This window comes from Hyperoodon ampullatus (assembly GCF_949752795.1).
Source record: "Hyperoodon ampullatus genome assembly, chromosome: 18".
Lineage (NCBI taxonomy): Eukaryota > Metazoa > Chordata > Mammalia > Artiodactyla > Ziphiidae > Hyperoodon > Hyperoodon ampullatus.
The window spans coordinates 27,453,334-27,596,841 of NC_136931.1; the positions used below are offsets into that span (position 1 = coordinate 27,453,334).

At 47.2% G+C, this 143,508-nt stretch overlaps 3 protein-coding genes across 3 annotated transcripts; 2 read left to right on the forward strand and 1 right to left on the reverse strand.

The window, feature by feature from the left end:
• Positions 1-19,174: 19,174 nt before the first annotated feature.
• On the forward strand, positions 19,175-57,584 carry CSNK2A2 (casein kinase 2 alpha 2; the record flags this gene model as incomplete). The annotated part of the gene is made up of 12 exons (XM_079723349.1): positions 19,175-19,278; positions 20,098-20,209; positions 29,056-29,157; positions 31,547-31,597; positions 41,128-41,187; positions 46,017-46,100; positions 46,912-47,022; positions 48,080-48,181; positions 49,050-49,150; positions 49,985-50,133; positions 51,561-51,654; positions 57,532-57,584. 11 exons carry the CDS (start codon positions 19,175-19,177, stop codon positions 51,635-51,637), a joined length of 1,053 nt encoding a protein of 350 aa, XP_079579475.1. The 3' UTR covers positions 51,638-51,654; positions 57,532-57,584.
• Positions 57,585-67,186: 9,602 nt separating this feature from the next.
• Positions 67,187-79,170, forward strand: CFAP20 (cilia and flagella associated protein 20; the record flags this gene model as incomplete). Its single annotated transcript, XM_079723425.1, has 6 exons — positions 67,187-67,270; positions 75,856-75,935; positions 76,649-76,760; positions 77,583-77,771; positions 78,128-78,238; positions 78,748-79,170. The coding sequence occupies 6 exons, from the start codon at positions 67,187-67,189 to the stop codon at positions 78,751-78,753; spliced, it is 582 nt and encodes a 193-aa protein (XP_079579551.1). The 3' UTR covers positions 78,754-79,170.
• Positions 79,171-119,301: 40,131 nt separating this feature from the next.
• Positions 119,302-138,182, reverse strand: MMP15 (matrix metallopeptidase 15; the record flags this gene model as incomplete). Its single annotated transcript, XM_079723804.1, has 10 exons — positions 119,302-119,768; positions 120,916-121,031; positions 121,167-121,317; positions 122,315-122,453; positions 122,815-123,068; positions 124,004-124,165; positions 124,502-124,809; positions 126,579-126,704; positions 127,371-127,519; positions 138,021-138,182. 10 exons carry the CDS (start codon positions 138,180-138,182, stop codon positions 119,302-119,304), a joined length of 2,034 nt encoding a protein of 677 aa, XP_079579930.1.
• Positions 138,183-143,508: the final 5,326 nt, after the last annotated feature.

Sequence of the window (143,508 nt, forward strand, 5' to 3'; positions counted from 1 at the left end):
GACAGTCACAGTGCTTACATGGGGGCTTAGCATTCCAGCACCAGAGTTCCAGCTTTGGAAATTACACAGCATCACTTCCACTGCATTCTGCTGTTACAAGCCTGTCCCAATTCAAGGTGAGGGGACAGACCTTGAGGAATCCATGTGGGATGAGAGATACCGCTGTGACCATCTTTGGAAAATACAATGTGCCACCGTGGTCTCACTGCTTCTCATACACGGTTCTGAGCCGTGCTTCTGTTGGTAATCCCTCTCCACCTCTGACACATCATTCTGACTCAGTTCCTGGCATTTTTGGATTTAGTCCATAAATCTTCCTGCTTCTCATGGGGGGGCCCCCATGTACAGATTTGCAACCTGGGCAGCACACAGTGGAACCACACCTTAGGGGTGCCATTCACCTTGTAAACATTGCCACTTTGTCTATTAAGATCATTTTCCAGCAGATGGCAGTAAAGGGGAGTGGGGGTGAGAAAGAGCATATTCTGTTAATTTCCCACCAGATGGAAGTCAAGTATCTAGCGCTACTTCCTCTTCATACAAAGAGGCTGTAAGGCTAGCAGGTAGCCTGGCTGCTTGTTGGCAACCCCTTCTGCAGGTATTTTCCGCTTTAACTCACCTGCTCTCCACCTCCTCAAAATGTAGCCCCTCTCATCCGCTACTGTCCTCTCACCTGTTCTTTTTGGTTCTTTTTTGGGTTGATACCTTTCGGTTAGATACTCTGATTTTGGTAGGGCTTTGGGAGTGGTCAAATACATGTCCTCAATCTATTATTTTAACTGAAACGCTTCCAACTTTTCCCTAATATAAATTGCTGCAACAACACCTCATTGTGCACATAAGCAAATGTTAATATCTCTTTGTATAGTTTACTTTTACAAAAATGGATCATGCTATACACGTTGTTGGGCAATTTGCTGTTTTACTTAATATATTCTGGGCATCTTTCAAGGTCAGTTTATGTAGTTCAACATTTTTCATTATGATAGCGTGTAATGTTCCATGGTAGGGACAGGAACTTTATTTCAGAGGAGAGCAAAGGAAGGAAAAACACCTTTTCATCACTCCTTATCCCCCAGGTGGAGGGATGAGTCCCCAGAGGAGTGCCCCCAGGCCAGGCAGAGGGTCTGATGGGTGGGGATGGGCTGTACATAGTTTTAACTACATCCTTGACTCTATGTATGTAATCATAACCATAGTGTGGACACTTCAGATCCTGTTTTTTCCTCCCTTGTCTTTTCGTTAAAAACCAGGATTTCTCAACTTTGGCACAATTCACATTGTGACCAGAGAATTCTTTGTTGTGGGCTGGTCTGTGCATGGAAGGATGTTTCACAGCATCCTTGGCCTCCACCCACTAGATGCCAGTAGCATTTCTCCACCCCTCCACCCAGTTGTGACAAATAAAAATGTCTCCAGGCTTTGCCTAATGTTCTCTGTGGCAAAATCACCCTCAGTTGAAAACTGATCTGAAGTTCTGTTAGCAACAAGTGACCCAGTTAGCTGTTTTTGCTTCCTTTGTTTCTGGTAAAACTAGGTATTTATGATTTTCTAGGAGAGGATGTATATTCCCACCATGCCATTCCCCTGTGTGCCCAAATAGGGGGTGAATTTCTCTTAATTTACTCTCAGATTTTTTATCAAGTTCATCTGCTGGTTTTCTTTTAAATAACTTTGAGGAACTTTCAAATGTAATGCATATTTCTGGTTAAAAGTTGAAAAATACAAAAAAGCACAGGAAAGAAAATTTAAATTTTCCCTTTAGGCTCCTTCCAGATAATCACTGATAATATAATTTTGGTGATTACTCTTACAGCCTTCCAGTCTTTTTTCTCTCTCTACTTCTGTGTAGAATGTGTGTATGTATATACACACATACATGTATATATACATGTATGTATAACATTTTGGGCAAACCCCTCTTTTTCATATAACATTGTAATATCTCTTCTTGCTTTAAGCCCCAGAGTCCTTTGAAATCACTCTCTTGCATCTGGAGAGCTACTCCTTACTGTTCAAGTTCTGATCGTTTATACTGATTAAGGTATAATCAGGATTATACAAGGATCACTTGTCCATACCATTTTTGAAATACAGCAAATGACCTCTGTTCCCTGTTAAAGTACAACTTTAAGAACATTAAAAACATGACTGGGACGGGAACCAAGATGGCAGAGTAGAAGAACGTGCTGTTACTCCCTCTTGTGAGAACACCAGAATCTCAACTAGCTGCTGGACAGTCATCAACAGGAAGACACTGGAACTCACCAAAAAAGATACCCCACATCCAAAGACAAAGGAGAAGCCACAATGAGATGGTAGGAGGGGCGTAAAATCAAATCCCATAACTGCTGGGTGGGTGACTCACAGACTGGAGAACACTTATACCACAGAAGTCCACCCACTGGAGTGAAGGTTCTGAGCCCCACGTCAGGCTTCCCAACCTGGGGGTCCAGCAACGGGAGGGAGAATTCCTAGAGAATCAGACTTTGAAGCCTAGTGGGATTTGATTACAGGACTTCGACAGGACTGGGGGAAACAGAGACTCCACTCTTGGAGGGCACACACAAAATAGTGTGTGCATTGGGACCCAGGGGAAGGAGCAGTGACCCCAGGGGAGACTGAATCAGACTTACCTGCTAGTGCTGGAGGGTCTCCTGCAGAGGTGGAGGGTGGCTGTGGCTCACCGTGGGGACAAGGATACTGGTAGCAGAAGTTCTAGGAAGTACTCCTTGGCATGAGCCCTCCCAGAGTCTGTCATTAGCCCCACCAAAGAGCCCTGGTAGGCTCCAGTGTTGGGTTGCCTCAGGCCAAACAACCAACAGGGAGGGAATCCAGCCCCACCCATCAGCAGTCAAGCAGATTAAAGTTTTACTGAGCTCTGCCCACCAGAGCAACAGTCAGCTCTACCCACCACCAGTCCCTCCCATCAGGAAACTTACACAAGCCTCTTAGATAGCCTCATCCACCAGACGGCAGACAGCAGAAGCAAGAAGAACTACAATCCTGCAGCCTGTGGAACAAAAACTACATTCACAGAAAGATAGACAAGATGAAAAGGCAGAGAGCTATGTACCAGATGAAGGAACAAGATAAAACCCCAGAAAAACAACTAAATGAAGTGGAGATAGATAGGCAACCTTCCAGAAAAAGAATTCAGAATAATGATAGAGAAGATGATCCAGGACCTCGGAAAAACAATGGAGGCAAAGATTGAGAAGATGCAAGAAATGTTTAACAAAAACCTAGAAGAATTAAAGAACAAACAAACAGAGATGAGTAATACAATAACTGAAATGAAAAATACACTATAAGGAATCAATAGCAGAATAACTGAGGCAGAAGAACGGATAAGTGACTTGGAAGACAGAGTGGTGGAATTCACTGCTGCGGAACAGAATAAAGAAAAAAGAATGAAAAGAAGACAGCCTAAGGGACCTCTGGGACAAAATTAAATGCAACAACATTCGCACTATAGGGGTCCCAGAAGGAGAAGAGAGAGAGAAAGGACCCGAGAAAATATTTGAAGAGATTATAGTGGAAAACTTCCCTAGCGTGGGAAAGGAAATAGCCACCCAAGTCCAGGAAGCGCAGAGTCCCATACAGGATAAACCCAAGGAGAAACACGCCGAGACACATAGTAATCAAACTGGCAAAAATTAAAGACAAAGAAAAATTATTGAAAGCAGCAAGGGAAAAATGACAAAATAACATACAAGGGAACTCCCATAAGGTTAACAGCTGATTTCTCAGCAGAAAAGCTACAAGCCAGAAGGGAGTGGCATGATATACTTAAAGTGCTGGAAGGGAAGAACCTACAACCAGGATTACTCTACCCAGCAAGGATCTCATTCAGATTCGATGGAGAAAACAAAAGCTTTACAGACAAGCAAAGCTAAGAGAATTCAGCCCCACCAAACCAGCTCTACAACAAATGCTAAAGGAACTTCTCTAAGTGGGAACCACAAGAGAAGAAAAGGACCTACAAAAACAAACCCAAGGGCTTCCCTGGTGGCGCAGTGGTTGAGAGTCCGCCTGCCGATGCAGGGGACACGGGTTCGTGCCCCGGTCCGGGAAGATCCCACATACCACGGAGCGACTGGGCCCGTGAGCCATGGCCGCTGAGCCTGCGCGTCCGGAGCCTGTGCTCTGCAACAGGAGAGGCCACAACAGTGAGAGGCCCGCATACTGAAAAAAAAAAAAAAAAAAAAAAAAAAAAAAAAAAAAAAAAAAAACCACAAACCCAAAACAATTAAGAAAATGGTCATAGGAACATACATATCGATAATTACCTTAAACGTGGATGGATTAAATGCTCCAACCAAAAGACACAGACTTGCTGAATGCATACAAAAATAAGACCCATATATATGCTGTCTACAAGAGACCCACTTCAGACCTAGGGACACATACAGACTGAAAGTGAGGGGATGGAAAAAGATATTCTATGCAAATGGAAATCAAAAGAAAGCTGGAGTAGCAATACTCATATCAGATAAAATAGACTTTAAAATAAAGAATGTTACAAGAGACAAAGACGGACACTATGTAATGATCAAGGGATCAATCCAAGAAGAAGATATAACAATTATAAATATATATGCACCCAACATAGGAGAACCTCAATACATAAGGCAACTGCTAACAGCTATCAAAGAGGAAATCGACAGTAACACAATAATAGTGGGGGACTTTAACACCTCACTTACACCAATGGACAGATCATCCAAAATGAAAATAAATAAGGAAACAGAAGCTTTAAATGACACAATAGACCAGATAGATTTAATTGATATTTATAGGACATTCTATCCCAAAACAGCAGATTACACTTTCTTCTCAAGTGTGCATGGAAAATTCTCCAGGATCACATCTTGGGTCACAAATCAAGCCTCAGTAAATTTAAGAAAATTGAAATCATATCAAGCATCTTTTCTGACCAAAACGCTATGAGATTAGAAATCAATTACAGGGGAAAAAAACGTAAAAACCACAAACACATGAAGGCTAAACAATACGTTACTAAATAATCAAGAGATCACTGAAGAAATCAAAGAGGAAATCAAAAAACACCTAGAGACAAATGACAATGAAAACACGACGATCTAAAACCTATGGGATGCAGCAAAAGCAGTTCTAAGGGGGAAGTTTACAGCTATACGAGCCTACCTCAAGAAACAAAAATCTCAAGTAAACAATCTAACCTAATCTACACCTAAAGAAACTACAGAAAGAAGAACATGCAAAACCCAAAGTTAGCAGAAGGAAAGAAATCATAAAGATCAGATCAGAAATAAATGAAAAAGAAATGATAGCAAAGATCAATAAAACTAAAAGCTGGTTCTTTGAGAAGATAAACAAAATTGATAAGCCATTAGCCAGACTCAAAAAGAAAAAAATGGAGAAGACTCAAATCAACAGAATTAGAAATGAAAAAGAAGTAACAACTGACACTGCAGAAATACAAAGGATCATGAGAGATTACTACAAGCAACTCTATGCCAATAAAATGGACAACCTGGAAGAAATGGACAAATTCTTAGAAATGCACAACTACTGAGACTGAACCAGGAAGAAATAAAAAATATGAACAGACCAATCACAAGCACTGAAATTGAAACTGTGATTAAAAATCTTCCAACAAACAAAAACCCAGGACCAGATGGCTTCACAGGCGAATTCTATCAAACATTTAGAGAAGAGCTAACACCTATCCTTCTCAGACTCTTCCAAAATATAGCAGAGGGAGGAACACTCCCAAACTCATTCTACGAGGCCACCATCACCCTGATACCAAAACCAGACAAAGATGTCACAAAGACAGAAAACTATGGGCCAATATCACTGATAAACATAGACGCAAAAATCCTCAACAAAATACTAGCAAACAGAATCCAACAGCACATTAAAAGGATCATACACCATGATCAAGAGGGGTTTATTCCAGGAATGCAAGGATTCTTCAATATACGCAATATGCTGCTTTTATTTTTTGGGGGCTGCGCTGCATGGCATGTGGGATCTTAGTTCCCCAAACAGGGATCGAACCCAGTCTCCAGCAGTGAAAGCGTGGAGTCCTAACCGCTGGTCCACCAAGGAATTCCCTCTTCTTCCTTTCTTACTTACTTTCATTTTAAAAAATATATAACTGCTTTACTGAGATGTAACTCACCATACACTCATTTAAAGTGTACAATATCATGTTTTTTGGTTTATTCACAGAGTTGTGAACTAAGTTTTAAAACATTTTCATCACCCCAAAAAGAAACCCTATTCCCATTAGCAGTCACTCCCTATTACCTCCCAGCTCCTGGCAAACAGTAACCTACATTCTATCTCTATGTATTTACCTGTTCTGGACATTTTCTATAAATGGAATCATACAACATGTGAATCTTTTGTGTCTGGTTTCTTTCATTTAGCATAATATTTTCAAGGTCCATCCATGTTGTACCATGTATCAGAACTTCATTCCTTTTTATTGCCAAATTGCATTTCCTTGGATAGACATATCACATTTTAATCAGTTGATGAACATACGAGTTGTTTCCACTTTTTGGATCTTATGAAAAATGCTGCTATAAACATTAGTTACAAGTTTTGTGTGGACATATGTTTCGGTTTCTCTTGGGTATATGCCTGGAAGTGGAATTTCTGGAGCATATGGTAACTTTATATCTGACTTTTTAGGAGCTGCCAAGCTGTTTTCTAAAGTGGCTGCACCATTTTACATTCCCACCAGCAGGGTAGGAGGGTTCTGATTTCTCCACATCCTTGTCAACACTTGTTATTATCCGTCTTTTTGATTAAAACCATCCTAGTATTACCTAACCGAGTTCATTTAAAGCCATCCTAATATTACCTAACCAAGTTCATTTGCCCGACGTGCAAAACACTGAGACGCTGAGTTTTGCAGCAAAGAAAGGGTTTATTTAAGAGGCAGCCAAGTGAGGAGGTGGGAGAACAAGTCTCAAATCTGCCTCCTCGAAGGCGAGGGGTTTGGGATATTTATAGGATAAGGAAGTAGGTTGGTCTTAAGAATGGGGAAGGGAGGTAGGGAAAAGGTGAGGTAATCGATATGCTGCTCAGGCATATCTGAGTTACATGCCTCTTCATGGGATGCATGTTCAAAAATGGAGGCGCTTAGAGGGGGTGGAAGAGGATTGGATCCGGAGTTTGGGATTAGCAGATGCAAACTATTATATATAGGATGGATAAACAAGATCTTATTGTATAGCACAGGGAACTATATTCGATATCCTGTAATAAACCATAATGGAAAAGAAAAAAATAAAAGAAAAAGAAAAAATGGAGGCATTTAACGTGACCTGAGGGTGGAGTTTTCGGCCCTCTGATATCAAAAGATCACCAAGCGGACACTCGCGCATGCCCAGTTGGAGGGTCAGTGGTCCTATCCAGTCTTAACCTGCTCAGCTCTAATTAGACATAGCTGACTCCGAGTTCCTGGGAAACAGCTGTGGCAAACTTCGTATTGTTTAGTCTGTGTGCATCTTGAAGGACATGCAAGGTATTTTGTAGCAACAGTTAAAATTACCTTGATTAGTGAAGGCAGGTTACAGGTGTAATGGATTTAACTCCTGATTACCCACAGTTTCTCCAGTGGGTGTGAAACGGTATCTCATTGTGCTTTTGTGGCTTTGCTTCTTAAACCAGTCTTGCACAGAAACGAATTTTGCACACAGTCAAGGTCTTCAGCCCAGTGGCCTCAAGGTTTAAGTCTCTCTTGGTGAGTTGAGCCTGATGGATGAGTGAAGACTGCCCTGCTGAGCCATCCCACAGATGGGGGCTCCCAGAGTGGCAGGGCAGCTAAACCAAGCCCTGCCCATCTTGGGGAAAGCATCTAGAATGCATGCTCTTCTGGCCAAGTGTGGATCATGTAAATACCCAGGTTGTGTGAGGGAAGGGAGGGGAGGAATGCAGCCTGGCCCTGGGCTGGACCCCTTCCAGGAGGTCCCAGACTTCTGTAAGCTGTCTTTTGACTACTGGCCAGAACAAAATGACCTCCTTCAACACACTGCCACACCATCAGAGATTCCACCACTTTCCCAGAGCTAAGTAAATAAGTTGCTTTCTTTTCAAAAATGTGAATGCTTCTGGGAGGAGTAGGTATCTTGCAAGAAGTCAATACCTTATTGTGAATTAGCTTATCAGATGGTCACCCACATCCTGCAGAGACAGGGCAGAGACAGAGGAAGTGGGAGTTTTGACTCACTGGGAAGGATGGGGGAGGGATGGATTGAAAAGGGGTAGCTCTGCTCAAGGGGTAACATTGCAGGAGGCTAGGACAGGGCCAGAGTTGGCATAAGGAGCCTGCTGGGAAAGGTTTCACCTCCATTCATCAACTGATAAACAGTGATCATGATTAGTGTATTGTATGCCCCATGTCATGCATGACATAACTATTCTATTTTATTTATTTATTCATTTATTAACAAACACTTATGTAGCCCTGTGTGCCACCACGGATCTCTCACACTCCACCCGCTACATCTAATTTATTACAGATTCCATTGGCTCTCCCTGAAAAATGATCTTGGAATCTGACCCTTTCTCACCACCTTCCTAGCCGGGATGCTCACCCACTGGTTTACTGTAGGTCTCTCTTGCTGGTCTCCCGGCTTCCATACTTGCAGTCAGAGCAACCCTTTTAAAACGATGTCTCTCCTGTGTTCGAAGTGCTCCAGTGGCTTCCTATCTTGGTCACTATAAAAACCAAAGTCTTTACAATGCAAGGCGCTACCTGAACTAGCCCCTCTTACCAGGCTGACGCCATCTGCCTACTGGCTCAGCCACGGGACTCCTGCCGTTCCTCAGACACACCTGCGTGCCTCTGCTGGGGCCACTGCAAGGACTGCAGCATTCTGTCTAGAACACTCTTCTCCCAGAATCTGCATGGCTTATGCCCTCACTTGCTTCAAGTCTCAGCTTAAAGGTCACCTCCTCAGAGAGGCCTTTCTTACCACTCCCTCCGCCATCTAAAAGAGCCTGCATGTGCCAGATTGCCCACTGTCAGAAAAGAGGGTTACAAATATAGAGAGGGAGAAAACTAGAATGAATTCTATGGTGTTAGATTAGAATTGGAGATACGCAGTGAACTCACGGTTTCCAATAAACACAGATAGAGAAATAAATATAGAAGGAAAATGAAGTGTGTGTGTGTATGTGTGTGTGTGTGTGTGTGCGTGTCTGTACGTACATATATACATATTCTCTAGCTCAGTCGACTGGAGAAGGCTTGGGAACAGCAATAAGAAATAAGAAAGAGTGAGCATACCTTGTGTTCAGATCTTGGTTTCTACATACTCTTCTCCACTAAAAGGAATCAGGACACTTTGGAGAAATGGTTGATTCCAGGCCTGGGGAAGCGAAAGTACAAGACGAACTAGGAACATTTTTTTTGTGCCAAAAAATAAGAACGTGCTCGAAGGATAATGGAACATTGAGAGGATACAGGAGCCAGCTTGAAGGAGCTCCCACTAGCCATATAAGGGACAGTTTGAACATCAAAATAACTAATGACAAGAATTGATTATAACTCATTGAATAAAATAGTAATCTATGAGTTCATACCAACATAAAGAAATAAATAGAAAATTTGATGAAGACTGGGATAAGTACACAGTTTTCAGAACACTTCTCCATAAAATACATATTCCTTAAAAAGGTAGAAAGAGTGACTTTACAGTGGAGAAATCTGGCAAACACTACCTTGATAATCAAATGATTGAAGTTAATATCAAAACTTTGGGTAACAGGATGATAGAAATTGTATGTCACCTGACAGGACGCTATGAGAACATGGAATTATTTCTGTAATATTTCTGCCAAGGATACATAATCTGAATCAAATCATGAAGAGATATGAGATAACCTCAAACTGAGGATCAGGCTACAAAAGTACTGGCCTATAATTTTCTAAAAGAAACTGAGGAACTGTTCTAAACAGAGAGAGTAAAGAGCCACAACTAACTCTGTGGCGACGGATGTTACCGCGACTCAGTGTGGTGATCATTTCACAACATATACATGTATGGAATCATTATGTTGTACACCTGAAACTAATATATGTCAATTATATCTCAATTAAAAAAATGAAACATGACAACTAAATGCCACTTGTGGTTCTGGAGGGGATCCTTTTCCTCTAAAGGTCATTACTGGGCAAAGGGCAAAATTAGAACAGGGTCTAAGGATTACGGTGTCAGCAGAATGACACGATTCTTGGTGCTAATCAGGGTGAGTCCAGCAATGCCACCGGTGTCTACTGTGCTTGCCACCAGGGCTGTCTTCTCCCAACCATCTCTCTCACTGTGGTCTATGTCTCCTCCTCCATTTTCTCAGTGAAGGGATTGGTCCCCACTTAGGGTTGTGGAGTTTTCATTTTCTTCTTGGGCTTAGATAGTGCTTTCTGGAGCTGGCAGGTCATCCACAGGAAATTCTGTTGTACTTTGTGCTCTTGTGAGCAGCGGAGCTGGCAGGCCCCTGCAGTCATAGGGCTGGCCCATCACTGGCACTTGGGCTTTCCATGTCATCTTCCAGTCAAACAGGAAGACTTCTGCAAGCATCCAGAAATGATGCACTTCCTAAAACAAAAAGAGCCTGCAAGTGCAACGTCTTTTAGTTTAGCTGGTTCTTTGTTGTTATTTTGTATGTTTTTTTTGTTATTCCTTAGGGTATATCCCCTAGTATCTGTTGGGGGAAATAAAAAGTATCAAATGTCTATCAAATGTTTATCAAATAAAAATGTATCAAACGTTTATCAAATAAAAAGCCTCACAGCCTTCTAAACAGATGCCTTATGTCCGGAGGAGGGACAATCCCACTGTACGTTTTGCCTCTGGCAATCAGAGCAGCTGGTCCTTCTGGACAGCAATGGCTTTTAGTATAGTATGGAACATTTTTCCTTTTGTGCATTGGCATACTTCTGATGTATTGAGATGATCTCCAAAGTTCTGACGAAAACTGAGACCTCCAGGAAAATCTACAGCTAAGGTTTGGAACTATCTTATGAATCAGTTGGATCTTTGCTGGTCAACCGTCATCTATCATGAGCCTAACTAACTAGAAAGCTCATCAGAAGTGACCCAAAGAAGCAGATCTAAAACAACATCTTAATATTTGGGTTTGTGCTGAAATTCTTCTGGATCACTAACAATAAGAACTAACATTAATTGAATATTTATCATGTGCCAGGAATATATTGAGGCAAAGTGAGATTAAGCAATTTATAATCAGAAACACAGCTAGTAAATTTGAACAAGGGTTTAACCTGGCTGGGAAATGGACCAAGCAGAAAGATCCAGCTGCCAAGCTTTCACACTTGACCACATGCTCCAGTCTACAGCCTCATGAACTGAATGACCAGCACCAAATGCCACCTTATGCTTCTATCAACCATTTTCTTCAATTCTGAGAGGATCCATTACAATCTAGTTAAGGATTAAATCTTACTTGTCAAGACTGCAGTGATGATATTTTTCCCTTTTAAATGTTTATGAAGATATGGCAATAAAACATGAGAATCTGAAAAACAAAACAAAACAAAACACCAGAGACTTACTTTCCTGGCGGTCCAGTGGTTAAGACTTCTCCTGCCAATGCAGGGGGTGCAGGTTCGATCCCTGGTCAGGGAGCTAAGATCCCACATGCCTCGGGGCCATAAAACCCAAACATAAAACAGAAGCACTATTGTAACAAATTCAGTAAAGACTTTAAAATAAATGGTCCATATCAAAAAAACAAAAAAATCTTAAAAACAAAAATAATAACACCAACTGTAAAGTGAGTGACAAGCAAATATCTGGGATTTCTACTAGTGACATACTCGCAGGGGCCGCTAATACTACTGGGCTTTGTTTGTTTTCATTTTTATTTATTTATTTATTTATTTACTACATCCATAATGGAAGGAAATGCTCAATTTTATTTCGAGGTTAGTGAATAAAGATGTAATTTTTTTTCACCCGAGGTTATGAACCCAATGAGTTCTAGCCACTGACCCAGGTTAAGGACCCCTGGGTTAGTACGTGGTAAGTCTGACAGCCCAGAAATGGCTGCAGAAAAGGACCTGCAGAAAAGGCAAGGAGGAAATGATTCAGGCTTAAGTCAGGGCCAACTCTATGGGCATCAAGACAGGAGGGTGGAAGTGAGCTGCCAGCTGGACAGAAAACCAGCTGGACTTGGTGATGGATGGGAGGTGGGAGTTGATGGTGATTGTGGACAATTTGGAAGAGCAATTGGTCTGCCCGGAAGAGGATAAATGTTTGCGAAGTACAATGGCCTTGCCAGGGGCTGTGGTGCCTGTTACTGTAGAGTTCAGCCCACGCCCCTCCAAATGCCTACCTCAGTCTCGGGGTGGGTGCAGCTCTCAGGGAGGTACTGCCTGCCCTTCAAAATAACCCCTCCACCTACCACTCACACTGCGTGATGAAGGATCCATTCTGCAGGACTTCTGAGTCCAGACCCTCCTTCAAATGCAAATCCTCTTTAGAGAGCTGTTATTGACATTTTAGTCTGAATGAGTTTATCTCTTTCCCTGAGAATAGGAGAGTTTGAGTTCACTGAGCTTCTCAGAAAAGATGGGTGATGGGGGACAGGGGTGAAAAGTGTGCCCCCTTTTGCAGTCAAACAAGGCTGAATAGGGCTTCCCCGGTGGCGCAGTGGTTAAGAGTCCGCCTGCCAATGCAGGGGACACGGGTTTGAGCCGTGGTCCGGGAAGATCCCACATGCCGCAGAGCAACTAAGCCCGTGCGCCACAACTACTGAGCCTGTGCTCTAGAGCCCACGAGCCACAACTACTGAGGCCCGTGCCCCTAGAGCCCGTGCTCCGCAACAAGAGAAGCCACCGCAGTGAGAGGCCCGTGCACTGCAACGAAGAGTAGCCCCCGCTCGCCGCAACTAGAGAAAGCCTGCATGCAACAACAAAGACCCAACGCAGCCAAAAATAAAAAATAAATAAAATAAAATAAATTAATTTAAAAAAAAAAACAAGGCTGAATAAAAAAGGACCCCACTGGAGCACCGGCAGAAAATTTCTGTTTCTAGTCTGAGCAGGCTGTGCCACATCTGCTCCTGCCCCTCTGTAGGGACACCTGCTGGGTGGAGGGTGGAGTGGGTCACACTTTAAGGATGATTAAGAAATAAAGAATCAGGGCTTCCCTGGTGGCGCAGTGGTTGAGAGTCCGCCTGCCGATGCAGGGGACTCGGGTTCGTGCCCCAGTCTGGGAGGATCCCACATGCCGCAGAGCGGCTGGGCCCGTGAGCCATGGCTGCTGAGCCTGCGCGTCCGGAGCCTGTGCTCTGCAACGGGAGAGGCCACAACGGTGAGAGGCCCATGTACCGCAAAAAAAAAAAAAAAAAAAAAAAAAGAAATAAAGAATCAAAGCGTGTTATCCCTAAGCAAGTTGTGGGAATGGACCCAGGTGCAGTGCCGTCAGTGCGGCCCTAACGAACACACTTTATTCACCTGTCTGGAGCCTCAAAGACACACAGAAATGAGAGCCCAGCATTCCCTGTGGATTCCTCTGATTACAGAGAGAATTTAAGACCTTACTCCCCAACCCTCTACAACCTCCCAACTGGTGAAAAGCCCCCACTAACTCATAGGTTGTTGGGAGAAGGGCCAAGATAGTAAACAGCATCTAAACATTTGTTATTTTTTCTGACCACAAAGGAAAAGTCAAGTGATTCCCAGACTCAAAGGCACTTATTGTAGCTCTTTGCAGTTCTTTTTCTATACATTTGTTACAAGCCTGAGAACTTATCTACTAAGTACGTATACACACTTTGGTACAAAGCAAAGCAAAGCAAAAGAAGATACATTGTATTATATGTTATTGTATTATATGTTCTTATTGCAGAGGAAAAGGCCTGGAAGGATACACACCAAACTGTGAGAATGTCCAAGGGAAAGAAGAACACTCTTCACTTTTAACCTCACTGACTGAGTTTCTTGAAGAATGTTTAGTAACTATATTCTACTGTATGAGTTTCTTGTTGCTGTTATAACAAATTACAGCAAACTTGGTGGCTTAAAACAACAGAGGTTTATTATCTTATAGTTCAAGAGGTCAGAAGTTCGAAATGGGTGTCATTGGACTAAAATCAAGGTGTTGGCAGGGCTGCATTCCCTCTGGAGTTGCTAGGTGGGAATGTTTCCTTGCCTTTTCCAGTTTCTGGAGGCTGACTACAATTCTTGGCTCATGGCCCCCTTCCACCTGTAGAGCCAGCAATTGCATCACGCTGACCTCTGCTTCCATCTTCACATCTACTTCATTGGCTCTCCTGCCTCTCTTTCCTTCATCAGGACCCTTGTGATTACATTAAGCCCACTTGGCTAATCCTGGATAATCTCCCCATCTCAAAATCCTTAATTTAATTGCATCTGCAAAGCCTCTTTTTCCATGTGAAGTAATATATTCACATATTCACAGGTCACAGAGATTAGAAAGTAGAGATCTCTGGGGAACAAGGCGGAGACTGTGGCATTATTCTGCTTACCACAATTACTTGTGTAATTTTTTACACAAGTAAACCTCATATAATAAAATTTTTCTCATCACTAAAAATTCCTGATAATCATAATTTCTAATGATCCCTAATATTTCACTGTAGGGATACACGATTTATTTAACTGGTCCCCCAATTGGGGATATTTAGGTTGTTTTACATTTTCATGATTTTAAAGATGATGATTTTCATGATTAACATCTTTAGGTCTTTGGGGGGATATACTGAATCAGAAATGGACTTGGTGGTCAGAAAGACCAGAGTTCAAATCCAGGCTCTGCTTCAATTATCCATGTAATTGGAGTCTTGGTTTCCACAACTGCAAAAAGGAGATCCTTACAATAGCTCCAACCTCACTGGATTTTTAAAGAGCTTTCTTGAGATATAATTCACATACTATACAATCCACCCAGTTAAGGGGTAAATTCAATGGTTTTTAGCCTCAGGGTTTTTGCAGGATTCAATGATATTGAACACACAAATTGTCACTACCATTAATAATTCTTTGATCATAATTGTCATCATTTTCTTGGGCTAGGTTCTAAGAATCAGCAATATAGCATAAAAGCCTGTAAACCTCTCAAATGTTTTGGAAATAGGCCTTGGAAAGATAGAAGGTGTTCTTGTGAGGGTTTTTTAATTTCGGGAGGGGGGTTGGGGGTTATTTTTTAGTATTTGGTTAGAATTTGGGGGCATAGGAGGAGCTGGTATTAAATTCTTGGGCCAGTTGACTCAAGATGCCCTCTTTTATTCTCCCTTGTGTAACCCTGAATTATGCTCATCCTCAGACCCACACACACAGAGTAATTAGAGGAGGTTGATTCTGGTTCACTGAATGTCCCTACCCTGTCTGCCATCCCTGCAGAGCCACTGGCCTGTCCTTCTCCATATCCAAGTGAATCTTACTCCTTCAGTAAAAGCTGCATTGGTACCATCTCCAATCACCCATCTTAATTCACACCAAGCACACTGCATGGCAAACTGGCAGGAAGGAGAGGAGGTGGGTCTCTACCAAGTCCATGGAATGCCTAACCTACCTACCAAGAAACCACAAAAGCATACTCCATTTGGCCGTGGGAGGACTGACTGCAAGTTTCAGGGCTGAGTTAGCCAAGTGTCAGCCAAATCCAAGGGCATTTTGCACCAGAGTGATGTGTGGGCAAATCCTCAGGCATCCCGGCAGGTGTGGGAGCAGGTTACGTGAGATGGGTGTGGGTTAGGTGGTGAGGGATGAGAGAAAGGTGGAGGGAGGGTAGGTGGGGTCAGAAGTGGGTGAGGTCGGAGGTAAGGAATGGAACCCCAGCTGGGACTGGACCTAGTAGTTAGACCAGTAGTTTGGAATCCTTTTTGGGCCATGGGCTCCTTTGAGAATCTGATGGATGCTAAGGACAGAATGCACACACACCCATATGCATAAACACACACACACACACTGACCCACAAATTTGCACAGTGTCAAGGTTTCCTTGAACCTAGGAAGCTCATCCAGGGCTCAGAATTGAAAACCTCTGGTCTAGACTAGTTCACAGGGACTTGTCAGAAAGAAATCCTAAGGCTGCATTAAGAATTTGAGAACGTTTGTGTCTTCTCATGCAACAGAGATTTAGGGAGGTTTGCAGGTTTGGGAATTAAATTCCAAAGCCCACTTATTCCATAAATGCTTTATTTATTTTTTTCCAGTTTTTATTTTGAAAATTTTCAAAGTACCAAAAAATTGTGAGCTCATGTAGTCCAATCACGTTCTCCAACTGTCAACATTTCTCTGTAATCTCTCCCCTCTCCCTTGCATGCTTGTGCTCTTAGGAACCCATGTTTTTCTGGAGAACCATTTGAGAGTAAGTTGCAGATATCATGAGACTTCATCCCTAAACACTTGGCATATAACTCCTAAGATCAAGAGAGTCTCCTGCCTAACCACAACATAATCCTCACACTCATAAAATTTAACATTGATACAATACTTTTATGTAATATACATCCTATATTCAAATTTCCTCAGTAGTCCCAATACGTAGTGTCCTTTTAGCTGTATTCTTTCTCCTTCCCTTCCTCCCTCCATCTCTCTTTCCTTTCCTTCCTACCTTTTTCATTCAGGATCGAATCCAGAATGATACACTTCATTTAGTTATATCTCTCAGGCTCTTTAATAAAGAGCATTACTCCAGAGTTTTGGTTTTTTGTTTTGTTTTCTCTTGTGACACATCTTTTTGAAGAGTCTAGGCTAGTTGTTTTGCAGAATGCTCCCCAGTTTGGATTTGTCTGATTAAAGTTAAAATCTGGGGGCAAATGTTGTGTCCCTTCTTGATGCATCACATCAGAGGGTCAGTTAGTCCCTTACTGATGATGTTAAGTTTGATTCATGATTAGCGTGATGACCTCCAGGTTGCCCTTTGTAATTAATACATGCTCTGTAGGGTAACACTGTTTTTATTGAAAGCCTTGAGCTGTGGCAGATGCTGGGTGAGACAGTGGTGAGCAACCAGACTCAGTTTTTGTTCTCACGCTGTTTCTACAGTGGAGGAAACAGACAATAACCTAGGAAACAAATAATTAGAAAATATGCAGTTTTCTGAAGAATGTGGATGGGTGCTGGGATAGAGCAGTATCAACTCTAACATTTAAAGTGAACTTAAAGGTGAGACTTGAAGAGGAAAAAGGAGTCAGGCATAGCAAGATGGGAGTGGAGGGAGTGGAGGTGGCCCTGGTCAAGCTTGGAGGGTAGAAAAGAACTGAAAGATGGGCATGTGGTGATCTCAAGGACAGAAAAGTGTAGGAGGAAGGCCCTGGTCTGATAATAATAATATTGAGCATGTAGTACCTGCTAGACACTGTTCTAAGTGTATTACATGGCTTACCTTGTCTAATTTTCCCCATAGCCCTGTGAAGTAGGTGCCATTACTATTTTTATGCTATAAAATCTACAGCACAGAGAGATTAAGTTATTGGCCCAAGGTCACACAGCTTGTAAGTAGCAGGGCTGGGATTCAGACCTCGGATGGATCTGACTCCACAGTCTGTGCCCTTAACTATATCAAAAAGGAGGAAACAGGGTCTCACCTAGAAAACAGAATATGAAAAAGGATTGGAGTCAGAGCAACCTGGGCTGAGTGAGGAAGTTCTGTTGACAAAAAAAAAAAATGTGGGATGGGAAAGCAAGACAAAAGAAAGGCCCAGAAGATCAAAGAGAGAAGAGTGGGGCTTCCCTGGTGGCGCAGTGGTTGAGAGTCCACCTGCCGATGCAGGGAACACGGGTTCGTGCCCCAGTCCGGGAAGATCCCACATGCCGCAGAGCGGCTGGGCCCGTGAGCCATGGCCGCTGAGCCTGCGCGTCCGGAGCCTGTGCTCCGCAACGGGAGAGGCCACAGCAGTGAGAGGCCCGCGTACCGCAAAAAAAAAAAAAAGAGAGAGAGAGAGAAGAGTGTTCAGGGCTAGAAGACAACATAATAAAATAGGCCAAAGTTTGGTTGGCTACACCACCCTCAGTCCATGCCCCTAGCCTGTCCCTCACAATTGTTCTTCTGCTCTGTGTGGCCCCAAACAAAACCAGGGTTTACATGGTCCTCAAGTATCTCCCCACAAATTGCTTATTAATTACAAAGGGAAAAATAGGAACTTTACAGTGAGAAACCCGGCTGACTCCAACTTAACCAAGTGACAGAAGTGAACATACAGAGGGTTCTTAGGGAAGGTTCTGGAAGGAAATTTGGAGGAAAGCGTAAAAGAAGGGTTTCGTGAGGAAGGCTCTGGATGAGGAGAGAAGAGGAAGTCTTGAGGTTCAAGAGTCTCTGGGTGACAGGGCAGGGTCCATTGGGGGAAGACGGGGTGTCTGGGAGGGATGGGGAACTCTCTTGAGTTGGAGAGGTTCTGAGAGATAAGATCGAGTCATTAGGGAGGGACTTGATGGGAACTTTGTGTGACAAAAAGGTCACAACAGTGTCCGTTTGGGAGGTTGGGGTGGGTAAACTCTGGATGACGAGAGAGTAGAGAGCTTTGGGTAGGGGTCTCTAGGAGAGTCCTAAAAGGGTATGCGAGGGGTAAGCCTCTAGGGCAGTAGCCTGTGGGTGGACGAGACTCCGTGATGAGGGCGTTAGGCCAGACCGAGGATGGGGAGACTTGGAAGGTAGCCTTGGAGGGCGGGGCCGGGGGTGGGGCCGGGCCGCCGGGCGGGTCCCCCCACGCAGCAGGGGGCGCTGTGAGCCGGGAGGCCCCGGGCCGGGCGACGGCCGCTCCTAGTGAGCGCGGCCTCTTTTCCGGGTGTCCTCCTCCTCCTCCTCCTCCTTCTTCGCCACCGCCGCCGCCGCTACCCTTTCCCCGGCCGGCGGCTGCCGCTGCTGGTGCAGCCACCGCCGCCGCCGCCGCCGCTGCCGCGGGGCCGCGAGCCAAGCGGAGGCCGCCGCGGATTGCAAGAGCCTCCCGCCCCGCCACCCCGCCGGCCGCTCCAGGGCCGGGCCGGCTCGGCCGGCGCCCCCCGCGCCCCCAGCCCGCCCGCCCCCGCGGGCCCGGCCTGGCGCGGACGCCCGCAGCCGCGCTCCTCCTCCTCCTCCGGCGGCCCGCGGCCCGCCGCCTCCTCCGCCCGCCGCCCCGCGACCCCCGCCGCCCCGCCGCCGCCTTCGGCGCCCCGCGGCGCCCCCCGGTCCCGCCCGCCATGCCCGGCCCGGCCGCGGGCAGCAGGGCCCGGGTCTACGCCGAGGTGAACAGCCTGAGGAGCCGCGAGTACTGGGACTATGAAGCTCACGTCCCGAGCTGGGGGTAAAGCCGCCGCCGTCCCCCGCCGGGCCCTCTCACCCCCACCCCCACCCCCGCCCCCCGACGCAGACCGCACTCGCTCCCCGCGATCTGTCCCCCCAGCGATCTGTTTCCCCGCTGGGCCCGTGCTTCCTCGGGTCTGGGGTGGGCGGCAGACCCTCCCCCATACACACACACACTATGTTCTCGTCTCCCTCTCCCCCCTTCTCGTTCCTTCCTCTCCGCCGTGCGCACCCCTCTCTCCCGCTCACCCCAGGGAATGCTTTCTTACTGACAAGTGTAGGGGTCCAGGAACCAGAGCCTGGTGGAAGTGAGGGAGCGGCCCTTCTCACGCTTTGGGGTTTCTATTGGGGTGGGAAGTCAGCAGCTGTACTCTTGAGCTATTAAAATTCTCTGCCTTTTTAGTTTTTTGAAATGAGGCTGGGTGGGAGGAAATTTTTTAAAGACGTCCAGACTCTCAAAGGAGGAGCTGTCTACCTTCGGCGTGTGAAGTATAAGGCAGGTGCTGTGGGCAGAGGGGCACTTCTGAGCCTCCAGGATGGTGATGCTTTGCTCATCTCTCTAAATTGGCTCAGACCCTTGCCTTCCTACCTCATCTCCCCCAAGTTAATGAGGGACCAGTTAGGTTAGGAGCTGCGTCCAGTGAAGGGAGCCAAGTTTATGTTGTGGCTTTCATTTAGGTAATGAGTCGTGGCATGATGTATATAGACACTTCCAAGTGCTTGATTAATGGAAGCGGCTGGATGGGGGTGTGTAGTGGGCATAGGCTCAGTTAATCCCAAGTCCTGGCCTTTATGTGTCGCTCTTTCTTGCCTTTCACAGTAATCAAGACGATTACCAGCTGGTTCGAAAACTTGGTAGGGGAAAGTATAGTGAAGTATTTGAGGCCATTAACATCACCAACAATGAGAGAGTGGTTGTCAAAATTCTCAAGGTGAGTGTCTTATGAGTAGCGTTAAAATTTCTTTTTCACAGGTCAGGAGGATATAAACTACTCCAGCCACATTCTAGAATGAGTAGTACAAGCTCTCATTTTACGTATCTTCTGCCTGATGTCTCTCTGCTACTCCTCCCACCCCGTTTTCCTGTGAACTTTCAAGAAAATACGCAGACCTGTTTCAAATCTAAGCATGATAGTTCAGGAACGTTCTTGTTCTGAAATGTAATTATGGGGTCCCAAAGTGGAAATTCCAACGGGGCTCCATTTGTTACAAAATCAATAGGTGTTCGGGAGCAAGAAGAGCCTTTTCGTGAAGATCCTGTCACTCCAGGAGCTCCCTGAGTACTGAGCTTCTTATTCCAGAGAGGAAGTTGGAAACAATTGAGTAGCTTCGAAGATGAGCTTGAAGCCTGAGCAGAGGGAAACACCTCAGTGGATAATCATTGTTTTTTCTCCTTTGTTGATAAGTTTCAGGTGGGCTGAATATAGTGAGCCAATAGTGTCAGGAAGGTTCATTGTTGCTTATCAGCTAGTAGAAGTGAAGTTGGGAGCAGTGGAGGATACACTTATAATCACTAAAATAATAACGGGAACAAAACAGCCTGAATCTGGTTTAGCAGCCTAAGTTTGTTAAAGATACACCTTTGTCATCTCTTGAATGAAGGCATGATCTTAATGAGCATGAAATGTTGGCTAAATTATCTTCCAGGTGACTGATTGTGTAGCTTTGATAATGTTTTATAGGGTGTACTAAAAAGTAATTCTTAGAATCTGTGAAGGGTATTCATCATTGCCAGATTATTTAATATGTGTGCATGTCATTTAGTGAAATCTTGAGATGACCAAAGAGTTAATATAAGCACTTTTACATATACAAGAGTTACATTGTGGCGACTTTTTTTTTTTTTTTTGCGGTATGCGGGCCTCTCACTGTTGTGGCCTCTGCCGTTGTGGAGCACAGGCTCCGGACGCACAGGCTCAGCGGCCATGGCACACGGGCCTAGCCGCTCCGTGGCATGTGGGATCTTCCCGGACTGGGGCACGAACCCATGTCCCCTGCATCGGCAGGCGGACTCTCAACCACTGCGCCACCAGGGAAGCCCACATTGTGGCCATTTTGAAGAGGCTTTGTGAATAAGAATGTGGGATTGAAAAGCTGTTTTTGTATCTTAAGTAGAGTTAAGGCAGCTGTGTCCCTATTTAGAAAGAGGGGTCAGGCTTAGACTGTCTGAAAATCACCTTTCCAAAAAGTGATTATCTCTATTACGCAGTACCATCCTGGCCTAGTGATGAAGAGGCAGGATTGCAGTTGAGAGAAATAGGCAAATTATTTGTGCTGTCAGAAACACTGGGGTAAGAAGTGAGGAACTGATATTGAAGATGTGGAGTTTTTGACTCTCCTCTTCCCTAAACATGTATTGCACCTACAGAGTCATGTGATCTTTTTTGTTTGTTTTTCTTCACAAGCATAAATATTGAAAGAAATGTTCTCTTCAGAGAAATCACCTGGCAAAGGCATACAATTTTTTTCTTTATACGTTAGCATAAATGTTTTTAATATAAGCTGCTTAAAATCTCTTTAGGAAATTTTAAGCAAGGCATAAGTTGAAATTAAGAATATCCACAGTCCATTGCTGTACATTCAGAAGAATAAACTGCTGACTCTAAAGCAATTCCAGAAAAATGTCTAAACATTTGTGCGACGGTAGCATTTTTAGAGTAAGTGTGCAACTTCCTGTAGTGTCTTTTTTGAAAAGGAACAGCATTCAGGTGTACATGTAAATAACAGTACGTTCATTTAGGGAAGCATCACGTTGCCCTTTAGTCATCCTTGTAGAGAGCTTCATAGCCTCAGTTGCTGGATAGCTTTTCCCCTGCTCTAAAGATTCGCAGGATATGTTTAGGGAACCCAATATGGAAGCTGAAGGTTATTTTTAACTGACAAGAAATGTAGGCACAAAGAAACATATCTAACATCACTATGTTGAAATAGCCCTTAGCCAGAACTCCTGTTTCCCATTTCTTCCTGTCTCTTACTGCTCATTTTAGCACTGGGTTATAAGATCTTAACGTTGAGCACATAGTAAGTTCCAGTGTTCTCGAATAAGACTTGGGAGGCCCCCTTGATGCTCTGGATGCCCCCTTGATGAAGTGTTGTTTCTTGTATCTTTTCCACACAAGTTCTTCTCAGTGCAGCCTGAACCACCTTGTTTCCACTGGTGAAAACTACACTCACTTTCTGTTTTTCAAAGCCCTGTGACATTTCTGTCCAGATTTTGTTCTGTCTGAAGGATGGGGTAAGAAACTACTAATGGTATTGTCGGGTTTTCTTGTTCTGACAGGCTGAATTAAAGTAGATTAAAAGTATTGTTTTTTAAAAAGAATAGGGTCTTTACTCAGTAAAGTGCCCCTATTCAGATAAGTCAAAGTTATGACTAATACCTACTGTTGTGGTGCTTGGCCACAGGAAATTAGTTCCTTAACAGAGTGCCAGTTGCTCATAATTTGAAGGAATCCAGAAAAAGCTTCCTCTTCATCTAGGCGTACTGTATTTCAACTTCAGGAAGGAATTATTTATTGATGTGCACATTGTGACTGAGACAGAGGGTACATTCCTTGAGGACAGGGGCTGCCTGCTTTTTTGGTGAACATTCCATCCAGTCCTTTTCAATATATGACAATGGTTGGATGATGAATGACCACAGAGGGATTTTATATCATTTAATTTACATCAGTAGATTTCTCAATATTTTTGTGATCAAAAGATATTGGGGCTGTTAAGAGGTTTTAGGAATTTAGAAATTGGTGAGCAAAATGTTTCTGTCTATGCTGAAGTGAGATCCTGAGTTGGAAATCTTCAAAGAAAACTTTCCAATCAATAGGGAGGTTATATCTTTTTTTTGACAGAAATTGTTTTGAGGAGAAAAGGCCGAGGTGGGGGGAGGGTGGATGGTAAGCGTTAATATAGCAGGGCAGAAAAACACTTTTGTGCCTGAGGTTTCATCTTGATTTTGAAAAGTCAACTTTTCAGTTCCTTTGTAGTACCTCTTAGGAAGGTATAGACAGAAATAAAAACATTTGGCCATTTTGTACAACTTTTAGCACTTTGTGAGTATCACCTATGTATGGATTTCATCTCTTCTTAGAGTTCTTGGGATCCTTCAAATTCAACTGCTATTTTCTAAGTAGAAGTTAAGAGCAATACCAGTTTTTAAAAAACAAATGTGCGGGCTTTTGGACCCATGCTGCAAGGACTGGAAATCCTCATATTAGGTTTCCTGTTTGTAGTCTTATTTTATACAAAGAGCTTGGCTGTCCATTTTTTCCCCCCAGAAATTAATTATCAAGCTTCAAACAAAGAATGATGGTAATACAAGTTTATTTTTTCAGCAGGTTTAGCCTACTTGTTTGTAGGTATATTTAAATTTTTGTACTTGCAGGAGGTAGTGTTAAAAGAAGGATGAGGCTTCCCTGGTGGCGCAGTGGTTGAGAGTCCGCCTGCCGATGCAGGGGACACGGGTTCGTGCTCCGGTCCGGGAAGATCCCACATGCCGCGGAGCGGCTGGGCCCGTGAGCCATGGCCGCTGAGCCTGCGCATCCGGAGCCTGTGCTCCAAACGGGAGAGGCCACAATAGTGGGAGGCCCGCGTACCACCAAAAAAAAAAAAAAAAAGATGAGATGACTGTTGATTACGGATTTTTTTAGTTACTTCATAGTGGGCTGGTGGCTGTTTAGGTTATATCAAAACGATGTTTGCTCTGTGCTTTCTCATTTATTTCTACTTCATCAGCTGCTAGGTTTTTAACCCTCCATTTACTTTATTAGGCAAGTGTGCCAAGACATCATTGTTCTGAAACAAGACATTGATACTAATTTATCTAAATATTTTGGTGATTTCTAGTTTCTATACACATCTCATGGTTTATAAAAAGTGTTTAAAAGAGTATTATTAAAGTATTAAAAATAAAAATTTGGGGACTTCCCTGGTGGTCCAGTGGCTAAGACTCCGCGATCCCAATGCAGGGGTCTGGGTTCGATCCCTGGTCAGGGAACTAGATCCTGCATACAGCAACAAAGATCCCGCGTGCTGTGACTAAGACCCGGCACAGCCAAATAAATAAATGAATAGATATTTTTTAAAAATACAAATATTAAAAATTGTGAACTAGTCAGTGCTGTTTCTAATATTGTGGTTGTGGGGTCAGACATTGAGAGTGTGGTTAACCTGTGAAACAGAGTCACAGGATAGGGGAGCACGGATATTATTAGAACCCAGCCTCTTTTTTTTACAGACCCAGGGGAACGTGCAGTTTGCTCGGGGTCCCATGGCTGGTGGGGGGCAGAAGCACTAGGTTCATGACCTTTGGTCCCTCCCATGGAGTCTTGGTAGATGTGAGGGACACAAGTAGGACATTTGCTGGATGTTCTGAACTGTACTGGAAAGATGGCCAAACACTCACTGGAAGTCAAATGGAATTAATTTGTTTCCAATGATTTTTGGAGTTATTCTTCTGAAGGGAAATATTTGACATCAGAGGGTTGCTGGTTGAAGTGTGGGATAGATGAAAGCCCAGAGAGCTATAGGGACCCAGACTTGGGTTCTCTGGTTTGTATCCACAGCATCATATTTAATGTGTAAGTGAAATGTTACTTTCCTTTCTTGTTTGATACCACAAGAACCAGTGTTTTTATACTTTTTTAACCCATACAGTTCTTCCAAGTCTCATCCTGATCACTTGCTCAGAGAGCAGAACCAGTAGTAGAAAGGACTGTACCATCCTCTCCATGAGATTCAAGAGGCCTGCTATGTGCCTCACATTTTTAAATAAAAAAATTGTTTTAATCTAGAATAAACAGTTCAAGACGTTGATAATGTAATTGAGAAGACGAGAGTTGAAAGATTAGGGGCAAATTTGCTGTGAAGAAATAAACACTGCTCAGATAATGTTTATATTTAGGTCAGTCGTAATGGATTTTAGAGATGCTACCAGGGTAATAAAATAAAAGCCATCATCCAAACTGAGCTTTCTTTCTACTCTATCCTACATTCCTGACAACCATTGTTCATTGTAATTGTTTATTGCGGTGATGAAATTAATCTTAGTGGGGCAGTTGTTGCTTTGGTAGTGGAATAAAAGTAATACCAGATTTGAAAGTTCTGAGCTATATTCCTGCCTCCCTTGAATTTATCAGTTCAGTTATGCTTGGAAAGAAATTAAAACGGGACTTTGCCTATTAACATTTGCTGGCATTTATTGAGGTCATAATTCTTATGCCTTTGGTAGACATTACTTTGCAAATTCAGTCACAATTAAACGCTAGTAATTGAAATCATTCTCAGATCTGGCTTCTTAAAAATCTGCTGTGAGTAGATAGGACAGATTACTGGCCTTAGCAACTTTTGTCTTTCTAAGCAGCCAGTACTAAATTAGTCTTTTGTTTTAAAATGTTTAATGTTGGTGAATAGGGAAGGAGAAAAAGGACCTTACTCTTGGATTACATTGAACAAGGTTCTCCTGAATAGCTGGGAGTCTTCGCCTGTGAGCAGAAACCTTCTGAAAAAAATCTGTTTTTCTTTCTTTTCAGAGCTCATGCACAGAACATTTTAAATGAGTTTTTCCCCTTTAAATATTCTCTCTAGGTGTGTGCCAAAATTAATTTATTATTGAAACTTGATTTAATACTTTAATTTCTTTTTTAGTAGCTTTTTTGCCATTTTATCTACTAGACTTTGAGTTTGAATTTTTTTGTTTTGTTAAACAGCTAAACTGATTCAGTTAGAACCAGATATTCTCTGAGTTGGAATAAATGAACCTTAGGTGAGACAGAGGCTTTTTCTAGCATGCAGGATGAAATGTGAAATGATGAGATTGTGATGGAAATGTATTCTCCACTTTAGTGACGGTGAATGAATGCAGACAGTGGGCTAGAGGGTCAGAGCATCCTTACTTCTATAAAAATTCATGGTCTCTTTTCCTTCGGATGCAAGGATCCTCCCTTATAAATCCTAACTTTTTCTCTTCAATTCTTTTTATAGAATTTAAATCTTTGCTTTCACTGCCTAAGAGCTCATTGGTTTTTCAGCTTCTGGAGCATCTCTTAGGTTCAGAGGAGTGAGCTTGAGGCTAAAGGGAGTTACCCGTAGCCTGGGTCCTGTAGAGACCTGGTGCCCCTGCTTTGGAGGGAAGTGTCCTGAGCTGTACATCACTCTCCTTTTTCTTACAGTCTCTTGGTCTTTTGTCAGTATATGAGAACTCCAGCTGCAGTGTGACTCCATTGTGCCACTTCAGAATTGTCCTGCTGTCCCCAGTCTCTAGTTTGGGAAGTTATTGGACAGGTGACAATTGGGCAACAAAGTATGCTTCACGTGCTCTATAGGTTACCTTTAGACATAATGAAAAATATGTTCATCTTAACTGGGTTGTCCAGGAACTGGGTGCCTGCCTGATCTGTTCCTGAATAACGGGAGAACAAAGCAAGGCTTTATATGGGGCATTGTCGTAGGAGCAACTTATTTAATGGGTTACCCCTGTACTAATTCACTGTTAGAGGGAGAAGAGGGATTTTGGTGAACACAGGCTTCTTCTGGCCGTTGTGTTTTTCTCCCTCTGTTGCCACTCCCACAGATGTGTAACTGCTTTCCAATAGTGACTCTAGAATTCTAGACTATTGACTCTAGAATTTTCTTACATTGAATATACTGGTATCGGCTAAATGTTTAGATATGATAACCAGCTTTTATTTTTCTTTTAACTTACTAACAAAATTTCAGACTTACAGAAAAATTGCAAAAATTGCCGTATCTCTCACCCAGATTTCTCAAATATTGACATTTGTTTTATCCTTCTCTCTCACTCTTTCATATATATACACACGTGTCTGTGTATATATATATATATATATATACACACACATAGATGTGTATGTGTGTGCATATAAATAATTATATTTCTTTTACATGTCTTAAGTGCCTGAGAGGAAATCGCAGTCATCCCTAATTTCCTCTATTTCCTAAAAACAAGAACAATTGCTTACATAACCCACAATGCCATGATCAAAAATCAGAAATTAACATTGATGCAGTGCTGTTAATCTACAGCTCTCAATCTCATTTGCCAGTTGTCCTTATAATGTTCTTTATAGCAAAGGAAAATCCCAGACCATGTGTTATATTCAGTTGTCATATCTTTTTAAACTGGAATAGTTGTTCATTCTGTGTGTTTCATGAGATTGACATTTTTGAAGCTTATAGGCTACTTATTTCATAGTATATCCTTCTCTGGCTGTTTTCTGACCAAGTTGTACTTCATATTCAAGTGCTTCATTTTCCCAAAGTATTGAGCTCTGTAATTATGAAAAAAGGAAGTAAGGAGTAAAATTCCTAAGTGGACCTGGGGAAGAACCACAGTAGCCAGATCTATTCTGAAAACCCTGACAAAGTGGAGTGGACATGATTGTGGCAGCTGGCTTGGAAGGTTGCAGCCAGATTCCAGTCTCTCAATTGAGCACCCTCTTACAGGTGATGCAGGTGTTCTGTATTTCATAATCTCTGTTTTGTTGTGTGTTCAAAGCTGTAGCTTGGTGACCAACAAGAGGTTTCTCTGGCATGTGTGTATATTACATCTCCCCCCATCCCACCAGCACCACATACACACAGGCTTTTTCAGTCTTGTTTCATGGCTAATCCATTGGACTCTCTTTGCCTGTGCTTTTATAACAGTGTCTCAGGGGTGGAATACTCCTTTTCCTCAGTTATGTTTCTTCCATAGCCACACTTGGGAAATGAAAGCGCAGTGGCTAAGAGTGAGGCCTACAGTCAGATTGTCTAGATTAGAATCCTGCCCCCACTTTTTAGAATTAGCTGTGTGACCTTGGGCAAATAGCTCAACTTGCCTGCGTCTACTGCATAGGAATTTTGTGAAGATGAAATATGATTTATTACTAACTAAAACTTTGAAAATAGTAAAGCTAACATTTATTGACTGCTTCCTATATGCCAGTCACTGTTTAAGTACTTTATAAGTACTTTATAAAGCATGATTGATTATGATAATGCTTATTTTTCCATAACTACTTTTATTCTTCTTCAAACTCTTTAGCCCATATAAGACAAGAAATAACATGTATAATGCTAGTATTTCTGATTAAGGTTTTTGATTTTTCTATCCAGCAGACTGAAAGGTTAGTAGGTAGTGGGAGTTTTCAGTCACTTCTGTGTCAGAGGTCAGTTTTCTCCTTTGCTGACCCATCATCTCTTTCTTTAGGAATGGGATCTCTTGGGAAGTTTTACTAGCTCTGAACTGATTTCAGATTCTAGATATTAAGGAAATGGGAGTGGAGACAGGACATGGGAGCCAGCAGCTGGGAAACAAGTTTGTAACTTGATGTCAGTGAACTGGTCTTCGCTCCTAGAAGACAAAATTACATGCACCCCGTTGGAAGAGCAGGTGTCTCACCATTTTGTTTCAGTTTTTCCATTTGTGAGTGCATGATAGACAGCTGTTCAGAGCTATAACATTTTCCATTTGGCAGTTAGTTATCTAGTAAGCATTTTATTTTTAAAGTATGACATGGGTATTCAAAATTTTACGTGTCCTAAATGTAACTACTTAAAAATTTGACACATAAGCTATATGAGTCCATGAATTATTTGATTCTTATGAGCAGGCCCATTTTATCTCTTTCTTTCTTTTCTTTTTTTTTTTCTAATTTAGATATGCCCTTTAGCATAACACAGTGTGCAAGATAGTACAATATCCATTTGATATAAACATTGTTTTAAAGTTTTATTTATTAACTTCAAAAGGAGTCTTACTTCTGATTGCTCTTGTGTATTTAAGCCAGTGAAGAAAAAGAAGATAAAACGAGAGGTTAAGATTCTGGAGAACCTTCGTGGTGGAACAAATATCATTAAGCTGATTGACACTGTGAAGGACCCTGTGGTAGGTGCCTGGTGGTTGCGGGAGAGAGTGTGTGTGTGTTTGTGTGTGTGTGTGTGTGTGTGTGTGTATGTCAAGTCACAAAACCTGAAAATAATGGAAAACATCATTATAATATAGTGGGAATGATTGTGTTTGTCTTTACTACTAACTGATTTTGAAAACCAGAAAAAATCATGGTGGCCCAATGATAAAATAGCCACCACCACTTTTATGGAACCTAAAAGTTTAGGTAGAAAAAAATCCCTGTCCCAGGTTTATTACCTCATTATTTTGATTTGGCCCACAAATGTTTGCTGAATATTTCCTTATGGCCCTGCTTTTCTCCCAACTTTGAAAGCTTATTACTGCCAATTAACATTATTTTACCTCACTTGAGTAAGCCTGACATTTGAAAATCTGGGTTTATAGAAGGAAATAGGAAGTGTCTCCATGTGGACACTTGCCATAGAGAGCTGAACAGATCACAGCCCCACAGACCCCTTGAGGTCACTGTCTTGCTGTTTCTCATACTGGTCTTTAATTCAGCATCCACCATCGGGGCTCACCTTGTATATGCAGATGCAATTTAAATATTTTTGTTAAAATGCTTAATTTTTAGCCGTTTTAGATGTGCTGTTTAATTTTGTTTTCTCTCCCCCTTGGGAGTAACGTAACCTTAAGTGTTTATGATTAGCCAAGCTTCCCATTCAATTTCTGTTCTTTACCTGTTCTACCTCGAATATTTCCCGGTTCTCCCACGATAGCTTTTTAAGAAGTAGGTCTTTGCTTCTATCTGCTAAAGACATCCTCATAAAAATGTAGCTAACATGCATTGAATGCTTACTGTGTGCCAGGCACTGTTCTAAGTGTTTAACAGTATCATGTCGTTTAATCCCCACAACAGTTCATTGGGGCGGGTAACATTGTTGTCCACATTGTTACATTGTATAGGTAAGAAAACTGAAGTCTGCAGAGGTTAAGTAATTTGCCAAGATTACACAGTATCATTGAATTGAAAAAAAGAAAAGTTTTTCCTTTTGGACCCTGAAAAGATTGAGAAGGATGATTGTATGCTGGATTCTATCTGAGGCATTAAAAATGTATCCCAACCTTATCAGCTCAGATTGATTTTACATTCACTAACTCTGGACTACATAATCCTTGAAAATGGCCTGCAGTGTGGGCCAGTATGTAGTTTTATACTTAGAGCATCTTCATTTTGCTTTCTTTTTTTTTAAGTTAACAGAACTTAATGATTCCTGTCTTACTATTTTTGTAATTTGTTAACTTAAAGCACGTATGTGTTTTACATGATATGTAATGCAAGTAAATCAAGGTGAACGAAAACCAATAGGGAACCCTCATCCCCTAACTTGTAGGGGGACAGGCTTGCTCCCAGCCCATAGAGAGATCTGGTGGTCTTGTTGAAACTTTCAACGTTGGGCCAGTGAGGAATCCTTGCACCAGGTCTGCTGCTTGCTCAAAGACTTGCATGCATGCACTGTGGCCTATTTCCTAGGTAACTTTTACTTGCTTCCTTGAGCAAAACTTCACAGCCGTAAACATTTCCAAGATGATTTTATTTCTTCCTATAACCCTTTAAGCCCCTGCTTTTCTCTCAAATTTGAAAGCTTGTTACTGCCAGTTAGCATTATTTTACCTTACTTAGGTAGACGTGACTTTTGAACATCTATATTTACACAAGGAAATATTGAACATTTTGTACTCATTGCATTAAAGATTACAGTACTCAAAAATACTTGATTTTATATGATTTGTAGGGGAAACATATCTTTGTAAAGTGAGACATTCTCTAATTGTCCCTAGCCAAGGCAATAATTTCACATTCTACCTTACTGATAATTATAGACTTTTCTGGATCCTAAAAAGACGAGTAATAAATTCCCAAGACCTATGATAATTGTGTAAAATGCATCTGGCTCATTAACCCAAGATGAAAACGTAACACTCCTTTTGTAGTTGGCAACCTGGAACACTGCAGAGTATAAATCTCCACATAATGTGCCAGGCCCACTGACAGGTTGGTCAGAGAATACAACTCTTCTTAAAAAACAAAAACAAAACCTTTATTATGAAATTTTGCAACCATTTACAAAATAAAATGAATAGTGTAATGAACCTCCCTGCACACATCACCCAACTTCAGCTCACGTTAATCAGCTTGTGGCCAACTTTGTTTCATCTATACCCCACCCACTTCCCAACAACCACCATCCCCAGTTGTTTTGAAGCAAATTCCAAACTTAAAATTTCAAGAGGATTCTTAATAGGCTCTCCCTGATGAGTGAATCTCTTTCATTTAAGTGGGGTTTGGGGGTGGGCCAGTACAACAGAAGCAAATTACATTTATTGTTTGAAACTTACAAAGCATTAATATTCTCTCTTGCAGTCAAAGACACCAGCTTTGGTATTTGAATATATCAATAATACAGATTTTAAGGTGCGTATATACTTTTTCTTTCTGGCATGGGGTTAATGGGGATTGGGGAGGTGGCGATAAGCAGTCTTGATACTCTAGAACACAAGGGGGCTGGGAAAGGTCTTTGTTGAGAGCAGGAAATAACATTGGATTCCTTAAAGCATTACTACAGAATGCAGAAAGTGGTTAGGTTCTTGCACAGGTGAAATTACTCATCACTCTTTGCCATGCTTACTCTGGGGAGAGCTGCTGGGCTGGGTCTAAGTTAATGCCTCATTTATAACGCTCCTGTTGTAGACAACATAGTTTTAGGTAGGTGTTAACTTTATTTTTCGTACAAATCTTATATTACTGATAGGAAGTGATAAATGGATACAGGACTTGTGTGGAGAACAATTCAGTATAGTACCTTGGATTCAAGCTGTCAGGTGGCAAGTGTATTCATGCACACTGTGTACAAAGCAGATGACAGAGTCATGGTGCTTTAGAAAAGCCCTATTTTGGGTTATTTACATTTCTTATGTTTATAAGGCATGTTAATTTAGACTTTAAAGTGTTCCAAAAGCGTGGTTTTAAGCTGGTTTTTCGTGAATTTGTTTTTATTTTTGTTCAAACACTGCAACCTTCTGATAAGAAGCCAGGCATACTGGACATGGTAGACCATAATATGGAAACCAATATAAAAACAAATAGTGGTGTTGATTTTTAGGGGCATTTAGAGAACTTTTAGGTGAATATAATTCTCTGTCAGTGTTTGAAAGGCTTGTGATTTTGTTTTGATGGAAGTTAGGACAAAACCAAATCAGCAGTTGAAAGTTGATGCTATGGGGAGTGATGCTTTTGGGTGAAAATAAAAGAATCTTGTCCTCACATTTACTTTTTCTTTGGTAATCGCTCTAAAATAATTAGTGAAAATAAGCAAAAGTGGATATTATGACTTATAAAACAATAAGCAAGTTTTATATTCAGTGCAGTCGTCCCTTGGTATCCATAGGGGATTGGTGATTGGTTCTAGGAGCCCCAGGAATACCAAAACCCAAGGACGCTCAAGTCCCTTATATATCAATAAAAGTGGCATAGTATTTGCATGTAACGTATGCACGTCATCCTATATACTTTAAATCATCTCTAGACTACTTGTAATACCTAATATGTAAATGGTATGTAAATAGTTGGTGGAGCACAGCAAATTCAACTTTCTGGAATTTTTTTTTTTTCAATCTGCAGTTGGTTGAATCCTCAAATATGGAGGGACAGTTGGATGGCTTTTCCCACTTGTAACAAGTTTCCTTGTTGATGTGACTCCTTAAAGGTGAACTCTAAAAAGTGGGATGTAATTTTTTCATTAACTAGCAGAGCAGTGCTTAGCTGGTAGAGTACTGTGCTGATACACGTAACTGATCACACTTTTGCTATGAACAACTGAGGTTTATCAAGATGTACATGATTGGGAATGTGTTTCTTAAGAAATAGGCTTTAATGAAACCAAACATTTTCCTAATGCAAAAGTTTAAAAGCTGGTCTTAATGGAACTTCATAGTGAAATCCCTCAGGTTTCAGTGCTTCTGCTTCCTTAATGAATTTTTACCAGTTATCTAGCCACAGATGTAAAAATTTCACTTCAGTATTTTTTTTTAATTTTTATTTATTTATTTCTTTTTGGCTGCATTTGGTCTTCGTTGCTGCACGCGGGCTTTTCTCTCCAGTTGCGGCAAGCGGGACTACTCTTCATTGCGGCACGTGGGCTTCTCATTGCGGTGGCTTCTCTTGCTGCGGAGCACGGGCTCTAGGTGCACAGGCTTCAGTAGTTGTGACTCACAGGCTCTAGCATGCAGGCTCAGAAGTTGTGGCGCATGGGCTTAGTTGCTTCGCAGCATGTGAGATCTTCCTGGACCAGGGCTGGAACCCGTGTCCCCTGTATTAGCAGGTGGATTCTTAACCACTGCGCCACCAGGGAAGTCCCTCATTTCAGTATTTTTGTGTTTCTTAAATTGACAGCTGTTCTGTTGATTTAATAGCATACAGAGGATCAGTTTTTAATTCCTAGAGAAATCGTACTTCTTACAAAGAGGATGTTTTGATGGCATATATTCTCTAGGAGCTTCCTTTAAAAGGGTCATGGGAAATTGATGTTTTTTGAGGCTTGCATATCTGAAAACATCTTTATTTTATCCTCCCAATTAATACATTTGCTGTGATATAGAATTCTAGGTTGTAATTAATAATTTCCTCAGAATTTTGAAGAGATTGTTACCACTATTACCACTGAAGCCATTCTGGTTTCATCTTATATGTAATCTGGGTTTTTTGTTTTTTTCCTTCTGAAAGCTTTTAGTATTTTCTCTTTATTCTCAGTCTCTGAAATTTCACAGTGATGTGCTTTCATACAGGTTGCTTTTCATCCTTTGTTCTGGGGACTTACTGGGCTTTTTCAGTATAGAAACCCATGTCCTTCCATTTTGAAAAAATATTTTTAATGTTCTTTTATTTTTTTCCCTTTCTTCTTTGTTCTCACTTTCTAGAACTCATTCGAATGTTAGACTTCATATTATTGGCACTCTATTTTCTTCTCAGAATTTTAAAAATAGTATTCTGTTCTTTTATGTTTTATGTAATATCTTCTATTTTCTCACTGAGATATGTGGGGTTTTTTTCCCATTATGTTTTCTTCTTCATGTCTTTTTCTGTTTTCCTTCCAAATTCCTTTTTGGGGGGTGTTTTTGGGTTTTGTCTCTGCTGCAGTTGTCTGAAATGTCACAGTTTTTGAATGTCTGCTCCCTCTGTAGAGTAATGAAATTACTGACTACTGATTGTCAGCTCCTGTCTCAAGAGTGCAAGCCTGGCTGTCGGCATCCCTAGTAGCCTCAAGTTGAGGAGAGCTATAGGGAGTGCCATGTGGACTTTCACTTAATTCCCCCTTTTCAGTGTCGTGTTTTTAAACTCATTTTCCTGTTTTCAGCTCAATCTCTTTGCCCTTTTTCAGTGAGACCTGGGGTCACCAATTCCTGAACCTTTCTGTAGTTTTTCATTGTGAAGTGTTTGCTACTGGGCCCCCTCTGCTGGCAGAATGTTGGGAGAATTCTCAGCTTTTTTGGTCTGCTAAGTCAACTGGACATCTGTTTTATAGCTTCAAAGTTTGTTGTCTCTTCCATTCTCTTAGCATTGTGAGAAATCCCCCCTGTTCCTCTTACTTTTTTCTTTTTTAATATTTATTTATTTATTTATTCGGCTGCGTCGGGTCTTAGTTGTGGCGTGCAGGATCTTTCGTTGCAGCGCCTGGGCTTCTCTCTGTTGTGGCACACGGGCTCAGTAGTTGCGGCACGTGGGCTTAGTTGCCCTTGGCATGTGGGATCTTAGTTCCCCAACCAGAGAACAAACCTGCCTCCCCTGCATTGGAAGGCAGATTCTTAACCACTGGACCACCAGGGAAGTCCGTCTTACAGTTATTTTAAGAGGAGCTTTGGGAAGAAACAGAGGTAGGATGGGTTGGTTCTGCCATGTTATTAAACTGTAGGTCCCCTTTGAATGTTCAAACGATGCCATTTTAGTCAACTTAAAATATCTTAAATATCAGGTAGTAGATGTGTGTTTTGGAAGAGCAAATCATAACAGGAAAATTACTTTTTTTTCCAGATAGTATGACAGACCAAAAGTGGGGAAATCAGTTGATTTAGTGTCCAGTGTCCTTCAGGCTTATTATTTTGTTCTGTGTCCATCTTATTAGGAAAAGATGTTTTTATTTATTTTTTAAATGTTACTGTTAAGTGTATTAATAACTGGTTTTAAGGTATCATCCAGAGAAGGTTTGTCCCTGGTTTAAATATCAGGGGTGAATCAACAGTGACACAGCCTGTTCTTTTCAGTATTTTTTATTGATACAATTGATAATAAATTTTGATCTATAATTTCTTTTTATGGTAGAGTCTTTCTGATTTTGGTATCAAGGTTATACTAACTTCATAACATAAGTTAGATAGCTTTTCCTTTCTGTTCTCTGAAAGTTTATATAAAATAGGGATAGTCTGGGTAGTAGGTATCTTTTGAGGTGGGGAGGGGAGACTTTGAACTACATTTTCCTTTTTAAAACATACTGTTGGTTAAAGTTTTATCCTGGTTTTCTATCTCTTCCTGAGTCTATTTGGATAATTATTTCTAAAGTTGTCTACTTTAAATTATATTCACATAAAGCTGTTAATAGAATTCTCTTAGGACTTAAAAACTTAATATGTCTGTAATTATGCTTTCCTTTACATTTGTAATATTATTTGTACCTTTACTCTCTTTTCTCTTTTTTTTTTTTTAAAAAAAATCAGTGTTGCTAGAGATCTCTTATTAATGCTTTCAGAGAATTGCCTTTTGGTTTTGTGCTCAGAGAATTTATATTAAGTTTTCTATTTCATTCTGTTTCTGCTCCTGTCTTAATTATTTTGTTCCAACTTTTCTTCTTTCTTCCTTAATTATTTTCTTTCTTGGGTTTTCACTGTTTTTTCCTGTTAACTTCTTGAGTTGAAGTCAGCTCATTTGATTTGTTTCTGTCTTTCTTAATTGGTAGTAAGTGTGCTTTAAGTCTGTACAACCCCAAGCACCATTGTAGCTACATTCCATGGTTATGTAACTCACTTCTGTATAGTTTTCAAATTACAAGTACAGATTCCAAACTTGTGGATTTGGGTTTTTCTCCCCAAATCTTTTACTTTGAAAAATTTAAAATCTACTGAAAATTGGAAAGGGTAGCACAGTTAATACCCTTACATTACCTAGATTTACTAGCTGTTATTATTTTGCCATTTGTAGTTATTTCTCACCTCTTCCCCACCCTCCCCTCTTTGTCTTTCTTTTTGTTGAAGTCATCTTAAAGTAAGTTGTAGTCATCATGATACTTCACTTTTAAATATGCCATCACTGGAACTAGGTAGGACATTTTCCTGTATAACCACAATACTGTTAGTATACTTAAGAAATTTAATATTTATATTATAATGCCATCTAATATATAGTATAGAGTTTATATTCAAAAGTTTCCCAGTAATTATTGTCCTGGGAATGTCCATTCAGGATCCACTTGGTATTTTTTTGTTTATTATTTTTTTTAATGATTCTTTTAGTTGGTTCCTAATTTGATTGCACTGGGTCCAGAAAACATGATCTGTATAATGTTGATTATTTGGAATTTGTTGATGGTTGCTTTGTGGCTTTGGTACACAGTCATTTTTTTATATCAAGCTTGTTAATTTAAATCTTGTTCAGACCTTCTATTGCCTTGATAATTTTTTCCCTTGATATTTTATTTGTGGTAGTGGTACTGGTTTGGTCAGTTTCTCCTTAAAATCATCAGTTACGCTTTGTGTATGTCAAAGTGATAATAAAAGATACATGGTGATACTTAGAACAAAAGACAAAATTTGAAAGCAAATGAATAGGAAAAGCCAATTTCTAAAAGTTGGAATGAATAGTTACAGAAAACTCCCAAACTCAAAATTGTCTCAAGGAAGCTAAGGTACTGTTTTAAGGTAGAAAGAGTTATTGTTGAGACACGCTTCTCAGTTTTCTGTGCCTTTGGAAAAGTATCAATAAAAATAAGTATACATTTTAAGTAAAATATATATCATTTGGGCATTTAAAAAATGTTTAAGACATCCCAAATGGGCTCCATCTTGAGAAGATGGTAGACCCATATTAATCTGTAGAAAATTTCATATCATTCACATAGAATTAGGCCTTGACTACCTGATTATCTTGAGGCCTTGTTAATGCTGTTAGGGTCTAATGTGGAGATGGTGCATTCACAGACTAAATAAAGTTTCCTTAATTGGGAGAACAAAATTTACTTTTATTATAGGTCACTGACATTATTTTGTCATTTCTTTGTAAGACATTTTCGGGTGATTTGTAGTAACTTTGATGTTCTTGATTAATGATTTTTTCTGCTTCCTTAAGTTTCTAAAAATGTTGCCCTTGGTTTCATTCTGGATCTTGGGGTTATGTGTGAACAGTGCTAAAATGGGTGCCTCCTGCATTCAGCACCTTTCACTTTTACTTTATTTCGCACTCCCCCCACTTTTTCTTCTCCTTACCTGGGGATCACTGGTTTCTGGACATAGACCGAGCTGTGTATGGCAGGGAATATGCAAGCTGTGTGTGCAGCGTGAGAGTTTGCTGTGCTGGTGATTCCCACATCTGGCTGGGAACCTTCTTGAAGTGAGAAGTCCTCCTGAATGACAGTCGTTAGGGATGGGGCCTTGGAATCTAGCTGCACCACGACTGGAGCCTGAAGAACTATCTGTGTAGACAGCGTGAGTGAGGCCCACTTGTGGCCAGTCCTTTCTGGATGTTGATTTTAGACCAAGAAGGCACTGATTCTCTTGGTCAGATTGCATTTTTCCCATTCTTCTTCTCGGCCCTTCTGAGGTTACTTAAAAGTCCCAGGAGATTTCTACCTTGGGCCCTTGGAATAGTCCTGGAGTATAACTGACTTCTAGGGAAATGGCAATGTGTTTGAGGCTTTGGAACCAAACTAGGATTGGTGAATAGTTTCTTTCTCAGCACCTTTGTAATCTTCCAGGAAGTATAGGCTTGTTTTGTTTTTGGTAAGTCACTTACTTTATGAAAACATAAAAGAAACTAACTTCCTGACAACATTTTGCAGTTGGTTGGTTAAGGATGTTCTCCACGTAGCTGATGAAGAAGAATGGAGGAGAAGTGTGCTTCTTGTGAAATTTCCCTTCCTAATTTGTCATGGAATCTTAGTACTTCTGTTTCTTGAAGACAGTTTTAATTTTGTCCCATTGACTAGTGACCATCGTCAAAGACATTTATTGACTGCCTTCTGTGTACAAGCACAGAATTGCCACACGTGGTGTGGGCTATATAAAACATGTTATTCTGCTGTGCAAGGACAGAGTTGCTGTCCACAGACAGAGTTGCTGTCCACAGACAGTTGTATGGTGGACCCTTGACATGCCTGAGGGAGGGAAAGTTCAGAGATCTTTAATCACCAAATTGGTGACTGCCAGCAGCTGTGGCATCCGTTGCTCCCCAGCATGCATATGCCTCGATACGCAGGGGTGGTGGCTTGGGGCTCTTGGCGTGTGGGCAAGGTGAAGAAGCCTCTTGTTGTTCACAGCAGAGTGAGAAAGTATCCTAAGAACTTCGGGTCACCGCCGGTACCCGAGTGCAGAACATTAACTCTAGGCATGCTGCTGCTCTCGGTGTCCTGTGAGCGCCCCAGAGAACAGTGAATAGCCTGGGGGTTCAGAGAAGGAAGAGACCACTATGGGCTCTGTGGCACCCGGATGGGATGGTTATGACTTTACCAGCTAAGGGGGAGGGGCAGGCATTCTAGATTTGGGGGAGGGAAGAACAGAGGTGGCAAAGACAGATTTCTTTGGTCAGAGTGGGGAACTCCTGGGGGCTGCAGTGGAGAAAGAGCTACAAAAGTTGGAGGAAGCTACCCCCTGGACTCTGTTGAGTCCTGAATTTCAGGCCCGGGTGGTAAAATGTTACAGGTGTAGTTTGGTCTCCTTCCCAGAGCTCCTGAAAAATGAAAGTGAATATCAGCCTGTCACTCAAGACTTTGTAATGTATTAGGCCTAAACGCTATAGTCAGCTAGTGTTTTTTGTGTCACATAAAATTGATATTGGTTAGAGTAGCTAGAAATACTGTGTTGGCAGTCCGAGGACATTTGTTTTTATCCCTTAATACTCGCGTGGGTGCTTGGGATAGATACCGCATGGTATGAGAGGAAAGCCTTCCGCGGATAAAGGTCCAAATAATAAAATAGCCCATGTTTGTTTTCTGGAAATAAAATATTCCAGCCCTCTGAGGGTTATTAGAAAATGCCCTTTTCACTTTCATTGTCTGTTTATTGACTTGAGGTTCAACTTGGCACAGTCTCTGGGAGTGATCTCCTGAACTCTCAGAGGAAGAGCTGATTTGGCACCCGAAGAGATGTTATCTTCGGCCTGTGTCTGTACATACAGACTGTCAGTGTGCTGCTGAGAAGCCTTTCTTGCTATGCAGAGCTGGGGGAGAACAAAACACTTGGGTGTTTAGCTGTTATGCAGCTGAGTCTCTCGGGAGCATAAGTGGTGGCACGTTCATGCCATTGGGCCTAAATGCGGTTCAGTCCCAAGCAGGGTCAGCCTTCAGTAGTGGAGCAGCTCCAGGCCGCCACCAGTATGCTGGAAAGTATGTGTTCATTTTCTGCAGCGCCATGAGTGAAATCAGACACTCTTACTAAGCTGGAGGGAGAATTACACTTACTTAAAAGGGGAAATTTGAGAAAGAGGCTAAGTCCTGGTGTTCGAAAATGTTGGATTCGATTCTTGGTAAATCTGTTGTTTTTCGTAAAAAAATTTTTTTGAACAGGTAGTATGTTTACATGGATCCAAAATATAAAGTGGTACACAGTGAAAAGTCATTCTTGCAGATACAAATATGCATGTGTAGTTTTAGTTTCCCCTCCTTTTTTACACAAACACATTGTATATGCTGCTCTGTGCTCCTTGGAGAGATTCCCTACATGGCTTGAGTCTTCCAGTAAAGAGAGAAACAAAAAAGGTTTAATAAAGGTGTACTGATTAATTTTACAGAAGGTGCTGCTTGGACTGATGGGGAAAGAGATTTACTTGGAATTGATTGTCTAAAATAATCATATAGCTTCTGATGGGGGTTTGTGATGATTTAAATGAACCTGGATGTGTACATTCTACTCCGTCTCTTAGAAATTGAAATTAAACAAACAAACAAAACTCCCGGTGAGTGGGTCTTTGGATTACCAATTATGAAAACTTACATTGGTATGTCATTTAGGCCTGGAATCATTTTCAGAACTGGTGTCCATCCCTCCCTCCCTCCCTTTTTTCCTTCCTTCCTTCCTTCCTTTTTTTTAAACATCTCACTCCACCACTCCTTTTTTTCCCCCCTAAACATTTTACGTCTTTAGCTCCCATCAGTTTTTGCCTATGAAGTGTTCTTTTTTCCAGCCTGGAATTGGTTTTGAGGGAGTGGAGGTTATAGATTTTTTTTTTTTAAGTCTCTTGCCGTCTCCAAATGCTAAAGGGGTTCATTTTCCTTGGGTTTCATGAACAGACTGTCTTGCCATCATTTTACCATGTGGGCTGATGAAGTTTTTCAGATTCTGCTATCTGCTCGGAACTTGGTTCTCTAACGTAAACTGTGGTGCTGCAGTGGGGATAGTTTGTTTGAAGTTCAGTAAGAATAGGAGGACAATTGGACAACTTGGACTTCATAATAATGTAATTGTGGGTGTTGAAATCATGGAGCATCACACAGGTTTTTAAAAGATCCAAGTTGGTGTAAATGGTTTTTTTCTTCTCCCCTTGGAATTCCTTTTGTTTTTTCTTCTGAAGACCAAAGTGTTAGACCCTTGTCTTTAGTCTTTGCCCTCATTTGTTCCAGATCAGGTAGTAAAAAGTTCTGGGATTCTTCAGTGACTTAAGCACTAAGTTTACAGAGAATAATGACCAACTTTGGATAACAAGATGCAATAAGACTAAATTAACTTAATGTTTTCTGAAATCTGTTTCAGCAACTCTACCAGATCCTGACAGACTTTGATATCCGGTTTTATATGTATGAACTACTTAAAGTAAGTGACAGTCATAAACGGTGAAATATTTCAGGATTAAAGAAGTTTTCGAGAGGACCCAGAGACCTCAAGAATATTTCTTGATACCCAGAGAATTTAATGGTGTTTTTTGGTTTGGGCTAGGGGGTTAACTTACAATGAGGCCTCCATTGTGGAATCTTTACATCGAAACCTCAGTGGAACTGAGAAAAATGGCTAAGTTAGTGGTACTGGGGACGTTATACCAGAGGTTAGAACATAACTTGTTGGTCCTTGGTTTTTTGTTTACTGTTTTTCATTTTGTTTTGTTTTTGCTGCTTAATTAATACTTACTACTAGTTTTCATTACATTACAAATCACCCCAAACTTAGTGACTTTTTAAAAATGATTTGTTATGTGAGTCTTTTGGTCTGGGTCAACTTGACTAGGGCAAGATGGTCCAGGATGGCCTCATTCACATATCTGGGGATGGCAGCTGGGATAGCTGAGGTCTCATTCTCCAGAGGATGGTCTGGGCTGCTTCCCATGGTGGTCTCATCAGGTCCTAAGAGCAAGAGAGGGCAAACTGCGATATAAGTAAGCACTTTTCAAGCCTCTGCTTGTGTCACGTTTGCTAATGCCCTATTGGCCAAAGCAAGTCACGTGGCCAAACCTAGAATCAAAGGGTGGAGAAGTACTTTTCATGGGCAGAGCATTGAAGTCACATCGTGGAAGGACATGCATACAGGGATGGTGGGCATTTTACGGCCATCCTTTTCTTGCCATTTCTCATAGTCCCGTTCTTGTATGAGATAACCCACCCGTTTAGCCCCGGCTAGTTAACCTTAACATGCAAGAAGAGGTGATGGGTGGACCTTCTAGGAGACTGAAATTTTCAAGTGTTATTGATTGACAGAGGAATGATCTTTTTTAATTTGGTTAGGTAAACGCTTAAGTAAAGAATTCTAAAAAGGTTTGTAAAATGGAATACAGTGTTTTTTTAGGGTCATGGATCACTAAGAATCTAATGAAAGCTATGAACCCCGCCCCACGCCCATGCCGCCAGTGCATGTAAAAATATACATACAGCATTACTTAAAGTTATAGGGTGGAATGGATGGGTCTCAATTTAAGAACCTCTAAAAGAATATAGAGGTGTCTAAGGTATTGGTATTATTGAAGAAAATTGTCAAGATGGAGTTTTGATGGGATTATGAACAGCTGCTCGAAGAAAATACAAGTTAAATCAAGGCTTAGGCTTTAAGGAATGGGAATTTGAAGAACTAGCTTTATGTGAAGTGAATGTGTTTTCTTACAAGCACTTACACAAACTACTTATCATTCGAGCCAAGGTGGTGGATTCACTCTTATGGCGAATGGGTCTTTCTTTGTCATTAAGATGAGAAAGATGAAGAAAGTCGAGCTTGGTTTATGATACCTTTCTACCTTTCTTGATGTCCCCTCCGGGCTAGAATGGAAGGCCTTGGTGGGCAGAGGTTTGCAGTGCTATGAACTGTCAGGCTAGTCTGTTTCCTAGGGCTTCTCAGAAAATCCCAGGCATTCACTCCATGAGAGCAGCAATCCAAATCTCACAGTTGGTTATTTTTTTTAAGTAAGGTATTAAGATTTTGTGGTTAGCTAGCACACCAAAGGTAAGATATATAACCTAGTGCAGTTGTCCTTAGATCAGGTAACAGCATCGCAGTGATACAGGCTGGTCGTTCCGATGGCAGTGTCTGATGTCCTCTCTGCCTTCTGGGGGTAGCAGCTTTGCGGTGGGGCATACTTTGTGCTAATGAGGCAGAGCCCCAGATGAAACTTGAAAAACCTCTTTCATGCTTAATGGTCAGAAACGATCGGATTTTTAAATTGAAATAATTTCCCCAAGGAATTTAAAAGCAGTCAGTAACTCTGCAGGGAATCTGACTAGTGGCAAAAGAATTTATTCCCTTGCTGTATTTGTTCAGCCTCTGCTTTCATCAGGTATTTTTCACACCTCAGGCACTGTGGTCCTAATTAGTTTATTCCTTTGGACAAAGACCAGGCAAAATAACAGTATCAACACTTGCTAAATTTTCTCATAGAAAAGAAAAAAAAAAAAAAAAAACGGGGATGGGAGAGAGGAAATGTAGGTGGAATGTAGAAAATGCAGAAGGAACTAGGCTGAGGGCTGCAGAGTGATTGCTCAGTGGACTCGCTGAGGCTTCCCACCAAGTCTGAGCTCCTGATTCAGATTTAGGGAGGTGTGTCCTCAGGAGCCGTGGTTCTCTACAGCACTGCCACAGAGCCACTGTGGAATCTTGCTACAACTGTTGGTATAAAACAAGACAAAGAGAAAAATTAAATTGAAGTAGAACCTACGTAGATGAAATGAATAAATCCTAAGGGTATAGTTTTTTGATTTTACTTAAGTGTGAAACCTTCACCCACATTGACACAGAACTGTGCTGTCCAATACAGTAGCTACTGTCCGGAGGTAGCTATTTAAATTAAGTAAAATAAATTCAGTTCCTTAGTCACACTAGTCACATTTCAAGCATTTGATGGTCTCGTGGCTGGTGGCTACCATATAGGACAGTGCAAATATAGACTGTTTCTCTCCTTGCATAGCTTTTATTCTCACCTCTACCACCATAGTTTAGTTTTGCCTGTTCTTGACCTTCATATGAAAAGCATTGTACACTGTATACTCTTTTGTATCTGGGGAAAGCAAAATTTCCTTATTCTTGGAATGCTGGTTCTATGGATCATTCTCTGGATTATATATTCCCTCCCACTTAAAGATGCCTGGTACAGTGCCCTTGCTGGTCTAGTCCAGTGACTCTCCACCAGGTTAACTTTGTCCCTCAGGGGACATTTGGCAATGTCTGTAACCATTTTTGGTTGTCACAGTTGGAGGGACACTACTGGCATCTCATGGGTGGAGGCCAGGGATTCTGCTAAACATCCTATAATACACAGGACCACTCCCCACAACAAAGAATTATCTGGTCTCAGATGTCAACAGTGCTGACATCGAGAAACCCTAATCTTGTCCCATGGAAAACTCCACCTTGCAAGAGCTCTCAGCGTCAAGCACACAGTAGGTACCATACGATTATGGGTTGCTATCATTATTCAAGGAGTATATCATGGGCCTCATGTAGGCTTCAAGTGCTTTTTAAGACAAGCCAAAGGGCCCAACATTGAAATTTATGAAAATAGTTACTGTGTTAGAAAAGGGAGATTTAGGAGCAAAGTTTTATACTGTTTAAAACAAAAAACAAACTTAACCCAAACTTAACCAAATGGGTGAAAGATCTGAATCAACATTTGTCCAAAGAAGATATGGGATAGCCCAAAAGTATATGAAAAGATGTGCAACTTGATCAGTCATTAGGGAAATACAAATCAAAACCACAATGATATTCCTCATCAAACCCACTAGAACAGCTGTAATCAGAAAGATATTAACAAGTGTTAGCAAGAATGTAGAGAAACTGGAACCCTCTCATATGGTGCTGATGGGAATGTAAAATGGTGTAGCCACTTTGGAAGACAATTAGGCAGATTCTTTAAAAGTTTAATGTAAACGTACATACAACCTAGCACTTCACCCGTAGGAATCTACCCAAGAGAAATGAAAATGTGTGTCCTCTTAAAGACTTGTACATGAATGTTCATAAGTAGCATTAGTCACAATAGCCAAAAAGTTAAAACAAACCAAATGTCTATCAACTAGTACACAATGGAATACTACTCAGCAATGAAAAAAGCAACATGGATGAATCTTAGAAACAGTATGCTGCGTGAAAGAAGATAAAGTACTGTGTATTCTATTATTTCATTTGATGACTGTCCAGAAGAGGCAAATCTGTAGCAACACGTGGTAGAGCAGTGGTTGGGAGGAGAGGGGAAGGAAGGAAGGAGGTAGGAGGTAGATGGGATTGGGGGTTGACTGCAGGCAGGCTTAAGGGAAATTCTTGGGATGATGAAAAACTTCTAAAAATGAATTGTGGTAATGGTGGCACAGCTTGAGGAATTTACTAAAAAATCATTGACTTGTAGAGTCATCACATAATTCTTAAAGACCAACTGGCTCAGGGATTATTTTTAAGGAAAATACTAATATTAGAATATATGTTAATCTAGAAAACCCACATGGGACACTTATCTAAAGACAAGTCATATTGCAGATATACTTAGATGTCATTCTTCATGTCCACAGGTACTGTTTTCATGTCATTGAACTCATATGAGAAGTGACTCCAGTGTGGTTCCTAGATCTGGTTTTAAATACGTCAAATTAGACCAACAGATTAATGTATGATTTCTAAATCCAGGTGGCTGATTTATTGCTACCAGCTACAAGTAAGAGAGGAGTGCCTAAAGAAGCATATCATTCCCCCTTTTTAAGAAACCTTCATCATAGCCCTTGGTGTCCTCTCCACAGCCCCCTTTCTACCAGCTGCCAGCATAGTGTGCTCAGAGAGCAAGGGGTGCCTTCTGAAGCATGTTTTTTCTCTTTTGTTACAGACAGTAAGGCTGCCCCTTGAGAGGCTGTATTCAGATCAAGCTGTCACAAACAAATAAGAATATGCTTACAGATGCTGAAAATCAGATCTCTTGCAGTAATTCAATATGCCAATTCTTAAAATGTTAACAGAATTCTCAATTCAACATTTTCAAAGATGATATTAAGGGCAAGAATTTCACATCTGTGGTAGCACTTACGGAAGGGCATTTATAAATATGATGTCCATACCTATGAAGCTTACAAATTTGACAATGCTCAATAAAAGCTTTCAGAATCAAAAATAAAAAGAATATGCTTGCATTGGGGGTTGGTAGAGGGTTTGCTTACTTTTCTCTGTGCTTTCTTATCTAATAGGCTCTGGATTACTGCCACAGCAAGGGAATCATGCACAGGGATGTGAAACCTCACAATGTCATGATAGATCACCAACAGAAAAAGGTACCATTACAGCCAGGCAGTGAAAAACCTTTCATTGGAAGGCTTAGGGCCAATCAAAACTCTGGCCAGTACCTAGGTGGTTTCTGAAGACCCATGCTGTTTTCTTTGGCAGACTTGTGATATTATTATTTCTCTAGTCTCCAGTGTTGGTTTCTCCTTCGCATAAGCATAGTACACAAGAAGAGTAGACAGCTGACCCTGACTGTAGTCACTTGTTTACTTTGGTCATGATTTTCTGGAGGGCCTCAAGACAGAAACCACAGCTGGTGATTTTTACTTCCTTTCTTAATGACCCTCAAACCAACCTGCCTGGCCTTAAAAGTATACTTGGGTCCCTCCTATTTTCTATTCTCAGTTCTGATTGTCCCTGACTGGTGAGTAAATGAATCAGCTAGTGTTAGATTAATGAAAAGCTAGAGCAATGCTTCAGTCCTGGAGTGGGGCACATGTCCCCAACCTTTTCTGTTAATGACTAGAGCTTACAATGAAAGCTATCAGTAATGAAGGGGGTATGTTAGCACATGCAGCTGGTATGGAGGCAGAAGACAAGCTTAGGCTTTGTTGATCTGGAGAGAATGAAAAGCCAGGATCATTTAAATTTTAAAAAAGAAAAAGCAAGTAAGATTCCCAGTGCTCTGCTCTGGAAACGACCTCTTAGCAGTTGCTGGAAAGTGTATCTTTTTAGCCAGTGCACTTGCTAACATTTTTTATGTGGCCAAATAATTGTTGTCTAATTAGATGTGGCCTTGTTGTAAGACACAGGCATCTGGAGACACTCCTTTCACATGTTTTATTTCTGTCGTATTTATAGCTGCGACTGATAGACTGGGGTCTGGCGGAATTCTATCATCCCGCCCAGGAATACAATGTCCGCGTAGCCTCCAGGTACTTCAAGGGACCAGAGCTCCTTGTGGACTATCAGGTAAAATGTTAGTGAAGCACCTCTGGGTTCTTTTTACCTTTGCTTAGGGCTTTTCCTGGCTTTTTCTTTTTCCTGGTTTTTGTTTTTGCTTTTTGTTTTTTGCGGTATGGGGGCCTCTCACTGTTGTGGCCTCTCCCGTTGCGGAGCACAGGCTCCGGACGCGCAGGCTCAGCAGCCATGGCTCCCGGGCCCAGCCGCTCTGCGGCATGTGGGATCCTCCCGGACCGGGGCACGAGCCCGTGTCCCCTGCATCGGCAGGTGGACTCTCAACCACTGCGCCACCAGGGAAGCCCTCTTTTTCCTGGTTTTTATTTAGTCAATTTGGATACATTTAAAATCCAGTCTTGGCTACAAAAGGTATGTATCCAGGATCATTGTAGATGATCTTGGTTCCCGGGGAGACAATTTAGGAAAAAACAGCTACAGAACTGGGCCTACATTCCATCCACGACCTCACTACTTTTTGGGAAAAGGTTTGCCACCTTTTGGGTACCATTCCCAGGAATCTGTCACCTGGCTCAAGAAGTCAGACTTGGGACTTCCCTGGTGGTGTAGTGCTTAAGAATCCACCTGCCAATGCAGGAGACAAGGGTTCCATCCCTGGTCCGTGAAGATCCCACATGCCGCGAAGCAACTAAGCCCGTGTGCCACAACCACTAAGCCTGCGCTTTAGAGCTCGTGAGCCACAACTACTGAGCCCACGTGCCACAACTACTGAAGCCCACGCACCTAGAGCCTATGCTCCACAACAAGAGAAGCCACCACAGTGAGAGGCCCGCGTACGAAAACGAAGAGTAGCCCCCACTCGCTGCAACTAGAGAAAGTCTGCACACAGCAACGAAGACTCAATGCAGCCAATAAATAAAATAAAATAAAATCCAGTCTTTATTCTACCCCAAAATGATAATTATGGACTTTTCTCAGCCACTTTTTTTTTTTTTTTTTTGAATTTTAAAATATCTGAAGAGGTCAACTGAAGACTAGAAACCTAGAAACTCAGATCAGAAAAATGACATTTGTAACACCCTTGACTGACTGGTTGTCTTTATTTCCTCAGATGTATGATTATAGCCTGGATATGTGGAGTTTGGGCTGTATGTTAGCAAGCATGATCTTTCGAAAGGAGCCCTTCTTTCACGGACAGGATAACTATGACCAGGTAAGCAAACATCATCTGGCTCCTATCCATTTGGGGGCAGATGCCAAGAAAATATAGCATCTTGATAGGGATGCTGTTGTTGAGCCACTAAATATCATCCAGTTATCTGCATATAAGCTTTACTTCAGGGTAAAGAGTTTCACAAAATCTTGTCTGTGGTCCCCAAAGATAGAGACAGATAGTGTGCTGTGTTATGCCCAACTTCCAAATTGTATCTGTGAGGAAGTCAGGTACCTCCTTGTCTAATAGAACAAGATTCTAGTCATTAGGGACTTCCCTGGTGGTGCAGTGGTTAAGAATCCACCTGCCAATACAGGGGACATGGGTTTGAGCCCTGGTCCGGGAAGATCCCACATGCTGTGGAGCAACTAAGCCCATGTGCCACAACTACTGAGCCTGCGCTCTAGAGCCTGAGAGCCACAACTACTGAAGCCCACGTGCCTAGAGCCCATGCTCCACAACAAGAGAAGCCACCACAATGAGAAGCTCATGCACTGCAATGAAGAGTAGCCCCCGCTTGCTGCAACTGGAGAAAGTCTGAGCACAGCAACAAAGACCCAACGCAGCCAAAAATAAATAAATAAATTTATTTATTTATTAAAAAAAAAAAGATTCTAGTCATTAGGTTTTATGTTCCCATAATCATCAGCCTCTAGAATATTACCGTCATAAGTTGTGTTATCATTTTAAAGGCATTTTCGAAATTTGCATTCATGTGAACTTCATATCTGTGAGTCTGCTGCCTGTCCACCCCGGGCTCAGATCTGTGTTCCCTGGAAATTTAGTGATGTGGGAGTCTCCTAATTCTTTGGTCCAGCATCCCCGCGGGCTGTGCTCAGTAATTTGGTCAGTTTGTTTTGTGTTTCAGCTTGTTCGCATTGCCAAGGTTCTGGGTACAGATGAGCTGTATGGGTATCTGAAGAAGTATCACATAGACCTAGATCCACACTTCAACGATATCCTGGGACAGTAAGTAAGAGAGAGAAAGAAAGAGGGTCTTAATTTACCCAATTCAGAAGTGAAAAGGTTAGCTGAAATCACTTTCTAAAGCTCTTTCTCCTTTCTAATTATATCAAAATTGAAATATTCTTTTTTTTTCCCCATATATATTTTTTAACTTGAGAAATTTGGGCATTGTTTACATGTGTCTTCTAATCATTTTACTTCTCTAAGTGATAACCTGTTTATCAATAGAAAATGGAAGACAAAATCATGCTACAGAAAAAAACTTTCTGGAACAGCATATGGCTTATTTTAATGGAAAATCTTAGAAAGCGTGATTCTTCTTTGAATAAGATTTGTAGTTTCTTCTTGTTCTGTGTAATGGATTTTCTGTAAGGGAGCAAATTTTAAAGCATATTTTCAGATACAGTACAATAGTGTTGAAAAGTAAATGTTGTGTTGACAATTTTCAGACAGCAATTTTATGGGACCTCCATGTTTCTGAGGCTAGCTCTTTAAATATATCTGCTGAACAATAAAGATTACTCAGCTACCTCCGTGCCTCACCCAGAATTGACTAAAAGTCTGGGGCGTAAAAAATTATCTAGAAAGGTTCTACAAAGTTCAAATCAGATGCAGACATTATAATTAATTCTATGTAGCAGTCACAGAGCACTGTTTTGTTTGAGGATGCTGTGATCATAACTATGGGGATGGGGTGGGACAGGTAACATTAAGAATGAGATTTAATGAGCTTGTAATCAACACAGTGTTCTAAGACTTTGTTGGCTTTAACCCTAATATGTAAGGATTCTTGCTGAATTTAATCTTAGAATACCAATGCTTTCCTTTTCTTCTCAGACATTCACGGAAACGCTGGGAAAATTTTATCCATAGTGAGAACAGACACCTCGTCAGCCCTGAGGCCCTAGATCTTCTGGATAAACTTCTGCGATATGACCATCAACAGAGACTGACTGCCAAAGAGGCCATGGAGCACCCATACTTCTGTGAGTTTCCAGGGGCCTGATTTGTCAAAGGGAAATTCTTCTACTCTTTATCTTTGAGGCCAGACAAGAGAATTCTGGGTATTTGGATGAATCATGCTTGGGATTTGGCCTCATTAGTTCGACTCTTGAAACAGCTCTTCAGATCTGTTTCTAGATGCCCAAAGGTGTTTGCTTGTTCACTGTAGTTCCCTTGAGTCTGATCTGTTTGACCATTGCCCATGACCCTGAGTTGATAGATGACAAGTATCTAAAGTTTTGTTTTCAAATATATACATTTGTGTGGAAACCTAATCAAAGATTTTTTTCCCCCTCAAAAAAAAAAGTGATTTGTTGAAAGTAGTAAGGTGACCATAGCATATTTTTAAAGAAGGAAATAAGATAAATAAACACAAGGAATTTGAGGAAAGGAAAGCAGGTATGGAAGGACCTCACTAAAATCCTATCTGAATTACAGACTTCTTAGGTCTCACTTTAAAGTATGTGTGTATATTCAGTTTATGTGGTTGCTTATCGGTCTGCATGCGTATGGTTCTCCCCACTGATAAAGTATGCCCCAGACTTTCCTCTCATTATAGGCAGTGTGAGGTCATTTAGTCCAGTCACAGAGGAGACTGAGAGTGAGGGGGGTTAAGTGATCTGTCTCAGTTTTCTGTTTGAAGTGAGATGAGAACTTTCAGCCTATCTCTTGCTTGACCAATACGCTCTTTCCTTCTCCTTTTTTTCCTCTCTGGAGATTTAACTAAACCTTGCCTGAAGAATACATTGCTCTGTGGTCTTGAGCCTGGTAACCCATAAGTATTAGTAGACAGCAGATTTAAAAGGTGTTACCCTTCATTCTTCCAGACCTCAGACAAGTGTAAATGGATGTCTTTCTGTCACAGAAAGCTATTTTTACACTCTGAGTTTGACTGAATTAAGAACACTGATGTTTATATTATGCAAATCATGATCTGTCTACTTTTCCAAATACATATTATACTTCTTTAAAAAAATTTTTATCCTGTTGCTTAAAATCGATAGTTCTTCTAATAGCTCTTTTTATTCACCCTTTCCTCCGAAGTGTTTATTATCTATCGCACATACTTTGAAGAAATGGGAGTTGGATATGATGTTAGTATTCAAGGAAAAACAACACATAAGAAAATCAGTAGAAATTTTGAACAGTGGGAAATGGGTGTTTCTGTGCCTCTCTTTTCCCTGAGTCTTAGCAGTTGAACTTGCACTCTGAAGAGGTAGGCGAGTTGACTGTGAGAGCATTTCCCCCTGATCATTTCTCAGTGTCTGTAATTTCTGTTGCCCTCCTGACCCTGACTTCCCGGTAGCCTGTGTCTCTATCTCACTGTGGAAGAAGGTTGGGTCTGTTACGGTGTTCTCCCCTGGCACTGGCCAGCCCTGCCTCTGCTGACTGTCCCCCTGTTTGCTTGCAGACCCCGTGGTGAAGGAGCAGTCCCAGCCTTGTGCAGATAATGCTGTACTTTCCAGCGGTCTCACGGCAGCCCGATGAAGACTGGAAAGCGACGGGTAATGCGGCATTGATGCTTGCCAATAAAACCAACCAACCAAACACAAACCTTGAAGGAAAACTACAGTGTGATAAAAAGAAATTCTAGCCATTCCTTCTAAACACAAAGAAGAGTAAAGACCTAAAAGTCTGTCAAAAAGAAAGAAACTCCCCAGCACTAGTCTACAGGGAACTGCTGTTTGGCAGCCTGACGATGCACATAGTTGGGTATCTGAGGGGACTTTCCCTTTGGAATGCATGGGAGATGAGAGACTCGGAGTTGTTGTACATTTACCTTTATTTAACAGGAGACCACTGTTGAATTAACCTGTTCAAGTCAACAAGCTCTGAATATCTGACTTCCTATCTATTCCACTGTGGTCTGGGTTTCCTTTGGTGAGATTCAGGCTCAAGTTTTAGCAAAATGTCAGCAGTCTATAGTGACACACCAGCCTCATTCACGAAAAGGAGATACTAAAACAGTGACAGTATTTTTTTTCTAAGCTCTTTTACAAATTCATGTTTTATGTATTTTTTTTTTCTTTTTAATGACATGAGCTCTCTGGGAAATGTACCTCATCCCTGCAGTTTTCTTCTAAGTGTATTCATTTGGGAGCAAACTGCAATCACTCTCACAGGAGTCCCCTTTGATGTCAGGAGGCATCACTTTAAACCTTCTGATGCCAGGGACAGGTCCATCTGTCTCATCAAAAGTTAGATGCGGGCTTCCCTGGTGGCGCAGTGGTTGAGAGTCCGCCTGCCGATGCAGGGGACACGGGTTCGTGCCCTGGTCCGGGAAGATCCCACATGCCGCGGAGCGGCTGGGCCCGTGAGCCATGGCCGCTGAGCCTGCGTGTCTGGAGCCTGTGCTCCGCAACGGGAGAGGCCACAACAGTGAGAGGCCCACGTACCGCAAAAAAAAAAAAAAAAAAAAGTTGGATGCTAAGTGCATAACTTGGAGCTCAGTGTAACCTTTGTTGATTTGCCTAACCATAAAATCTTGTTGCTATTTTTTTCATGTAGCTTTTTTTCCCAGCCTCTTAAGGAAAACTTCATTTCCCAGCACATCCCTGTGTGTGCACCTATTTTAACGCATGTCTCTGAAACAAAGACTTTTTGTTCACAACCATAACTAAAGCTGGAAAGTCAGTCTTCAGGGAGGTCAGGGAGGGAGAAAGAAAAGCATCCTTATTAGAATTTATTCAGGAAAGACGGATTGGGTGGGAATAAAACAAGTACTCCCCTCCCATGCTTTACCCCTTTTTATCCCCATGAGAAACAGTTTCCCTCTGTAATCAGGGTAATCTGCGTTTTTAAGCTCTGATAGGTAATACATGAATGTGTTGGCAGAGAGAAGACTTTCTCGCGTGCAGGGACTGGAGTTGTGTGGGCAGGGCCACCCACCGATAACCCAAGCGACCAGAGAGAGTAGCATACAAGGGACTTGGGGAAAGGAGTGGAGCTGCTGGGGCAAGTATCAAAGCTTGGGATCCATTGTGCTAGCCTTCACGTTAGCAAAGGAAACTATATTTTGTTTAAGAAAATAAAAAAAAAATAGAGCTGATATCACTCTGGGGATTTGTCATCAACATGGTTTGCAAGCAGTCCCCTGACCCCAGCTGCAGGGCCATGCTACAGCTGTGGGGACCTCTCACACTAGGCTGGAGCTCTACCACCACATCACACTTTAGGATTTCTTTATTACTATTTAATAATGCCATACATTTTTATAAGGTTAGGTTGTTTGAAAACATCTGTTTACATTCCATATCCCAATAAAATCGTATTGGTATCGGTAGCAGGTCCTATCTCTAAATGTAGATTCTATTTTTGTCGTTTGGTCAGTGGGAACTTCAAATAAAACAAGATCCCAAAGCCAGGAAATGCATTCAGTTAAGGTTCTCATACCAATGCTACCTGCCTTCATTGCACATTCTGTATATTAATGTATACATTTGTTCTACCTGAAAATCAAAAACAAGACAGGAGCTCTTGGGTGAATCTATATTGATATGTCAGGCAGCAAAACTCAGTGTTTTGGATTATCAAAAGCCTTCTAATGTGCCCTTCTAGGCAACATCGAACTGTTGGTTATTATTTATCAGGGAGATGTGCCACTGTGTGTCTTTCCTGCCCCACCCATCTCCTCCTTTGTCACCCATTCCCTCCCCCCACCCTTCGTGGTTGTTTTTTTTTAATTGCCGGTCTGGACCAGGCAGAGGAAGCCTACTGGAGGGTCTTGGTGAAGTCGTAACCCCGTTTCTTTCTCTTGGGTCCCCCCAGAGGCAGTAAAAGCAGCTGGGGAAGAGTCAGGTGACTGACTTCTGTCTCTCCTCTGGTCATGATGTAGTAGGTGCAAACACAGCTCACCTGCCTGTCCTTGGGTTCTGTGACTGCAGCTTGGCAAAGGAGTAATTCTTCCATTTTATGCGTACAGTTTACTTTTCCACCACCTATACTTTTTACCTCTCTTCATGCCTTAGACATATAGAATAACTGAGTTTAAAATGCTGACTCCTTTCTGAGTCTGATCTTGACACCCAACTTCTGGCTGACTGACTGTGGATGGTTCTTTCCCAAACTGAACTGAGTCTCGTCCAGACCTTTCCTCTTTTACCTATCTCCAAAACCATTTTGTGTCCAGATGGACCTAGCTCCCCTGAGATTTTAGAGTATTTACCTGGGTTAGGCAGTCTTGGAGAGTTCCAAAAGAGGGATGAGAGCGTGCGTGTGTGTGAGTGAGTCTAATCTTATATTTAGACAAAGCTGTGGTAGATTTACCCACCCAATATCCTTTTCGGTTAGCATATTATTTCTTAAATTCATCTCAGTAATTTTCATTAGACATTTTGTTTGCTTCATTACCTTGTAACAGGTTAAAAGTGCCTATGATAAGGACCTATTATTTCCTAAAGAAAAGCAAAAAAATGTGGGGAACAGGGTAGTGTTACACTGTCATCTCAGGTACTGCCTGTGTTCAAGAACATAGACCCAGTATGGTGAGAACGGAAGGTTCCCGTGCCAAATACAGATCGGTGTATCAGAGGTCATTGGCCACAGGTGAGCATAACTGCAAGGTTTTGCTTCAGCTGAGAAATCCCATGGCGAGAGCAGAACTGATGAAGTGCAAATGTTTCCATCAGGTTTGCTTGCAGTTCACTCTCCCCGTGATCCTGTCATCTGGCCTGCCCCTGTCCTATCCTAGCCCCGTGGTAAGTGACCAGGTGGGAGAAGCCAATGAGTGTATAACGCAGACCAAGCATTCCCGGGTCATCTTACCACTTAGAGGAGTGCCAGAGCCAGTTCTGTGAGGCACGTGAACATCAGTCACTCTGCTGGGTCTCCTCACAGGCATTCTCCAGCACGTTGGTACTCACGAGGCTCAAAGCATATGTATTCCCTTGCAGAGAAGGAAGGTGCTCTCCAACTGATTGATTAGAGGAGACGGAAGAGCTTATAATCCTTGGGGGTAGGGAGAGAGGACAGGAGAGGGGGCTGTTAAAAGAAGAAAGGGAATCAGTAAAAACAGTTGAAAGGTAGATCTTGAGGTTGGGGAACATGACTTCTTGAGGGAAGAAAGCAAGGGAGCACAAAGTTCAAGTTCTGGAACGTGCCCTGAGTTCTGGAACGCCCCCAGGATTGGTTCCAGTGGGACTGCAAGGTGGTGCTCTTGAGGCAGATGCTGAGTCCCAGAGAGAGCCAGCCCATGGCCGTGGGTCTCAGTCTGCGTCTACTCAGGGAAATGACTTAGCTTCTCCCAGGTGCTGCTTTGATGAGGATGGAAGCAAAATTATTTTGGGACACAAACAATTGGAAGAATTTTTATATATGCATTGAAATGGATCTGAGAGAGCCCCGTTGACAGTCTCCTTTAATGCCAGTTCAGATTAATGATTCGTTTAGGAACCTGTGTTACTGCATGAGCACTCACAGGAAAAAGCAATCTTCCCTCCTACAAATTAACAGGAGTGGATAGTAACTGATCAGAGTCAAGGCCATTGAGATATAAACCCGAAAGCAAAAGCAGGGTCCATATGAGCACACAAGAAGCCAAAGTTTGTCAGTGAGCTTAATAAATCTAAGACTGAGTGACGTCTTGCCATTAAAACTAACCCCAGGGTGGGGATGAGGGGAGGGGAGGTGGCGAGGAAACATCTGGCTTAAGAAAACCAGTGATAACATACGCTTTGGAGCTATGTGGATGTGTCAGTGAAAATGACCCCAACCAGGTATTGTAGAGGCAGGGGGAAGTGATGTTATGGGATTATACAGGTGATGCATACTTTGTGTAGAGAATCAACAATGTGCTACAAATGTGATACTTAATCCTGAACTGCATGTATTGGGGATTGTTTTTTTTTTAAAAAAATCATTGAATCAATAAATTAACAGTTTTTCACTTGCTGGCTTTTCTTGCTGTAAATGGTGACTAAGAGGTTGGGACAGAAATCTTGACACCCAGTGGAAAGCTTGGATAAATCTTCAAGAACCATGGAGCCGACTATTTTCTTCTGTTTGCAGAAAAGCAACACTGCCTGGGTTGTGATCCTTTACTAATGACTACTTCAGACACAGTTGACCACCTCTTTGTATCACTGGATGACTGATGTATGATTTATGTGCTGCTGCCCTTTAGAGGAAAGAAAAATGCCATGTTAAATCCTGTTTTCATAAATAAAAATGTTGATAATCACCAGCATGTTGAGAATCACCAGCCTTCCCAAGTGGGAGACAAGCCACTGCTATGAGGACCTTAAACTTGTATTTCCTGTCTCTTGGGGGAGAGGAGGAATAAACCTTGAACTGTGAAGTTGTGTGGGTGGGCGGTTGCAGTTAATCACCTTGGTGTGAAGACTTGACTAGCAGAAGTGGTGGGACTAGGGTGGTGTGGGGATTGTTTCTTGGTACTTGCTTCTGAATTGTACCACTCAGAACCTATCAATCCTGCTTGGGATTGACCATTTCATTGCACAACTTTACCTTGTGGCAGCGTGTTCTGCATTTATGAAAAGCGCTCCCCAGCCCCACTTCTTGCAACACAAGTGGGCACACGCCATTGTTTGGCAGATGGTGGAGTCTTTCATCAGTGCGCTTGCTTCTCACTGATCCCTCTGTGGAGTGGGATGCTTGAAAATCATCTACTGAAGAGTCATTTCTTAACCTTGCGTACCATGCAGCCTTTCTCAAATACTAAGCAGTAGAACCCTTCCTGTACCCAAAGAAAGTTTGGGTCATGAAATGTTTCTGTGTGACAGCTTCCCAGATACATTGTCCTTTCTGTCGGTACCCTGCTGTGGCACCATTCTGAGCTGCTGCTTCTAGAGTTCTGCTGGAATCTCACAACCCACTCCGCTGTGCTGGACATGGAAGGAGGAACGAGGTTTTCAGGCCATGCCAGACAGCTCCTTCCAGGGGGGAGTTAAAAATATTTGAGCTCCGTTTTTGCTCTTTATTAGTGAACTGGGCCCTTTCCCTCTGTAAATACAGTCATCTGATTCTTGGTCCCAAGACATAAGTAAGTTAGTTCAGGTCTGATGGGTATCTGGAGCTGGGCTGCTGAACCTGTAGCTTGGCTTACACAGAAGAGACGAGGCTTTGGTGCTTCTAGATCAGCATCCTGGACCCGAGGAAGGGGGAGGGACTCGGTCACAGTAAGGCTGGGACCAAGACTACCTCTGTAAGTGGTGATCAGAAGAGGAAGAAAAAGGGTGCTATTTGAAACCTGAAACTGGTCAGTTCTTCCCTGGTTTTCCACAAAGTGCCATGGGAAAGTCAGGCTTGTATACCATTCCCAGTGCTCCCCAAGAGAAGGGAGCCACACGCCAGTGGAGGCCTGTCCTCACTCCGGGTCAGAATGATTAATGCCATCTTTCCCCTCCTCCCATCTCTCTCCCCAGGTCTGTTGCGGTTCCTCCCACTTTTCCATAAGCAGAACAAGAACCAAATCAAACGTCTTAACGTGTGTAGAGAGATCACGTTCCGTGAGCAGACACAAAACGGTGGCAGGCTTGGCGAGCACGAACTAGACCAGCCGAAGGGCAGCCCACCACCGTATATCAAACCTCACTTCTGAATGTAAAAGGTTCACACGCCTTTGGCTTCCTGTTGACTTCCTCCTGACCCAGAAAGCATGGGAAATGTGAAGGGTATGCGAAATGGTCGTCGGTTACTGTTGCTCCCCCGCGCCCCTGGCTCGTCCCCGTGGCCGCCTGTTTTTCCCAGCAGACCATGTTAACTAGCTGACCACAGACTCCAGTGGGGGCACGGGGCGTATATGGCATGATGGGCGGTTACATATTATAATTTTAAAAGTATATATTATTGAATAAAAGGTTTTAAAAGAAATGTATGGAGAGTTTTCAGTGTGGAAGGGGCCATTAAACGAGACCTGTGGCCACAGAAGACAGAGAAGAGCATTTGAGCCAGGTTCTAGCCAGAGGGAAGAGGGCCAGTCCCAGAGGTGAGGAGGGCCATTTCCAGGACGCCCTTGACAGAGATGAGAAGTTGAAGAGGTATGTGAACCAGTCCTGGCAATGGGGGACCGCAGGTGATTCCAGCAGACTTGGCGAGCCAGGAAAGCCAGGCCTCGGCCTCGCCTTGATCGCGTCCGTCTTCCTGGACCCCTCCTTCCAAAGCAGGTGAGTCAACCAAATATTTAGGTGGTAGGTAAATGTCACCTCTAGTGAACTCAGGAAGCTGCCTTAGCCCATTCTTTGCTTTTCCTTTGCGCATCACCGTGTTCCATTCCACCTCTCAATACTGCCCACCACCCCGCCACGCCCCCTTCTGAAAAAGCACCTTACCTTGGAGGCTGGTTGAGTCTGCTGCCCCGAGGCAGGGGAAGGGGTTGGGTCTGGGGTTCAGATTATCCCGAAGCTCCCATGAATGGGAGGAGAAGCAGCCCACACACAGGTGAAAGAAGGTGGAATAGAAGCACCAGGTGCGTCTGTTAAGTGAGAAAACGAAACCTGTTTTACAAATGAGATTCCCTGGCGCCCTCAGTCCTCCCAGGACAGCTGTGTCACGGGGAGGTGAAAGCAACAACCTGGTGGCTGTCCAGCCTTGTGTCTGACTGAGGCCTGCGTCCTCCCACCGCCTGTAAAGCAGAAGCGGCGGGCAGACCTGACACCTGGGCAGCTAGATGGGGCACCCGCTAGTTCTCCACAAAAGCCACTGGTTTGCCCAACATCCCTTCTCTTGTCTTCTCTGCTGCTTGTCCTGAACAGGTGACCATGGGAACCCAGGTGTGGACGCTCACAGTTTTTGAAGCAGTTATAGGGGGAAAGCAAAGAGGTCCCTCAGGGCCACCATGGCGTCAGTGCCCCTTGGACCAGCTCCTGTTGTATCCAAGCCATTCCTCAGTTGTGGGAGCTCAAGACTGTGCCTGCCCCGAGACACCAGCGAGTGAGGGCCCGCAGGCCCCCAACCAGCTGACAGGACACCAAACGTATGGACTTGGTCCTTTCCAGCTCCATCACCGGCCTCGTATTCTCAAGTGGTCTCTCTCATGAGGCCCTTTTTGACTCAAGGCTCTGTAAACTTCTTTTGGTCTCCCACGTGTCTGAGACAGCATCTCAATACCTTGTTTTAATGAGCATGTCCCTGAAACTCTTATGAACGTGGTACTTCATATGTGTGTGTTAATCTACATAGCATGTTATCACCATGTTGACCTGCTGGCGTTCGAGGGCCTTCCCCGACAGGGAGGGTCTCTTCAGAGCACATACACGGTTGATTGGCTTGGGAGTTCTTTAGATGCCATGCAGAACTGAAACCCTAGCTTTATCCAATTTCCCTTCTCAACCAGTGGGAAAGTCTTATTTTCCAGAAACCTCTCAACCAAGATAAACTTGGGTTTTGTGGATGATAATTGTTGGGTAGGAGAGTGCTCAGTTGTAGGAAGAAGGTGAAGGAGGAGTTTTTGCTGAGGTTGTTTTGGCCTTGAGAGAAGGAGACAAGGAACCCACTAACCCAAGAACAGTCTGAAGCTCATCCACGATGTGCTTGGAAATTCAGAACATCAATTCGCACCTTTCCGTAGTCCTGCTTGTATTGGGATTGTTTAAAGTAATATTTATTGAATTTTCTTGATTACCAAAGTAATGTATATGTTCATGGCAAAAAATTAAAATGTTACATAAAAATAAATAATGACGGCCTCACCCTAACCACATACCCACACATCCAAAAACTCTTTCCTCCTTTGCAGGAAACCACAGTTAAATTTGGCATGTATTTTTCGACTATTTTCTATGCATTTACTAACATTTTAAAATTATAATAATTTTTATTTGACAGAAACGTCAGATTTTACATTCTTTTTCTGCAACTTGTGCTTTCACTTAGTTGGGAAAATTTTACTGTTATCATGTATAGATCTACCTCACCCCTTTTCATGGCTGTATTGCATTCCATTGTGTAATGTACCACAGTTGAAGCAATCCCTTATGGATAGATGCTTACCAGTATTGTTGCAATGAACAAATTTGCACATACATTCTTACACAGTCTGTATGTTTGTGAGATAAAATCTTTTCAAAAAAAGAATTACTGTGCCATATGCTTTTTTTCTTTTTTCCTTTTTTTAGGAAGGGCATTGTTGAAATTCAGAGAAAGTAGTCTTCCATTGCTTTCTCTCACTGGTGTAGGTTGGCACCGTGATGCCTTTAGTTATGGAATTCTTGTGGGGCTCTGTCAGGCACTTGGGGCATGGTGTCCAAGGTCTATGAGCTTTCCAGGGACCTACAGAATATTTGAGACTTGAAAAAAGGGTGTTGGTTCTAACATAAGAAAGTTGCAAAATAAAAATTTAATAAATGTAAGTAAATGTCTCTCCAATCCTATGAACTGAGAATTCCAAAAATATTACAGGGAAAAAAAGTTATCTTAAATATGAAAAATGGCTGCCTTTTAATGTTTGAAAATCTATGGGGATGCCTTCAAATGTAACCATGCAGAGGGCTGGTAAATGTTTTAAAATATCCCTGGCCTGAATGATCTGAGTGTTGGAATGGATGAGCAACTCTTTGCAGAATATTCTACAAACTTTTAAAATAACGTGCATCTCAAATGCATTGTGCTAAGTGAAGAAGCCAGTCTCAAAAGGCTGGATGATTCTATTTATATGACATTCAGGAAAAGGCAAAGCTGTGGGGATGGAGAACAGACCCGTAGTTGTCACGGGTTAAGGTTGGGGTGTGGGGGGTTTGACTACAAAGGGATAGCATAAGGGAATTTGGGGGTGATGGAGCTGTTCTGTATCCTAAATGTGGCAATGGTTATATGACTTGGTACCTTTCTCAAAACTATACCAAAGGGACTTCCCTAGTGGCGCAGTGGTTAAGAATCCACCTGCCAATGTAGGGAACATGGGTTCGAGCCCTGGTCTGGGAAGATCCCACATGCTGCAAAGCAACTAAGCCCGTGCGCCACAACTACTGATGCTGCACTCTAGAGCCCGAGAGCCACAACTACTGAGCCTGAGTGCCACAACTACTGAGCCTGTGTGCCACAACTACTGAAGCCCAAGTGCCTAGAGCCCGTGCTCTGCAAGAAGAGAAGCCACCACAATGAGAAGCCTGCACACTGCAGCAAAGAGTAGCCCCTGCTCGCCGCAACTATAGAAAGCTGGAGTGCAGCAACGAAGGCCCAACACAGCCAAAAATAAATAATAAATAAATTTATTTAAAAAAAACTATACCAAAAAGAGTACATTTTCCTGTATTTAAGTTTAAAAATAAATTTAAAAAAATTAACAATAACTTGCAGGGTCCCAACACAGTCCCCTTTGAGCTTCACTCTCAGATTAGCAGGAGCTTCATCTGCCCGCCACTGGCTCTTTTAACGATATCTTTGGATATAACCACTGAGCTGGGATTCAGTGGTCCTCCATCTGCTAGCTGAGCACCCCAGTCATTCGGGCAGTCTTCCATCTTTGCTCCCAGCTAAGGGGTGATTCTCTAAGCACAACCCCTCACCTCATTCCTATATCTCCCCATTCCCATCAGCAGGGAGGGGTGAAGAATAATCTCTGCCTTACAGTGTGTGGCAAGTTCCTTGTGTCCTTTAGTGGCCAGGTGCTTGGAGTTTCTGGTCTCAGACTGACATAAACAGATGCTGTCCACTGGATTTTAGCAAGTAACCAGGGCTTTTGTGCTCTAAAAGGGATTCTTGGAGTTCTGGGTGTTTTATATAATATCTTAGTAATTAAAGCTGTACGTTTTGGGATTTCCCTGGTGGCACAGTGGTTAAGAATCTGCCTGCCAATGCAGAGGACATGGCTTCAAGCACTGGTCCAGGAAGATCCCACATGCTGTGGAGCAACTAAGCCCTTGAGCCACAACTACTTAGCCCGTGTGCCTAGAGCCCGTGCTCTGCAACAAGAAGCCACAGCCATGAGAAACCCATGCACCAAAACGAAGAGTAGCCCCCGCTCACTGCAACTAGAGAAAGCCTGCACGCAGCAACGAAGACCGAAAGCAGCCATAAATAAATAAATAAATAAATTTATTTTTTTTTAAAAGCTGTACGTTTAAAAATCTAATTTGTCTTGTGTCTACAAATCTTGTTATAACTACAAACTGATTGGTTTTGTATGTAAATTTGAACATTTATTTTGGTTAATCTTTGATGCTCAATTAATTCAAAACTTAATGGGTTAAACCATAAACATTGCTCACATACTTAATCTAGTTTCCTTAGACAATTTCAAAGTAAACCACATATTTAATCTGTTTGATTTGCACAAACACTTCCAACAGCTAATATGAAAGACCTAAAATCTGCTGAAATCTTCCTAAGCATTCAAATACTAACTATCTAAGTCTAAACTCATAGATTTAATCAATCAAACGTTGTTTACAAACTTAATTAAATTTTCTTAGCATTTTAAAACTAAAATTGCAGACCTAATTTCAAATTCCTTTAAGCATTTCAAATTAAATTCAAAGTACCATATCCTCTAATCCTCTAAATGAGTTAACTATTTCAAATATCTTAAATAACAAAATATCACAATAATCAAACTTATTCCTCTGTTTGACGTGGATTACTGATATTACGAATTTGATTCACTTCCCATAGTCTCTGTGTGTATTTTGACCCCTATCCCACCAAGGTGAGATATTCTATCTAAACGCAGGACTGTGATTCGTTCATGGTCAGAGATTCTGGGCTGGGCACAGAATTGCTTGCTGCTTCTGCAATGGTTCTACCCAAACTGCAGGTTAACAAACTAAGCCCCCCCTTTTTTTTTTTTGGCTGCGTTGGGTCTTTGCGCGCGGGCTTTCTCTAGTTGTGTCACGCAGGGGCTATTCTTCGTTACGGTGCGGTGGCTTCTCTTGTTGCGGAGCATGGGCTCTAGGCGCTCAGGCTTCTGTAGTTGCAGCACGCAGGCTCAGTAGTTGCAGCACGCGGGCCCTAGAGTGCGCAGGCTTCAGTAGTTGTGGCTCGCGGGCTATAGAGTGCAGGCTCAGTAGTTGTGGCGCACGGGCTTAGCTGCTCTGCAGCATGTGGGATCTTCCCAGACCAGGGCTCGAACCCGTGTCCCCTGCATTGGCAGGTGGATTCTTAACCACTGCGCCACCCGGAAAGTCCCCATCTATTGTTGATGGACATTTGAGTTGTTTCTAGTTTAGGGCTATTATAAATGACATTGCTAAGAACATTTCTGTACATGTCTTTTATGGACATAAGCAAGCATTTCTGTTTGGTACCCAGCATTAGAATTTCTCATTCACAGTGTATATATATGTCTAGATTCAGTAGACATTATTAAACAGTTTTCCAAAGTGGCTGAACCAATTTACACTTCCATCAAGAAGGTATGAATGTGGGCTTCCCTGGTGGTGCAGTGGTTGAGAATCCGCCTGCCACTGCAGGGGACATGGGTTCGATCCCTGGTCCGGTAAGATCCCACATGCCGCGGAGCGACTAAGCCCGTGCGCCACAACTACTGAGCCTGCACATCACAACTACTGAAACCGCATGACGCAACTACTGAAGTCCGCGCGCCTAGAGCCCCTGCTCCACAACAAGAGAAGCCACTGCAATGAGAAGCCCACGCACTGCAACGAAGAGTAACCCCTGCTCGCCACAACCAGAGGAAGCCCGCGCACGGCAACAAAGACCCAACACAGCCAGAAATAAATAAATAAATTTATTTTTTAAAAAAAAGGTATGAATGTTCCAGTTGCTCCACATCCTCCCTATCAGTGGCTATTGTCAGTCCTTTTAATTTTAGCCATTCTGGTTGATCTGCAGCAGTGTCTCATGATTTAAATTTGCATTTTCCTGATGACAAGATATGGTGAGCATCTTTCCATATGCTTATTGGTCATTTGAATATTTTCTTTTGTTTTTCAAAATTGGGTTTTCTGTCTTTTTCTTATTAATTTGTGGGAGTTCTTTGTATATTCTGGATAAAAGATTTTTTTTGTCTGGTGTATGTATTGCACATACGTCCTCCCAGATTGTGGTATGCCTTTTCACTTTCTTAATCTTGTCTTTTAATTAACAGACTTTTAAAATTTTAATGACATTCAATTTATCAATATTTTCTTTTATGTTAGTACATTTTCTGTCCTATTTAAGAAATCTTTGTCTACCTCAAGGTCTTGAAGATATTTCTAAGGTTGTTGTTTTTAAATTAAGACCTTATTTTTGGAGCAGTTTTAGGTTCACAGTAAAATTGAGGGGAAGGTACACATTTTCTATATATTTCCTGCCCCCACACATTCATGGCCCCCATTATCAACATCCCCCACTAGAGTGGTACATTTGTTACAATTAATGAGCCTACACTGACACATAATAATCACCCAAAGTCCATAGTTTATATTAGAGTTCACTCTTTGTGTTTTACGTTCTGTGGGTTTGGACAAATGTATAGTGACATGTATCCATCATTATGGTATCATACAGAATGTTTTCACTGCCCTAAAAATCCTCTGTGCTCTGACTATTCATCGTTCCCCACCCCCCTACCCCTGGAAAGCACTGATCTTTTTATTGACTCCATGCCTTTTCTAGAATGTCATATAGTAGAAATCATACAGTATGTAACCTTTTCATATTGGCTTCTCTCACTTAGTAGCATGCATTTAAGTTTCCTCCATGTCTTTTCATGGCTCGATAGCTCATTTCTTTTTTAGTGCTGAATAATATTCCACTGTCTGCGTGTACCAGCTTATTTAACTGTTCACCTACTGAAGGATGTCTTGGTCATTTACAAGTTTTGGCAACTTTGACTAAATCCGCTATAAACATCTGTGTACTGGTGTTGATATGGACATAAGTTTTCAACTCCTTTGGGTAAATACCAAGGAGTGGCGTTGCTGAATCCTATAAGAGTATATTTAGTTTTGTAATAAATCTCCAAGCTGTCTTCCAAAGTGACTGTACAATTTGCATTCCCACCAGCAATGAATTCCTGTTCCTGTTGTTCCACATCCTAACCAGCATATGGTGTTGTCTGCATTCAAGAGAGCAGAATTTAAAAATCCTGCAATAGACTCAGGTGCACATGAACGTCTAATGTACAGTAATTGTGTTTCCCCCTAGGATATTTTGAAAAATTTAATAACCTTAAGGGATAAATTGTTCACTGACCTGAATTATACAGAGTCCTCAGAAATCATCCAAAAATAACAGCTTCGTATAAACATTTTTGACTTTCTGCTGTAATAAGATCCATATTTTTCCTTCTGTCTGGAAATTCTGGTTGGACTGTTCATGACATTGCCATGAGGATTAAATGATTTAATAAAGGCTAAGGCACTCTATTATATGCCTGACACAAAATAAATGCTCAATTGATGTTAGGAATTATTAGTTATTACAATGATGACATTAGTTGTTACAGTGAAGTTAGCTGCAAACTCCTTTTCTGTCAGCCACAATACCCAACACAGGTCTGAACAAAGAGTAATATCCAGGTAAATGCTCAGTGAGTGACTGGTTTCCAACATTTGGGATTTCTTCCACACTTGAAATACCATAGCTTATTTTATGTCTTTTAAAAAACGTTCTCCGGCTTCCCTGGTGGCACAGTGGTTAAGAATCCGCCTGCCAACGCAGGAGACATGGGTTCGAGCCCTGGTCTGGGAAGATCCCACATGCCACGGACCAACTAAGACTGTGTGTCACAACTACTGAGCCTGCGCTCTAGAGCCTATGAGCCACAACTACTGAGCCCGTGTGCCACAGCTAGTGAGCCTGTGCGCCTACAGCCCATGCTCCACAACAGGAGAAGCCACCACAAGGAGAAGTCCATGCACCGGGACGAAGAAGGTTAGCCCCTGCTTGCCGCAACTAGAGAAAGCCCGTGAGAAACAATGAAGACCCAACTCAGCCAAAAATAAAAATAAATTTATTAAAAAAAAATTCTAAGAATTAACTGATTTTTTTAAAAAAACCAGCTGTTGATTCAACTCAACCAACTCAATTTTTTTTTTTTTTTTTGCGGTGCGGGCCTCTCACTGTTGTGGCCTCTCTCGTTGCGGAGCACAGGCTCCGGACGTGCAGGCTCAGCAGCCATGGCTCATGGGCCCAGCCGCTCCGCGGCATGTGGGATCTTCCCGGGCCGGGGCACGAACCCGTGTCCCCTGCATCGGCAGGCAGACTCTCAACCACTGCGCCACCAGGGAAGCCCTCAACTTTATTTTAATTGCATTAATTTCTGCTTTTATCCTAATGTTCAGGCCTTGTTTTCAAATCATGCATTTAAGGCGATAAATTTTCCTCCAAGTATTGCTTTGACTTCATCCCACAAGTTATGTGGAGTATTCATAACGATCCTGTCAATAATTAAAGCAGATGCCTATAAGGCATTTAGCACAGTTAGTGCGCAATACTGGTTAGCTGCTTTAACCTTATCCAGTATTCAGCCAACAAGTATTTATTTGTCATTCGCAGGACACCAGGTAAGCCTATCCGAGCCACCTTCCGTGCCTTTCCTCACTTTTCTTTTGCCTTTGTAACTCCTCCTAGTCTCTTAGGGGGCGGGGCCTGGCCTCACGCGCTTTGACCCCACCCCCGCCAGGTTACCATGACACCACGTAGGTTGCTAACAACATAATCTATAATCCTGTCTCCTTCCGCTTTCTAAAAACAGCTATGGGACAACGATGGGAAAATAGTCCCTTGGCAAAGGGGTTCTTTTCACGAAGAGGCGGAACTAGGGCGGGGCTTAAGAGCGGAAGGGACAGGAAGTCTTGTGAGCACTGTGGCGGGATTGGGCTCAGCGCTCTCAGGGGGCGGGCTCAAGTGGGCGGAGGGATCCATCGCAGGCTGCGGGCGGCCGCCGCCTCCATTTAAGGAGGGGAGAAGGGCGGGGGCGGCGGTTGCTGTGGTTTCTGTGTTGAGGTGGCTTAGTTTTTATGGGAGCTGAAGTTAACGGACGCAGCGTCCCTTGTCCAAGTCCAGCTGTCTGTGGCTACCGATTGGGAGGTCAGGAGCGCAGCGTCCCTTCTTCGGACCCCTGTTTTGCCTTCGCCACTTGGTGCCCATATTTAGGTCGGCTTCGGCGCGGCTGAGGAGAAGGCCGCGGGCGAGATGTTCAAGAACACGTTCCAGAGCGGCTTCCTTTCTATCCTCTACAGCATTGGCAGCAAGCCCCTGCAAATCTGGGACAAAAAGGTCAGGGGCTGGGGTGGGGGGCGGCGGCGGGGCGGGGTCCCGGGGCTGGACCCGGGGTAGCGGGTAGTTGTGTCGAACTGGCGCCTGGGGGAGGCCGGGCGGTCTCTGCTGTCCCCTCTCCCCAGCCTGGCGTGACTGAGGCGCGAGGTGGGGGCGTCGTGTAAGCAGCGGGGGGTGCATTGTGGGGTGGGCGTGCCTGGGGTTTAAGTGTCCTGCGGCAGTAGTGTGGTTAGGACAGTGGTCCCTCAACGCAGACTTGACTGGGCCAGTCGGTTCCTCAGCCTCGGTTTCCGCATCTATATGGTGGGGTCGATAGTGCCCGTCTCACGGCATGAAAAGCGTAAACTCACGTGAGGTTGCTTCGGGAACGCGCAGATGAAAGGAACCGCTGTGAAATGGAGCGCGCAGATGAAAGGAACCGCTGTTCACTGATTTCACAAATATTTACTGACATCCTGTGTTGTACCAGGCACTGTGCTGGGCACTAGACACAGAGCCTTTGTTCCAGGCCCCCTTATAGAGGCACAACCAGAACTCAGTTATGTTTGGGTTTCATTCATTTGCACCCTTCCTCCCACTGATCCCAGCCAAGCCGGAATTCGGTGGCCTTTGGCACCTGCTCCACACTCACTGTGACTTGGGGTCTGTACTCTGCCTTCAGTGGCTGATCTCCATCAGAGAAATTGCAAAATGGTGATAAAGTGTTGTCTGGGTTAACAAGCTGAACGCCAGGTACAAGCCTCATCATCTTTATTCAGGCATCCACTAGCTATAACTTTCACTGACTCTGGGAGATGGTGACCCTGTCCACTTTTTGGAGGTGTTGATTGGGGGCACGTGTGCCTAGCGATCTATGAGTTGGTCTGCATTTAATTACTTTGATATTTCCTTTCTCATGCAAATTCCCAGTCATCTGTACCCTTTTTTGAATATAAGTTAATATAAAGCACTCTACATTGGAAGACAGGTGATTTAGGGTATAACCTTAGTACTGCACTCCTTCGGGGACAGTGGAGAGAGGTGGTGTGTTGAATGCTGTTTTTATAGAGAAGAATGTAGGATAATCTAAATAAGCAGTTCATTGGTAATGAGGCCAAGAATTTTGGATATCATCTCAGAACAATTCCCTGTCTTCCCTTATCCACAGATGAGGGTTTGGGGCCACATAGAGATTAGGAGAGAACATGGACAGCCTTCTGCCTGTTGCCACTAGGGAATTCTGCTTTCTGAGAGCAGCTTTGGGGATGGTGTGTTCACAATGTCATTTTTAGAAGACAGTTGAAAGATCTGAATGTAATGAATTTGGCCTTATGCATGTGTGAGAAATCTGACCAGCTCTCCTCTTTCACAGTGATTCTGTCCACAAACTAGAGCTAATGCCAAGAGTTACTTATTACCCAAGAGAGCAGTTCCTTAACTGTTTTCCTACATTTTACTGAGTTTTTCAGTTCCATGGTTTTGTTCACATTGGAATAAAAAAACCCTTTAAACTCCGAAAGTGTACCTCTACAAAGAGAACCTGGAATGAGTGTACCTGGGAACTTTGTAAAGACGATGGCTTCTCAGCTGTGGCTTGACTTAATTTTGGACTGTCCAAAGGCAAGGAGAGAGTGGATTGTATGCCAGTTGAACTTCGGATTGTAACCAAAGTGTCAGTATGAGGCAATTGATATAGAGAATGGGGCTTGATCTAGGAGGAGAGGTTTTCAGAGCAGGTCAGAGAACTTACCAACACAAAGAATTCCAGTGGTACAGAGGCCTCAGCATTTCTATCAGGTGAAACTTTTATCAGAGTTGCCCCATTTTAACCCTCCTGGGCTTGATCTTTTGTAGTGTGTTTTATTTTTCAAATGCAGCTTTTTGAGTAGTCAACATGTTTGCACATGGAATATAAAAGCAAAGTAACCATGGTGCACTGTGTCCCTTAACAACGCCACTAGAGGTCGGATGGTACCCTAATGACATAAACCTGTGTGAAAACATTGTTAGATCGACTGGCAGGGTTACATGGAGTAAATTAAGCAGACATTTTGGCAAAGAAAACCTTTAGAGGAACACTCATTTTAAGCAAAATTCTCATAATAGTAAATGTGAATTATATGTTTCTACTCTTCTTATTTAGACCAAACTGAAAAGTGTTTATCTGTGAATTTTTCCCCCTTGAGGCAAGAGAAGGAAAGGGAGGAAAAAAGGAAAATTTGGGGCCAGATCCATAGGCTTTGGTGTGTGTGTTCCTTTACTCAGCTGTATTATAAAGTCCTCAGAAAGTGTTGGGAATCCAGTCCAGAAGGGGAAACACTGGGAACTGATATTCTTATCAAAGATTTATTGAGCAACAGCTAAGTGACAGGCATTGTGTAGATTTGGGGAGATACAAAGTTAGGGAAGAGAAGACATTTTCCCCACTCCCATGATTCTGAATAAGGCAAAGTTGTAATAAGGGCAAAGTTTGATGGAGGGAGGGAAGGACTGTCCACATTTATCTAGAAATGACCCTGCCCTCTGCTAGTAGGTACATATTGGCTATAAGTGCCTGTTTTTAGTTGTTACATATTTTGATTTCACAAAACTTTACTATTCTCCTTCCTGAGTTTATGGAGAGAGAATTTCTGTTATTTGCTTACGGTGAAGAGCAGTCTTTGAAAACTTAGGTTTGGCTTCATTTAGGCTCTGTGTCTCCTTATGAATATGAGGAGTGAATGCCATATTCATAATAACAGTTAATTTGCAAATTCATTTTGGGGGTGTGGCTACATTTGCAATACCTGCATTTATCTGACACTCTGAAGTTCTCAGCCCCTCCCCCATCTCATCCTTCAAATCTCAGCTTAAGTTCCCAAAGAAATAATGATTATGTCTCCTGTGTGCTCCTGTGGCACTCTATATCATGCTGAATGGCAGTTGCCTATTTATTGTATATCTCCCACTAGACTACAGGTTCCTTAGGGGGAAGAATAGTATCTTACCTTGAAACTCCAGTGCCAGAGTGTGGTCAGACACCTTGGATTTGCGTCCTGGCTCTGTCATATGTCCTGTGCTGTGTAACCTTGGGCAAGTACTCAACTACTCAGTTCTCTCATCTTGTAATCAACCTCCTTCTCATGGTTATGGAGATTAAATGAAGATGTATATAAATGCTTAGCAACAGTTATGGCACACATTATTAAATAGGGCAGGGAACTGAGGCAAATTGCTCAAGAGTAAGTGAAAAATTTATAACTGAGCCCGATATTCAGATGCCTAGGAATAGGAAGTACAGTAACTCCAGACTTCTGAAATGAGAATAATTTAGTCAGTGTACCATGGCTTTCCCAATCCAAAACCTTAACATGGCTCTAAAGCCACACAGACTGTGGTCTGGTACCTGCTTAACTAGCTCTCCAGGCTGACGTCCCACAGGATCCCCCTTCTAGTATTGACCTCCCACTGAACTGAAAGAAGTCTGTTCTCTCCCGCTTTAGGCTTTTGTACTTGCTGGCCCCTCTGCTGGGACCCACTGCTACCCCTCTTCATTAGTCTCTAGGTCTCAGCTCAAAGGTACCTCCTCAGGTTAAGTTAATTTATATCCACTTATAGAACCTCTACTTCCTTCTCATCATACTTGAAATTAGCTTCTCAAGATCTGTATTCCTGGCTGGACAGTAAGCTTCCTGATAGAGACCTTTGTAATTTTTCAAGCCAAGAGTTTAGCAGAAATTAGGGATTTCTTAATGCTCCCTTAACTTCTGGGATCAGCAAATACTACATTATTAAAGGACTTTTTATGTTTAATGTAAACATTACTTCCGGTTTGTAAAGAAAATACCAGGAGGTTCTTTTCCCACTTACACCTGTGTAAAACATGTAACTTTCAGACTTTACTGGTAATACCCTAAAAATCTACTACCTGAGATTGTTGATTCATACAGGCTTCTCTTTCTTTCTGCTCACCTTGTCTTTCTCTGCTGCTGATCCTCCCCATTCCCAAACGAAATATTAGAACCAGAGTTTTGTGGCTGTTGCTGGAAAATATTAGATTCCCATTCCCAGTTCCTAATTTTAAAAATGAACAAAATCTCTCTCCGGAAAAAAAGTTCCCACACCCTAACTTTTAATGAGCAAACCTTGTTGGTACATGTTAAATTTCTAGTAGTAGAATTGAGAGCATTTGGACATGAAAGTACTAAAACTATTTTTTTCAGATTATTCCTGGGTCAATCTGAGGATGTTATTCATTTTTCCAAAAAATAGCTTTTACTATAATTGGGCAAAGGCCTGGGTTTTAGTTACACTTGCCCTTTCAAGGCATTCTTAGGAAGAGACTGGTTAGAATACATATAATTGTCCTTACTTTAACTAAAGAGCTGTTTGCAGATGTCCAAAGTTGCCTGTCTGCTGTTTGGATAGTCCCAAGTGCCGCAAAGGGAGAGAAGCCTTTAACCCACTGGAGCCTACAAGGCCCAGGGCTTGAGACAGAGCTATACCCAGCTCTCCCCACAGAGGTCTCCCTCTGCCTGTTTTCTGACTTAGAGCCCAGCCCCTAGCTCAAGGCAGAAACTTTCCTGCTGAAATGGACAGCTCTAAAGGCTTAATGTAAATTGGAACATGTGTCATTAAGACTAGGATGCCAGATGGCTGAGGGCTCAGCTGTCTGCCAGGATAAGTGGGTGGAGCCACAAAAAAGAAAGGTGGGAGTAGGGAACGGATACAACTCATGTTATTTTTAAAGCACTTGACGAAATATAGAGCATTGGCCAGCTTCCTCCCTATCCCAGTAGTATTTCCCCCCCCTCAGCTTTGACCCTCCTCCCTGGGGCTTACACTGGGGGAAAAAAAAATCAGTGTTCTTTATTAGTTGTCCCAGCAACCGTGGAAAGCCTGGGAGAGTGATTGCAGAAAAGGGCTTAAAGGTTTCCTTCTTGGTGCCTGCAGAGGCTGAGAACCATTCTGATTGTTAATTGCCAGTAGCCTGGGTTCTGAAGCTTCTAAAGTACCTCCACCTCATTGTTGGGGCTGGGGGGGGGAGGAGATCATGAAATTAAAAAATGTAAGATTGGCTTTATTTATTATCATTATTTTGGAGGAATAAAACACTCATAGGCCACACTACAGGAATGTGTCATGAAATTAAAAAAATTAGCAAGTCAAAAACAATAGGCACTTTCTAAGTTAGAGAGGGAAGTAAAATAAAACCTACTTCCACCATGTGCAATAAATGCTGACCAGTTCATTTTATCTTCATTTCAAAGCCAGGCCTGCCTAGTGGCCTCTGAACTGGAAGAAGCTAAGGAAAGGAAGTTGATGCTTTCTGAGTCCATGTGTCTTGTTATACATGTTTGTCAGAAGCTGGACTGGGGAGGGGCTTGCTTCCTGAAGACCTTTACAACGTAAGGCAGTGACAGCCAGATTGCCAGGGTGGTTGGGAGGCCTTGCCCCAAGTTATCCACCTCTCTTTGTCCTTTGATCGTAGTTTTGGAGCCTAGAGAGAAGTTTGGGGATGTTTCCCACCCATATCTCTGGTTAATTGCACCCCTGGCCCCACTCCACTCTTCTTCCAGTGAATTTGTATTTACAGCCCTTTGAACTTAATAAAGAGGAAAAATCATAATTCACTAAGAAATCAACTTAATTTGATTTTAAAGCTCTGGCAGCTTGTGATATGAGAATACTTTTCTTCTTTGAGGACTGAACTTTCTCCCTGGGCAAAGCTCTATTTAGACTGTTCTCACCACTAGGCAGGTTAAAACTCTAGAGAGACTGTTGGGCATTCCTTCGAAAAAGCTGCCTTTTCCTCTGGGTTCTTGTGTTTTACGGGCTATGTTAATTAATTTTGTAAGAATTAAGTTTGTGAGTGTGGTAGTTTATGTGTTGTGAAAGAAATTTCTCTTAAGAAGTAACTGACAGTCCAACTGAAAGTTAGTTTGCCTCTGGGACAGAAGTGTAAGAATACACAAAGTCTGTTTTGGCTTTTAGTCTGTTGGCTTCTGTGTGCAGTGTAAGGCATTGTTTTCTTCTGTAAAGACCTGAGTAGTCACATTTACTGGAGTGCTATAAACTTTGAGATGGGCAGAAGGCAAATGTCCGAACATTTCCTCCCTGTGAAATCTGGCTGGGTTTTCTGGAGCTGAGGGAGGCTTCCCGTGACTGTGGTCAGAGAGACTTTCCAGGATGTAAGATCTGAGGTCCCACTTACAATGTTGGATAAATTGCAACGTGTTGCCTTTTAACAATAGTAGTCTTTGGACCCTAATTACTTAATCCTTTCCATTTAACCGTCTGTTTGGTTTGTTGCATTCGGTACCTTTTTAAGAAAGAATGAAGTTATAGAGAATAATTAGTGGTATGTTATAAAATTAGTGTTCGCATCTTGTTGGGATACTGTCAGCTCTTATCAGTGTGCCTGCAACATATTATGTGGAAAAATTTCTTGATGAATTCCTCCTTTACCAAGAAGTCTGCCTGATTTTCCACAGCAGCTGTGGGCTAGCAAATAGAGGAGGAATATTGCCACTTTGGGAACATTTATATGGGGAATGAGGTGGGCAGTGTTGGCATGTGCTACAAGTCTTTGTGATCCAAGTCTTTGTGCTTTTAATCTCCCTTGGAAAGAGGCCCAGAATTCAAAGCAGGAGGGCATTGGATGTCGCCAGCTTTGTTTGAGAAGCACTTCAATGTGATGTTTGTGACTTGAGAATCCAGAAATGCTACACTGGCAGAAATCTGGGGCCCATCCACCCAGCATTCTGTCTCTGACAATGGGTACCAAAGGATGATTTGTGGGAAGGCATTCTTTATGCTGGTAACCTCACTGGCTTTGTGATATACCTTAGGATCTCTGGCTTCTCATAATAGCCCATGGGGGATATGTTATCCAGGAATTTTTGAAAAATCCTCCTTGAATCTCTTCATATGTGCCAACTCTTAGGGTGACAAATTCCAGAAGTCAGCAAATATTTGAATGCTTAGTTTATGCCTAGCAGAGTACTAAGCATTATAGAACATATAAATGATGTTTAATACTTGGTCCTTACCCTTCAGCTTATACTTTTTTGAGGAGACAAGACTCAGTTGCATCTGGCAGAAAAAGATGGGCAGTGATATCAGATGTTACCTGGGGAATACCACACACACCACAAGTGGATCAAATTAACTGGAACAGAGCACACAGAGACTGATGTCTAAAGACAGTATATGCCGTATTATTAGTAATTGTGTGGAACAATACAACTATCAGACTCAACGCTGTATTCTCTCCCCATATGCAAGTCTCATGGAAAGCCACATGATGAGTTGTTGAATATGACAGCACAGGCAGCCGTTTTCACTATACCTAGAAAAAGACCACATGCTTGTCATTCTGATGCATCCGGTTCTAAACCTGGTTGATCTTTTTCATGTGTTAATACATTCAGCCCTAACAGTCCAGCCCTGTCTCAGAAGTGCCTTTGCATGTCTCTGCTCTGTCCATATAAGGTGCTTGGGTGTAATGCTTGAAGATAATTGTGCTTCCCTAAATATGTTTTGAGAGGAGGAATCCGTATCGAATATTGATTCCTCTCCATCATATCGTCCCTACATGTGCAGCAAACAATGCAAAACAATGTCGGATGAAGTGCTAAATTATGTAGTCTAGGCTCCATGAGCAAGAAGAATGAATCAGAGAGAAGAGAGGTCAGTGTAGGCTGAAAATGCTAAAGAAGGCTTCTGTGTGTGGCACAGATGGGACTTGAATTCATACTTGAAAAAGTAGAAACTTAGGGAAAAGAAGATAAGGAAGCATGAAGTAGGAGTAGACCTGGGGTAGTAATACGTTCGTTTTTTGGTTGCTACCCTCCCTCTCAGTGACACTCAGCATTTGGCCTTTCTGGCCAGAGAACTATGTGAGGCAGTGTAGGGCAGTGGAAAGCCTGGTCGTTAATCCTGCCCCTCTTCCTTAGGGTCTGTCATCTGCACTCCCTGAGTGTCAGTGTCCACGTCTGTAAAGTGGAAACAACACCAACGACCTTGTGATTTTTGTTGTTGTTGTTAGGACTGAGCTCGTTGTTGTTAGGAATGTTCCTAGTGTATAGTAGATGCTTGGTAAACGTTAGCTGGATCTAAATTGAGTTGATTTCTTTGGGAAGAAATTTGTCGTGATTTATAGGTTGCCAAATTGCCTGCAACTCCTGTGGTGGTTGATTGGGCCCTGTATAGAGGTAATAGCATGGCTTACTTGCACATATTGTGTCACAAACTTCTATGTTATGCCCTTTGGGCTACTGTGGTTTTCTTTAAATCAGGGGTCCCCAACCCCTGGGCCGCAGACCGGTACTGGTCCGCTGCCTGTTTGGAACTGGGCCACACAGCAGGAGGTAAGCGGCGGGCGAGCCGGGGAAGCTTCATCTGGTTTCATCTGCCGCTCTGCATTACTCGCATTATCGCCTGAACCGCCATATCCCACCCCACCCCCAACCCTGGTCCGTGGAAAAATTGTCTTCCACACAACCGGTCCCTGGTGCCAAAGAGGTTGGGGACCGCTGCTTTAAATAGTCCCATTCAGCCTTCAAAATCTTAACAGTTATTTGTCGATATTTCAGTACTAACCAGTTTAATTTCATCCCTTGTAGGTACGGAATGGCCACATCAAAAGAATCACTGATAATGACATCCAGTCCCTGGTGCTAGAGATTGAAGGAACAAATGTCAGGTAGGTTGCCACTCTGTTCTCCCAGAGACGTGGAATGCCAAGAGGTAGTACATCATAGAGGTTAATAGCATGGACTGCAGAGTCAGACTGCCTGGTGTGAATCCAGCTCTGCTACTTAGAGCTCACCTTGGGCAGGTTACTTAATCCCCCAGGCTTTAGTTTCCTCACCTGTGAAATAGGGAAAATAACAGTACATCTTCCTTGTAGAATTATTGTGAAGATTAAGTAAGTGAATGTGTATAAAACACTTAAAACCTGCTTAGCACTTAGTCAGTGCTGTATGAGTCTTAGTTATTAATATTTAACCCAGATGTGTTTATGTGGAGGTATGGGTTTACAGTAATCATCCATTGGGTGGCCAGGGTAGTTTTCAGTGTTACAATGGTCTTAGTTTTGGTTTTCTATCATTTGATAGTTTCTTAGACCAGAATTAAATCTTTTTTTCACTGGAAGAACTTCCAGATCCATGGGTCTGGCTTTGTTTTTCATATATTTTATTGTTGATGTCTAGTGCTATGTTAAGTTTTTGTTTCAGAGTCCAGCACTTTTTTTAACGCATTAGCTTAACTTAAGGGTTGAGGGATCATTGGATGACATATCTGGATCTTTTAGATCTGCCTTCCAATTTATCCTCTTGGACTGAGTGTTATTGCTGTGCATACCACAAAGGAAAAGACAAGTAGTGTGTTTATTGGTGTTTCCTCTTTCTACAGCACCACATATATCACATGTCCTGCAGACCCAAAGAAAACATTGGGAATTAAACTTCCCTTCCTTGTCATGATTATCAAAAACCTGAAGAAATATTTTACCTTTGAAGTACAGGTAAGTATGTGCACATGAATCCCTACACTCTTGGCTGTACCAAAGAGGTGTCCTGTCAATTTATAGGAAAAAAGTGGCCGCAGAAAAGTGTCTTTATCCTTTTGTATGTATTCTTTTCTGCCTCTGCCGTATACCTGATGCAACCATTTTTTTTTTGCGGTACGCGGGCCTCTCGTTGTGGCCTCTCCTGCCGCGGAGCACAAGGCTCTGGACGCGCAGGCTCAGCGGCCATGGCTCACGGGCCCAGCCACTCTGCGGCATGTGGGATCTTCCCGGACCAGGTCACGAACCCGTGTCCCCTGCATCGGCAGGCAGACTCTCTACCACTGCGCCACCAGGGAAGCCCGCAACCATTATTATTATGGCATAATTTTGGTATTATCAATCAAAGTTTAATGCCAAGTTTTAAAAGAAACAGTAAGCATCTAGAAAATCTAATCAATAGCTACAAGAGTTCAAAGCTTGAGGGTTAGAGTAGTGTCCATTTGGGAAGTTACTATTTAATACTGGGCTATTGTTGGTCTCAAGTCTAGCATTTTTAATTTTTCAAAGGGAAGAATGTTTATGGAATCATGCTATGGTCTGGGGGCCTGATGCATGTGTCATATGTCATAAGCAGCTGGTGTTGTCTTGGCAACAGACAAGATAAACTAGCTACTTCAGGGCCGTCTGCATCCAGTGTGACCTGTATGTGGTTTGTTTATTCTCCCTTGGGTCTCAGCCTTGGGAAATCAGGATGTGGGAGTTTCAAGTCCTTGTCTTATCAAGGTTGTTTGCTTCTTCCAAGATGGAGTTAATGTCATTCTTCTCTATATTTCATAGGTACTAGATGACAAGAATGTGCGTCGGCGGTTTCGGGCAAGTAACTACCAGAGCACCACCAGGGTCAAACCCTTTATCTGTACCATGCCCATGCGGCTGGATGACGGCTGGAACCAGATTCAGTTCAACCTGTCAGACTTCACTCGGCGGGCATATGGCACAAATTACATTGAGACCCTCAGGGTGCAGGTACTGGCTCCTTTTCCAGATGGAGCCCCATATCGGAGAGGGGTCTAGGCTTTGTTTGTTACTGGCTTGTGACCCAGGTGACAAAACAGTGTGGGTTTCGGGCTGAAGTTCCCAAGTCACTGTCCAGGGGGCTTTCACCTCAGAGAGGCCCAGGACCTACTCAGGAATCTGCTCAGATACAGTGGGAGAATACAGCAAGTAAAATCTCCCTCTTGTCAGAATCTACCCCTAAGCCACACTGAGGAGATGCCAAAGAGGTGAAACTTTGACAGCACCATGCGGGGGGCTCAAGGAAAATCAGGACAAGAGGAAAGACAATCATATTTTGAGACTTATTTTAAGTTTTGTATCCACAGATCCATGCAAACTGTCGCATCCGACGGGTTTACTTCTCAGACAGACTCTACTCAGAAGACGAACTGCCAGCAGAGTTCAAACTGTATCTCCCAGTTCAGAATAAGGCAAAGGTAAGCCAACTTTCCTCAGAGGAAGGCCAGCCGGTGAGCTGGAGAAGCTCTGCCCCTGGCACGTGCTCTGTTCTACAAGTTCAGCTGCGGAGCCCCTCTCTGTCGACGTGGAGTATGGAGGACTTTTACATCAGAAGATCTTAGGTCTTCCACCACCAGCACTGAATCAGGAGTGATCCCATGAAATGTTCTGTTACTGCTGTCTCACCTCCATGAAGTGATACTGTCCCTCCTGGGGGGCATCCTGCTGCTTCCTGCTCCCAGGCCTTCCTTACAGAATATCTCCATCTGAACCTCTTCATCAGCCCCAAATTACTATCAGCCGATCTGTCCCCTCTGACACGACGATGGGTGCTTACATGCCTGCCCACTGGTGACACATATGTATCTCCCCACAGTCCAGCATCCCCTTGAGTGTCACTAGAGGTAGGGGGTCGGTGGTACTGACCGTCTGTTTTCTAATAACTTAAACTGATGCCTTTGTTCTATTTTTTTTCTTTCCCCTCCAGCAATAACTGGAATGCAACTCAAAGGATAGACCCTGGATGTGACTCTTAGTTTAAAAAGGAAACTATCTGGAGGACAATGCAAAAAACAAATATTTATATTAGTTCACTGTGCTGCGGTTCTTTTACCTACTCCTTGGCATCCCTGGTCATGGCTACCAGTGACTGTGCCATGCATTGTAAGTACAGTGGGGGATAAGCTGTCCTTTGATACATGAATTGCCAGAGTTTATCTTGCTGCCTGCCTTGGTGTGTGGGGAGATACATTTACCATGAACTTACAGAATTAAAGATGTCCTGTAAAGGCAATTTCAGACCAATGTTTCTTCCTATGGTTTTTTCTTTGTTTTATATATTATCTAAATATATGCATATGCTGTGTAATACTCATAATCCGGAAATGAATAAAATGTTATATTCTTGGTTTGTAAATTTGTTCTTAGTTTGTGTCTTTTTTAATGGTGACATTTCTCTTTCTTTATGGTATGAAAATAGAACTCTTTCCAAAGAACATCCCATACATTCATGCTGTGAAATAGCTTACAATAAGCACTTGAAGAACAAGACATCTATAATAGATACTGATTTGGAACAACTTCCAAGAGAAACTAAATGGAAAGAAACTGAATAGTGTATCACCAGTTGAATCGTCTTACTGAGGGGTGGGTCCCAAGTGGAGCTTTAGGCAAAACGGCATATATTCCAGATTGCTCTTAAACACCTTAGGAAGGTGTCTTGTTGGAGCCTCACTTGCCCTTTTGTAACAATCAGCACATCTCGTGTTCCTCAGCATTGGAACAGATGACCCTCTCCCAATCTGAGCTCCAGATGAAGTACTTGCCTTGAATTTAGGGGCTTGAAGGAAAAATGTTTCTTTAAACACTGGACTCACTTGAGAGAACTGAAATCTTGCACCACTCTCCCTGCCCACGCTTATTCTGGGGCATGTGCTTGGTTAGTGAAATGGCCCTGGCACAAATAGTTAAATTTACAAAAGTTAAACACTTATATGATACAACTCTACTGTATGTAATATTTCTGGAGGGAAAACAATTTGGGGGCAGATAAGAGCATATGTAGATACACCTAGATGATCTCATAGGACACATAAGAACTGTACAGTGATTACTTCTGGAGAGAATGGTTGTATCATTTACGTACTTTTTTTGTACTATAGATGATTTCTTTGAAAGGTACTATTTATGTGATAAGAATTTCAAAGTCAAAAAAGAACAAAAGGCCATCCTGGATACTGTGCTCTCCCCAACACTCCCTCTGGATTTGGTTTCATCCCACAGGATGAGGCTGGAATTGTGGGTACTGGCTGTTTTGACTTTGACTAGAGGTAAAAACACAGTGCTGAATTCGTCATTAGTGTTGCTGCCTCCTGAGAAGTTAAGTGACAAGGAGCACTGTTCTCCCGCATCCTTATCCTCCAGAGTGTGCTCTGGGTAAGCATGACCGAATCTCTGAGGAGGGCAGGGCTGCAGTGGGGGGAGGGCTGGAGGGAAAGGTGCTCCACTGCTGCCTTAGACGCTCACTGAGTTCTCATTTCCCCTCGCAGTCGTCAGGACCTGGCACTTAGGTGGGTTCAGTCAAGACGACTTTGCCTTCCTCTTCCTGCTAACAGCTGCACCGGAGCCGCCTTCGCCGTGGATGCTGCCCCTCTCCTTGGAGAGTCGCCGTCGTTCAGCCTTGCAGAGCACCCATCAGCCCAGGTGACAGCCTGCTCGCTCAGGGCCAACTCCGGTCACATCTGAATATGGACCCGCTTCTCCATCCTGAGACACATTAGCATTCCCGTTGTTAGACTCCGTGTGTCTGTCTCCCAAGCTTTCGGGGTTACAGAGGGGTCCTCAGAAATGGGTGGGGGTGGGTGGTCAGGGACTTCAACAGAGCTTCTTGTCTCTGGCCACTGTGTGGTGAAATCTTCCCTCCAATCTGGAGTCTGTTGTGGGATGAAAGATGCTTTTGTGGAGGCGAGAAAACCCGGTTAACTTTTCATCTCTCTCCGGTGCCAGGACATCAGTGGAGTGCTCCTGGAAGTCCAGAGAAATACAGTAATGCACTCTCTCCACACAGAGCCCCTTTCACCCCGCGGCACTTGTCAGACTATGTATGGGGATTACCTCACCACCCTCTTTGGGGTATAAGGCGGCAGCTGTTGACTTCCCAGATGCTTCACATATCCATCCGAGAGGAAGTGAGGGGGCGTTGAGGGTGATGGGATGTATTATCTAAGCTGGACCCAGGCCAATGTGAATTGTGGCACCAACGACTGCATGGCCCCTGCCCTCAGCTTTCCAACTCACCAGGAAGATGACAACGACTAATTATGAGGCCAAGGGAAGGAGGAAGGAAAGGTCAGGCTGCAGGGGCTGGAGCCCTCCTCCTTCATGGAGCTGGAGCCAGAGTGACCTTAGATTGAGGAAATTGCAGCAGGCAGAGTTGCGTTACCCGGCTCCTCGGAAGTCACGGTGTGTTGTAGGAGGCGTTGTCTTCCAAATGAGAGTGTTCGTTAATTGGCATGAACTTGAGGGGACAGGCATGCAGTCATTCTCAGCAGGGCCCATCTTGGGGGAGAGCAGATCCACTATGGCCCTTATTTGCTACCAGCACGTTGATTGCTTCGCCTGCAACCAAGCCAATAATACTGACCGTGCCAGTCCAGCCCCCTCCCAGGGCATTTTTTAAGGAGGCCAGTATGCCAGAGAACAGCCCCCAAGCTGATTTCCCTAGGTCCTTGGCAGCTTTAGCCAAAAGCCTCAAGTGTCAGGAATTCACTGGAAAAGACCTTGGAGCCCTTCTTGTCTGAGCCCTCCCTTCTTCCATTTTACTGATGAGGACACTATAGCCCAGAGAGACTCGGGCCGGCTCCTGTCAGAGTCGCAGGAGTAGAACAAGGATGAGGATCACCTGATGGGAGTCATATGCCATCCCTGTCCTCCCTTGTGCTGATGTCCCCCTGCTTCCTATGTGGTGGCTGTATCCTTTTTGTAGAGGCATTGACGGGTCAGATAATGCCTGCTTGGGAGGCTGGGCCAGGCCAGACTTGGCTGCTCAGGAGGACTAGACTCAGCTCTGCCTCTGCAGCGAGGGCTTGCCTGGTTTGTCCCTTCATGGTTGCACATTAGCTGAACTTCAGGGCCTGAGGCTGAGGATAGAAAGCTGTGGGGCAAAGATTTATGTTTAACTAATGGATCATAAAAGTAACATAGGCTCATGGGAAATTCAAACTGTACAAAGAATATAAAGTAAGATAAAGCCCCCATTCCCATTCCTGAACTGAAAGTATTTGAATGGGCCAGGCCAAGTTTGTTTTGTTTTTTATAAATTTATTTACTTTATTTTTTATTTTTTGGCTGCATTGGGTCTTTGTTGCTGCACTCAGGCTTTCTCTAGTTGTGGTGAGCAGGGCTACTCTTCACTGCAGTGCACGGGCTTCTCATTGCGGTGGCTTCCTTGTTGCGGAGCATGGGCTCTAGGCACACGGGCTTCAATAGTTGTGACACGTGGGCTCAGTAGTTGTGGCTTCTGGGCTCTAGAGCGCTGGCTCAGTAGTTGTGGCGCACGGGCTTAGTTGCTCCGTGGCATGTGGGATCTTCCCGGAACAGGGCTCAAACCTGTGTCCCCTGCATTGGCAGGCAGATTCTTAACCACTGTGCTACCAGGGAAGTCCCATGTTTTGTTTTTTAATTTATTTTTATATAGCAGGTTCTTGTTAGTCATCCATTTTATACACATCAGTGTATACATGTCAATCCCAATCTCCCAATTCATCACACCACCACCCCACCACCCCCGCTTTCCCCCCTTGGTGTCCATACGTTTGTTCTCTACATCTGTGTCTCTATTTCTGCCTTGCAAACTGGTTCATCTGTACCATTTTTCTAGATTCCACATATATGCATTAATATACGATATTTGTTTTTCTCTTTCTGACTTGCTTCACTCTGTATGACAGTCTCTCGGTCCATCCACGTCTCTACAAATAACCCAATTTCATTCCTTTTTATGGCTGAGTAATATTCCATTGTATATATATACCACATCTTTATCCATTCATCTGTCAATGGGCATTTAGGTTGCTTCCATGACCTGGCTGTTACAAATAGTGCTGCAAAGAACATGGGGGTGCATGTGTCTTTTTGAATCATGCTCTTCTCTGGGTGTATGCCCAGTAGTGGGATTGCTGGGTCATATGGTAATTCTATTTTTAGTTTCCCCAGGCCAGGTTTTAACTACTTTCCATGTATTTGTTTTACTGAATTATCACAACACTGAAACAAGAACTATTATTGTCATTTTACTGATGAGAAAACCAAGGCACAGAGATTAATGTGCCCAGGCTCACACAGTGGTGGTAGAAGCAGGTTTCAAACTCAGGCTGTTTAACTCCTATGCTAGGCTCTTAAATCACGTGACTTCTTTGACCTGCTGTTGCCTCCTCAACAAAATTAGCTTCATGATAAAACACAAGAAACTTACCTCAGAGCTGGGCTGGAAGAAATGTCCGTCTGTGAATGATAGATTAGATCATTTGTATTATCTTCACCCAGTGGAATACTATACAGTGATGAAAAGGGGCAAATTACAGCTAAGTGCAAGAAAAGAGGAACCACACAACCATAATGCAGTGAAAACAGCAAGTCACAATATAGTAAAGATGATTCCACTTCTGTATAATTTTTAAATAGACAAAACAATATACTGTTTAGGATGCATTTATAAACGACAGTCTATACAGTAGTCCCCCTTTATCTGCAGTTTTGCTTTTACTGGTTTCAGTTCCCTGTAGTCAGCTGCAGTCCAAAAATTTTAAATGGAAAATTCGAAAGATAATTCATAAATTTAAAATTGTGCTGCATTCTGAGTAGCATGATGAAATCTCGTGCTGCCCTACGATCCCCAACCATCAACATGGTTTGCTCTTAACACCCCGCCATTGACATTGTCATGGCTCGATGATGCAAGATCACCTGATGCAGATGATCTCCACCTGACATTGTCAGAAGTTCAGTAGTATAATAATGACATAATGCTATGTCACCCACCTCACTTCATCTCATCATGTAGGCATTTTATCATCTCACATTGCAAGAAGAAGGATGAGTCTAGTACAATAAGATATTTTGAGAGAGACCACATTCACTTAACTTTATTACAGTGTATCATTATAATTGTTTTATTATTAGTTACTGTTGTTAATCTCTTACTGTGCCTAATTTATAAATTACACTTTATCATAGGCATGTATATATTGGAAAAAAGTAGTAGTATAAATAGGGTTTGGTACTATCTGCGGTTTCAGGCATCCACCGGGGGTCTTGGGACGTATTCCTTTGGGGACTCTAGTGACAGGCGGAGGGCGGAGTACCTGAAAACTCAGGAGTGCGCTTCTGCCTAGAGGTGTGGGGTTGGGGATGGGGATACAAGTGTTGGGAGAGGCACTTTTGGGGCGTTCAAGGACCATCAGTGCTTTATTTCTTAACCTGGGCAGTGTTTACACGTGGACGTTTGCTTCATTACTATTTGAATTGCACACACAGTTGAATATATTCTTCCGATTATGTTTCTCAATTTAAAAAAAAGTCAAATTTAGATTACTTAGCCCTGATCTATTAAAATGCAGGCTCTTGGGGCCCAGCTCATTAAAATGCAGATTCTCTTTCAGGAGATCTAAATCTGGCCCAGAAATCTGCATGTAAACATCGTCCCCTGGTGATTTTTGGTGTTTCTATCACTTGAAGCTGCTCCAAGTTGGAGCGAGCAAGAGTTGATGTGATACCTCTTGAGTGCTGAGAAGCCAGATGCCGGGAAGGAAGGAGAGTGTAAAGCAACCCACCCTGGCACGTTTGCAGATAGCAATCCCACTACCTCTGAAATCCTTAACTTCCCTTTATACAAAATTCTAGTGTGTAACTTACATCTCTGTACCTTTTCCATAACCTGAAAATATGGAGTCCTGTAATACAAATCATGAGCACCCCTGGGCTGCAATAGAGGCCCTCCAAATTGTAAATCCATAAGGCACGGAGCATCTGGACGGAGCATTAGCCTTGGAAAAATTGTGCTTCTTGGTATCCATGGTGTCTGAAGCAAAGCAAAACAGTGTGCAAGGGTGGGATATGGAAACACATTGGACAGAACCCCTTAGTAAAGGGTGTAAAATGTCACTGAGAGCCTCTGCTGTTTTATTGCATGAGGGTAATAAATATTAATAAGGGCTTTCATAAGTTCTCTCATCACATGGGTTTCCCCTAACCCTTTTTTCCATAAAGTCTTAAGTTGTGAATCCTCCTGGTATTTGGGAGGAAATACAGTAAAATCAGGACATACAGTAGAATCAGTACACACACACACACACACACACACACACACACACACACACTCTAGCCTTTGGGTTCCAAGTCACCCTCAAAGCTGCCTCCCCTCCTCCAGGGCTGTCCTCATGTTCACTTGAAGCCTAAAGCATCCTTGCAAGCCTGGGGCCTCTCTTCTTGGTGTTGGAAACTGACCTAAGCCAGTCCTGGTCACTCTCGGGAGCCTGTTTCAGAGGTAGTGGGAAGCTGAGTTCTCTCCCCTCCAAGCTGGCTACCCCGTGGTGTGCTATGAAAGCACGTCTCAGGACACAAGTACAAAATTGACAAGTGAGCGTGCAAAAAAGATTCATGCCACCCGTTGCCAAGGCTCGGTGAAGTGTCTGCTTGCTCTCTCTTGGTGCACTTCTGTGGGGAATGTGGGGATATGTGGACAGTAGGATCACATGGGGATTCTCTGCTAAGTGTGTGGGCAGGAGGAGGGATGAGCTGCCGGTCCTGAGTTCCAGACTATACCGTTCTGAAGGTCTTAGATGGCTGCGCTTGCCAAGTTCTTATGCCCCATTTTAATGGGGACAGAGATACCTGTAAAATGTTCAGTCGCATATTTTGGAATTGACTCATTTCTCCAGTGGAAAGATACTTCTTTTTTTTTTTTTTTGGCCATGTGTGGATCTTATTTATTTCTTATGGAATGGTATTTCTGATATCCCTGCACTACTTGTAGGGAGTAAATATTCATTCGCAAGGGTTGTACTCACTTTGGTCCGTGTGCTGGCAGATGAGTGGGGGAGGGGAGATGCTCTACACCCAAAGCTCTACACCAGTCCTCACGCCCAGGAAATCCCAGCAACCTCAAGTAAGAGAAATGGAGAAGCTGGAGCTTCCTTAGGCAGCTGAGCCTCAGAGGGGCCCCTGGCCTTCCCTGTGGGATTTGGACATTAGCTTTGTCCCATTCTACTCCCCTTGCCCGAGGAAACTGTTGAGGCCTGAAGCGTACTTCAGGGCATCACCCCTTCCCCAGGAGGCTGAGCTTACCTGGTGTGGGGACCCATGGTGGCTGCCACCCTCCCCTCCCATTGGTGGCTCCATGGGCCTCAGAGCACCAGTTTCCTGCCTTATTTGTGAAACCATACAAAAGAAAAAATGTGTTTCTTTCTCTACTCACACAATACTTCTGACACCAACCTATTTTCCAACACCAGTTGGGTGTCCTACCATTCAGTTCTGATACTATCTACCTGGCGTTAGCATCAGATTCCACAGGTTAAGGGCTCAGTTCCACAAGACTTCCCACCCCGCAACTCAGAGGCCAATTGCAAGTAGTGGGTCCCCAGGTTATCCACACCTCTGTCTGACTGAGCTACAAATTGGGAATTCTCCTGACCCACTCCTCAGGTTTGATAATTTGCTGAGATGGCTCACCCCTGTGGAGTTGGGGTGCACCACCTTCCCAGTACACTGGATGTGTTCACCAGTCTAAAAGCTCCCCAAACCCTGTACTGTAGGGATTTTTATGGAGGCTTCATCATGTAGGCGTGATTCATGATTAACTCACTCTCTACCCCCTCTCTCCTCCCTAGAGGACGGGGAGGAGGGCTGAAAGTTCCGAGCTTCTGATTATGGCTTTGGTCTTTCAGGTAACAGCTCCCATCCAGGAACCCACCAAGAGTCACTTCATTAGAACAAAAGACATTCCTATCACCCAGAAAATTCCAAGGCATTTAGACCTCTGTGTCAGGAACTGAGGTCAAAGACCAAATATCAGAACAAAAGATGTTCCTGGCACCCTTACTGCTTAGGAAATTACAAAGGTTTTAGGAGCTCTGGCCAGGAGCTGGGGATAAAGACCAAGATAGGTATTTCTTCCTATATCGCAATATCACACTGTAACAAGGAAGGAGTTCAGGGCTGTGCGAATCCTCGTGGAGACGGAGAAGGGAGCCAGACTGCAGTTTCCTGGGTTGGCAGACCTATAGAAAGTGAAGTGGATTGAAAATTCATGCTAATACGGTAACCACTGTTTAAATTAAATGTTAATTAATTGTAAATAAATTTAAAATTCCGTTCTCTCATACTAGCCACATTTCAAGTGCTCTGTAGCTACATGTGGCTAATGGCCACCATGTTGGTCAGTGCAGATACAGGAAGTTTTGATTGGACAATGCTGTTTTAAATGCTTGCATTAAACAAAATAAGATTTTATCGCCACTACCAAAACATGTTTACTGTAATATGATCACTTCCTTAAAAATGGATCTGAGCAGGCTTTTCAGACATTAATGTGCATAGGAATCATCTAGGGATTTTGTTAAAACGCAGGTTCTGATTCAGCAGATCTGGTAGGAGGCCCTAAATTCAGCATATCTAATAAGGACACAGGTTGTGCTAATGCTTCCGATCCTTGGACCACCCTTTGACCTGCAAGGGATTGTAGGATTAGTTACAAACACCTAGGGTGCATTTTAGGTGATGAGCCTCGGGAGTGGGATGCAAGTTCAAAATTGTATGAGTGATGAGCATCATCTTTCACTCCTGGCCTTGGTCACTGACCTTAGCCACTGTGTAACCTTATTCAGACATGAAAGGCTGAGGGTGGGAGGGCCAAGTGCCACCTGCCAGACGAAGGTGTATTGACACGCCAGCTCTCTCTCTCGAGTTTGCTTAGGGAGGGTCTAGCCTGAAAGTGTGGCTTTGAGAGCCCTTGTGACCAAGACCTGCAGGGAGAAAGCAACGATCCATCAGGCTGCCTCAGGAAAGGGACGCAGGGACAATGGGGTGTCTGCACAGGGAGGAGGATTGGGGGGCTAGGTGAACTTCGAGTGGCCCCAGGGCAGAGCGGCACAGGTACAGAGGGGCCGTCCAGAGAGAGAAGCAGCAGCCCCAAAGGTAGTGGGGCGATGTGCACCGATGCTGGCGCTCATGTGACACAGCCCTGCCTTGGGGACTCAGAGCTCTTTCGGGGCCCTCCCCAGCCTAGTCACACCTCCCCTTGTCCTTTGGCTGAGCTGGCCTTGGGTGAGGTGTCACTGCTCAGAATGAGGCCTATCCAGCTCAGTTCAACTGCAGGGTCCAAGGGAGCCCCCATCTCCTCCAGCTGAGGGTGGCTCTGCCCTCTCACTGAGTCGCCCTCACCAGGGGGTCTGTTCCCGGGAGAAGTACCGTTAGAGGTGGTTGTGCGAGCAGGTAAAAGGTGTAACTTCCAGTCTCTGCGTTTTGTTGGAGGCGCGGGGGGGATCGAGGAAGGCTCTGTGGAGGAGGACTCTGTGTGGCCAGGAGGCCAAAGGAGGAAAGGTGGTCCAGGCGGAGGGGACAGTGGGAGCAAAGGCCCAGAAGTGGAAACTCCAGCTTCCTGCTGCAATGAGAGCATGCAGTTCCTTTACGCCTGACTTTCAAGCAGCAACCTCAGGCTGGCGGGCCCAGTCCTGGCCACAGGTGGGCTGGGCTGGGGGAGGCAGCCGTTCCTCAGCTCCCTTCTTTCACCTCCTGCTCCTGGGGAAGAGGACTTCACTCCGGGGGGCAGGCGACCCTGGGTGCTGGATGCCGGGGTGGGGCAGGCCCCTCACACCGCGCCCCCGGCCCCAGCCTCCAGCTCAGTGGGTGGGGTTCCATTCCCCACGCCTAATCCCTTGCAGCTGTCGTCCTCCCCAGGAAAGACAGTTGTGCTGGAGGGAAGGGAAATAGTTATTTTGAGTTGGTCCCTGGCTTCTGACCAGGAGAGGTAGATGGCCCTGTCTGGGCCTGGCAATGGGACCAGAGCCACGATTAATTACAGGGGGTGTTGGGGAGGAGGACATGGTCCCCACCAAGATGGGGGCTGTAGAGGAGAGTGATGGACCAGGGAGGAAGCAGGCCCCAGATGGGGGATGCAAAAACGGAGCCCATGTCCTGAGTGTACTCTGGATTTGGCTGGAGAGGATGGGGAAGGTGGACACAGCCTCCCCAAAATAGGCCCCTGTGTCACAGGAGTCCCTGTGACTGAGACTGGGGCTGTGGGGGGAGGGGTCTCCCACTGAATGAGCTTCCTGTAAGGGACTGGGCTAGCTGGTCACCGTCCCCTCTCTTCCAGGCAGGCCCTCTCCAGCACTGCCCTCCCAGCAGAAAGCAAGTCTGATGGAGACCAGATGCTCTGGGGCATCTGCCCTTCCTGCCTGCGGGGTCATTGTAGGGCAGTGAGATGAATGGATGTGCCCACTCTGGGCCTGGATAAGCCAAGTGGCCAGTGATTAAGCCCTTCCCTGTAGCGTGTGCCAGCGTGGGCTTGAGTCCTGGCTCTATTGTTTACCAGCCCTGTAAACTCAGCTACAGTTCACCTCACTGGGCCTTCCCATTTTACAGCAACAGGAATTACAGTAGTGATGTGCACCTCATAGTGCTGTGGCTGGGGTTCGCTGAGAGAATGAGGGGACCATGTTTAGGGCAAGACCCAGCACTCCTGGGTGGGAGTTGTCAGGGTGACGGTCTTTGTCCTCGGTTCATCAGCCTCATGGGTGTCATTGTGGTTGGCCTCCTTCTGGCCCAGGTGTGTCTGCCTGCTTAGAGAGGTTCCATGGAGAGGAGAAACAAAGACATCTTCATCAGGGAGGAAGACGGAGGCTTCCAGAAATGTGGGGAGGAGAGAGGAGCCCATTCAACTGTGCGCCCGAGAGGCCAGGGCCCACATCCGTTTCCTTCCCTGCCGTATCCTCAGCACCTAGGATAGTGCCCAGCACAGGTTTAGTGCTCAGAGCAAATTTTTTGAATAAATGAATGAACAGATTTTTTAGTGAATTACTGGCTGCCTGGGATGTGGAGCCTGGGCCCCTGGCTGAAGGCAACTGGCTGACGAATTCTTGAGCTGGTCAGTGACCCAGGACACGGCCATCAGGTCCCTCTGTCTGGAATCTGAACAGGGAAATAGAGAAGGGGACAGTTAGCAACAGGGGCTCGGGAAACAGAAGTGAGAAGTGGGCCCAACAGAGCAGGGTGGAGTCAGCCCTTCCAAGAGGGAGGGGACCCTTGGGGAGAGAGTGGTACCTCCTCCCTCTCCCAGGGATTCCTCCATCTCCCCAGCCACCTTAAGTGGCCAGAGTGGGGAAGTTCGAAAGAGGAGAAGGCAGTGCTCCCTGGGGACTGCCCCCCATCCTAGAGACCCTCCACCATGAGGAGCTCATTCCCCTCATTCACAGTCCCCTTCACTGAGCAGACATTGAGCTCCTGCTGTGTACTGGCCATAGTGCTGGGATCTGGGGCTGAACCACAGCCCTACAGAGTGGCTTCTACGATGGGTAGAAACCCAGAGAGGGCCTCACAGCCCCGGCTTCACGGGGGCAGAAGGAGAGGGAGCACTTCTTGGAGGAAGCTGTGTCTACTGTTTGTATGGAGAGCTGAGGGATGGGCACAGGTTGGCCAGGAAAGAGAAAGGGGAGATGACCTTCCAGGCAGAAGGGACAGCATGGGCGAAGACTGGATAGAGCCTGGCCAGTTTGAGGAGCTGCAAGAAGTTCCATGTGGCTGGGGTGGGGTGAGAGATGGGGCAAGAGGGCGCACTGGATGGGGTCTCCACTCCGGGGTCCGAGCCTGCCTGTGCCAGAGCATCCGACCGGGCACTGTGACGGACAGCTGCACTTGAGCGGCTTGTCCTCGAAGCAGAGCCAAGTGCGAGGCCTGGGGCGGAAAGAGCCGGACCTTGTCTCTTTCTGCCCCAGGTCTTCACTGCTGCTCCCTGGGACGATTTCCCCATCTGCACAGTGAAGGACCCAGCTTGCTGTCACCTAAGGCCCTGTCTCTGGCTCGGAGGGGCCTTGGGGGACACTGTGGGCTCATGGGGATGGAGTGGTAAGATGAAGGGGGGCATGAAGGCAGTCTGGAGGGGTCAGGCAGCCCCACGTTTGGCCTTTATAAGGAAGTCCCTTTTTCAGGGACCACTGTTAGCATCACTCAGGTCCTTGGATCAGGATTGAAAGAGATGGATTCCAATGGCTCCTGGCCTGAATGGCTTTGCCCTTCCCTGGGGAGACTGTCCGCATCCACAGAGCAGGCCCCAGGCCCCCTGGCCCTCCACTCCCTGCCGGGCCCTGGGCTGCCTGGCTTTTCAGGGACGGCTGACTCATGGCTTTGGCAGTCCCAAGCTCAGCCTCTTCCTCCAGCCGGGGGCTGAGGGAACCAAGCCTTTCTCTGGAGTCCTTCCCACCCCTGGCTTCCTGCCAGCTTCAGGCCTTTGCAGAGGGGTCTGTGGCTTTACAGTCGGGTCCCAGGAGCCCTTTCTGCACATTCTCACCTGTGCTCCTCACAGACGCACCTGCTGAGCAGGTGTTACTGCCCCACTTTACACAGGGTGGGAGAGGTGCGGGGGGCACTAAATTTCCAGAAGCAGTAGGAGCCCTGCCTAATGATGCACAGCTGGGCAGGGTCAGACTTGCAGGGGTGAGGTGCAGGGGAGTGGTGGAGCGGCTCCCCTGTTCTCACAGGGACAGAGCTCTGCTCGAGGACCTGGCATTGGGCCCCCGTTGGACCTGTAATGGAGGGATTGGGCCGCCCGAACATTCTCTGAGGGCTGAGCCCTTCTCTCTGCCCTTCTTTCCTTGGGGTCCCTCCAGGCAGGGTCCCAGCACATGAGGGTGGCTGTCACAGGGAGATAGGGAACTATGGGTTAACGGCATGGCTTTTGGGGTCAGATAGCCTTGAATCTGAATCCCAGCTCCACTTTTTAAAAAAATATTTATTATTTATTTATGTATTTGTATTGGCTGCACCGTGTCTTAGCTGCAGCATGCGAACTCAGCTGCGGCACACGGACTTCTGAGTTGTCGTATGTGGGCTCTTAGTTGCGGCATGCAGGATCTAGTTCCCCGACCAGGGATCGAACCTGGGTCCCCTGCATTGGGAGCGTAGAGTCTTACCCACTGGACCACTAGGGAAGTCCCTCAGTTTCACTTCTTTCTCACTATGTAACTTGAGAAGTATCCCTCAGTTCCAGATGGAGAACCATTGTGCCTCCCTCTCAGGGTAGGAGAAAGGGGAAGTGAAATGATCTATACCTTCATTCAAAGAAATATTCATTGAGCACCTACTGTGTGTCAGGCACTGGGACAAGAGATAAATGAAAGATGAATGTAAGTTTCCTCACCAGACTCACATTCCAGCTGGGGAGACTGACAAAAAAAAAAAAAAAATACAGACATAACAAATGACATGGTAGGCTGGAAGGTGAGGAGGTGGGATAAGGGGAAGTAGAGCTGGCCCAGAGGGGCAGAGGAGAGGTCAAAGTGGGCGCCTCTGAAGTCATGAGCAGTGCAGACGCAGGGAACAGTGTTCTAGGTGGGAGGAACAGCATTGCAAAATACCTGCCTGGGCTGTGCAAAGTGACTCAAGAAGCAGTGAAAGCAGCGTGGGTGAGAGGTAGAGTAGGTGAGAATGTGGTCAGTGAGACTGGGTGGCAGGGGAGCTGCCCCTCCCCTGTGACCAATTCCACAGGAATTCACTCCTCCGCAGCTGCGAAAGGTCAGGGCCTATGTGGATACAGGACACGACAACTCTAACCTTGCTTCCGCATGCTGCAATTTGAGTGTCTTCTCTCTCCTTTCCTGCCATCACATGGCTCCTTCCTCAGGTCCTTGGGCCCAGAGGCCTCCCCCAGTATGGCCTGTGACCCTCCTTCCCGCAGGACAGAGAGCCCCCCAGCTGCCTGTTACTGCCTCCTGTTTGGGGAGGGCACTGTGTCTGCTCTGGCCAGTCTCAGGGAGCATCACAAAGGCTCCTTTCACCAGAGGGCATTGTAGGGGGACTGGGAGGGGATGCGGTGCCCTCCTGCCCGTGGGCATAAAGACCCCCTTTCTCTTCTGCTGCGTCAGCCCTCTCTCGGCTGGCAGGCAGGGGGGCCGCGTGCAGGGAGATTCTCGTCTTCCTTTTAAAGTACAGGCGAGACTGGGGCCAGGCCAGACAATGGTGGTGATTTACAGTCTGCTGGGCTGCTGGGCTGCAGGGCTGCCTGCTGGGGTGGCACTTACCAGCCAGGAGTGCCTGGCATAGGGAGCCCTGCCCTGCTGAGTCTGGGGCTGCCTGCTTAGGACCCCACAGTGGGAGCCCCGACTTACAAGCTGTAAAGTGCAGGGGCTGTGCTGGTAATTTCAGAGCCCCCGAGCTCTGCTGTTCTGGGGTGCTGCCTCAACTGGCCTCGTCTCGGATCTGTTAGCTCCTGGCTAGTCTGTCTTTGCCTCGATTTTTCAGCCCTAACCCATGTCAGGCCCCTCGCACTGCAGCTCTGACCTTCTGTGCTGGACAGAGGCCTGCCTTTGGAGGGAGACAGGCAGGAAGTGGGGAGCATGCCAGGGCTGCACAGGTATGGTGGGAGCCTGGGGGAGCACTGGGGGAGGAGGGGCAGGCTGAGGAGCCGGTGGAACAGCTTGGGGAGACGCCTGCAGGACAGCTGGATCTGCGGCACGGAGTGCTGGAAAGGCAAGGGAAGAGAGGGACGGGGAGTGGGGAGCAAACGAGGGAGAGAGGAGGAGAGACAGGGGCAGAAGCGGCAAAGGAGAAAGTCAAGGAAAGTGGAAGTGAGAGAGCGCCCAGGACAGAGAGAGACCCGCACACACAGGAGAGAAAAGAGAGAACAAGAAGTGATTCAGAGGAAGAGAGAGGGAGGACACACAGGAGGGGGCAAAGCGGGGGAGGGGGGAGGGGGAGAACAGGGAGGAAAGAAAGGACGAGGGAGAGCTAGGCCAGAGCCACGCGGAGCAGAGATCAGAGCAGGTGAAAAGCCAGAGAACGTCTCCCCAGTGCTCACCAGCCTCGCCTTCTCACTGCCCGGCCCACGCCCTGCACCCTCACCCCGGGCGTTGCTGGCCAGGGAGGGAGGCAGGGGCATGGCAGGTGCTAGTCTGTCCTCCACTGGGGATGATCCGGCTGGACATAAGCAGGAACTTTTTGATGAAGAGCAAAACAGGCCCCCAAGGGAAGTGCCCCCCCTCGTTGGAGCCCTGGCCTTTCTGAGGCAGGGGACTGACCGTCATGACCCCTCAGAGGGTGTGGGCTGCACCGTTTTATTCTGGCTTGACAGGACCCAATGTGGAGGAAGGTGGTTTTCTGACCATCTGCCTCGGTTTCCCTCTATGAGGCAGAGAGGTGGTCAGGGGTCTGGGCTCCTGGATGGGGTTGGGGCCAGGCTCTGGGGCCAAGTCACAGTGGGTGAAGTCACAGTGTATCTGTCCAGGTGGGTCTTAGGGCCTTTCCACCCCCAGCCTTTGTTCCAGGAAAAGGCAGCTGGGGGAGGGGGTGGGAGGCAGGAGTGTTTCCAGGGAAAAATGGATCCTTCCATGGAACAGGCAGCCACTTCACCCCTCCACCCCCATCCTATCCCCCTCCTGCCACCAGCGCCATTCCTTCCTTCCTCCCCTCTTGGCAGGAGGAGCCCAGCAGCGGGAAACACCATGCTCTGCACCCATCTCCCACCTCAGCAGTGCTGAGCCCAGGGTGGCCTTGCAGAGGGGGCGGGGGTGCATGTGAGTGTGTGTGCATATGAGTGTGCACGTGTGCACACACGCACGGCCTGGCCAGCATCGCCTGCAGCCATGGAGGTGGGAGAGGCAGGGTGCATCAAAGGGAAAGAGGCAGCCTGAACTGAGCACCGGGAGCCTCAGTTTTGTCATCTGAAATATGGGCACTAGCCTTGTCCTGCTTCCCTAATAGGGCCGATGTAAGGATCACAGAGCCATGGTGGGGGAGAGGGAACATGTCCCTGAGGGCCCTGGGTACCCGTTGCCCTCATACCGACCCTTGAGGCAGGTGCCCTTTCCCAGTGAGGAGCCTCAGGCTCAGAGATGTAAATGGCCCACAGGGGGCAAGTGACTGCCCTGAGACTGGAGCCCAGGTCTGACTGATGCAGTTATTGGCAGGGTCCCTGGGTGCCTCTTCCTCCATCCTGGGCTTTGAGGCTCCTTGTCCCGCCCCTTGAAGAGCTGCCTCTCCCCAGGGACCTGGGGCCCTTCCTGACAGGGACTTTCGGCAGGTTGTTCCAGCCCAAAGAATCCCTGCAGGCCACCTGGTCCAACTCCTTGTCATTAATTTGAGGAGCCTGAGGCCCAGGGGCCCAGAGCTTCAGGTTGCAAAGCAAAGGGGCAGAGCTGGGATTCCAGCTTCCTGCCTGGTGGTCCCAGCTGTGGGCTGTTTTTCTCTCTTCCTTCCTTTAAGAATGAACCTGTTCCTGGAGGGGTTATCAACACAGGCGCACTCCCCTTCCTCACTCTCTTCTGCCTGGCCCAAAACCCACCACATTTCCCCTCCCTCCCCAAACACAGGGCTCAGCAGGGTAGGGTTGCTGAGTGAAGCTTCTGGACACCCTTCCTGGTCCCACCCCTTTCCAGCACGTGAGCTCCTCCTCCCGCAGCCTGCTCGAAGGGAACCAGCTCTTCTCCAGACCCCAGCTCTGTACCCTGACCCCCTCGTCATGGCCTAAACACCATGGCCTTTGGCTGGATGACTGAGGCCCCCTGAGACCAGCTCCTTGGTTGGTCAGCCTGGAGACCACCCTCACCACCGCCACTACCACCACCAGGGGACAGGAAGCAGCCAGAACCATGCCCCTTCCCCAGTATCACCTTTTTCCTGAGTCCAGGTCTGGGGAGGCTTCCAAGAGGAGGAGGGATTTAGGGAGCTGCTTACCCATCTAGACGTGACTTGTGTAGGGATGGTGCCCGAGGCAGAGAGAGGAGTGGAAGGTGGACAGGGCTGGGGAGAGGTCCAGAACATCCTTGGCACAGAGGCCTGCGGCCCTCATAGAGCCTGCTGGACACACAGCCGGGCCGACCAACACGACCCAGGGGAGGGAGGTGGGACACAGCCAGAGGAGATGAGGCCCAGGGGCACAGACACCAGGCCTGCTGGGAAGGCACTGGGGCAGGGGGTGACCCCCACATACCCGGGCTCAGGCCACAGAGTCAGTACCAGCCCTGAAGCTGCTGCCCTCCCTGGGTTCAGCAGTATGTCACGTGTCACGTCTGTCTTTGGGTGCCCAGTTCTGGGCTCTGGGGTGCCTCAGATTCCACACTTGCTGTGGGCAGCTCCCACTTGGTGGGGTACTCCCTGCTGCAGGCGCTGTTCATGTCCGCCCAGATCCCCGGGCTGGTGCTCCCATCCCTGAGCCGCTGTGCTATGGGCTGCTCTCAGCTCACCCCCTCCAGAGGCTGCCCTTGGCTGATGGGAGCCACATCACCTGGAGATGCTCGGGAGGTTATGAGCAGTGACTGACCAACGTGGGCGGTTAGCAGCCAGGTCCCTTGGCCTCTGGAGTCCACAGTGTATTTGGTACCGTTCACAATCTGGAGGCCTCGGGGATCAGACTGAGGCAAGATTTCTCCTGAAACCCCACCCTGTTTGGCTTCTTTCTCTGCCCTATTCTCTGCTTCCCTCACTTTCACGTGGATTGAGGATCCCAGTAAACCACTTGCCTAAAAATTGCATCTCAGGCTCTGCTTCTAGAGAACTTGATCTCAGATACCCAGAAAATTGACCTGGTGGCCTCTCCTATAGAATGGTACCAGGGCTGGGGAAGGGGATTATGGGGGGCCAGTCTTAGGGGCACAGGAAAGCCTCCCTGAAGAGGTGACATTAGAATCAGGGCCTTGAAGGTTGAGTAAGAATTGTTGAGCTGAACAGCGTCTGCTTCATTTGATAAATCTTGCCTGATTAAATTGCTCAGGACAGGAGAGGCCAGAGACACAACAAAAGCAAAGGCCCTGGGGCAGGAAAAGGCAGGTCATGTTCAAAGGAGAGAGCGGACCTGTGGCTGGAGGGGTGGGGCATGGCAGCAAGGTAGGAGATGAGACAAGAAAGGAAGTTAGGGCTGGGCAGAGGGCTGCCGTCACCATGCTGTAAGCTCACGTCACCCAGCCCCACACAGCGCTCACGGCTGATGGACTGTCAGACTTGCTGAGCCCAGATAGAGCCTCAGAAGCCTCACGCTGTGCCTGGCAGGCTCTATCAATCTACTGAATTAGCACGTGAGGTGACACCCATTTATTGTCCCTACCCCAGAGAAAGGCCAGGCTGGACCGTCATGGGAGGTGTGGGCCAAGCCCAGAGGCCTGTGGAGAATGGCCCGAGTACAGTAGGGGCCTCCCCAGGGAAGTGGCCATTGTAGCCCATAAATAGGTTAGGTGGCCAGGAAACAGGAAATCCTGACAATACAATGAAGCCTGGGGCACAGGGGTTTCCTCCAGGCTGAGGGCTGGACTGAGGATGCTTCTTCGGCCAAAGGCCTTGCTGAAGCAAGACACCCTGACCACTGGCCTCAAACGCCTGACTTTTCCCACAGTCCTCAGGGGGACTCTGGGCCCACCCTCACCCGACCCGCCCCAGCCAAGGGCAACTCAGGACAGGCCAGCACATGCCAGGACTGGCAGCAGAACCCCGAGGGAGGAGGGGTGACCGGCTTGCTCCCAGCTGAGCTTGGAACCAGGTGGTGATGGGAGCAGCTGGGGCAGCCAGACCAGGGGCCAGAGGCCAGGCCAGGGGTACTCCCTCAGGGTCAGAAGGTACTTCTGCCAGGCGCTCTGACCCAAGGAGCCTGCACATCTCTAAGCCGGTGTCGGTGGGCCTGTCTCTGCCCTGGGCTCTGCAAGGGCATAGCAAGCACCAGGCTGACCCTACCTGGACCCCAACAATGGAGAAAAATGAGTCCCTCATTAGAGAACCAGGCAGCCTATAAAACCACATCCCAGAAGAATTTTATTAAGAAAAGCAAATAACAAAACATGATGTCCTATAGGATGCCTATTTTGTTAAAATGCACACAAACGTAAAAATCTGTGTGGGTGCGTGTGTATGTTTGCGCGCCCATGCATGTGCACAGAGGAGACAGGAAGGAGGACCAACAGAATGTCAACGGGTGTCAGGGGATTTTTATTTCTTCCTTGTTCTTTTCTGAACATTCTAATTTTTCTACAATGAACTTTGTAACCATAAAAAAAAAATCAAAACAAAACACTCAAATCCTGCAATACGTGTTTTCTTTTAAGTAAAATGTTTACTAAGAGTTTTTAGAGAAGTGGAGAAATGTTGATAATCCAAGCTGAGGGGAAAACAGGATACAACATTGTATACAACATATGTAAAGGACAAGAAGCTCAGGGCAGGAAGGGGACAGGAAGGAAGCACGTGGGGTGTCAGGGCCAATGGCTTTGCAGGGGCACCACCGTGGTTCCACCCACCTGCAGTGTTAGAAACCCCACACTTTTGTGCCCACTGTATCCCTAGTCTTTAACATTTTTGGCAATCCAGAGTGTAGAAGATAGAGTCTTGTAATTTGATCCCAGGGGTGGAAGATAGTCTCATAATTTACACATCCCTGATTATTGAGCCTCTTTCCCCCAAGAAACATTTTATTATGAAAATTTTCAACATACAGAAAAGTAGAAAGAATTGTACAGTGAACACCCATTTACCCATCATGTAGGTTCTGCAATTTACATTTTACTAGGCTTGCTTTAGCACATATCAATTTATCCACCCATCCATCCATCAGTCTTTATTTTTTGAAACATTTCAGAGCAAGTTACAAGCGTCACTACACTTCATCTTTAACACTCGAGCATGTATATCATTAACTAGAGCTCAGTCTTTGTCTATCGCTCTCCCCCCTCATCTCTATGTAAAATTTACACATGATGATGCAAAAATCTTAAGTGTATCGTTTGATTGGTTATGACAAATGCATACACTTGTGTAACCCAGACCTTTATTATGATATATTTTAGAACGTGACCCCCAGAAAACTCTCCCTTGTCCCTACCTAGTCAATCTCTGCTCTGACTCCTCAGAGGCAATCACCATTCTTATGTTTTCATCAGAGATTAACTTTGGCTGTTCTGGAACTTCCTATAAATGGGATCATAGAGCCCATACTAGTTTGTGTTTGGCTTCTTTCATTCAACATTATGTCTTGTGAGATTCATCTATGTCATTGCAATAATTAGTTACTTTTTATTGTTGAATAGTGTTCCACTGTATGGACAGGCAAATACCCATACAATATTCATTGAATATATATTGTATGGATATACAAATGGATAGCCAGTTGTATGGATACATTTCATACATGGATAAGGATACACTGTATGGATAGTTCTCTTGTTGATGGATACCTGGGCTGCTTAAACTTTTCCTTATTATAAATAAAGCTGCTATGGACATTCATATGCAAATATTTTGTGAACACATGCTTTCATTGCTCTTGGATAAATTCCTAGGAATGCAATTGATCCGGTTGCTTTTCATGTTTGTTAAACACTTGAATTTTTCTTTTGCCTATTTTTTGGTCTTTTTCTCATTGATTTGTAGTGATTTTCATTATTAATGATGAACCCTAGGGATGCAAAAAAATTTACTATAGTCCCTTGCCCTCAAATTGCTCCGAGTTTAGCAGTCATGGACACAGTTAGGATGTGATATGGTGGCTGCTATGCATTCATTTATGTCTTTGTAAGTCTGATCATGCCACTTCTCTGCTCAAAACCCGGCCATGGCTCCACTTCACTCAGGGTCAAAGCCAGCAAGACCCTACATGGTCTCACACGATCTGGTTCTCTAGGCTCTGGCCTCACTCCTACCACTTTCCCTGTGCAGTCTGCTTCAGCAGCTCCAGCTCCTTGGTGGTCCATAAGCCACCAAATCCCCACCCCAGGGCTTTTGTCCTTGAGAGTCTCTCTCCCTGGAACATTCTTCCCCACCCCAGATTTCCACAAGATTTGCTTCCTGTATTAGTTTCCTAGGGCTTCCACAACAAATTACCACAAATTTGTTTACTTAACATAAATTCATTCTCTAACGGCTCTGCAAAAACCTTTTTCCCCATTACGCTTCCATTCAGAGGTTCTGGAGACTAGGACATAGACATATCCTTCTGGGGCCACCATTCAACCTACTGCACTTCCTAATCTTCTTCAGGTCCTTGCTCAAATTTTACTTTCTCCGAAAGACTTTCCCTGGACATTTTATTTATTTATTTATTTATTTTTTTTTTGCCACACCGTGCGGCTTGCAGGATCTTAATTCCCCAACCAGGGATCGAACCCGGGCTCCGGCAGTGAAAACGCCGAGTCCTAACCGCCAGGAAATTCCCATCCCTGGACACATTATTTAAAGCTACACACACACATACACACACACAGCATTCCAGCTCTCCTAATCCTCCTTCTCTGCTTGATTTTTCTCTGTAGTCCTTACTTGCAGGTATACCATGTGTAGTTTACTTTACATGTAGATCTTTATTGTCTGTTCCCCTATTAGAATGTAAGCTCCATGAAGACAGAGTTTTCTCTGCTCTATTCCTAAAGCACAAAACAGTGCTGGCAACACAGAAGATGCTCAGTAAATAACTGTTAAATGAATGAGTGAATGATCATATTGAACACCAAGCTCTGCTTTAAATAGAAAGTTATAAACAGTAGGAGCACAGGAGGAGGGAATAAATCATTCTGTTTGGAGTCTTATCCAAGCAGGATTCACAAAAAGGGTATATTTGAGCTGGACCAGGTGGGAATGGGGAGGTGTGGGATTCCCCAGAGGCAGACAGGACAGGACCTGAGAAAAATCTTTTTGGCTGCCTGTGTGGAGGGTGGTATGGAGGATATGGGACTGAGGAGGGGGGTCTCATCTGGGACATGAAACAGGGCTCAGTGTGTGGGTGACTGCTGTGGCCCAGAAGGAAGGGTGAAGGAACCTCATTCCACAGTAGAAACAGAGGCACTAGGAGACGCATTAGCAAATGGAAGTATTGATCATGTGCTGCGATGGCTCGGGTGTGGGGAAACGGGCTCCTGACACACTGTTGGTGGCAGTGTGAATTGGGGCAACCTCAGTTGGGGCAATTTGATGACTTTAAAATGCACATGGACTTCCCTGGTGGCACAGTGGTTAAGAATCCGCCTGCCAATGCAGGGGAAAACGGGTTCGAGCCCTGGTCTGGGAAGATCCCACATGCTGCAGAGCAACTAAGCCTGCGCGCCACAACTACTGAAGCCTTCGCGCCTAGAGCCCGTGCTCCACAACAAGAGAAGCCACTGCAATGAGAAGGCTGCACACTGCAATGAAGATCCAACGCAGCCAAAAATAAAAAATGTAAATACAATAAATAAATTTATTTTTAAAAATAAATAAATAAAATAAAATGCACACATCCTTTGAGCCAGGAAGTTCACTTCTAGGGATTTATTCCACACATATGCATACTTGCGCATGTATGTTAGAAAGTAGCATATTGCTCAAATATATGACAATTTTCTATTTCCCAAAGAGATCAAAACCAAAAACAGCATCACACCTATTAGGAGGACTACTGTCAAAAAACAGAAAACAATGAGTTTTGACAAGGATGTGGAGAAATTGGAACCCTTGTGCACTGTTGGTGGGAATAGAAAATGGTGCCACCACTGTGGAAAACAGTATGGTTGTTCCTCAAAATATTAAAAATAGAATTACCATATAATCCAGCAATTTCACTTCTAACTATATACAGAAAAGAATTGAAAGCAAGGTCTCAAAGAGGTATTTGTACACCCATGATCATAGCAGAATTATTTACAATAACCAAAATGTTGAAGAAACCCGTGTCCACTGATGGATGGATGGCTATATGAACGAAATGTGGTCTATACATACAACAGAATATTACTCAGCCTGAAAAAAGGAAGGAAAATTTGACATATGCTGTAATGTAGATGAACCTTGAGGACATTATACTATGTGAAATAAGCCAGTCACAAAAAGACAAATACTGTATGATCCACTTTTACGTGAAATAGTCAAAATCATAGAGACAGAGAGTAAAATGGTGATTGGGAGAAACTAGAGAATGAGGAGTTATTGTTTTGGGGGGACAGAATTTTAGTTTTGCAAGATCAAAAGTTATGGAGATGGATGGTGGTGATGTTTGCACAATAGTGTGAATGTATTTAATACCACTGAACTGTAAACTTGAAAATGGTTAAGACAGTAAATTTTATGTTATGTGTATTTTACCACAACTAAAAATAATAATAATTTTTAAAAACCCAACAACACATTCGTGGACCAGCTTGTATTTATAACTTTTAGGTATGTAGGTTAAATAGTCAAATACTTAAAATATTTAGTGTATTAATTTTTTATACATATATTTTTAAAATCACATATTAGATAAAACATCACTTTAGAAATATAACTTTTTCCCCTCTATCACATTAAACAATTATGTTCTACTTTTTGCATTACACTTCTGCTGATGCATCTCTGTTACCTTTTTGTCATTGTCACATGAAAAGGTGCTCAACATCACTAATTTTCAGGGAAATGCAAATCAAAACCACAATGAGGTATCACCTCACACCTGTCAGAATGACTATTATCAAAAAGACCACAAGTAATAAGTGTTGACAAGGATGTGGAGAAAAGCGAACACTTATGCACTGTTAGTAGGAATGTAAACTGGTGCAGCCACTATGGAAAACATTATGAAGGTTCTTCAAAAAGTTAAAAATAGAACTACTGAAGGATCCAGCAATTCCATTCCTGGGTATTTATCCAAAGAAAACGAAAACACTAATTAGAAAAGATATATGCACCTCTATGTTCACTGCAACATTATTTACAATAGCCAAGATATGGAAGCAACTTCAGTGCCCATCAATAGATGAATGGATAAAGAAGATGTGGTGTATATATACAATGGAATATTACTCAGCCATAAAGAAGAATGAAACTTTGCCCTTTGCAACAACATGGCTGGACCCAGAGGGTATTATGCTAAGTGAAATAAGTCAGACAAAGACAAATATGATATGATTTCACTTATATGTGGAATCTAAAAAACAAATGAACAAACATAACAAAACAGAAACAGAGTCATAGATTCAGATAACAAATAAGTGGTTGCCAGAGGGGGGGAATGAGAAAAATAGGTGAGGGAGATTAAAAAGTATGAACTTCCCGTTGCAAAATAAATTAGTCATGGGTATGAAATGTACGGTGTGGGGAATATAGTCAGTAATTATGTAATATCTTTGTATGGTAAGAGATGGTTTCTAGATTTATCATGGTGATCATTTTTAAATGTATAGAAATATGGAATCACTATGCTGTATAATAGGAACTAATGTGTTGTAGGTCAATTATACTTCAAAAACAAACAATAGAAAAAGATTAGATTTGTGGTTAACAGAAGCAGGGAGTGGGGAGAAGGGGAATTAGATGAAGGTGGTCAAAAGGTACAAACTTCCAATTATACGATAAATAAGTTCTAGGGGTGTGATGTACAACATGATAAATATAATTAACATGGCTGTATGTTATAGATGAAAATTATTAAGAGAGTAAATCCTGAGTTCTCAAGAAAAAAACATTTTTCCATTTCTTTAATTTTGTATCTACATGATATGATGGATGTTCACTAAACTTACTGTGGTACTTGCTTCATGATGTATGTAAGTCAAATCATTATGTTGTACACCTTAAACTTATACAGTGCTGCAGGTTAACTATATCTCAATAAAACTGGGAGGGAAGAAAGCTTCCGTTTAAACCATATTTAGGTGTGAATTCAGTGGCATTAATTACCTCCACATTGTTGTGCGACCATCACTGCTATCTGTTTCCAAAGCTTTTTACATCACTCCAGACTCTAAGCACAAAGCAATAACTCCTTATTTCTCCATTACCCCAGCCCCTGGTAACCTCTAATCTACTTCCTATTTCTATGAATTTGCCTCTTCTAGATATTTCTTACAAATGGAATCATACAATCTTTGCACTTTTGTGTCTGGCTTATTACACTTAGTGTAGTGTTTTCAAGGTTCATCCGTGTTGTTGCCGAATCATATTGCATTGTATGGATATACCAATTTTGTTTATCTGTTCATCTGTCGATGGACACTGAGGTTTTTTCTACCTCGTGGCTAGCTTGCCTATTTTTGAATTTTATATAAATGGAATCATACAGCCTATACTCCTTTATGTATACCCTCCTTCGCTCATGTTTCTGAGATTCTTCCAAGCTGTTACATGCTGTTATAATTTGTTCATTTTCAATGCTCTATAGTATTTGTATGTATATACCACAATCTATCCATTCTACTGTTGTTGACAGTCTTTGGCTATTACAAATTCTGACACCAATTCTGATGTGCGTTTTTCAACATTACCATCAGTCAACTCAATTCTGACACTACCTGGAGATATCATTAGATCCCACAGGTTAAGGACCCAGTCCTACAAGACGCCTCCCCTAACCCACCCCACTCCCCTGGCCAACTTCCAGATGCCAATCAAAAGTCCAGGTTGTCTCCTGTGCTTTTGACTGACCAACTATAGATCAGAGGTTCTAACGAACCCCCTACTGGGTTCAATTAATTTGCTAGAGTGGCTCGCAGAACTCAGAGAAACAGTTTACTTTTCAGATTACCAGCTTATTATAAAAGGATATAACTCAGGAACAGCCAGATGGAAGTGATGCATAGGGCAAGGTATGTGGGAAGGGACTCGGAGTGTCTATGCCCTCTCTGAGTACACCACTCTCTCTGCATCTATATGTGTTCACCAGCCTGGAAGTTCTGCAAACCCCACCCTTTGGGGTTTTTATGGAGGCTTCGTTACATAGGCTTGAGAGATCAAATCATTGGCTATTGGTGATTGACCTTAATCACTAGCTCCTCTTTCCTCCCCAGAAGTTGGGGCAGGACTGAAACTCCAAGCCTCCAATCATGTGGTTGGTTCCCTTAGCAACCTGTCCCCAATCTTACCTTACCTGCGGGCTTTCCAAAAGTCACTTCAATAGCATAATGACATACCTTTATTGCTCTCATCACATAGGAAATTCCAAGGAATTTAGGAGCTATGTGCCAGGAACTCAGAGGAAGACCAAAAGTATGTTTTGTTTTGTTTTTTCTAATTTACTTATTTTATTTATTTATTTATTTTTGGCTGCGTTGGGTCTTTGTTGATGCACGCAGGCTTTCTCTAGTTGCGGCGAGTGGGAGCTACTGTTTGTTGCGGTGCGAGGGCCTCTCATTGCGGTGGCTTCTCTTGTTGCGGAGCATGGGCTCCAGGTGCGCGGGCTTCAGTAGTTGTGGCTCACGGGCTCTAGAGCGTAGACTCAGTAGTTGTGGCACACGGGCTTAGTTGCTCCATGGCATGTGGGATCTTTTCTGACCAGGGCTCGAATTGGCAGGCGGATTCTTAACCACTGCGCCACCAGGGAAGCCCCAAAGGTGTGTTTTTTATTATCGATCACAATATCGTACTACTGCTTTGAATTTTCATATACATGCCTTTTCATGAATACGTGCGAGCATTTTTGTTGAGTATATTTCTAGGAGCGAAGCTGCTGGATCAGAGAATATACATATGTCCAGCTTTCACAGATGATGCCAAACAGTCTTCCAAAGTTGTACAATTTGTATTCCTACCAGCAGGGTATGAGAATTCTGATTGCTCCACATCCTTGTCAACACTTGGTATTGTCTTCTGTTTTCATTCTGGCCATTCTGGTGGGTAGACAGTAGTATTGCATTGTTGTTTTAATTTGCATTTCCCTGATGGCTAACGAAGTTAAGCGTGTTTTCATATGTTTATTGGTCATTGGGATATCCTTTTTTAATAAAGTGCCAACTGAGTCTTTTATCCATTTTTCTTTTGTATCATCTGCTTTTCTTTTCCTTATTGTTTTGTAGAAGTTCTTTATATAGTTTGCATACAAGTCTTCTGCTGGCCATACAGATTGCAAGTATCTTTTCCTGATCTGTGGCTTCCTCTTCATTTTCTTAATGGTGTCTGATGAAGGGACATTCTTAATTTTAAAGCATTGCTTTCTAAAGTGATCTTTAAAAGGTTTGTTTACAGTGTTATTTTAACACTTGCAATTGTGAAGTCATATCCCCAGGAAAAATTATGGCATTTGTGTTAAATGCCTTTGCCTCCTTTTCCCCCTCTAACCAATTCTGTTGGGTGTCCGCCATAAACATCCCAAATTAGAATTCACTGAGGTCATTTCAGGCTATTGTATCTTCCGCAAGTAGTACTTCCTTGTTTAAAATAAAGGAATCAGAAAGCATCAGGTAATGGGAATTTGTATATACAGTAAAGGGGACTCTCTCTTTTCTGAGAGATTTTTTTGGAGGAAAAAAAGTTGCCTAATATCCAGGCATAGCCAGTCTGTATAGAAGTAGTCTCTGTTCCAATGCTGTAATAGAAAAATATTGGAAATACCCACACATCCTAATTGTGGTATATTCATTCATTGGAATACTAAATATCTATTCAACAAAGACAGGGTGAATTTATGCATAAGAATGTAGACTTAAGACGGAAAAAAAAGCCGGGAGTGGAACAGCATGTGCATTAAACTGTGCACACATCTCTTCTTTTTTTTTTTTTTTTTTTTTTTTTTTGCGGTATGCGGGCCTCTTACCGTTGTGGCCTCTCCCGTTGCGGAGCACAGGCTCCGGACGTGCAGGCTCAGCGGCCATGGCTCATGGGCCCAGCCGCTCCGCGGCATGTGGGATCTTCCCGGACTGGGTCACGAACCCGTGTCTCCTGCATCGGCAGGCGGACCCTCAACCACTGCGCCACCAGGGAAGCCCTCTTCTTGAATATGCAGTCTGCATGGAAGGAATCACACTAGTGGTAGGAAGGGGATGGGGGTGCAGGAGTGGAAGGGAGCGTTATATTCTTTTGCAAATCATTTGGGGCATTCAAAATATTTTTCAACCCGTGTGCAATTATTATTTATCCCCCAAAAGTAATTTAAAAATTGAAAAATACAAAATATAAGAATTTGAAAGGGAATAAAATTTTTCATCCTAAGAAATGTATGCAATCCTTTGAGTCCTGAATGGTTCCCTTCAAAGCTGTCAAAACTTCTCCCTACAACCTCTACTGTTGGGGTAAGGACCAAGGTGAGGGCTAAACATTGGGGTGTCTCCTTTTGGGGTTGTACTCTCAGCAGTGTGGGACCCACCTATGGCCAACTCTCAGGGCTAACGTCTCTGTGAGGCGTAGTAGGTGCAGTGCCTGAGGTCCACAAGAGTTCTAGCAGCTCATAGAAATGTTGCAATTGATTTAAAACAGTAGAAAAAGGATACAATCATGCCTCGATTATATTTGTCTTTATACCAACACAGTCATAAAATATAATTATATATCTATAGCTATATCTGTAATTTTATGTGTATGTAACTGAGCAAGGACTCGTGTACCCACGGTGCAGAAAGCCAAAGTCTGACAGCCGGTGTCTGCAGCAAAGTAGGGGTTTATTTGCAGGGCACCAAGCAAGGGAGTGGGAGACAAGTCTCAGATCCACATCATCTTGGTCTTCGAGTTAAGGATGTTTTAAAGGTTAAGGACAAAGGAACTGGGATTAGTCATCATCTTGTGACGTTTCTGTGACATTTCTTAATCGTGTTTTTGGGAGTCAGGATGTCTCTGGCTTACGATTCTCTAGCCAGGTGGTCCATGGCTGAGGCGGGTGGCAGGAGCTGGTCTGTGAGCTCATCTTGCCCTGGAGAAAGAACCCGAGTTTGTACATTAATGATGAATCTCTAACAGCAGTTTTAGGACATTACCGATGTTATGGACAACAGCAATCTTAGACATCTGACGCTGGTTGATTAGGGTTCAGTTAGCATAGGACTGAGATCACGGGGGACAGCAGGGGAATCAAGTTTTGGATAGAGAGATTAATCATAAATTCAGTAAGGGGATTCGGTTTTAGGGGGACTCGGATTCATATATATATATAAGCATATATATAGTTTTTTATAAGGAAGGGTTCATGAAGGTGCAGAAGTACCTAGAAAGTCATAATGTGGCCCTGGGCACATTTTTTTCTGTAAAGGGCCCCATAGTAAATATATTAAGCTTGGGGGCCAGATGGTCTCTGTTTTGACTGAACTCTGCCTGTAGCAGAAAGGAGCCATAGACATACACAGATGGATGGGAGTGGCTGTGTTCCAAAAAAATTTTATTTACAAAAACAGGAGGTGGGCGGGGTTTGGTCCAGGGCCAACCCTCTGCAGTTGGTGCCCGGGAAGTTTCAGTATTTGTTGAATGAATGGATGGACTGGAGAGGGGGGATTGCTACCAGGCCTGATCCTCGTCTGGTGGTTGAGTTTGGGTTTGGGGGGTGGGGAGTGGATACTGGGCTGGGGGTCAGTTTTCACGTTCTCAGCCCCTAACTTGCTGTGTAACCTTGGGCAAGCTGCCTTCCCTTGCTGGGCCTCAGCTCCCTGTCTGTAAGGTGGAGGCTATACCTCCCATTTGCTGGACTGTGATGAGAGAACAAAATGTAACAGAGGATATGGAAGTGCCTGGAATAGGAAAAGGAGATTCCCACTGGGAAGCTCAGGGCAGGAACTGCCAGCTTCCTGGAGGCCTGGCAGCCCAGGGAGTGTCACTTTGGCAGAGGAAAGAAGGGGGTGGGGCAGCCAACAGCGTGACCCGAAACACAAACAGTCCCCAGAGAGGGGCTGAAACTCTCACACTGGTGAAAACACGCCTGTCAGGTTTCTGTCCTGCCCCTGAACAGGAGAGGGGAAGGCGCTCCAGGCTGGTCTCAATTGGCAGTGGCCGCTAGTGGCTGGCAGGGCCTGGGCCCCTCACGTGCTCTTGGGCATGTGTCCAGCCAGAGGTGGCCGCGGGTGCCCCAGTGTACAGCTGTTCATCAGTCAGGACACTCGCTCCAGAACCCGAGGCTGCACCTCAGGGGCAGGTGCCCGGACCCATGGGGGGAGCCCCACATCTGCATCACTCTGCAAGGTTACCCAGTGGCCCAGGCAGGCAAGCTGTCGTGCGACCTGGAAGGGCAACGTGGAAGCAAGTATTAAAATAGAAAACACACATGTCCAGGGATCTGGGAATTTCAGCTTCTTTCCTGTTGTATTAGTTAGAGCCCAGGCAGGATACAGAATTCACTTCACACAGGACCAACAAAATGTAGTTTTAGTGACTTACAGAGGTGTGGTCAGGACCACTGGACTCTACAGTGCAAGTTGAGGCACAAGACTGGCCTAGTGGGGTGCTATTGCCACCCTAGACGCAGACCCAAACTCTGCTTGATTTGTTTATGAAAACAAGTAAGATCACTCGTTTATAAACCCTTTTGTTAACTTGTGAATTCGCAAGGAAGTGAGGGAGAGTGACGGGGCTGTACATCCTGACCAGGCAAGCAGGGGAATGTGGCTGAGGAGGAGTGCATCTGGGCTTCCAGAGCTCCCACTCTACAGCTAAGTGGTATGTGACCTGGGACAAATCTATTCTCATTGAGCCCCAGACTTTGGTGACAAAGGACTGAATTAAGTGACAATTGTGTTCGGTTGTATTTTTTTTTTTTTTTGAGTTACAAATCACAGAAATTCCAACTCAAACTGGATTGACCAGAGTATTTATTGGCTCTCACAAGAGTAAGGGGGGGCTTCCCTGGTGGTGCAGTGGTTGAGAGTCCGCCTGCCGATGCAGGGGACGCGGGTTCGTGCCCTGGTCTGGGAAGATCCCACATGCCGCGGAGCGGCTGGGCCCGTGAGCCATGGCCGCTGAGCCTGCGCGTCCGGAGCCTGTGCTCAGCAGCGGGAGAGGCCACAACAGTGGGAGGCCCGCGTACCACAAAAAAAAAAAAAAAAAAAAAAAAAAAAAAAAAGAGTAAGGGGGATGGCTGTCAGGTCTGGCTGTATCCAGGGGTTCAAACAATGCCATCTTTCTGTCTTGCGTCTCTGTTTCCTTGTGTGCTGCTAATTTTTTTTTTTTTTTTTTTTTTTTTTTTTTTTTTTGCGGTACACGGGCCTCTCACTGTTGTGGCCTCTCCCACTGCGGAGCACAGGCTCCGGACGTGCAGGCTCAGTGGCCATGGCTCACGGGCCCAGCTGCTCCACGGCATGCGGGATCTTCCCGGACCGGGGCACGAACCCATGTCCCCTGCATCAGCAGGCAGACTCTCAACCACTGCGCCACCAGGGAAGCCCTGTGCTGCTCAGTTTCACACAGGTAGCTCTATGTGTGAACAAAGGCCAGAGATGACTTTGGACATAGCCCATCCCTGGTAGGGATGGAGGAGGGGATAGGGGACTGCCTCCACCTGGGTCTCACCTGTCCCTGAAGTTGGGCGGGGAGGGGCAGCCTTTCTGCAATTCATGAACTCAGAGTGGGAGAGGGATGGCTCCCTAAAGGAGCCAAGAGATGGGAAGATGGGTGCTGGCAGGCAAAAGCACTGATGCCACCACAGTAAGCACAGCTTCATGTTTGCACATTTTTAAGTGCATCATTTCACCGATTCTTAGCACCAGCTCTGGAAACAACCCCCATCTCATGGCAAAGGCTGAGAGCTCAAAGAGTTGCTTAGACGGAGCTGGTCTCCGACCCAAGATTTCTGAGCCCTGATCTAGGACTTTTTCTGGTTCACCCCACTGCCCTTCTCTGATGCCCCTTTCATGTTTCATGCTCCTGCAGTTCCGCATTGCCCAGGGAAGATTGCTGGGGCAGGGTGTGTATGCAGCCTGTCTCCCAATCAAACTCTGTGGCCCCTCCTGGTAACTGGGGACAAAGGGAGGACAGGGGCACCATTCCCTCACCCTCACCCGCACCCCGCCCAGGAAACTAAGCTCTGTTCTCTGGGACCCACTCCCCCATCGGTGACATCATCTGCACACACAGCCATTGTCTGCAGAATGTCTTCCTCTCCACCAGGAACACTTAAGAGGCTCTGGTGGGGAGTTGGGGGTGGAGCAGGGAAAGACACCAGGAGGGGCCAGTGGGAGGGGAGGGGATCTCACTAGGCAATGAACACAGCTGGCAGAGGCATCTTCCCCAGAATGAGCACGGCCCCAGAGAGCTGAGAGCATGGACTAGCGCCAGTACCCATTCTTGTCCTGGCCTCCGTTTACCCATTTATGGAACTTCCTGGCTCTAAAACTCATTGATTGACAAAGGGTCAATTTTGTCACACTATAAAAGGTTCCCACAAATCAGTGAGCAGAAACGCCCCCAAAGAAAACTGGGCAATGGGCATAAGCAGGCCTTCCTCCTCTCCCCTAAAAAAAATCCTCTAAACAGTTAACAACTAACATGAGAAAAATGTTCAAACTCAGCAGCAATCAAAGAACTGCAGGTAAAACCAACAAAACAATATTGCTTCCACCAATCATGTTGATAAAAATGATCTCATTCCAGGTGTGTGAGGGGTGGGGGGATGGGCACTCAGCCACTTGCGGGAGGGGTAGAAACAGGTGCTACTCTCCTTCTGGAGGGTAACTTGTCAGTATGTAAAAGCTTAGAACATTGTGGGCTGGTGACTCCACTTTGTTTTCATATCTAGAACTTTCTCTAAAGGCAAGAATCATGGATGTTTGCAGAGGTAGTTTAGCAAAGCATACAGTAGGCAGAGAAATATTCTAAAATCATAGATCCCACCTCCTCCCTCCCCATTCCTTAAAATACTCCGAAGTCTTCTTGTCAAGCTTAGAATAAATCCAACTCCTGACCCCGTGGCCTGGCCTTGCTCTCTTTCTCTCTCCTTTTCACCTTCCTTATCTCCTTTCTGTTCCTCAAATTTGTCAGGCTTGGTCCAGCCTCAGGATCTTTGCACTGGCTACATCCTCTGCCTGGGATGCTCATCTCCCTCGAATGTGAGCCCCATGAGGGAGGGTCTCTGTGTTAGTTCCCTGCTGGATCCTTGGCCTGCCCCCTGACAGCAGTAGATGTTCATTGAATAAATGAACAATTGAGAGCAGGTGCGGCTTCAGTTCAGGCCCCACCACTGATTAGCTGTGTGACCTTGACCTCCTCTGGTGTGAAGTACAAATAGAAGAACTGCCCTGTGGGGTTCTTATTAGGATTAATGTCAGTAAAGCATATAAAGTCTGGTGCAGTTATGAGCTCTCAAAAACTATTTGCAATAATTATGGATGTTTCCAAAATATTATCTGTTACTGTCCAGACGTGGGTTGAGGAATCTCCTCCGGGGCATCTGCAGAATGTATCCACCAAAAGCATGTTGTAGAAATCAACCTGTGGACATGAAAGGGTTTAAAGATATACTGTTTACTCACTTATTTCATCATGATGGGCATACAATGCATCCTCAGAAAAATTCAAGCAACAAATAAAGTGAAAGTCTCCTGCAGGTCAAGTTTCTCAACCAAACTGCATGCTATATTAATGAAAAAGGCAGGTTATAAAAACCAACATGCCGGGCTTCCCTGGTGGTGCAGTGGTTGAGAGTCCGCCTGCCGATGCAGGGGAGACGGGTTCGTGCCCCGGTCCGGGAAGATCCCACATGCCGCGGAGCGGCTGGGCCCGTGAGCCATGGCCGCTGAGCCTGCGCGTCCGGAGCCTGTGCTCCGCAACGGGAGAGGCCACAACAGTGAGAGGCCCGCGTACTGCAAAAAAAAAAAAAAAAAAAAAACCAACATGCCTGGTATGAGCTTACTTTTAGAGAATAAAATATATTAGTATGTACTCATAAGGGAAAGCCTGTAGGATTTACATTTAAATTGTTAAGGTTGGGGACTTCCCTGGTGGTCGGTGGTTAAGACCCAGCATGGGTTTGATCCCTGGTCGGGGAACTAAGATCCTGCAAGCCGCCTGGCTCAGCCAAAAAACCAAAAAATTTTTGTTAAAGTTGTTTGGCGAGGTCTTCCCTGGTGGCGCAGTGGTTGGGAGTCCGCCTGCCGATGCAGGGGACACGGGTTCGTGCCCCGGTCCGGGAGGATCCCACATGCCGCGGAGCGGCTCGGCCCATGCGCCATGGCCGCTGGGCCTGCGCATCCGGAGCCTGTGCTCCGCAACGGGAGAGGCCACAACAGTGAGAGGCCGGCGTACCGCAAAAAAAAAAAAAAAAAAAAAAGTTGTTTGGCGAAAGAGTAGATATTGATGGCATTTTTCATAGACGGCTTGGGCTTTTCTGTGGTTTTCTCATTGTCTGTTACCTTATGCCATCTGAAAAAGCCCATGTAACAGTTAAGTGAGCCTCCCCACTCCCCTCACCTGCTACCATTTGGCTACGTGATTCCCAGGGCCTCTTGTGAAGACTCAGGTGTCCTATGTTGTCTTAAGCAGCATTACTGAGGCTGGGAGTTGTGCCAGGGACCCCAGTAAACATTCTCAGTAAACATTCAAGTGTTGAAGAGATGGGTGGCTTGTGGTCCTGGGGTTTGGCACTTTCCTGAGAAGAGTCCTAGATTTGCAAGAAGAATGTGTTAAGCTAAGCACAAATTTGGAACTCAGGGCCCCCTGGGCATCAGTGAGGACAAACAAACAAACAAAATAATCACACAATGGCTTAAGAAATAAAAGGAGTTTATTGGTACATGTAACTGAAAGAGCTTCAGGCACAGCTGGATCCAGGTGCTCAAGTGGTGCCTTCCAGAATCTTCAAGGCTCTATATTCCTCTGCTGGCTCTGCTCTGAGGCAGGCTCTCTTTGTGTGGTGGCAAGATGACCCATCAGCAGCTCCAGAGTCACACTCCAGGAGCTCAGCAATCCCAGCAGACAGAGGGCCTGTCTCTCCTTGGGGGTCCAGAAAAAGTCACAGGGAGTCTCTGATTGGCCAGGCTTGGGTTTTCTACCCACCCTTGGATCATGCGCTGTGGTTCTGATTGGCTGGATTCTGGGTCATGAGATCATCTGGCCACCAAGGCAATAGGGCCAGCTCTACCAGAATCCACGGGCTGGGAGGAAGCGGGGTCTTGTTCTCACGGGACAATGGGGGGCTATTTGCAGAGGGCAGATCTCCTCTCCACTAGCTGTGTTGAAGGCTGTGCTTCATGTGCGCATGAAGCAGAGAAATGCCCTTTATCAGGAAAGCTGGATTAACCACAACACCCTGCCCTCAGTTCTTCCAAAGTGCAGAAGAGGGAGGCCCCATGAGGGGTGGGGAGGTGGCGTGGGGTGCATGGTGAGAGAGGGTGGGGGTGGAGGAGTCCTGCCTGGGCATCAGTTTAAAGACTCAGTGAGTGACTGTGGGCAAATCAGCCCCCCTGTCCAGGCCTCGGTGTCCCCATCTATAAAGGAACCTTAATCTGGCTGAAGTCGACAGGTTTTAGGATGGTGCTGTGTAATTTTCTGATGAAATTATTGGGGTATAGCTGCCCCTCCCTTTCCACTGACTCAATAATTTCTTAATGGAATCCAGTTTATTGCTGTGATCCATTCTGGCAGGGGAATGATATAGTTTTTCCAGGAGGGGCCTGTTAGATTGGCTGCAAGAGAAGGGGAGTTTGGAGGCTATTTCTGGCAAAGAGTGAGGTGGGTGAAAAATGTAGGGGTGGGAGGTGACAGGAGCACTTGGGGAGAAAACCTGAGCCGGGGCCTCGTGCTCAAGATCTGGAAAGAAGGCCTGGCGCTGCGGGTGAGGAGGGGCTGGGCCGCCAGGGTCGGCAGGGTGAGGCCACGGCAGCTGAGGCGGGGAGCTGGTGGGAGAGGAATGTCCCTCTTCCTGGCACCTGTCCTTGGGCTTGTCGACCTTTGACCCCATCCCACAAATACTCCTGGAGAGGAAGGCAAGGAGGTATGCCTCCTTAGTGCCCATCAGGTACCTGCACCTAAAACAGAGATATGAGTAACAAACTATTGAGAGCCTGCTGTGGGCTGTTCTAAGTGTTTACATGGATCAGCTCGATCAAGCCTCACAGCTGAATGAAAGAGGCATGGCTATTAGCCGCATTCTACAGATGGGCTCAGAAAGGTGAAGTGACTTGCCCAAGGACACACAGCCTGTGAGTGATGGAGTCACACTCAGCATCTGGGTGCCTGTAGGATGGGAAGACTGGAGTCAGAGGCAAGGAATGGTTAGGATGCAAGTGCTGGGTGAGCCAGGGGTGGAAGGAAACAATCATCTTGAGGAGGGAGGGTGGAAATCTGGAAAAGGCAAACCTTAACCTGTGCCTTAAAGGATCTGTGCAATTTGAATAGGATAAAATGTGCAGGGAAGGGTTTTCCAGCAGGAGGGAACAACACACGCAAAGGCATAGAGGCGAGCAAGTGCCAGGACATTTGGGACAGAGCAAGCAGCCTGGCAGGGGCTCTGCCAGCGCTTTGTGGGTCATGAGGCCACTTGAGCAGTAGGCCGAGGGCGGTACTGCTGTGTCCTGAGAGTGCCTTGAGGCCTGGAATCCCCAGCATTCGCCAGGAAAGCTGAGAGGAGGCTGTGTCCAACCCCCTTGTGTGGTTTCACGGATCGAGGGGCAAAGTCCGGGCCCCTGAGGCAGAACTAGAGGACCTGGAGGGGCAGGAAGCCCTGCTCCTCTTGGATGTACACGGAGGAGTCCACTGGCGGCCGTGGATGGACAGGAAGCTGGCCATTTCTTACCGTGAGCCGGAGGAGAATGGCCTCTATGTGAGCCACAACAAAAAGGCTTTTCTGCCAAGTCGGAGGGGGAGGAAGCGGCCAGCTCAGCCCTGCCGCAGCCTGAAAGGAGGCTCTGTTGGTGGCCCTGGGGTCTTCGATGTCTAGAACGAGTGAGGAGGGAAGGCCAGGGTGGTCAGGGGCCTCCTCATCCCTGCTAGATTCTCCAGCAGTATGGGGGTGGGGGTGGGGGCACTGGGCTGCTGTGCAAGTCATTCTGTCTGGGTTCTAATTGTCCACTTCCTGGCCGTGTGACCTTGGCCAAGTCACTTCACCTCTCTGAGCTGCGCTCATCTCGGGAGTGAAATGTAAGCAAGGGAGCATGCAAGACAACTGGAGTCGTGATCACACACTTAGCACTCGCCAGCACTTGACAGCCAGCGTCCTCTGATCATCCTTCCAGCAGCCAGTGGGGTAGGTCATGTGATCCCCTCCACTGAGGTTTAAGTACCGGTAGCACCAGGGCTGAAGCCCAGGACGTTTTGGACTCTAAAACCCCAAGCTGTGCAAAAGCTAGAGGAAAAGAGGCTGGAAGGAAATACATCAAGCTGTCCACGCTGGCTGGGGGAGTGATGGCAACTTATCTTCTTCTTCTTTTTGTTTATCTGTAATGTCCTGCCTGTTTTACTTGGGAATTAGCAAAATATAAAGAAACAAAAGATGCTGAGGGAATGGGGGGCTGGGAGGGGCCCAAGGTGAGCTTAGGTTACAGCTGGATTTAAAAAAACAAGGCACATTAAAGATGTGGGGGGCTTCCCTGGTGGCGCAGTGGTTGAGAGTCCGCCTGCCGATGCAGGGGACACGGGTTCGTGCCCCGGTCCGGGAAGATCCCACATGCCGCGGAGCGGCTGGGCCCGTGAGCCATGGCTGCTGGGCCTGCACGTCCGGAGTCTGTGCTCCACAACGGGAGAGGCCACAACAATGAGAGGCCCACGTACCACCAAAAAAAAAAAAAAAAAAAAAAGATGTGGGCTTCTGTTTAATCCTGGGGAGGAGGGGGTCACTGGGGCTGCTGGGCTGTCTGGGGCTGGGGAGAGAGGGCCCAGGCGCTCCCCCACCCCTCGTGCCTCAGAGACTTCCACACACCTGGGCCCCTGAGCAAGGATAAACTGGGCTCGTGAGATGGGCTGTTCCTTGAGCCGCCGGGTTTCTTTGAGCTTCTAGCCGGGAGCTGGGGCTGGAAGGCTCCTCAGGCGGTTTCCTGAGGAGGTGAGGCCTCTGCTAAGTCTCCCCTCGGCTGCGGAAGAGCTCGGCGAGGAGAAGGCCTTTCATCCTGTCCCCTCTGGTCCCCCTGCCCCACACCGCCCTCCTCCTGCCTGGTGACCTCTGGGCTTCTGGGTGACCCTAAGGCTTCAGGCAGGAGGCAGACCTGGTGGGGCCTCGCGGCTGCTGCCGCAGGAAGGCTGACGTGGCAGCGTCTACCCGCCCCCCACCCCGTGCCGCCCACCAAGGCCCCTGGGCTGGGGGAAGCACACAGGCGGTTTCCTAGCTGAGCCTGAGTGGCCTCTGGGGCTTCCGAGGGCCAGCGTTTCCTAATCTCCTCAGCCAGTTTTCAACACAAAGAGAGGAAAGGGCGGGATGAAGGGGGCACGCAGCTGCGGGGGAGGGTGGGCCTGGAGCAGGCTGGAGGACCCCACCTAAGGAGCTCTGGGGGCCTGGCCTGCTCCGTGGCTGAGCATCACGGTCCTGGGTGCGCAGGCTGGCGCCCAACAGGATGGGCCCAGAGGTCGGACGTGGAGTGCAAGGCTCACCAGCCAAGCTCAGACCCGAGGGCAGCGACGCCCGTCTCCTGCACTCCTGGGCATTGTCTGCCCCCTGCCCGGGGCGAGGTTTTCTGCTTCTTCGAAGAGGGCAGATCCTGGGTGGCCCCTCACCTTCTGGGCAGAGCAGAGGAACTTGAGGGGAACTTCTGGAATCCACAGTGGCATCGTTTCTCATCTCTTCCTGTCCAAGCTGGGTCTTCAGGCTGCCTAGAACCAGTCCGGATGGGTGGGAAGGCTGGGTGGCCTGGACTGGTTATCCCTCCCTTCCTAGACGTGCAGGGTGTGCGGGAAGCTGGGTGCCCTTTCTCACCATGAAGGAATGGCCAGTAAGTTCCCCGCCCCTTCTCTGCCTGACCCCAGCAGGGCCACCCCTGGTCACCCTCCTCTGGTCTATTGAGGGCAGCTGCCTCCCACTCTTCCCCAGAGCTCTGCCCCTTCCAGGGCCATCGGGAAGGAGCCCCTGCAGAACTGTGAACGAGGTCTCTTTGGCGTGGTGGGGGGCAAGCCCCCTAATCCCAGCCTGGACCACACCCTCCCCACCCTAGTCACCTGCAGCCCCTCCAGCTGTAAGCTCCAGCCCAAGGCCTCTGACAAAGGAGGCACACTCGCCGGCCGTACAATTTAATCAGTGCAGATTATTTACAGAAAGAAACATATGGGGGTGGACACTGACCCCCTCCCTCCCCACCCCCCTTGGCTGGCTCACCGGTGGTTCTGAGGATGGAGGGGGGAGGAAGCTGCTGGACCCGCACTGGGGCCAGCCCATGAGGAGCCCCTCCCCGCAGGGGCCTCGGGGATTCTGGGTGGCAGACCTGCTTGCTCAGGGCTGCAGGGAAGCAGAGGGGACAGAGCCGGCTGTACAGTACCATTTCCCACAGCAGCCTCACCTCCTGCTTACTTTGGGAAGGAAAAGAGGGAGGAATCATCTCCACGCTCAGGGCTGAGCCCAGGACGGGGAGGATCTCCAGGCTACCACTAGTGGGCTCTTCTGGGGGCTCCACAGCCCTGTCCCACAGCCTGTGTGAGGGGATGAGCTGCTGGCCTCTCCCTACCAGTGCCCCTGAGGGACAGGGAGCTGGCAGGGAGGAACACCCCCAGGCTGGTGGGCACGTGCCTGTGGACACATACTGTGCCAGCCTGGGCGCCCATCCGCCCGTCTCTCCCCGGGGGAGCCAGGACACTGGCAGCTGAGCCTGAGGCTGCTGGGGTTCTGAGACCTCTGAGGATGGTGGTGCGGGTGAGAGAGGGAGGGAGGAGGCTCACGGAAAGAGCCCAGTCGGGTCACGGCTCAGAGAGGAGAAAGTGGGCGGGGGTGGAGACCCAGCCTGGGGCCGAGGCTGGTGCTACCCTGGGGAAAGGGGCCTCGGCAGACCCCCTTTGGTCCTTGGTAAGGCAGGCCCAGGGCCCCTTCTCCAGAGAGGGAAGGAGGTGCGGGCTCAAGGGGTCCAGGGGAGCTGGAGGCTGTTGGCCCTGTGCTGGCCAGGGGCAGGGTAGGTTCTTAGGCACAGGGAACCAGGCTGCTGGAGTTGTCAGAGGTGGGTGGGAAGGAACCGGACCTCAACAGGACTCTCTCGATCAGCGGGCCACCTCCCCCTCTGCCCCCTCTGGCCTGGGGCTGCCACCGGGTGAAAGCTCTTTCTAAGACCACAGAGACTCAGAGGGCTGGAGACCAGTTAGGCCCCACCAAGCTCCAAAGCCAGCAAAGCCCTCGGTTCTGGCCCTGGTGCTCAGGCTGAAGCACAGCCCAGCAGTCCCTTGGCCACTCTTCCAGCCGGGCCTTCTGACCCTCTGCGCCCCTGGCTAAGCCAGAGCGGGTGAGAGCCTGATTCCCTGTCTGGTGCAGAACTACATTTAGAAAACTCTAACCCCCTGCCCTGAGGGACCGCCCTGGTCAGGAAAGTAGGAAGAAATGCTCAATTAGTGTGCAAAAAAAAAAAAAAAAAAAAAGATACCTGGGCATAAATAAACAAGGGGGCAGGCCTGGCAGGGATGTTAGAGGGCCTGGAGGGGCCCCCACCCAGGGGCTGAGGGAACCACTGAAGGCTCTGGATGAAAGGCCCCAGGAGCTGTCTCAGAACCACAGGCGCGGCCAGCCCGGCCCCTTAGCACCGTGAGGAGCAGGACAGGCTGGTGCGGAGGGTCAGACCCACTCCTGCAGGGAGCGCTTGCAGTAGAGGAGCATGCGGGGCGCACCCTTGCGCTGCATCTGCACCAGGGCGTAGGTGAGGCCCAGGATGCAGAGCAGCAGCAGCATCGGGGGCACCAGCACCATCACCATGTTCACCGTCCGAGTGACCTCCTCCATCTGCACCACCACACGGCTGCCCCCGTCCTCGTCTGTCCCCTCCCCGAAGTCCCCCTCTTTGCCGCCGGGGCCCGCCTCGTGGCCCTCGTTGCCCTCCTCACTGTCACCGCCCGCCCCGGGCTCTGCACCCCCGTCAGGGTTGAAGGGCGGACGGGCCACATCAGGCCATCGGGGCCCCGGCTCCACGTGCTCTTGGCAGCCCATGAAGTCCCGCAGGATGGACTTGGGGTAGCCGGGCTCCATTCGCAGGCGCTCGTTGTCAAACTTCCAGTATTTGGTGCCCTTGTAGAAGTAGGTGTAGGCTGCGAGGGCAAGCAGACCGGAGGGGTGTCAGGCCGGGGCCCACCCACTGGCCAGAGACCTCGAAGAAGACTAGGGTGAGCTGAAGGGGCCCCAGCTTTAAAACACCATCCTTCTCACTTGCTTCCCTGGGTATCTTCAAATCTGTCCCTTACCAACTTATAGGAGGCAGACCATGCTCAAAGAACAGGGTTTAGGTCAGGGGCACGATTAGAATCCTGTGCTTCCTGGTTGGGCTGACATTGACTAGGGCAGCGCACAGTAGGGTCCAGTAGCCTGCTGGGTTGTGGGCTACAGTCAGGGAACCCAGGCCTGGCTTCTCCCTGCACCAGAGAGGCCAAGGCCTCTCTGCCGCAGGCTGATGCAGGCTGCAGGTCTGCAGGCTGCAGGTCTGCTCAAGGCCACACAGTCAGCCTGCATCAGACCTGGAGAGGGGACTGATGCCGCCTCGGACCAGATCTCTGTCTTGGGCACTCCACCCACATCCCTTTAACTCCAGGAAGGGCCAGGTTTGAACCACCAGGTGCGTCTATACTCAGCTGAGCACAAGGAGGTCAGAGCAGCTGCAGAGTGAAACCATCACGCATGGAAGCCATGTGACACGCATGGCAGCTGTGTGACCCACCCGAGCATTAGCAAAGCCAGCCGGGTCTCCCCTGAGGCCGAGAACCCAGAGGCTGAGAACCAGGGCTGATGGGTTTTCTTAAACTCACCAGAGACCCTGCTGGAGAAATAAAAGCCACAGCTCCCTGTTGCTCAGTTATAACGACAGAGATCATGCTTCCCTGCCAAGCGGGTAAGGGGGCACCCCGGGAGGACTCCCGCTCCCGTCGCTCTGAGCCAAGCTCACCGCCCACCCCCGCCAGGCTCAAGGCTCTGTGGGGATTGGGGCAGCTCTGAGCACCAGCTCTGGACACAGGCAGGTCTGGCTGGACTCTTGACTCCGTAACTTCCTCACTGCGGGATTTGGGGCCCTTTACGCAAGCTCTCTTTGGCCTCTGTAAATGGGGTAAATGGTAGCCTGGCACAGCTGTGTCCCCCATGCATGCCATCTCGATGCTGGTGACCTCAGGCAAGCCCTGTTCTCTGTGTATGGAGGAGGGGGGAGGGTGAGTGCTGGGTAGACTGGGAGGGGGCTGGCCCTGGTACCTGCATCGTTGCTCAGGAAGGCCCCCTTAGGGGAGGTGGGGATCCCCTGCCACACGCTGATGGGCTTGGGATAGCCGGGGTCTCCACGCTGCGTGTCCTCATTGAAACGCCAATACCTGTGACCAAAAGCACCGGGCTGCGGGCCAGCTGGGGCCTGGAGCCCGGTGCGCATGGGCCATGGGTTCTTTCTGGGCAGGCCTGAGGGTGGGGGCCCAGTGCGGGCCTTTTCCCTTTCGAGGAGGGGTGCTCACCTGTCCTCTTGGAAGAAGAAGGTGTGACCTGTGGGCTCCCACCAGATGGCTGTGTCAATGCGGTCGTAGGGGATACCCAGGCCGTAGCTGGTCAGTGGCTGTGGGTAGCCAGGCTCCAGGTTCGCTTCTCGGAAGAGCCAGTAGCGGCCACCTGTGGGAGGGGCGGGGGTGTGAGGACAGGCCTGGGGCCGGTGGGGGTTGTGCAGGAAGGGGGCACCGGGAGGGATATCCTGGGCTCCCAAATCTGTTCACATCCATTACCACACTCACCACACACACACACACACACACACATCCTCGTACACAGGACAGGCACTGACACCTACACACCCATGACAACATACAGCGCAACTCACCCTAGCATCACACACAGTGGACACTCATGGACACCTGCGACGCACCCATTTACACACATACACATTGCCGGGTCACATCTGTACACACACCACGCACAGTCGCACTGTATACGGGCCTCTATTCCCACTTGAACATCCACCCCCCACACAGTTCTTGTACAGAGAGAGGAAAGAGGGGGAGCCCTGCCTGGCCTCTGGGTCTGGGGGCTGCATCCCTGGGGCACCCCAGTGCATGGCCCAGGGCTCCTTACTTTTAGTGTGGACCCAGCCCTGTCCTCGGGGAGTTCCTGCCTGGTTGAGGCTCGGGCCAGTGGGGCTGGGGACACAGCTGATCCATCAGGGGTGCTGCCCTTGAGGCCCTCCCCCAGGAAGGCAGGCCACAGAGGGAGAGCTGAGGGGAGGGAGCTCCATTGTCTCCACAGACAGACTCAGGAATCCTGCCCCAGAGTGGGCTCGGGGACCCACTCTTATAAGGAAGGGGCAAGGAAGGGGCACAGGATGCAAGGAAGGGGGGCGATGGGGCGGAGCCCCCGTGCTGCAGAAGATGGACACTTGCCTCCAATCAGAGCAGCCTCTGCCGCCCAGTCCTCTGGTCTCTGTCTACGTCCCCAACCCCTGCCTTGCTGCCAGAAGGACTCATCTCCCCCGAGTAAGCCCACAGTGAGCAACAAGACGAGATGTGCACGGTCCTTCCCTCTCCTCCTCCCTCAGTCCCGGCTGGGTCAGAGGTCAGGCCAGAGGTAAGGGCAGGAAGGCCACCCAGTCCCCTCCCTCCTACCTGCCCCAGCTCACCTTTGAAAAAGACAAAACGCCCATCTTGACGCTCGTAGGCAGCACTGATGTCACTGGGCAGACCACGCCAGAAGTGCCCTATGGGCATGGGGTAGTTGTCCAGGACCCGGTTGTGCCGGACCCGCCAGAACCAGCGGCCCTGGGGAGGGCACGGGTGTGAGCAAGCATGGCAGGCTTGCTGCCTTGGCCTTGGGGGAGGCCCCCCTTGACCCACCCCTTCCCCGGTCAGGGAGGGTCCAGGGGGAGGTGGCTTAGGAAGCCCGGGCGGCACCAGGGAGAGAGCCCGGGTGGGGTGTGGACTCCTAGGCTTATTGTACGATCCAGGGCAATTCTCTTGTCCCTCAGGCTGGTTTCTTCTTGGTCTAAGGTCTGATGGCTCCCCAGGGGCTGCTCACTGAAGCGGGGGTGGAGGCAGGGCAAGGGTCTGGGGGAGAAGTGGGAGGGTGCTCTCTGCTCTGAGCCTGGGCCAAGGGGCTGGGGAGGCACAGGCAGGGCCAGACCTTGAACACGAACATCTCCCCACGCAGCACGGCCACCGTGTCAAAGTCCCCGTCGCAGATGTTGGGGCCATACTGGTCGGGCCGCTCCGTGGCTCGAGGCTGGGCTGGGGGGCCTGGCTTTGGGGGCTGCTCCGGCTTCCCGCCTGGGGGAGGTAGCTGAGGGGGTCTGGGGGGTCGGTGGTCTGGCCGGCCTGGCCGCCGGGGGGTCACAGTGGGAAGAGGCCTGGTGGGTTGTGGCTGGCCATCTGGGGTGCCTGCGGAGGGTGGCAGGGGGAAGTGAGGGGGTAGCCCTGGAACTCAGCCAGGATGCTAGGGTCTCCGACTTAGAGCCCTGGAAGCCTGGGGTCCCCAGCCTGGGGAGACCTGTGCTCCATGGGCAGCCCACCCAGGCGAAAGGCCCTATCTGGCCACCGCAGACCCCTCCCCCGCATGGCCAGCAGCCCTGGGAGGACCTCCATCCTCCTCCACACAGCCCCTTCCTTGACCTCCCCACACTGGGCTTGGGTCACTGCGCCCCTGAGGCTGCCGCTGGCTCCACCCCCCCTCGGTGATGTTCCCCTCAGGATGCCAGCCTGCTCCAGTGGAGGCTCCAGGAAACAGTGGACACAAGCAGAGGGAAGAACTTGGTTCCCAGGTGGCCAGGAACACAGTGAGGGCTCAGGGTGGGCACTGAGTGTGGCCCTGACCCACCAAACTGGCCCCCAGGACACCTCCCCACCGGAGGCCTTCTCTGGTGGGGCCTGGTTGCAGTGGGGTGGCAGGGATGCCACCTGCCTCAAAGGCACTGGGAAGTGATAAACCAGCAACACTCAGTGGAGAGCCTGGGAGAGGCACGGGCTGGGAGTGACAGTGGTAGGAATGGGGTCCTGGGACCCCAGGGACACCCTCGGTCTAATAAGAATATCACTCAGGCTGCGGAGGAAAGGGGGTCAGTGAGGGGCCCTGGGGCCAGCATGAAAGCTCTGGGTGAGGGCCTTGAGGGAGGGCCAGGTCCTGGCGTCGGCCAGCCCTGGGCTTCATTTCTAGCACCACCATTTACTCACTGAATGATGTGGACAACCACTAATCCTCTCTGGGCCTCAGTTTCCTCGTCTACAAAATGGGGGTAGCAGTAGTACCTACGCCTCGTAGGGCTGGGAGTTGAGAGCAGCGTGCAGAGACCACGGCCACACCCATGCCACCCGCTCACCATACAGCTGCTGGATGCCCCGGAGGTCGTCCTCGGGCAGCTGGAAGTTGTCAATGTCCATCCACTGGTAGAATGGTGCCATGATGGCGCTGGGGTTACTTGAGTGCTCCAGCCCCAGCGCATGGCCCAGCTCATGCACTGCTACCAGGAAGAGGCTGTTCCCTGTAGTGGGGGCAGGCAGCACAGTCAGCTCTGACCTGGCCCATGTCTTGGACACCCCAGACAGGGCTGGGGTGGGCTGAGGGGGCCAGAGAGCCTGGCCATGCTTTACTCTTAGAAGAAGCTAAACTGCTCTGACTTCTGGGCCTCTAGCTTCCCCGTCTGGAAAATGGGTACGATGATTCCTTCCCTTCCCTACCACCCCCCCTTGGAGATGATGGGCAGGAGACTGAGACCAAGTGTCACTGCTCCCGAGGACTGCATGGGGGATGCTCTCTCCTCTGAGCCCTGAGGCTCCAGCTCGCCTCCCCTGTTGTCACCCTGACCAGCTGTTCTCACCATGCAGGTCAGTGCTGGAGAAGGTCCAGGGCTCATCTGCATCGAAATGCGTGTCCCCGCCCAGACCAGGGCCAGGGAAATAGGCGTGGGCCAGAAAGCCACCTGTGCCATCAAACGGTGAGCTGTCGCCGTGGAAGCCAGAGGCAAAGAGTACCATGATGTCGGCCTCCTTCTGCCGCCGCAGCCGGATGTCCTCATAGGGTACCTCCTGGAAGACCAGGGGCGTGGCCTGCTCCCACACGCGGAAGGCCCGACGCACCGCCTCCAGCGAGTGGTACCAGCCCAGCTTCTCCGTGTAGTTCTGGATGCTGCAGGTGGGCAGAGAGAGGTGTGAGTGAACACAGGGCCTGGGGCTGCTGTCCACTGCTAGCACTCACTGGGTTGGGGGAGGGGACACATGGTCTGAAGGAAAGGGGATAAGATCTGAGCTGGTTCATGGACAATGCTCATCAATATCAACTGTTAGTTTACTTTGACATGAATTTGAAAAAAAAAAAAAAAAGGAACTAACGTGAAGCCAAGGAATTCATTAGGATATCACTGAATAAGGTTGCATTGTGCCAAATAAGCTTATTTTAAGAAAGAAAAACATTAAGTAATTAAAAGTATAGGTGATACATAGCCAAGAGAAAGACCTAGAAAGTGGGATGCAAATGGCTGCGGTTTGGGAAACACAGGCCAAGAGGTTCTGAATGTTGGGCTCCAGGGTCAGGGTGACCTGAGTTCAAGGCTCGGCTCTAACATTTTCTGTGTGACCTTGGGCAAGTGACTTAATCTCTCTGAATTTTAGTTTCATCATCTGTAAAATGGGAAAAGGAGGGCAGCGCTTTCATCATGGAGTGCCTGGGAGGATTAAATGACTTAACTCAGGTAGAACATGGGCACATATGAGCCTGCACATGATAAAAGCATGATGAAGCCTGTTCAAACTCAGGACTGCTGGCTTCCAGAACATACCTCTTTCCAACATGCCAGGCTGCTTCTCTACTACCAGTGTTCTGCCATTTAGTAGGTTAAATCTATGTGTAATTCTAAAAGAGCTCTTTCTCTCTTTATATTTTACCCTACTATCCATACTCTCCTAAAAACAATTCTATCATTATTGCAGATAAATATTAAACAAATATACCAGCCCCTAATAATAAGTATCTGTCCTTCTAGATTTCCGTTGCCTTGAAGAGTACAGACTAAAGGCATCTCTGCCTCACGTTTGACCCAAACAAAACTGTGATGCCTATAAAGGGTACATATTCTGATTTTTTCTTTCTTACATAATTGTATTCTGAGAACATGTAAATGTTAAGCATTAACAAGCATCACACACACACACACACACACACAAAGCATGATGAAGCCTGTTATCTCCCACATCAAGCAGATTAAGAGTCCATGTGCTGGACAGATCTCCATTGAAGATCATGAATCGACTCATGGATCATGAATTCACTCTGGCAGCCTGGGTCTATGTGACCTTGTGGGCTACTCTTCCTCAGGAGATGGAGCTGCGGGTGGGGTCATGGCTGGATTGGAACAAGAAGGGGGAACCCTTGGGGACTGCCACAGAGCTCAAGGCTCAGGGGGGTTTCTTGCCAAAGGACTCAGTGGAAAGGAGGAGGGTGCTTGAACCAGGGTCTGTGCAGGTGACTTGCTGCTTGCCTGCTTGCATCTGCCTGGATTCAGGCATCCCAGTCCTCCCTTACCCTTCAGACGCCTGAAGCCCCCAGTTTGCACTGGTGCAGGAGCCCATCTGGGCAGGTGAGGCCAGCCCTAGGTTGCTGGCGGGTGAGGGGATGGAGGGAAGGAGGACAGAGCAGAAGCAGTTCAAAGGTCCTGCCCTTCTCTGGAGGGAGACTGCCTGGGGTGGGTGGGTGAGTGGGGTGACCGGTCTAATCAGCATGGGAGCGGGATTGGCAGGATTGGACGGCTAGGCCGGACACCCTGCAGTGGGCTGCTGGGAAAGGAAGCCTTCCAGAGGAGCCCCCTGGGAAGCCTGAGGCCTCAGCCCAGGCAGAGAGGGGCCAGCTGCTTCTGGAGGGTGCCCTGGGGGGACGCCACCCTGGGCAGCCAGGGTCCCTACCTGAAGGTCAGGTGGTGGTTGTTCCACTTCCTCCCGGTGAGGGCGTAGCGCTTCCGCCGCCGCAGATTGGCTTTCACGCGTACCCCGAACTGGTCTGGCACTCCACAGCGGGGCCGCTTCATCCACCTAGGTGCACAGAGCCTCCCCTCAACACGCCTGCCTGCTGGGCTCTGCCTCTTCCAGGCAGTCCACCGTCTCCCACCCTCCCCCCGCTGGCCTCCAGCTGCCCCTTATATGGGTGTGGAGGGGGTGAGGGACTCTCAGCTTCGAGCTCCTCATCAGGAAAACGGTACAGTGATCTTGTACTGGAAGACTGGGTGCCCAGCAGTGGCTCTGCAAAGGTGAGCCCCTTTTCAGCACTGTCACCCAGGAATGGGAGGAGAGTTACCCTGAGGCTTCTTATCCCTGATACCTTATGCTCTGTGCGTGCTCATCAAGGATGTGGCTTTGGGTCACATCACCTCTGCCAGATTCAGAGCAAGGCCTAGCTAGGCAACCACATGTGTGCATGTGTGCTGCACCTCCCCGTTCCCATGCCTGTGGCAGACATCACTAATCAATCCTATGCTCCTTGCTGCTGAACTGGGCTTTGGCCTTAGGAGCCTTTTCAACACTAGGCAGCAGGCAGCCATTCCCAACCAATCAGAGCTAGCACGGAGGATCAAGCCATATGCCATCTCTTATCGAGGCCACTCTTTTCTGGAAACTCCATATGCCAAGCCTTCATCAGAGCAGGCCAGAAGGAGGGCAGGTGCCAGTGGGGTCTGGGAATGGCCCGACCGAGGGACTCACGCCTTGGTCTCTTCGTCCAGCACACCCGTGATGGGGATCCCGTAGAAGCGCTGCATCTCGGCGAGGGCCGAGGCCAGGATCTGGGCGGAGCGCATGGTGGACATGTGGCGGCTGGGCTGGGGCAGGTAGCCATAGAGCCGCAGCCAGTTCTGCAAAGGAGAGGCCATGACCTGGTCAGCAGGTTCTGGCACCGCTACCTCCAAACATGCATGGCCTGCATCCCACCACCTCTCACCTCCACCACCATCACCTCCCGTCACCACCTCCCTCCAGGTGACCATGTGAGCTTCTGTACGGTCTCTGTGCTTCCACTTCCTACGGTCTGTTCTCAAACAAGAGCCGGAACAGAAGGCCTTTACAAGTAAGGTCTGGTCAGTCTTCTGTCTAGAACCCTCCAAAGACTTCCCATCTCAGAGGAAAAGCCAATTCTCACAGGAGCTACCTGTGAGGCCCCAGGGCCTTTGCACTTGCTCTTCCTGCTGCCTGGAGTGTTCTCCCCACGGAAATCTGCATGGCTCATGCCCTCATTTTCTTCAGGTCTCTGCTTCATCACCTTATTGGAGGAGTGTTCTCTGACAAATGTAAAAAAGACACCCATCCGCTGTACCCTGTACTCCCTCTCCTGCTTCCCTGCACTTGTCACCATCTGACACACTGTATGTTTCACTTAGGTGTTTATTATTTGCCTTCCCCCATTAGGACAGAAGCTGTGTCTCTGAGGACAGTCCACAGTTGCCGTCCTTATTACTGTGCTGGCCCCTCCAGGGTGGGGCCTTCTACCATTCCAGGCAGACCACTGGGGACCCTACAGGGTTCAGAACCTCTTGAATTCTCACCAAGTAGGAAAACCAGCCCCTTGGTGCTGTTCCCCAACAGACCCTGAACCTTCCGGAGGGAAAGCAGGTGGGTTCAGGCCGCCCACCCAGGCCCAGGAGGGTGGGACAGGAGGCCTGAAGTCCAGTCTCTGCTCTGCCACAAACTCTGTTCTCTCCGGGCCTGAGTGTCCTCGTGTGCAAAATGGGAGCCATGGGGTTGTCAGGGGGTGGGGTGAGAGAGATGGACATGGGAAAAGCAGCTGGGACACAATGGGGGTGCCCGTCCCCTTCAAGACTTGCTGGGCAAGTCTTCTCATCCATCTACCCATCTGTCTGTCTGTGTGTCCGCCCACCCAGCCAGCCATCCTGCCAAGTGTTTCTGAGCACCCTCTCTGTGCCAGGTGCCATGCCAGCTGGAGGCCGTGGATGAGGCGGCTAAAGTGTCCTGACCCCCAGGGGTTTATGATCTCCTTGGGGAGACCCGGTGCACCCACAGAATGAGGAATTCACGCTGGCAAGTCTGTGAGCAGACAGGACCACTGCAGTCAAAACCGATGGATGGGATCCCCAGTGAGCCAAGCTGAGTGGTGGTAAGGAAGGGAACTCCGCCCTGCCCACCTGGTGCCCCCAAGGCCACGAGAACATGGTGACCACTGTGGGAGGCTGGTGAGCAGAGGCCAGGGACTGCTGTGGGCCTTGGCTACATGGAAGCATGTCCTTTGAACCCTTCCTTGTCTACCTTTGGTCTCCGGGAACCCCCAGAGTGAGGGGACCTAGAGGTCTGCTCTCTGAGATGCTCTGGAAGGTGAGGGCTGCACATCAAGGGCCCACGGGGCAGGATGGCAGCTGGACATGGCAGTTGCTCTGGGCCGACAGCCGTGTGTCAGCTGGCCTGGGCCACGCTCACATCTGTCTGCCACCAGGGTCACATCCAGCTCCAAAGGTACTGACTTCCCTCAGTGCCTCTCACCAGCCCAGCCCTGGCACCTGCCCAGGCCCCTGGTATGGATGGATTGCCCACATAGCCCGGCTCAGCAAGCCCAGGCTGCCGCTGGAGGGAGCAGAGGCTGAGCCAATGAGGGCGGCACGGGGAGGCTGCCAGAGCCTGAGGAGGCCCAGCCACAGCTTCGAGGCCTCGCAGGACAACGCGGCAGACACCGAGCTGACAAACGACCACGGCTCTAGGGACAGATCCTGGCCCAGCCACTTTGCTCGCTGTGCCTCAGTCTGTAAAAGGGGGTTGAATCAAGACCTGCCTCATCTCATGGATTTCTGTGAGGATGAAATGGGCAAGTCCACAGGAGCCCTTGGCACTGTGCTGGGCAGGGGAAAGTGCTCAGTCAACATGGTATTAATGACAGAGGCTGGTGGGGGCAGGGGCACTGCCCGGTTGTTCCTAGAGTGGCAGCCTGTTGCGTCGGCCGACAGGGTTGAAGGATCCAGGCTCCGACAAGGCAGCCTTGGGTGGGGGCAGGGCAGCTGGGGGAGGCAGGAGCGCCCTGTGGCATCCCCCATGGACCCCCCCCACCCCTCCTGCCCAGGGCCCCCTTCCTTCAGGTCCACCAGACACTGGCAGTGTTATGGGCACCTTCCCCATTCTTCCCAAGCATGGAAACCTTTCCTGAGGCTCCTGTGTGTCTGTAAAGGGGGATGTCCACCACCCTTAATGGACACGGTTTGCCTGAAGAAGCCTGGAAAGCTCTAGAAGGCGAGGCTGTGATGCTCGGCCAGCTCTAACAGTGAAAGGAATCCAGCTGGAGGTGGGGGGAGAGCTGAGGCTGCTGCTGACAGATGAGGGCACCTCTATATCACCTATTTGCAGAAGGTAAAAATATCCCGGGGAGCGCAATCACAGGCCACCAAGGGACTGATTAGCAGTGTGGCGAGTGACAGGAGGAGGGCAGGGCGGGGGAGGCTCAGGCTGGGGCCCTGGGGAGGGGAGGGAGCTGGGCCTGTCTGCAGTGAAGAGCTCCAGAGCCCCGCGGGGGGGATGGGGCAGAGGGGCCCCTTCAATACTGGGCACGGCTCGGGGGGCTGACGGGAAAGGCCCAAGGGTGCCTGTGGACCCTCCTTCACACAGACAAACACCCTCTGAGTCCCAGGGAAGCCAGGAGCTTCCATCTCGGTATCAGCCAAGGCTTCCTGATGACAAATGTCTCTCGGCCACTGCTGGGTAAAAAGCTGAGGCTGAGGACTGGTGACATGAGTGGGCTAAGCTGAAATACAGCCTTGGCCCAGAGCAGCTGAGGCCCCGGAAGTCAAGGTGAAGGAGCTGACGAGCCCGCCTGACTGGCAATGCACCCACCAGTCAGTCTACACCGCCCGCGGGGCCGGGGCTTTTCCTTCCCCCCGTGTCCAGGAGAAGTTTTTCATCACCTTACTGCTCTGCTAAGTTCGACAAGCCCTGGGGGTGGAGGGGAAAGACCATGGGGGGCACAGGTGCACGGCAGGTGCTGCCCTAACTCCAGCCTCCTGAGGGGCTCTGCGGCCCTGGGACAAAAGCGGGAAGCAATTCCCAAGGTCATGACTGACCCCTGGTCTCAAAGTTGGGGAGGGGCTGTGCTCAAGCCCCTGCTGCTCCTACCGGTAGAGATTGTCCCTTCCATAAGGTGTCTCCTTTTCCGTCCGGTCACCTCGAGTCTCACAGGTGGGGTGAGCCAAGCAGTGAAGCTTTGTTGCTCAGCTGGGGAAATTGAGGCTCAGGGAGGTCAGTAAGCAGCAGAGTGGTGGGGCCTCCTCCATGAGGACCACTGTCCAGTGGGAGGCAGGTAAGGGTTCTGCAGAGAGAGCTCTGGGCCACAAGGCCCCCTCCTGCCTGCAGCCCAGGGAGGGTGGCTGCTGCAGGATACCCCACCCACCCTGGTTCTTTCAGCCATTTCTTTCTCAAGCTCCAGACCCCATCCCTTAAGTGTGTGTAGAGGCTTCAGGTGAGTGGTTGGCCCCAGGCAAAGAGATGTAGAGCCATCAAGAGTCTGAGGGGGAATTCCTGGCCCCCTGACCCCTAGGAGAGGCCATAAATGCAGCAGCCAGGGGCTGAGAATCTGCTGGAGGCCAGACTGTCCACTCTCGTCGCCCCATTCAATGCTCACAAGTACCCCATCCCCATTACACAGACAGCAAGTTTCACAGAAGGTGAGGGGCCCACCCAGGGTCACGCAGCTGGTCTATGGCTAGAACCGGAGCCCATAAGCAGTGCTATTGGACCAGGCTGTTTGTGAAGCAGCAGCAGCTCCTCTGGGCCTGAGGCAGGGGACACTGGGCTCTGGCCTTTCTCGGGAACAGCGCCCAGCCCTCCCCACACTCCACATCTCTGGCTGGGTCTGGGCGCTGGGCCACGTCAGCAGGGCTGCCCCGCAGGGCTGCCCCCCAGGACTGCCGAGACAGCGGCGAGGCAAGCCCTCCCCACGGGGGGCGGGTGTGTCTGGGAAGGAGCTGCCCGATCAATACTGTGCATTAAGCAGAGGTGGGGGCAGGGTGAGCGTGCTGCTGCTGCCGCATCCAGCTCCTCGGGGCTCAGACAAACCAAGCCGCCTCCCACCCGGCCTTATCAGACCCTGTGCGATAAGAAAAATCTCTCCTGGCTCTGCTTTGCTTCACTCACCCATGGCTCTCTCTGCAGGCCAAGCAGACCCTAACGGGGCTGCCCAGACAGGCACAAAAGGCGTCTTGTCAGGCCCGCCAGCGACGGACGCAGACCTTTCATGGTGTCCTGAGGTCCTCACTGTGCCCGCAGACGGCATAACTAGTCGGAGGCCGGGGAAGAAAGGGGGCGCCAAGCCAGACCACCTTGTCCTTAGTGGATCATTTACTCCCTTTAGTGGCAGCATAGTCCATATTTAAGCAGTTCTGGAAGAACACACTTGCTCTTTTGGGGCTCAAATCTAACCCAGCCCCCCAAGATGGGAAAGTTGCAGGTGGGGAAGGGGCTCTGGGTGGTGGGGAGAGCAGGCCGGGTGGGGGACGTCCAGCCAGGGAAGCAGGAAGGAAGTGGACGCCACTTCTTTACCCTGTGGCCTCCCAGCCTGCCCTGCACTCCTTAACCCGGAGGGAAAAGCAGCCAGGTCCTCGGCCAGTGGGCGGGCAGGGGTGGGGAAAAGGGCCCTGTTTGCTAGTGGTTTCGGGCTGGCTGAGGGCCAGGCCTGGGGCCTCACCTGGAACCCCCCTGTAGGTGTTGTCTCTTATATGGGGCTGCCTTCCAGGCAGAGCCTGGGTGGCTGGACAGGCAGGGGTAGGGCTCCAGGCTCACGGGCTTGAGGGCGGGCCCTGGCTCCACCTCCACACCCTCCTTCCCACCTGGCTCAGGCCCAGCAGGCTCCTGCCTGGCGGCACTTCCAAAGGATGACACCCTGGGCTCTGACCCGTAGCCTTTAACCCAGCCTGGGGGCTGGGAGCTCAGGCTCCTCTGCCACCACCCAGGCTGGGGAATCAGGGGTAATGTCTCTCACCTCAAGGTCTCAGCTTCTTCTTCTGTACAATGGGGTCATGATTGCACCTAAACTTACAGTTAATACAGGATTAAATGTGAAAATGCTTACAAAACACCCCTAGGCCCTGCCCAGGATAGCACCAAGTATGTTGAAGGTGCTCAAAAATAACACTTGATCCCCCATGGGCCCCACGTGAGGGGCACCGTACGTAGCATTCGGCATTTTACACATAAACGCACTGAATTTCCCCAATAACTCCACCCAGTAGATACTATTACTAGTCTCATTTTGTAGACAAATGAGAAACTGAGGCTCAGATGGGGTCAGTGACTTGCCCACAACAGCAAATGCCATGTGCTTCTCACGGTCACTGTATTTTGTCACCATTTTGTAAGCGCTTCCTATGTACCAGGCGCCAGGCCCATGTGTGGTGGACACGAAGCTGGGCTCCCACCCCTCTGGGGGGAGGGCAGCTTCTTCTGGGAGAAGGACCAGGTGGTGTCCAGGGCTAAGGGCGAATCCTTGAGAGCAGTTCCAGACCCTGACCTCCAGGCTCCGTGGCTGTGGGGCATCTTCGAGGGCTGGCTGATGGCTAAGACTCAGGTCCCCATCTGTCTGTCCAGATACTGGAGGTTGAGTTGGCTCTTCTTGCTCATTTCCTGCTATTCCCACAAGGGAAATGGGATCTGGTTAAGACGCATCCCTCTTTGTCTCTCTGATCCAGGACCATCTCATACATCTCTGCTGTTCCTGCCCGGGGCTGCAAAATCTGTACTACCTCCCCTAAAGGGCTCAGGCATACCCAGAACCACTGTTCTTCTGGGGAACGGCCTCATATGAGCTCTAACTCAGCGGGGGCTTGTCCAGTCAGAAGGCACTTAACTGTGTGCCTCAGGCCTGGAGTGTTCAGCCACCTGCAGGGTCCCAGGTCCTCACATTCATCTGTGGACTCCTCCCTGGGCCCTCTTTGAGCTGGAAAAGGATCTAAGCAGAGAGCCCCCAAGCCCCCTCTGCTTCTGCTGACTCACAGAATACATCTCCACACCCAGGGCAGAGCTGGCCATGGGGCTTGACCCCTGCCCAAGTGGTCAGCTGTGTGAACTACATAAATGTTGGGACGATACTGAAGATGCCAACTGCCGTAACGAAAATACCATAAGCTGGGTGGCTCGTAACAATATTTATTTCTCACAGTTCTGGAGGGAAGAAATTCAAGATCTGGTTTGGTGAGGGCTCTCTTCCTGGCTGTTAACTTTTTGCTGTGCCCCCACATGGTGGAAGGGGCAAGGGAGCTTTCTCAGGCAGTTTTAATTATCTTTTTTTAAAATTTTTTATTTATTTAATTTACTTTTGGTTGCGTTCAGTTCCACATTGCTGCGCACGGGCTCTCCCTAGTTGCCGTGAGCGGGGGCCCCTCTTTGTTGTGGTGCGCAGGCGTCTCACCGCGATGGCCCCCACGCACTGTGGAGCACGGGCTCCAGTAGTTGTGGCACATGGACTCAGTAGTTGTGGCTCGTGGGCTCTAGAGTGCAGGCTCAGTAGTTGTGGCACACAGGCCTAGTTGCTCCGCGGCACGTGGGATCCTCCCAGACCAGGGCTCAAACCTGTGTCCCCTGCATTGGCAGGCGGATTCTCAACCACTGCGCCACCAGGGAAGCCCTCTCAGGCAGTTCTTATAAGGGCACTAATCCCACTCACGAGGGCTCTGCCCTCATGACCTAATCACCTCCCAAAGGCCTACAGCACCAACTTTAATTGGAGGTGGGAAGCAGTGGCCACCACTACAACCACGGCAAGCTGGCCTCAGGCAGAAGTCAAACTTCCAGCTGGGCAGAGGCGTCGATGGCAGGGGACATCTGGACCAAGCAACAAAGGGGGCATGGAGGGGTGACCAGAACCAAGTGCTTGGCAGGGAGAGGATTTTCCTTGCCGGGCAGCGTTGCTATTCTGAATTGGCATCAGAGAACATGGGTAGTATTTGCAGAGATTTGCAGGAAGTCTTCTAAGGGGGGTCTGGGTGTGTTTCTAGGTTGCTTCCTCTCCACCCTCCTTGGGCTGGGGCAAAGGAAGGCGTCTGAGTCCAGGGGTCAGAATGGGCAGGCCAGGTGATGCACACACATGGAGCACACACTGGGCTGTTCTCTGCAAGGAGGAAGCTGACTGACTGGACCCCAGGGCAGACCTAACACAGGGCCCTGGCAAAGGGCTGGGCATGAAGGGCACAGCCCAGTCGGATCCCGAGTGCCTGGCAGCACCAGTCAGCCCAGTTCTCTCTGGGTTTTGAAATAAAGTATGGAGAGCAGTAGCTTGTTAGTGATAAGAGGAGGACAGATTAAAAAGCAGAGCGGGAGAAAGAAGGCGAGAAGATTCAGCTTCTGTAGGTTCCCAAAGACAAGCCCTCACATTAACCCCTTCTCCTCGCGAGTGGGCACGGGCGCCCCTGCTGCTTCTGCTCCAGTTAGGAAAGGGCACTAACAGGAGCACACGGTGGGGCCCCAGGGGCCAGCATGGAGGCGTGGGCAGAGACGAGCACAGGAAGCCTGGGGCTGCGGCGCCACAGTTAGACCTGAAGGTCAAAAGCAGAATTCCAGCTGACTCCTACCCCTTTTTTTGCTCTCCTGCTAAGCTGCCAGGTAGGGGCGAGGAGGTGGGTGTGTCCATGTTTTAGTGGCAGTGGCACCACACCTTTGAACTCTACCGGCCTGAGTCACCTCCATGCGGAGGGGTGGGTGGGCTGAGGGCCTAGAGGTGTGTCTGGGGGGGAGGGGGAGGTGGGGAGAGCCAAAGCTTCTCTGGTGAAAAATCAAAGGCACTTAAGTGGAATATGCGCTATAGCCAGAAAGAGCAAGACAGAAATCTGAAGGAGGGCCTGGACTCTCAGGTCAGGGAGGCCAGGAGCTACAGCTGGCTCCTCAGTCAGGCGGGGCCTGGGTCTCTGTGGGCCAGAATGGCTGGAGACTGGGACCTGACAGCCAAGGGGGGAGTGGGACAGGGCAGAGTAGCTCAGCGGTGGCTTCCCCAAGGAAGACAGCCTTCTCCAGGCTGAGGCTTGCCAGGTTGCCGGTGTCTACTGGCTCCTAGCACACGTCTGATTCCTTAGTCTGATGAGATGCCTCTGGTTTCTGCCCTGGGAGGGAGAGAGAGGGAGAGGGGCTGGCCTTGCCTCAGTTTCTAAGCTGCTCAGAGACAGTCCCAGCCATTGACCTGGCTGGAGGTCTGGAGCTGTGGTCAAGGACCAAAACCCTTCTCCAAGGGACGGAGGCTCTAGACACAGGGTGCAGCCAGGCCCAGGAATCTCTGATGCTGGTTCTTGGTTAGCATGGACCTGGGGACAGTTTTCACAGCCTCCGGGCAAATGGGCTGGCTGCTGAAGCCATTTGACTCTTTGGGCCCAGATCCGGCCAGACTTGATGGGACTCCATGGAACAGCCTGTACTCCAAAGCCAACTCTAGGATCTGGGATAGCCCACCGGTCTCTAGTCCTGCATCTACCTTGGCTTCCAGCATTCAAGGGTGCCCTGTACTTTCCAGAGTTTCTTCCCACAATAGCCCAACCCAAGTTTCTCCCGAGGGGAGGGGCTGCAGGTCAGTCACAGAATCCCTAGTCAGTGCCACACAGGCATAGGGCCCATGGTCTGTGCCCCCGTGCAGGCCCTGGGCTATGGGTACTCCCGCAGCTGGGAGAGCAGGAGGTGATGGAGGAGCAGAAGCAAAGGAAAGAGAGAACGAAGGCCTCAGACCACAGGTCCCAGTGCCCCAGCTCCTGGCCATCTAAAATGCCAAATCACAATGCCTGGCTACCAAATTCCAGTTGGGCCTGCGATTGCTTTCTGTGTGGAGATGCCGTTTCTAAGTATAGATTATAAACTCCTCGGGGGTGGGTCTATGACTTGCAATTCTTTGGTATTCAACTCCAGAGAGTGGCAGGTGGGCCCAAACAGCACTCTCAGCCCAGTACCTGGATGCAGGCTGAGGGGCAATCCCCACCAGCAGGAGTCCCCAGTAAGCCCCTGCCTGCCTGCCTGCTTGCCTGCCTGTGTGAATGCGGGGTGGGGTGGTGGAGCTGGACTGGGCATGGCCTGGGGTCCCACTCTGCCTCCTGCCAGGGCCTGGCTCCCTGTAGCTTTCCCTGGCCGGGCCGAAGAGGGAGGGCAAAGCAGGTGGGGAACTGGCTGGGAGGTGTAACTTGAGCTGGGAGGAATTCCCTGCCCTTCCTCAGTGCTTTTATTAAAGTAGGGCGGGGAAGGGCAGGCTTCCATCGGAAAAATCTCCCAGGCAGCCGGGGAGGTGGGGAAGCCGCTGAGAGCTGGGAGGGAGCACCGGCCTGGCTGCAAATAGAAACGGCACACAGGGCAGCAGCCCGGGCAGGAGGCTCCAGGCCGGCGCAAGGGCACCGAGGCCCGAGCCTACCGGGGACGCGCTGAGGGGGGTGTCTCCCCACCATGCCAAACCTCTCCCCTTCTCCTGGGCGGGGAGCAGGGTCTTAGAAGTCGGGAAAGAACGTCTACGCTTTTGCTCTGGGTCAACGGAGCTAGTGCCCTCACTGGCCCTAATCCGGAGGACGGCGCTCGGCGACCCCATGGAGCCGGGGGCGCTGGCTGGACGCAGCTCTGCGCCAGGAGGCGGCGCCTAATCACCCACGGGACCGCTCCAGAGATGGGCCCCGGTAGGGACGTCTGCCGGGCTCCTGGTGAAAAAATGTTCGGGGTCCACCCTCTTGGGCCCGGGCCTTGGCGTAGGGGCGCTGGTGGAGGAAGCGCCGGGTGAGACCGGGTCTCCCTCTTAGATGCCATCTGGCCGTGGCGCGGCTTGCGCGCAAGAGTCTGAGAAAGTCGCCAAAGCGCCCCCTCAACCCGAATGGGCTGCCTCGGAGGTTCGCACCCCCTCCCCCTATCCCAGCCCGCCGCGCGAGGCTCAGTGTCACCCAAACTAGAGTCTATCTAGGCAGGAGCGCTGCCTGCTGTGCCCGAGACCCCCCCCCCACACACACACACAGAGCAGCCCCCTTCCCATTCGCAAAGAACGTCACCGTGCGTCCGCAGAGCTCTCGAGGAATCAGGAGTCCGGTAGGGAGGGAAGGAGAGGAACAAGGGCTGGGGGCGGCAGAAGCGGCTCCCGGGACGCGGGCTGGGAAGGATCAGTGCCCAGGACGGGGCTGTAGGGGTAGAGAGCGGGCGCAAGCCCTACACCCTCCAGGGTTTGGGAAGAGGTGCACCGCCAAGGGCCAGCTGGGGAGGGGCAGCTTGCCGCGTCCCCTTTCTTCCCCGCCCCCAACTCCGGGACTGGGGTTCATCTCCGCGCTCTTCCTCTCCACGCTTCAGGCTGCGGGCGTGGCTTCCTTCCCACCCCAAGTCCCCCAGCCCCAAGTCCTCCAACCCGTGGCAAAGGGACTGGGCGAGGGCCCTTACCTCGGCATTGACTTCTGCGTCCTCCGCCGCTGCGCCGCGGCCCAGGCAGCCCAGAAGCACCAGCAGCAGCGGCAGCAGTCGCGGCCGCGCAGCCGCCTCCCGGCCGCTAAGGAGACTGCCCGCCCAGCCCGGCCGTCCGGGCGCGCTCCGGTCGCTGCCCATGCTTCCGGCGACCGGCCTGGCCCGGGGCGCTGCTGCACGCGCGGCTCGCCCGCTCGCCGGGTCCCCGCACGCGGCTCGGAAACTTGCGACGCTCCCTGGCTCCCCGCCCGGCGGGCGCGAGGCAGACCTCCCGGTCCCGGCCACCGCGGAGCCGCTTAGGTCTCCTCGGCAAATTCCCACGCCCGAGGAAAAGCGGGCCGGGCAGGGCCGGGCGCTCGGAGCCTGCCCACGGGGGAGAGGGCGGGCCGGAGCCGCCCGCCGCGGGGTCCTGCAGCCTCGGCGCCCGGGGCCCGGCTCTCGAGAGCAAGCGCAACTCCTGAGCCTTTGTCTGGCTCAGCGCTCCGGCCGCCCGGTCCCGCGGCGCCCCCTGCGCGCCCAGCTCCTTCTGTCCATGTCCGGGGCCAGGCGCTGCCCAGAGCGCGCGCCTCCCGCCCGTGGATCCTGCTCGCCCCGCGCCCGACCGGGCCCGGGTCCCCGCGCAGCCCAGGGATGAGGCGCAGGGAGCCGGTCGGAGCGAGTGAGCGAGCCAGAGAGCCGGCGCCAGACGTTCCCCGCGAATTCCGCGCAGCCCCGAGCGCTCCCGGCCCTCCTCCCCGCGATGCACTACCGCCGCTCTTAAAGGGCCAGTGCTCTCGTGGCGGGCGGACCCAGGCGGGGGCCGGGGGCGGTACCTCAGCCAGAGGCTTCTTGGTAGCAGGTGCCGGCGGTGGAGCCGGACAGGCGACCCTTTTACTCTTCCCAGACGGCGGGAATCCTCCCCAGCCCGCCCCCGTCACTCCCCTCCTTGCTTTTGGGGAGCTGGGTTGACCCCCAAGAAGCCCGCCCCACAGAGGGAGGGGCAAAAAGGAATGAAGACGCCTCTTTGTCCCAACTAGTGGGTGGGTGGGGACACTGAGGCAGCGGTGAGCAGGGAGAGCCGAGGAGAGACCCAAGTGTCTGGTCTTAGGCTAAAAAAATAAGAAAAAGAAAAAGATAAAAATCTAGAGATTTGTTGGCCTGAGGTCCCTTTTCAAAAGCCTCAGGGTGTCTTTGGCCCTTCAGGACTTTTCTCAGTTGCCAAGTGAAGCGTTGGGTACCTTGGATGGGCAGTGCCAAGCGACAGAGACGCGGTTGCAGTCCCGGGTTGCCACATACTTGCTGTATGGAGGTGGGCAAGTTACTTAACTTTTCTGAACCTCCAAGTCCTTATCTGGAACGCAGGGCAAAGGGCTGGGGTGGGGGGTTAGATATACTTCTGGCTGCTGGCCTAGCACACATTAGGTGTCCGAGCAAAGAACACTATTTTGTGCAAATGAAATGTGACAATGCAGCCCCACAGGGTGCTGGGCGGGTGGGCAAAACTCCCCGCAGAGCGGAGCTTAAAGTGCTAGTTTAATTCTATTCCAAGAGCGGCTTGAGATCCGGTCCGTTTGGATGCTGAAGACTTGAGGTGGGAGGCCTGTGTCTAAGGTCCACAGAGGCTGCGCATCCAGACCAAGGGAAGCCCGGGAGGGGCAGAGTCGTGAGGTGAAGACCCCCGCGGGAGGGCAGGAGGGCGGAGACCGTCCCTCTCCAACGCCACCTCCCAGCCCCGGAAATGGGAGCTTTCCTTACCTGAGGGCAGGTTTCCCTAATGTAAGCCCTCAGGTCGCCTGGCAGGCCTCACGTCCTGGAAATCCACAGAGATCTGGCAGAGCTTCAGAAATGGCCTGTTCACCGACCTGCCAGGTGAAGAAAAAGAGCACTGTTAAAGAGAACAGGCAGTAAAGTGACGAAGATAGATTTTATTAAAAAAAAAAAAAACCTATTGCAATTGAGACTCCGATATAGAACTGGGCCTGATTCAAAATACAACTGGAACAAGTGGGGATTTACTGCCAAGGAGCAAGTGGGGGGCGGGGCGGCATTGGTGGACGGAAAATTACTAAGGGGAGACATCAAGTCTGGGGGGATTCTGGCTGAAGGCAGGTGAGGGTGATCAGATATCCCCTGAGGCATAGTGGGGATGCTGCGTTTGATCAGGTATCAAGGGTGGGGCATTCAGCTAAACTGACTTAGCAAGATTCTTGCTAAAACTGGATTCTGGAAGGAAGTACAGGGATGGGTCTTGTTGGGGAGAAGGTTCAAGGGAGCCTGACTGAAGTTTGGTTAAGCAAAGGGTCTTTTTCACTTCCCCCTTTTATTCAAGGGAAGGAGAGGCATTCTTTCCTCTGATCAATCTACATCCATTTCTCATTTTATTGCTTTTTATTCTTTTAGAACCAGCTGAATCATCTGTTGAGACTTGATGGTTGCTAATTGCTGTACTGTAGGATCCACAGACATTTGATGAGAGGAATACCTTGAAGATAAATGGAAAGATGAAGGTTAGAGGCTGAATTGGTCCTTGTGCCCAACTTTGGAGACCTTCAGGGATCTACCAAAAGTCCCAGGACCTGTTGTCCTTCCTCAGTGGGTGGTGTCAGCGCGATGGTGGTGATGCACACACTTCTTCATTCACAGCTCGAACCTTCCTGGTTATGGCAGAGATGTCAGGTAGACTGCTGAGGACAAAGGTGCAGCAGTTGCTTCCAACCACTGTACACGTGCCCCCTTTTCGGGTCGTACCAAGGGCAATGCAGTTATGGAGAATAGCATGCTGGGTTTCTCATTGTTGGTGAGTCACTGATTTCAGGCCAGTGGTGCTGTTATCTGGGGACAGGGTGAATTGCTTCAGCAATGAGTAGATGATTCTGTCATTGAGTCAAGCTTCTTTTGTTTTTATTCATCTTTTTAAAAATTTATTTATTTATTTATTTATTCATGTTTGGCTGCCCACGGCCTTTCTCTAGTTGCGGCGAGTGGGGGCTACTCTTCGTTGTGGTGCGCGGGCTTCTCATTGCGGTGGCTTCTCTTGTTGCAGAGCATGGGCTCTAGGTGTGTGGGCTTCGGTAGTTGTGGCACGTGGGCTTCAGTAGTTGTGGCATGTGGCCTTCACTAGTTGTGGCTCACGGGCTCTAGAGCACAGGCTCTAGAGCACAGACTCAGTAGTTGTGGCACACAGGCTTAGTTGTTCCGTGGCATGTGGGATCTTCCCGGACCAGGGCTCGAGGCCGTGTCCCCTGCATTGACAGGCGGATTCTTAACCACTGCACCACCAGGGAAGTCCCGAGTCTAACTTCTTGAGCCAGGCTATAGATTCCTGGGAATGGTACCCAAAAGGTGGCAAACCGTTCCCCCAAAAGTGGTGAGGTCGTGGATGGAATGTAGGCCCAGTTCTGTAGCTGTTTTTTTCTAAATTGTTTCCCCGGGAACCAAGATCATCTACAATGATCCTGGATACCTTTTGTTCCTACAGTGAGAGGAGATGGACCTGAGGGAGTGGGTGATTGTTTTAGAGACAGTTTAAGAGAGGAAGGAGGTTGTGGGGAATAGAGTAAGATGAAGGGATTGGTAAGATTGGCAAGGTAGGAAGATCTGGCCCAGTTGACAAGTAACAGCCAATAAACTTGGGTTCCATGCACAAAATAAGAATCATCTGGAGTTAGCGAGGGGCCATAGAGATAGTTATCTGATGGCTGAGGGTAACCAAAGGATGCTAAATTTAGGGTGGGGAAAGGATTTGTTTGAAGGTAGTCCCTGTGGGGTTGGTCTGGGTCCCAGAAATTAGGCTGGGAGGGGCAGTGGGATCATTTCCACTCATGTGAGGGATATCCAGGGTTCCTATAGTGGCTTGGGGGTTTTATGTTTGATCTAGTGGCAGCTAAGGAAGTATAATGGTGAATGCTCACTCTCAGAAGGGAGCCAGTGGCAAAATGACGATGGCAACAGACTTGACCCTTGTGAGGATAGACTGGAATAGGTGCAGGGGTTTCTTACAGTATAAAGTGGTAGAGGGGTGACTTCCCTGGCGGCTCAGGGGTTAAGACTCCACACTTCCATTACAAGGGACACAGGTTCCATCCCTGGTCAGGCGGGGAACTAAGATCCCGCATGCCACACGGAGAAGCCAAAAAAGAAAAAAAAAAAAAAATGGTGCAGGGAAAGAGAGGGAGGGTTTTAGCAAAATAGATATCCTGATTGATCAAGGGATCTGGGAAATGCCAGATCAGATGTGCGCACAGGAAAGGGAGGATAGTACCAATAGTCTGTGGTGTTAATGTAAGTGGCAACTAGTTTAGCCAAGCTTACAGGTTCTGTGGGCAAAATAGTCTTGCTGAGAGCGGGAAAAGCAGGGCGTGGAAGAGGAGCAGGAACTCATAAATTTAGAAATGAAGGTGGAGACTCATCTCAGGTGAGGGAAAGTCATAGTTAAGGCAGAAGGTTTTTTTTTTTTTTTTTTGCAGTACGCGGGTCTCTCACTGTTGTGGCCTCTCCCGTCGCGGAGCACAGGCTCCGGACGCGCAGGCTCAGCGGCCATGGCTCACGGGGCCCAGCCGCTCCGCAGCATGTGGGATCTTCCCGGACCGGGGCACGTACCCGCATCCCCTGCATCGGCAGGTGGACTCTCAACCACTGCACCACCAGGGAAGCCCCAAGGCAGAAGGTTATTGTGGGAAGAGCAGGAGGGTCTCCACGCAAATGGTAAGGATAAGAAGCAGAGGAGAAAGGGGAGGGACCCAGGTGGGTCTTGTTCTGTGGTCTTGAGTGGAAATTGACTCCCTCCTGACCTCATTTACTGTTCTAAGGTTCTTGGGGCAACTCTCTGCCCTGGCTGTCATCTGCTTATGGAGGCTCTCAACAGAGACGCAGTTTGAAGTCCCACTTGGAATACTTCCACGGTCTGAATAGTTCTTGTATTTCATTTTTAAAAATTTTAATTTAATTTCATTTTTATTGAAGTTTAGTCGATGTACGGTAATATTATGTAAGTTATGGTTGTATAGTATAGTGATTCACAATGTTTAAAGGTTACACTCCATTTATGATTATTATAAACTATTGGCTATATTCCCCATGTTGTACAATATATCCTCGTAGCTTATCTTATACCTACTAGTTTCTACCTCTTAATCCCCTTCCTGTATGTTCCCTCTCCTCCTCCCCTCTCCCCACCGGTAACCACTAATTTGTATTCTATACTTGTGTGTTGGCTTCTTTTTTGTTATATTCACTAGTTTGTTGTATTGTTTAGATTCCACATATGAGCATACAGTATTTGCCTTTCTCTGTCTGATTTATTTCACTTAGCATAATGTCCTCCAAGTCCATCCATGTTGCTGCACATGAGAAAATTTCATTCTTTCTTATGGCTGAGTAGTATTCCATTATATATATATATATATATACCCCACGTCTTCTTTATCCATTCATCTGTTGATGGACACTTAGGTTGCTTCCATATCTTGACTATTGTAAATAGTGCTGC